A 144,179-nucleotide genomic window follows, 5' to 3' on the forward strand; every position below is an offset into this window, starting at 1 on the left:
CTGCTGTTGTCAGTGATGGAGAGTCTCTGGGCAGGAACATTCTGAGCCCCCACTTGTAAAGGAGAGACACCTGGGAAGATTATGAGAGCATTTGCAGGCTGTACATAGTACTAAAAGCTCTTCCGAATCGTTCCACTGCTGCTCTAGTCAGTAACAAATTGAAGCACTTTATAAAATTTGTAGCTCTTCAATAATTTTGAATCACTTTAAAGTGCTCATGCTCCAAACCATAAAGTCTTTCTTAACCACTGCAAATGTATAAAAGGCACATCATCAAAATGACAGTAATCAACTCCTTCAATTTTAGGTATGAAATTGTTCTATGGTTTTTTTTTTTTTATTTCCTTGTTTTTGTTGTTCACCAACTGTAAAAAAAAAAAAAATGGTCATAAGGACACAGTGTACAAAATCTCCATTTTCAACAGTGCCAAGCAATCAAATTCTAAAAACTTCTTAGATGAATAAATATTTTAAATATTTTATTTTAGATAAGATATCCTAAGACAGATTTGTGTGTGTGTGTGTGTGTGTGTGTGTGTGTGTATGTGTTTATAAAACATCTGTCCAGGATCCTAAATGAACTGATATTTAAACATATAAGACTCTGCTAAGGCAAGTCTTTGGGAATGTCCTTGAAATAATAGGTGTCATGTTGTCAGAGGAAGTAAAAGAAGGAACCAGATTATGCAGTTAAAGGAACCTAAGTTTCCTTGTGAGTTTAAATAAATTTCCTATGGCTTACATCACTGACCAATGAGCATTGAAACATTGTCATGTTGACAGAGTTTCCTATAGTCTTCAAACTGTTGAATGGATTCCATTCAGATAAGGTCCTTCTAGCTAACGGATCATATCAATTCTAGTTAAACTTCTTCACAGCCAAACCAAATAAAACCAAACACTGGTTTTTCCATGAAGGTGTCACACCAGATTCATCCAATAATGCCTTCCATTTCCTAGGCTGACTGAAATGATCTAACTTTCTTTCCTTCCTTCCTTCCTTCTTTCTTTTCTGATATTGAGGATTGAACCCAAGGCCTCATGCATGCCAGGCAAGTGCTCTACCACTGAGATACATCCCCAGTCCTTTTTATTTTTTTTTTTATTTTGAGATAGAGTATCACTTAAGTTGCCTAGGCAGACCTCAAATTTGTGATTCTCCTACTCAACCTCCCACGTAGCTGGGATTACAGGCCTGCACCACCATGTCCCACCTGAAATTATCTTAATAGAAATATGTCCAATATTCTATTCCAATTTTAGCATAACTCAAGTTTACTTGAAAGCATGCATAAAAATGAGCATACCTTTACAAATTTGAGGATATGTAGATATCACTTCAGTCCATAGCTCTAGCTCATACTAATTGGCTCTACCATTCACATGGTTCCCAACCTGCAAGATGGCTGGAAAGCATGAGAGAGCCCTTGAATATTTGAGAAGCAATAAATATCTCTGCCACAGGTTCTTCCCTAATCAGCAGATGCACCACAGTGATTTTTAAAAATCATGCCATGTGTTCATAGAGATCTTCCTTTTAGATCTAAGGATGTGTGTGTGTGTGTGTGTGTGTGTGTGTGTGTGCACATATACATATCCCCCTGCCCCAAACATAGCATGGTTGAACCTTAATTCTCCTCTCTGTATTCAGTTGTGGAATAAGGAAAACAATTTTTTTCCTCTAAAGGAGGACGTATATTCATATGATAAGAGCAAAATACAAGCAAGTTCTCATTCTTTTAAGTGCTAGCAGGTTAAGCTCTCATTCTTTTAAGTCCTAGCAGAAGGGTTATGGCTTCTTCACACTGCAGGGAGACTGTTGTGTACACCCACTGCTAAGAAGGGGAATGAGACTTCTCCTACAATCTGTGGGTCCCCGAGAGAACCTGGCCTTCCTTGTCCAGCAGGGAGGAGTGGCATTGTGAGCAGGTGCAACAGGCTCAGCTTGTTCATGTAAGAGGATGCTGAATGTAACCTGATTCTGAACTAGAATCTGCCTTGCCCAAACACATACAACTTAACCATTCCTACGAAAATATATAGCTAAGCAACCAATAGTACCTTATATTTCATATATGGCATTAGGACCTTAATTTAAGTATTTATAATCCAGTTGCTTCAGATAGCTTTGTATTTAAGGCCTGCATGCTTCAAATAATTTAAGGGACATTTTACTAATAGAAGAAAATCCCTTGACAAAGTAGTATTTAGTTTTGAACCTCAGAACCCAAAATAAAATCAACAGGGAACATTCACCAAGCCAAGAAGGATGTTACATTTCTTGATCAAAAAGGAGAATATTGGGCTGGGGCTGTAGCTCAGTGGCAGGGCACTTGCCTAGAAGTATGGGTTTGATCCTCAGCACCACATAAACATAAACAAATAAAATAAAGGCGTTCTGTCCATCTACAACTACAAAAAAAATAAAAATAAAAAGAGAGAGAGAGAGAGTGCATTGATTTTACCAGGTTTAAAAGCTTGATACAGAAGAAAGACAGGTAGTAAACTGCTCCGTGTGGTCCCCTGTGAATTGGTGTGAACCCAAGAACGTATTAGGAAACCACTGTTACACAAACTGCTGAAAGCCCTAGGGGTTCTCAACTCAGGGAGAGTTGCCTTCCTCAGAGGCAGCTGGAAATGTGCAGGAGTGCTTTATTGTTGTCTTTGTTTTTCAGTTATGCCAGTTTTTTTTAAATTGAAAGCAGAAGGATCTATAACAGCAATAGTGAGTGGGGAGTCTGAGGTACAAAATATCTGTTAATATTGGGATAATCCTACAATAAAGAATCTCTGCCAAAAATGCCAACAGTGTTCCAATTGAGAAGTACAAAGCTGAACAAATACAAATTCAAATGCTTACAATAAAAGTAATAAAGTGCTGATTATTATCTAAATTTTTCCTCTGATGAAGCAGAATTCTCCCCATCATATAACCAAGAAAAATATAGACTAGCCTGCATATATATATATATATATATATATATATATATATATATATATATGTCACATTTAGAGGTAGAAGAAACTTTAAACAAATCAAAGATATGTTAGTTTTTCTTCAGAGTTTTAAACAGAAATCTTAGACCTCTTCCTTTTTCTGAATGGTGCAATCAGTCCTAAAAGCTTCAGGTGGGCACTGCACCTCCATGATGCACCACAGGAAGTTGGACAAGTCAAAGATCATAGAAGTCAGCCTGAAAAGTCTTCCACTAAAATCTGGGATAATTTGAGCATCAAAATAAATAATGATAATAATAGAGAATAACTCATATTATCAACATGAGTCCACGTGATATAACAACTTATTTCTTTATCTAAAGAACCAAGGGTACTTGTATTTTTTCAAGTTACCTCTTTACAAAATACTTATTAGTTACAAAGGGATAAAGCACATCTTTACAGAAGCAACATTGCCTTCATCAAGGGATTAATGTGAACACCATCAGCCTGTTAATAGGATACAATTAGAAAAGCACACTGTAACTTGTGTAATAAGCCTGCCAAAGTCGAATAGCTGGAATTACACATAAGAAAACATCAAGCAGTTCCAAACTAAGGATCATCCTACAAAATAACAAGCATACTGTGTTCAAAATGATAAAAGCCATGAAAGCCAGAAAAGATTAAGGAGTTATTCCAAACTAAAGAGACATGACAACGAAATTCAATTCTGCACCCAATCACCATAACATTAATTGGCTGTGACCTAAAGTTGATATAAAAGTCAGGTATCAATATAAATCCCTGATTCTGAAGACTGCATTGTAATTAAATAGGGAGATACTCTTCTTTATCAGGAAACATACAAATATATTAATGGTTAAAGAGACAGCTTGTAGACAACATGTCACGTGGTTTAGCAAACTTTAAAAATGCTATTTTTTACTAACTCTGCTGTATGTTTAAGATAGTTTCAGAATAACTGATAATGATAATCTTTCATTTTCTTGCCTTGTTATAAATCAGGTTGTTTACTGAACTTAGGACTCTAGTAATAGAGAAAAAAACCTTAGTTTTCACTACCTGGTTCTTATAGTCTGCAGGGTAAACAAAAACTGAAAAAGTAATTATATGTGCAAGAGAGGTAGTTGTTTAACTGTAGAGTTCAAGAAATCCACCCTGAGGGGCCTGGTGTTGTGGCTCATCCAGTAGAGCCCTTGCCCAGTATGTGCAAGGTACTGGGTTTCCTCCTCAACATCACATAAAAATAAATAGATAAAATAAAGGTATTGTGTCCAACTACAACTAAAAACAAATTAAAAAGAAAAGAAAAGAAAGCCAGCCTGACAAGGTCATCTTTATAGTAAGATGCAAAGATGCACAGGCTCAGTTGGGGGAGGGTGAATGAGTGTGTGGGTGTACATGTAGTGGGGCAGGGAGATTTTGGCAATAAAAAATCACTGGTAATGATGGAAATGAGATAACTGTGTAAAAATAAGTAGATACACAAATAAACTGAATTGCCTAGGATATCCATCATCAATCCCAAAGGACATTAAAGTACAGATTTCAGTAGAGTTTAATCTTCTCAATAAGTAATTAGAATGAATTATTTTGGGATAAAAAGTAAATTAAAGTTTGAAAGAAAAAAATATGTTATGACTTTTAAAAATAGTTTTAATTGTAGATGGACACAATATCTTTATTTTGTTTATTTACTTTTATGTGGTATTGAGGATTGAACCCAGAGCCTCACCTGTGCCAGGCAAGTGCTCTACCACTGAGCTACAACTTTAGCCCTGTAATGACTTCTTGATTTTAAATAACTCCTTCAACTAAAAGAAATTCAACATATTTTGATGTTGAATTTTTCAAACATTATTAATAAGGAAAAGTGGGCAGAGAGTTGGAGATGTGGATCAGTGATAGAGTTCTTGCTTAACATGTGAGAAGTCCTGGGTTTCATCCCCAGCACCACACACACACACACACAAAGGAGAAGCATTGCTACTATTTTACACCTGGAGAAACAGAAGTAATGATTTGCACAAATTTGCATAATTTTTTAGATGCAGATCTTGGATTACATGCATAATTTTTAGACTCCCATTGTACTCTTTTTTAAAATTACATGAATTGAAAATATATCAGCCATGTTCATAGACTCATGACCTGAACCACCCTTACCCTGGAGTGCCTTTCTCAATGAGTCTTTATTCTTTTTTTGAGTAAGAGTTTATAAAGGAGATTTTTTTTCTAGCACTTCTTCCTATAACTAGATGCCTAGTGAAACTGTGGAAATCTTTACTTTTACTTGTTTTTCTTCTGCTCAAGATGCCAGAATTAAAGGCTATTAATCCAGATTTTTTAATATAGGTGCAGTTGTGTATAGGAAAAAAAAACCCCACAAAGCAATAGTATTTTGGTTCTACCTGGCAGGAGTAGCTAATTTCTGAAAGTTTTCAAAAACTATATTGCCAAAGAATGTGAGTCTGACTCTGTTTTCAGGGACCAATAATTCACTTTTTATAGCAGTAGTATAGTTATACACCAAATTTACTAGTAGATTATTTTATTGCAAAAGGAATCTTAACATCACAGACTTTAGAAACAATCTCAGAACAAGGAATGATACTTTAAACTATATCAATTTAACTTCATGGAAAAACATACTAAATTATTTTATTCTCCTTGTTTGTTTATAGAAGAGCAAACATTCCCTTACATTTAGAAATCTGTTAACTCTGCTCTTAACTCTGCATTTCTGGAGACTAATATTTACATAAAACTTTACTAAACATTTAGATAAACTCCATATATATTTAAAAATAAACTTTATTTCAGAATTGCAGAGAAATTGTAAAAATAGTAGAGAATTCCATTTGCCCAAATCCAGTTACCCTTATTTCATTAACATCTTTTAGGATGGTATATTTATTTCAACTAATGACTGCCCTGATACATTTTTACTACTTAAAGTCTGTATTTCATTCAGGTTTCCTTAATTTTTACCTAATATCTTCTGTTTCTGTTCCAAGTAACATCTAGTATGATTCTGTTTCTGTTCCAAGGTAACATCTAGTTCTGAGACATACTGGTCAGGTATTTTCTAAAATGGCCCTCAGTTGGGTTTTTCTGATGTTTTTCTCATGAAAACTAGCATGATGGGAATTGGGAGGTGAGCCACAGAAGTGAGTGCCACTCTCATCACTGTGTGTCAAATGCTCATCATTATCATGATTTATCATTGATGTTAATCTTGACCACTTGGCTAAGATGGTATTATCACCACCATAAAGTTACACCCCCCCCCTTTCTAGATTGTTCTTTTGGTAAGGACGTGTCTATACATTTCCACATTTGAAGATTGGGGAGATATGCTCCTTCCTCCTTTATGTTGGAATATCCATATAAACAATTTGAAACTAGCTGTAGATTGGGTCTCAAGTCAAAGAATCTTAAGAATTATGCCAGGTTGTGGTGGTGTACTCCTGTAATCCCAGTGACATCTGAAGTTGAGGCAGGAGGATCAAAAGTTTGAGGCCAGCCTCAGCAATTTAGTGAAACCCTGTCTCAAAAAAAATTAAAAAGCTGGGGATGTAACTCAGTGGTAAAGTATCCCAGGTTCAATCCTAGCACCACATTAAAAAAAAAAAAAATGAAGGAAGTGCCGGACTGTCTTCCAAAATGATTTTACCTTTCTCCATTCCCACCATTAGCGAATGATTGTTCCTGCTTCACATCCTTACCAGTGAATGATATGGTTGGATTTGGGGATTTTAGCCCTTCTAATAGGTATGTAAGGGTGGCTCATTGCCATGCTATATATATTCAGTAAATATATTTCATAGACAGATATATGACCATGGAATGACTGAGTCATTACATGTAATAAGATCATGGTACATAAGCACAGGCAGCAGTAGCCTACATGCCATTCCCAATTCTTGATTCATTAGGAAAGTTTCAGGGTTAAGAGATAGTAACATGACAGAGAGTAACAGTCCACTTTTATACTGCCAAACACAGCAACTAAAATTTCTTAATTTTCCAAGAGCAATATAATAGATCTGAATATTTCACATTTATACATATATTATTTATAGTCACAACAGATACATGAACTGAAAATTATTAAATATTTGATTCAAAAATGTAGGGCAAATAATAACCAATTCGATAATTAGATATTGGTGTAGATGGTAGCCTAGTAAAAAACGTTGTTTAGGATGTAATGAATTGGTAATAAAAGGAACTATTTATCTTCTTTATTTTTATTTTATTTATTTATTTATTTATTTATTTTTATTGATTGTTCAAAACATTACAGAGCTCATGATACATCATCTTTCATACATTTGACTCAATTGGGTTTTGAACTCCCTTTTTTACCCCAAATATAGATTGCAGAATCACATCTGTTACATACTCACATTTTTACATAATGGCATATTAGTGACTGTTGTATTCTGCTACCTTTCCTATCCCCTACTATCCCCCCTCCCCTCCCCTCCCCTCTCATCTTCCCTCTCTACCTCCACTGCTGTTGTTCAGTTCTCTCCCTTTTTTCCCCTCCCCATTGCCCCTCATAACCTCTTATAATTTTGTGTGTCATTGAAGGTCTCCTACCATTTCCATATGCTTTCCCTTCTCTCTCCCTTTCTCTCCCCCCATTCGTCTTTGTTTACTGTTAGTCTTTTCCTCATGTTCTTCCTTCCTGTTCTGTTCTTAGTGGCTCTCTTTATATCAAAGAGGACATTTGGCATTTGTTTTTTAGGGCTTGGCTAGCTTCACTTAGCATAATCTGCTCTAATGCCATCCATTTCCCTGCAAATTCTATGATTTTGTCATTTCTTAGTACTGTATAATACTCCATTGTGTATAGATGCCACATTTTTTTTATCCATTCATCTATTGAAGGGCATCTAGATTGGTTCCACAGTCTAGCTATTGTGAATTGTGCCGCTATAATCATTGATGTGGCCGTATCCCTATAGTGCGCTCTTTTAAGGTCCTCAGGGAATAGTCCGAGAAGGGCTATAGCTGGGTCAAATGGTGGATCCATTCCCAGCTTTCCCAGGAATCTCCATACTGCTTTGCAAATTGGCCTCACCATTTTGCAGTCCCACCAGCAATGTACAAGTGTACCCTTTTCCCCACATCCTCGCCAACACTTATTGTTGTTTGACTTCATAATGGCTGCCAATCTTACTGGAGTGAGATGGTATCTTAGGGTGGTTTTGATTTGCATTTCTCTGACTGCTAGAGATGGTGAGCATTTTTTCATGTACTTGTTGATTGCTTGTATGTCCTCCTCTGAGAAGTGTCTGTTCAGGTCCTTGGCCCATTTGTTGATTGGGTTAATTGTTATCTTATTGTTTAATTTTTTAAGTTCTTTGTACATTCTGGATATTAGGGCTCTATCTGAGGTGTGAGGGGTAAAAATTTGTTCCCAGGATGTAGGCTCCCTATTTACCTCTTTTATTGTTTCTCTTGCTGAGAAAAAACTTTTTAGTTTAAGTAAGTCCCATTTGTTTATTCTTGTTATTAACTCTTGGGCTATGGGCGTCCTATTAAGGAATTTGGAGCCCGACCCCACAATATGTAGATCGTAGCCAACTTTTTCTTCTATCAGACGCAGTGTCTCTGATTTGATATCTAGCTCCTTGATCCATTTTGAGTTAACTTTTGTGGCTGGTGAGAGAAAGGGATTCAATTTCATTTTGTTGCATATGGATTTCCAATTTTCCCAGCACCATTTGTTGAAGATGCTATCCTTCCTCCATTGCATGTTTTTAGCCCCTTTATCAAATATAAGATAGTTGTAACTTTGTGGATTAGTCTCTGTGTCCTCTATTCTGTACCATTGGTCCACCTGCCTGTTTTGGTACCAGTACCATGCTGTTTTTGTTACTATTGCTTTGTAGTACAGTTTGAACTCAGGTATCGCTATACCTCCAGATTCACACTTCCTGCTTAGAATTGCTTTTGCTACTCTGGGTCTTTTGTTTTTCCATATGAATTTCATGATTGCTTTATCTATTTCTACAAGAAATGCCATTGGGATTTTGATTCGCATCGCATTAAACCTGTAGAGAACTTTGGGTAATATCGCCATTTTGATGATGTTAGTTCTGCCTATCCATGAACAGGGTACATTTTTCCATCTTCTGAGATCTTCCTCTATCTCTCTCTTTAGGGTTCTGTAGTTTTCATTGTATAAATCTTTCACCTCTTTTGTTAGGTTGATTCCCAAGTATCTTATTTTCTTTGAGGATATTGTGAATGGAGTGGTTTTCCTTATTTCCATTTCAGAGGTTTTGTTGCTGACATACAGGAATGCCTTTGATTTATGCGTGTTGATTTTATAACCTGCCACTTTGCTGAATTCATTTATTAACTCTAGCAGCTTCTTTGTAGACCCTTTTGGGTCTGTTAAGTATATTATCATGTCATCCGCAAATAGCGATAATTTAATTTCTTCTTTTCCTATTTTTATGCCTTTAATTTCTTTTGTCTGTCTAATTGCTCTGGCTAGTACTTCGAGAACTAAATTGAATCGAAGTGGCGATAGAGGGCATCCCTGTCTTGTTCCAGATTTTAGAGGGAATTCCTTAAGTTTTTCTCCGTTTAGGATGATGCTAGCCTGAGGTTTAGCATATATAGCTTTTACAAAGTTGAGGTAGGTTCCTGTTATCCCTAGTTTTTCTAGTGTTTTGAACATAAAGGGATGCTGTACCTTGTCAAATGCTTTTTCTGCATCTATCGACATGATCATATGGTTCTTGTCTTTAAGTCTATTGATGTGGTGAATAGCATTTATTGATTTCCGTATATTGAACCAGCCTTGCATCCCAGGTATGAATCCTATTTGATCATGGTGCACAAGTTTTCTGATATGTTTTTGTATTCGATTAGCCAGAATTTTATTGAGAATTTTTGCATCCAAGTTCATTAGAGATATTGGTCTGTAGTTTTCTTTCTTTGAAGTGTCTTTGTCTGGTTTTGGGATCAGAGTGATGTTGGCCTCATAGAATGAATTTGGAAGACCTCCTTCTTTTTCTATTTCTTGAAATAGCTTGAAAAGTATTGATATTAATTCTTCTTTGAAGGTTTTGTAGAACTCCGCTGTATACCCATCCGGTCCAGGGCTTTTCTTGGTTGGTAGTCTTTTGATGGCTTCTTCTATTTCTTCCTTTGTTATTGGTCTGTTTAAATTGTGTGTGTCTTCCTGTCTCAATCTGGGCAAATCATATGCCTTAAGAAATTTATCGATATCTTCACTATATCTATTTTATTGGAATATAGTGTTTCAAAATAATTTCTAATTATCTTCTGTATTTCTGTAGTGTCTGTTGTGATATTGCCTTTTTCATCCCATATGTTAGTAATTTGAGTTCTCTCTCTTCTTCTTTTCGTTAGCATGGCTAAGGGCTTGTCTATCTTATTTATTTTTTCAAAGAACCAACTTTTAGTTTTATCAATTTTTTCAATGGTTTCTTTTGTTTCAATTTCGTTGATTTCTGCTCTAATTTTAATTATTTCTTGTCTTCTACTACATTTGCTGTTGTTTTGCTCTTCCTTTTCTAGGTTTTTGAGGTGTAGTGTGAGTTCATTTATTTGTTGGTTTTTTCTTTTTTTAAGGAAAGAGCTCCAAGAAATGAATTTCCCTCTTAAAACTGCTTTCATTGTGTCCCATAGATTCTGGTATGCTGTGTCTGTGTTATCATTTGACTCTAAGAATTTTTTCATCTCCTCCTTTATGTCTTCTGTATCCCATTGATCATTCAATAACATATTGTTCATTTTCCATGTGATGTAGGATTTTTCCTTCCTTCTTTTATCATTGATTTCCAATTTCATTCCATTATGATCAGATATGGTGCATGGTATTATCTCCACGCCTTTATATTTGCTAAGAGTTGCCTTATGGCATAATATATGGTCTATCTTTGAGTAGGATCCATGTGCTGCTGAGAAGAACGTGTATCCACTTGATGATGGTTGATATATTCTATATATGTAGGTTAAGTCTAGGTTATTGATTGTGCTGTTGAGTTCTCTAGTTTCTTTATTCAGTTTTGGTCTAGAGGATCTGTTTAATGGCGAGAGCGGTGTGTTGAAGTCACCCATAAATATTGTGTTGTGGTCAATTTGACTCTTGAACTTGAGGAGAGTTTGTTTTATGAACGTTGCAGCTCCATTGTTTGGTGCATACAAATTGATAATTGTTATGTCTTGTTGGTGGATGGTTCCTTTTAACAGTATATAGTGTCCTTCTTTATCCTTCTTGATTAACTTAGGTTTGAAGTTGATTTTATTCGATATGAGTATGGCCACTCCTGCTTGCTTCCGAGGGCCATGTGAGTGGTATGATTTTTCCCAACCTTTTACCTTCAGCCTGTGTATGTCTTTTCCTATCATATGAGTCTCCTGAAGGCAGCATATTGTTGGATTTGTTTTTTTGACCCAGGTTACTGGCCTATGTCTCTTGATTGGTGAGTTTAGGCCATTAACATTTAATGTTACAATTGAGATATGATTCGTACTTCCAGTCATGCTTCTTTATTTATTTACTTTAGTTTGGCTAGTTTTACTTTTTGGTTATTTTCCTCCCCCTTTACTGAGATATCTCCTGCTGATAGTTTTGGGCACTATTTTTCAATTCCTCTTCTTGTAGTATTTTGCTCAAAATGCTTTGCAGTGCTGGTTTTCTTGCTGCGAATTCTTTTAGCTTTTGTTTATCGTGAAATATTTTAATTTCGTTGTCAAATCTGAAGCTCAATTTTGCTGGGTACAGTATTCTTGGTTGGAATCCATTATTTTTCAGCATTTGAAATACATTTTTCCAGGATCTTCTCGCTTTCAAAGTCTGTGATGAGAAGTCAGTCGTTAACCTAATTGGTTTACCCCTGAATGTAATCTGCCTCTTTTCTCTTGTAGCTTTTAATATTCTCTCCTTGTTCTGTACGTTGGCTATCTTCATAATTATGTGTCTTGGAGTTGGTCTATTATGGTTTTGAATGTTTGGGGTCCTGTAGGCTTCCAGGATTTGGCAATCCATTCCATCTTTCATCTCTGGGAAGTTTTCTACAATTATTTCATTTAATATGCTGTCCATACCTTTGGTTTCAATCTCTGTGCCTTCTTCTATCCCAATGACTCTCAAATTTGGTTTTTTTATGACATCCCATATCTCTTGAATAGATTGTTCGTGGGATTTAAGCATCTTTTCTGTGTTGACTATACACTTTTCAAGTTGATAAACCTTGTCTTCATTATCTGATGTTCTGACTTCTACTTCATCAAGTCTATTTATAATATTCTCCTTTGAGTTTTTAATTTGGTTTATAGTTGCCTGAAATTCTAGGATTATTGTTTGATTTTTTTTAAGATCTCTATCTCCTGGTAGAGCTCGTTCTTTGCCATTTGAATTTGTTTGTTTAATTCATTTTCAAAATATACTTTTATTGCTTGGACTTGCTGTCGCATGTCTTCTCTAATATTCCTTTCCATTCGAGTTAGGTATGCCTTGAGTTCTTTCCCTATCCCTGCTTCTGATGTTTCTATGTCCTCCTGTAGAATTAAGTTGTCTTGCATTGTTTGTACTCCTTTTTTCCCTTGTTTTCTCATGTTGTCCACGTTACTTTCCAGCTCTATTTGATTGTCGTGTTTCTGCTCTCTTCTATAGATTTGTTTTGGTTCTGTATTACTCTGATGTCTCTCCTTTGTGTTGTTAAACTATGCCTGCAAACGTGGATTCCGCTGGGAAGGAATTCCAAACGTCCGAGCTCCAGTGACGACACTACTCTGCTATGACAGGCCCCAGGCTCCTTGCCGAGGTGTCCTAATGGGGGGGTGTAACTGGACTGTCTCTGTTTAATTTCAGCTCCAGGTCGCAGCAGGTGGGCGGTCTCCAGCCGCCCAGTATCACAGGCCGCGGGCGGGTGTTCAGTCGCCAGTCAGCAGGTGTTCTACCGCCCAGTTACACGGGCAGTGGGTGAACTGTTGCCGGCGGGCCTGCGGTTTCCAGCCGCCCAGTCGCGAGAGCCTTGCCTCTAGTCCCCTGGTTTCTCCTGCTAGTCTTGGTTTCTCCTGCTAGACCAGGTTTCCCCTGAGTGATGGTTCTCGGCAGTTCAAACTGTACTCTGGGCCTGCCGTTTGTTGGGTGTGGAGGGTGACTATTGAGAACCCCATCACTCTATTGTTTTGTTTCCCTTGTGGGGGATAGAACTGTAAAGCTTCCTTCTCCATCTGAAGTCCCGTAATCATCCCAGGGGTCAGTGCGGGCTTGCCTGGGGGGATTCCAGCAGTCGCAGCCCCTTATCTCCCTGCTTGCTAATTAATCGCTTCTCTGCGGCACCACGCCTTCTGTAGCTGTGGGGCAGGCCGCCGCGAATCAGTCGGCCTGGATCTCCGGGGTCCCACAGTTGGCTATTGGGAACCCCGGCACTCTTTCGTTTTGATTTTTCCTGCTTGACCCTCCCCCAGAGCTGGCTAGACAGGTTTCGTTTTGGCTGCTGATGGGAGGGGGTTTGAAGGTCAGGTGTCTCTAGTTTTCCCCTAGTTTTTATGCAGGCTCACTCTGATACTCCCACCCCCGGAAAGCCTAGGAGAGATTTAATGCGATGTATGGGGGGTGAGCTGAGTGACACACACCTGTTTTGTTGTTGCAATCTGTTGGAGATTGGCGGTGGATACTTCAGCTTTCCAAGATGGTGGTCGCTGATTGCCTTTGTGGAGTGTCCGCTGTGGGGGATGGGACTGTACCCATAGTTATGGACAGAATCCCTTTATTTATTTATTTATTTTTATGTGGTGCTGAGGATCAAACCACTGACCTTATACATGCAAAGCAAGCGCTCTGCCACTGAGCCATAATCCCAGCCCCAGTATCTTCTTTATTATTAAAAATAACTTATACATTCCCCTAATTCAAGTAATCAATCAAGGATTGAATGCAATGCTTTGAAAGATTATAAGGTGTTGCTTTAGGTCCATGATATACAAGGAATTAAAAAGAACCAAGTTATATAATATTTTAGAGGAGAGATATAAGCAACCACCCAATTGAAAGGTTATAAATGATTATTGATTTTTGAGTCTATAGTTGCTTAATTACTTAGTTGGCATCTCTTTTTTTAATATTTATTTTTTTGGTGTAGATGGCATCTCTTAAAATCAAAGTTATTATCTATTGCATTCAAGAGCAAGCAGCATAAATTTTAAAGCTTAAACGGATTAACAATGCTGAAAACAGAAAGAATTCTTAAAATCCTCATTGAAACATCATTTTGTACATGGGCAACTCCATTTCATGGTACCTATTTGGTAATCCCAATTAGTGTGATTAAGAGTTCAAATATGAAAAGTTCAGTTGTAACCACTATGAAGACTCACATTCAACAATTAGATTAGCCTTGATTTTTCTTTTAGGAGTGGGTAGAGGTAAAATTAAGATTTTAAGATTTATTGGCAGTAAAATTTTTTTTGTAATATTTCATAGTACTGACATGAGAGCTGGGGTGGACCTGACTATGTTAACAGTTTATCAGAGATTTTTCAGTAGAATCATAATTTTAAGCTTTTTTTCTGAAGAATAATATTTGTATAGAAAACATGTAATTTTATAGCTCCAGTTTACACAAATAGAACACAATCCTCTAGTCGGCATCTAGATAAAGCAGCAGCACCTCAGACGTCCCCTTCAAGCTACTTTGCAGTCATTTTTTCAAGCAGACTCTCAACAGTATGTTTGCTTTGCCTGTTTCAGTACTATGTATAAATGTGATTACAAAACACCCACTGCCTTGTTAGTTTTAATGACTGACAGATTCATCCACCTTGTGGCATGTAGGTGTAGACTACTCATTCCCATCGCCAAACACTACATACACTATTCAATGTTCCATTGTGATTTCTACCACGGTTTATCCATTTAGTGTCACCCATACCTACTGTTGCATGCATGGTATTTGTTGTGAGTGTGCCACAATTTATTTATTCATTTTAGGGCTGAATAACATTTGCATATTTCTTACCTTGGTACTCACTTGCTCTATGTATGGTGTAGTACATGTCTTTCAATAAACACATGCATGGAATTTTGTAGGTTATTTACCTACTAGTGAAATTATTATCATAAGGAACTATTTGCTAAACCTTATCAGAGTCTAATGGAAAATTAGAAATAAAAAGAAGCATCCTCAGTTGAAGGAGGAATATCTGTCACAATATAACAGCATACATCAATCACAAAGCATGTTATTGAAGGCTTTTCATTTGTGCTCAGGAGATATTTTTCAAAATGGTTGTACCAGCTTACATTCTCATTTGCATTTACATGAGAGTCTTAATACTTTCTTGCCAGTGCTTGACATTTTCCACTTGAAATATTAGCCCTTTTTTGGTTCTATCAAATTGTACTTTAAATTTTAATTGTCTTGATGATTAATCAAGTCATACATGCTTTCATTTGGATATCCTCCTTTGCAGAGTGCCATTTTTCTGCTTTCTGGTGTTTTTCTAAAATATAGAAACCATAATTGTAAAATTGTAAAATACTTCACAGATTCTGGGCATGAATCCTTTTTGGATATATATATATATATATCATTCTGAGGGTGGAATTTTACCCTCTTGATTTTTTTGTATGTGTCTGAATAGAGATTTTTAATTTTCATATAGTAAAATTTATCCAATCTTAATGCTTTTGGGGGAGTCTTGCCTTACTCTACCGATCAGAACTTCTAGTATAAGTTTGAATGGAAGCAGTCATAGCAGAAACCTTCTCTCATTTCTTCACACAAGTGAGAAGTCTTCAATAACACACTTTACAATTGATGTATGCTGTTAGATTTTGACAGATATTCCTCCTTTCATTCAGGAGGAATTCTCTCAATTCCTAATTTTCTATTAAACTCTATAAAAAACTTCTATTACATTTTTTCAAATGTTTCCTGAATCATAAGATTTTAGCCCTCTATATTTTTCCTCTAATTTGATAAATTATGTTAATTAGCTTTCAAATGTCGAATTCCCTTTGGAAGCCTGGAGTAAATTGCACTGGGCTGTGATACATTATCTTATCTATCACTGAATTTGATTTGCTACTATTTTTACTAAAGATATTTACGTGTATAATCATAGTAGTGATTGATTTTCAGGATTTCTTTCTTGTAATATCTTTATCAGGTTCAAGGCAATATCATTTTGCCTTATGAAAAGAATAAGGCAAGAGTCACTCTTATTTGATAGTTTGTGTAAGTGGTACTGGCACTGTTCCTTCTTCAATTATTAGTCAAAATTTACTGTTGAAGCCAACAGGGATAGAAGTTTTCTTTCTGAGGAAATTTTTTAGTAGTAGCGTACCTAGGGGTACTTCACCACTGAACTACATCTCCAGCCCTTTTTATTTATTCTGAAACAGGGCCTTGCTAAGTTGCTGAGGCTGGCCTCAAACTTGAGATTCTCCTGCCTCAGCCTCCCAAGTGACTGCGATTATAGGTGTATATTGCTGAGCCCAGCTAGGTTCCTTTTTCAATAAATTTGTTCATTTTATCCAAATTGCAAAGTTACTGATGTAGGGTTGTTCACATATATTCTTATTTTTTGACATTTTATTATAAATACTTCAAGCAATAAAAATTCTTCTAAGGTTGAGGGCTAGGGTTGTGGCTCAGTGGTGGAGCATTTGTCTAGCAAGTGTGGGGCACTGGGTTTGATCCCCAGAACCACATAAAAATAAATAAATGAAGATATTGCATCAAAAATAATCTTCTAAGGTTGAATTATAAACACACACACACGTATCTTTCACTAGATTCCATTATCGGTGTTAATTTGTTTATATCCATCAACCTATCACTTACAGTTCTAGCAAACTGTCTTAATTTTTGGTGCATTTCAATAGACTCATGCCTGTGGGGCCAGCACTCTACCACTGAGCTACATCTCCAGTCCTTTTTAAAATAATTTTGAGCCAGAGTATTGATGAGTTGACCAGTATGAACTTGAACTTGTAAATTCTCCTGTCTCAGCCTCCCAAGTAGCTAGGACCAAAGGCCTGAGCATGCCTGTAACTGGAATTTGTAACTGGATTTTCATTCATCCATTAATGATATTAACATCTTTTATAGGTCTATAGATAGGCCTATAGTCATTTAATATTTTTAAAGCCTGATATTGGTTTTTATTTTTTTTCCTGAATCAGCTTTGGAAAGGATTTAATCAATTGCATTAATCTTCTGGAAGAATCATTTTCAGCTTTATTAACAATATGTATTATACATTTGAGTGGTATTTCATTGGTTTCTGCTTTATTAGTCCTTTTATTGTACTTTCCTTAGGTTTGATTGGATCTTTTTTGTTTCTTCAGTGGAAATTATTAGTCATCATAACCTTTTCTAATATATTAATTTGAGACCATAGGCTTTTGCTAATCATGGGTTGAGCAGTACCAAAATTTGATGTCATATATTCTTTATCTTTCAATACAAAATACTTCCCCGTTTATTTAACCCATGAATTATGTAGAAACATAATATCTAAATTCAAAGCAGTTGAAAACATTTTTGTTTGGTTGTCTTTTTGCTAATCTCTAGCTTAATTCTACTGTTTTCAGAAAACATGAATAATTTCAATATTTTTATATTTCTTGAGTTTTAAAAAATCATTAATTTATTGCAGTACTGAGGATTGAACATGGACACTTCACCACTGAGCTATATCCTTTATGTTTATAATTTATTTGTTAGTTGTAGATGGACACGGTATCTTAATTTTATTCATTTTTATGTGGTGCTGAGGACCAAACCCAATGCCTCACACATGCTAGGCAAGTGCTATACCACTAAGCCACAACCACAACCCCTTTATTTTTTATTTTGAGACAGGGTCATGCTAAGTTGCTAAGGCTGGCCTTGAACTTGCTCTCCTCCTGCCTCAGCCTCTGGATTCACTGAAATTATAGGCTGCCTGTGTGCTGAGACGTTCAGCTGAGCTTTTTCTTTAATGGCTCAGAATATGGTCATGTTGATAAAGTTTCAATTAGTTTTGAAAGCAATGAGAATGTCATTATTTTGATGCAGTGATCTGTACATGTCAAATTATTATTCAGAATTTCTGGTCTTACAACTCTGTTCTTTCTACTACTGAGTTGCGCTAAAGCTATTGAGTATGATTATGGCTTTCTCTAATTTATTAAGACTATCACAATTCTTTGAGGATAATTTGGGTACAAATGGATTTAGGATTGTGATATACTCCTATTGGACGACATTTCTTCATGATGAAATCTCTTTTTCTAGGCTTACTGTAACTTTGTTCTAACAGTGTTTCACCCTTTTGATTTTTTTTTCACCTTTTTACTTGCAAACTTTCATGCCTTTTTTTACTTTCAGTTTGCCTCTTAAAAGCACCATATAGCTCATTAAGTAATCTAAACAGATTTTTCTTTGAGGTATTTAGTCCATTTATGTTTACTGATGAGTACATTCTTAATTTGATTCCATACTGTCTGATCTGGTTCATGTTTATTTTTATATCTTTTGAATTAACATAATTCCATTTCCAGCTTCTATTTGTTTTACATTCTTTCACTGATTATCTTAGACATTATAATGTATATCCTTTATTATCACAAATACAAAGTACTTTCACGATACTGCTAAAAATATTTTTAACATTATTTGCCCATTTTCCTTTTCCATTGTTAAAGTGAACTTTAGACCTGTTGAATTTTAAAATCACACGACAGACATTTAATTATAACTTGTTGTATGGTCAGTATTTTTTTGCATCACCATAGCAACTGGGTAATCTTGATCTGCACCTTTCCACTGGAAGCTCCCAGAGCAAATGCAGCCATGAGATAGTCAGAGATCATGATCCAAGTCACTGCTCTCCCACAAGAAATAACAGAAATCAGTTGAGGCTTTTGCAACCTATGTGAGCAGGAAATCAGCTGAACTGAAGCAGGCAGGGAAATGTGTGGCATGCACTCACCACATCCCTTCCTACTGCTCATTCAGGAGTGGCTAGGAGAAAACTAACTCTCAGGTCCTCTCTGGGGAGGAAAAGACAAGGCTGAACATCCAACCACTGTGCAGACTTTGGGGATAGAGGATTGTGGTCATGAGGGGCTGGTTTCTGTATAAGTGTTTATAGAGTAAAGGATTCTACTACTCAGCAGTAGCTGGCCTACATTTTCTGAGCACGGCATAGAACTGGGTTTTAATACATACATGATCTGCCTTTCTCCTTTTTGGAGGTGCTCTATGTAGGGGTTAAATTAGTAGGCAAATAGCCAAATTTGGTCTGATTTCTAAATTTAGCAAAGCAGAAATATGTTCCAAATGTTGATAATTACAGACCAATCCACAAATAATTGTTTTTATTGTCTGCATGTGACTTCACTTATTTTTGTTCTTTTTAGATATACATGACAGTAGAGTGTATCTTGATATATTGTACGTACATGGAGTATAACTTAGTCTAATTAGGATCCCATTTTTGTGATTGTACATGATGTGGAGTTTCACTGGTTGTGTATTCCTGTATTTACATAAGTACACTTCACTTTCCATCCTAATTATTTAGTCATCAAGAGCTCTTCCTACCTCCTGAAGAAGTTTTTGTGCTAATTTGTGAAATCCTGTTTTGCCACAAGAACATATAGTTTTGGCTAGTAGAAGGACCAGGGGAAAAGAAGACACAGAATAAATGATGTGATGTCTTAAGAAAAAATAGCAGGGACACAAAATAAATCAATGGTTTGGAGCACTTGCTGTTGTTCCTCTCCCTTGCTCACCCAGAATGATGTGGAGAAAACCCCCTAATAACAACTTCTCAATAGGGAGTTAAAGTGTGCATCCAGTGTGCTAGCTTCTCTGAAGGATGATAGAGGACTGGTTTCTGTCTCACAATCTTGGAGAGTTGACAGGACCTGGCATATTTCTAGAAGTCCAGAGTCTGCTGAAAACAAAAGCTAGTGGTTTGCTGCTGCTCCAGAGGACCTACAGCATAGCCAATGGATCAATATAACTCAGAGGCCTCTCCCTGGAGGAAGGGAACTAGTAAGAGAAGAAATGAGCCTGTGTCCAATGTTCAGACTTTTCAGGGGCTGTCTAAAAGACTGGAGCAATGATAAGACCTGACATACTTATTCATTTAGTCCTTTTTGCTTCTCTTATGCTTCTTTTTTGTAACTAAAATGACTATTTGTTTTTGCAATGAGATCACTGATCTGCCATAACCAAAATACATTCTATCTGGAAGACTCATCATTAATTTTCTTTTAGCTAAATAAACTTAAGGGTAATAAGAAGCAGTGAATTAAGGATATTTCCGCCATCCTATTACTAGTGCATCATTACACATATGTATAATAAAGCAATTATAATACCTTGAAAAATTCTTTAAAGAATATTCCCTCAGTCTTTACTGTATTCTGTATAACCTTGACTTTTGAATCATGTTACACATTTCATTTGTATCTAATCTACATGTGTATGGTTGAATAGAGATTTGTAAAAGAGAACTTTCTCAGTTTGGAAGAATGTAAAAATCCATGCAGGAAAAAAAAAACCTCTAACATTGTTTATAAAAAGCATAAAAATGAATGCACAGCATAACTTATAATGAAAATAATAATACCATCTTGTAGCACAAATCTACAAAATAACATCTTCCCAAGTAACTCTTTTCTAGTTCAAATAACCAGGTAGAAATGTCACCTTTGGGGGACAAAGGTAAAAATGTTTATAATTATATATATCCATGAATATTATAAGCTTTTATAAGATTTTGGAGGTTCCTATTTTCCTACTATTGGTGCTAAATAATTGTTTCATTTTTATAAAACTTCTTCTAAAAATACAATTTCAAACATCTCTGTTTACTTTGTATTTGAGATGGAATTAGATCACAGGACTGCATCACTGACTATGACCACATTTTGCAAACATGGTTTTTTGGTGCTGGCCTTTTAAAGTCCTTTAGAAGATCTAGTAGCTGAACACCTCCTTCAATGACACTTAAAAGTGCCCCAAACTTGTACTTGATCAGTGTTTTTGATTAGGTAATAATTAAAAAAAAAAGTTACTCCCTTCATATTTGCAGTTAATATATGACATTTATTGAAAGTGGGGTATCTCTGATGCAATTTGAGAGTAAATATGCTTTACATGTTAAAATTCATAAAATTGGGATGGTACAATAAGTTCTGATGATGAAAACTTTCATTTATGTATATATACATTTTATGTGTATATACACAGAGATACAAAAGACTTAATGATTCTTCAATAAATGGTGAAATAAATGTTTAATCATATTAAGAGACTCACTCTGGAAGATACTAAAGAATGACAGTATGTGATTTTATATCAGACAGTATTTATATCAATGAATATAAGATGTTAAACTGTGATTCCAATCCATGTGGAATCATTTGGTATACTAGCATTCATGCTTTGATGAAACCAACTTCAATTATGTAATTCCACGTAGGCCAAGAGTCTTATTTAGGAATTATACATATGAGATTGAATTTTAAAATGTTACCTTGATGACCTCAAAATTCTGAATAAAAAAAAATTCAAAACCATGTAAAGCACTCAGGATAAAAAATGTTTTATCATTCACCTTGAAACAAAGGGTCACAGCCTCTTCAATTAGTTCCTAGAACACTACCAAGTATTTATACTGTTAATCTTTCTCCCAGCATTCCCCAAAGGGACTTACCTACATCCTTTCACAAGATTAACCAAACTAGGAAAAGGAAATAATCAAATCTTCAGGGAATACTGAAAACTGGGTCTGAACTGCCAGTAATTTTAGGGAACTCAAATGTATACCAGTCAGAGTAGGGATTTATGGAGGTCAGATATTCAAAGGAATTTTAGCTCAGGTCTGTCACAGTCAGCCCAGTGGTTCCCTGAGCCCATCCTGTAGTTATTTCTTCAGTTTTGGAATACACAATTAAAACAAATAGCAGGCACAGTCCCCACATCAGGAATTTGAGTAATTTGAAAATACAAACAATGAAATAAGAAAAAATGTTCAAAAAACTATTTTTTCCTTTTTCCTGCACTATGGTATTTTACCAAAAGCAGTGATAAAATTTTTAAAAATAATTTTTTTAGGGTTTATTTTGATAATTCAGTTCTTTCTCTGATATTCAGCCTCAACAGAATATTAACTTAAATATCAGTAACCTATCCAAAATAGGTGTAAATAAGGACTTCCTATAATGATAGAAATTTAAATATGTAGAGGAAAGCTTACATTTCATGATTGAAGGAATTGTTAAAAATAGAAATTTAAAAACAAGTAAAAATACACAAACACATTTATAGTGATTTTTATATCTTTTCATTGCTATCTAATTTATGCTTTCATATTTTAGTCTTTTGGAAATTTTATTCATAAGTATAAACTGTTTCACTGCAGAATTAGAGGACAAAAGGGCATTTCAAATGAAAATTTAAAAAGATGTGTTGAAGTTAATTTTTGTAAAGCATTCCTCTAAAAACAATACCTACCTCACTCATGTTTAATACTTTAGCAAAGGGGACTTAATTACCTAAACTGTATAAGACATTTAATATTTTGTACCACTGAAAGTTGTGATAAAACATATTAATGTAATTTTGCCATTAGTCATATTATATAAATATGACCACATAAGTTAAAAAGTATTTCCCAGATAAATTATAAAACATAGATTAAGGAGTTATATTCATTGTGTGCTTTACTGTTTATTAGTAAACACTCAACGTTTAACTCGACAAATATACTACTTCTAGTAAAACATACCAACTGAACAGACGAATAAATAATATTATCCATTTCAACTCTTTCAATTTAAAAAAATTTTTGGTGGCACTAGGGATCAACTCACTGTCTTGCAGGTGCTAGGCAAGTGTCCTACCACTGAGTTACATCCCCAGCCTGATACTATCAGTTAATTTTTTTTTTTTTACTTAGTGAACTCGTAGCAAGCAAAATCCTAGCAATTGGAGTGTTTTTGTTTTTCCTTTTCTTTTTTCCCAGCACTGGGGATTAAATCCAGGGGTATTTTACCACTGAACTATACATCCCTAGCCTTTTTTATTTTGAGAGGGTCTCCCTAATTTACCCAGGCTGGCCTTTATTTGAGATCCTCCTGCCTCAGCTTCCCAAGTTGCTGGGGTAACAGGCAAGCCCACTGTGCCCACCAATCAGGTTGTTCTGTATACCAAGGAGCCATGGCAATCCAAGAAAAAAAATAAGAAAAATCCTATGATGGTTTTCTTATTCTTTAAGTCCTTGCTCAGAAACCACCTTCTCAGGCTTTCTCTGGACACCCTATTTCAAAATGTAACTTAATCTGTGTCCTTCAACTCCATATTCCCCCTTCATTGATTAGATCTCATCCCCAACATGTCCTAGAGTGGACTCCTTTTCATATTTATTGTCTGCATCCCTCACCAAATTCCCTTTTAAAGAGAAGGGATTTTCTGTTCTGTTCACTGATATGTCTAAGCGTACATGGTACAATCCCTACCACAATACACTCACTCAATAAATATTTACAGAACATATAATTAAATAAGTAAAACCAAAACAGTCCTGGATACTCTTTGGGAAATAATTCTCAACTAAAAATAAATGAATGTTCTCTAATAATGACTGAATATCAAGAGAAAAGATTCAGTAAATACTGCTAATGCCAAAAATTATAGTTTTCACGTTAACACAAATAGGAATTGATATCAGATTTAGAAAAACATATCCTGATATTTAATACAAACTCTTAATTTTACAGATGAAGTCAACAAAGATGGGTTGAAAATTCAGTTCTACTTAAGTATGCTGCTACTGTGTTTAAGAAAACGAACTGTCTTACCAAATGCCAAAGGAATAACATGTAGGAAGTTATATAGAAACAACAGACAGACAAAAATACCCACAAAACCCAAAAAAACAATAGGATGGAAAAACACAGACTCTCTGAAATAACAATTTTGTAGCTAATAAATTCAACAGTAACATAGTAACAGAAGATAAACATATAAGAAAACTATACCTGAATTTTGTTTTTTCTTTGGAAAAAAAATGTAAAAATGTTTATCACTTCAAAGAGGCTTGACCATTTTTAGTGTTCCTATCAGAATCTTCATGGCATATAATCAGCTCTAAAACCAGGGTATGGACATAATGAGCTGAGGAGGAGCTGAAAAATGAGACTTCACAACTATTTGAGTCATGGGGTTCAAGCTCTAGGACCATAAGTGTGTTTAAATTTGATTCCTTAAGCCACTGAAAATTCTGTAAAGACACAGGATAAGCTGCATTAAAAAATCACTTAGTTTTATTTTGCTGGATAAAGCCATATATCTTGATAGAGTATTTTCAATTATATGATGGCTCAGAAAGTGTGTATGAATTCAGAGAATGTTGAGACCTTATGCTTCACAATACTGAGAATTTAATCTTTTATTTGAAAGAATAAAATATATCTAGTGAAGTTCCAATTATAGTTTTCAGAATGAATTCTACTTATTGCTTCCTGGACCAATCAATTCCATTAATGGATGATTATCTCTCCTAAATCATAACTCAAACAGAAATGACACTATTTTATCAATGATACTTATATCAGAAACAATTACACAATGAGTCCATTATGCTTGCATGCATTGGTCATTTTATACACAGCACCTGGAATTCTGAGGTAAATACCTAAGATAATCAAAATGCACACAAATATTAAGATAAAATTATATGCTTTTCATTTCAGACAAATCAGTGGGAGTAGGAGGGAGAATACAGTTCTGATTTTTGTGGAGCAATGGGCAAGGGTAGGGAAAAAGAAAATCAACAAACTCTTGAATAAAATTCTACAAATCACATGAAAAATTTATCTAAGGGTTCTCACTTATGTGGCAAACATAATAAAAATAACTGACCCTTCAAAGCATATTCTATTGAATAGGGTCTAATATAACAAGTAAAAGAACTCCACTAGTCAAATTTTGGGATACTAAAATATTTTGTTTCCATAAAGTACAAACCCTTTAGTAATTAAAGAATGTAATTTCTGGTACAAAGACAAGATAGCAGGCTGGGGGAATTAATGGTAGGGTATGTTTGTCCAGCATTTACAGGCCTGGGATATGGTTCCCAGCAGCCCTCCCACCCTACAATGCTTAAATAAACCAGTTAGTTCAAATTTGCTTTAAAAAGTAACCAAACTCATTAGTTAATTTAATGTGCTTTAATAATAGTTTAAAAATTGTAGCTCTTTAGCAAGAACAGTTATAAATACCAGGTAATGAGTCTTTGAGTCTGCAGTGTAAGAACCTTCTTCATATACAAAATAAATGGCAAACTTTAGTATAATCTTGTTATACTATTTTAGTGATGTTGTTGTATCTCAAGATATATATGAAATGGCTCTTCTAGAAATACAAATGAAGTATTATTAGGCTATATTCACAATTAATTTCAACTAAAGAGTTTTATCCAATTTAAGCACTTATTGCTCAGTCTTTTAAAATATCTGCTATTACAAAAATATTTAAATATATACCAAAAGACAAGAATTTGCTGCACTGAGATTATTCAAATGAACATAAACCTTAAGCCACGAAAGTAATTCCAGCCGGGCATGGTGGCGCACGCCTGGGGGGCTAAGGCAGAAGAATGGTGAGTTCAAAGCCAATCTCAGCAACTTAGAGAGATACTGTATCTAAATAAAATATAAAAAGAGTTGGGGATATGGCTTAATGGATTCAATCCCCAGCACCTGAAAAAAAAAAAAAAAAAGAAAGAAAAATAATTCCATTTCAAACTTGCTTTCAATAGTGTAATAGCATCAAAACATTAATATAAAGTCTCCCAAGACAATTAAATGGGAGAACATTTATTTATTTAAATAAAAACTCTATAGTGATTTTTGGATTTTAGATATAAAAAGCATTAAAAGAAATTTTATCATTTTTTTTTCATTTCATTTGATTATTTTCATTCAAATGACCTCAATTTCTGGCCTGTAAAATAGAATTTAATATTTCTAATTGTAGACACTACAAATTTAAAATAAGTTCTATTTAACAAGGGCTTTAATGATACTTGTAGATTTGGTTAGATTTAATAATATCAGTAGATTGTGATTTTTAAAAGACAAAAAAAAAAAACCGCAATTTGGGAGAAATCATGAAAAGCATTCGTAAAATTTTAAGTACTTTCACATATGCACAACAAATAAACTGCATGCTCTGCTGAACTTTCAAAATGTATTTTAATCTCATTCCAAACAGAAATAAAATTTCTAGATACAAATACATCTCATTCAAATCACTTTTAAACATACATTCAGCAACTTAAAATATTATAAGGATCCCAATATTTTCATCTTTTATAATCTCAATATATTATATATTTAATATATAATATATATACAATACATACATGTAGTCAGCAGGATTACAAAGTAATTTTTTAAAAGTCTGATCAGTACTGATAAATATTTTTAGACAATTAAAAGAAACTATCTAGGATCACAGAATAAAATAAAATATGGTAGGCCGAAACCTAACAGCAAGACTGCAAATGTTCATATGGCCAACAGTTTTAAAAGAACTTTCAACTTAGGTAGAATACAATTTAAAACAACACTTTTGCTACTCTCAAGCAGCAGTACTTGCAGATATCAAGCACATACAACTCCATTAAATTTAAAGTAACTATGCAGCTTTCCTTACTGTAATATACAGTAGCTTTCGCTTCCTTTCTGTTGGATTTTTGTTGTTTTGTTTGAAGAGTAACTAATATATTACCAACAGAAATAACTTTAGTTCTGTTCTCTCCCCTAAAGCATGGCTCAGTTTGAAGATTGTTCTATAGGCAGCCACTAGGACTACTAATAGTACCTTAATACCATTAAGAGCAATCAGTAACTAGAGTCATAATAAGTTTGAAAGACTGCTGGAGGTTTCTGTAAACCAAGGTAATCACAAGTATTACCCCTGCAGATAGCCCTCTCACATTAGTTAATACAGTAAGTTAAAATTCCAATGACACAGTGTAATAGTTAACAATCCATCTTGTGATTTTAAATATTACAACATTAATTCACCCTGAGAATACAGAGGAAGCATTTAAAACAACATACTTTGATATGGTTTGTTTTTTTTTTCCTTTGCATTTGCTTTCTTCTGGTTTTTGCTAGCCCTTTAAGGGCACAGATATTTGAATTCAAAGTATGACTTGGATAACCTTTTTTGTTAACTGAGATTCATGCCACAGTCAGATACTGATGATAGAAGAGCCCAAAAAGGCTTGTAGAAAAAAGGCAAGCAGCAATCCACCATGTCAAAAATGATAGAAGTCCTCGAAAAAGGAGAGGAGTAAAAATGTTTTTTAAGCTGCTCAGTGCCACTGTTATTTGCGTAACAGTTACCTTCATCTTCCCATCAGCAGATGGTAATTCAGAGTAAACAGAATTGGAGTGTAGACTATTATCCACTGGCAAGGTAGAGACAGATTCTGGATAAATCCCCCAGGAATGATTACCTAGAAAATTCAAAACACAAAACTTGAAGACTAACTAATTCCAAAGCTTTTACTAAAAACAAAAACAAAGCAAAGCAAAGCAAAGTAAAACAAAACAAAACAAAAACCAAACAAACAAAAAACCTCTTAATCTACATTTGAAATTAAGATCAATAAGTTTACTGGTAGAGCAAATCATTTTAGATTGAAAAATAATAAGTTTTCTACATATTAAAAGAATATACTTATTTTGACCAGACTATATATAATTTGTTCTCATCAGTAAAGCAAAAAGACTGATATATGTTTAATTAACTACAGTAAAACCTGGTAATATAATAAAAACAATTTTTTCCTTGTATAAGACATGAATCAACTGCCTCTACAGGAGCAATAGGGACAGATTCAATAACTTCTTGGAAATCTTTTCTAACTCAACAACATCAGAATAAATTTCTTTCTCAGAAACTATGATTTCAATGTGAGCAACTATTAATAGGTTCCAGAAATTTTTTTATCATATACTTTCCTACTCTGCATAGGATATGAGTCACATAATTTACAAAACTAAGCTACCTACCCCTTTAAGTTCCACAGATTCCTAAAGGGCATTTACAACTATCATCAGTTTATGGAATCTACTAAATCCACCAAGTAATACTTCTAGTCTCTTTGGGCTTCCTAAACCCACATGGTGGCAAGTTGCCTGATCAAAGCAAAGGGAAATGATCAGTGCAATAATGGATCATTCTTGAATAGTACCAACAGGGACTTGACCTGTTAGACAACTTTGCTCTTTCACTGAAAAATCTTTGTCACTTCAACCTAGTTACCTAAAATTGAACTTACCAGAGGATTCCATAATTTATGTAAGTTTAAAACAACTTGTAATAATTTAAATATTAGGCACTAACAAACTCTTAAACCACCCTCTCATGTAACACAAAAGTAATGAAGATCAATAGTGGTAAGTTACTTATGAACTTAAGTAAGTTCATTAAGTAAATCTAGGAATTAACCTTCAGTAGAACAATTCTTATAAGTGTACATTATAAAACCCCATGAACCTTGAGTTCTCAAAATCAAGATGATTAATCAACTTCCATGGCTCAAACTTTCCCATGCTTCCTCTTAAAACTTTTAAGGGAGAAACAGTTTATATGGCATATTTCTCTGCAAGTGAGAGGAAGCATTATTAATTATGGGTAGAAAGTAAAAGATGTTTCCCAGTCTCCAGGGTATTCCTACCTAGTGTTTTCAAAAGCAGAGTTGTATGAAGCAGCATTACCAGAGGTGCCACATACTGCAGGGCAATGACACAAAGGTAATAAAAGACTCGAGCCACCTGTAACCAACAACATTCTTAAGTATCTGATACAGCTCACATGTTGTAAGTGAATTAAACTTTCATATAATTACAAAGTGAAATGCTTGAGATAAGTGATCCTTACATGGGAAGAAAGCTATAGTATTATTAAGTTTGCACTTAATTATAAATAATTTTAAACTGATTTAGGCAATTTGAAGATTTTTAGAATGTAAAAATATTACAATAAATTCCTTTTAAAAGTTCCATAACAATGTATTAAAAATGGAGAAAATAACCAATAAATTTCCAATGGTATAAATTCATTTATATTTCAAAGATAAAACATAATGTCAAAATCTCTAAGGTCAGCCACCTTGAACATAAAATTAAATACCAATAGCAGGTAATCTATATGAACATAAATACCTCATAAATAAAAATATCAATCCTCATTCTACACGAATACTACAGTGGGGGATGGGATTCCTAGCTTTCTCCTTCTCTGGAATCTCCTCTGAATACTTACATTTCATGTTCAAGTACATATAATAATGAGAAAATAAATATATTTAGCCACTAAACTGGTAATTTTAGTCACTAAAACGTGTATTTCCTACCCTTTAAGTCACCAAACCTGGACAATATATTGAAACTTAGAGGGATCCCCTTTAGCAACAGTAGGCATATCACAGCTTTGCATCACCCAACTATATGACACTTAAAACACAGAAGAGAAACTGAGATCCTTTCTTAGCACCAAAATCAGATCAAGGTTGCTGATATACATTGGCCTAAGATTGTCCCACTTATCTACAATAATATTTAAAAAAACAAAATCCTTTCTTTTTACACAACAGTTTTGCCAATTTTCATTTGAACAATGATATAAAACTTACCATTTTCTGTAGTTCAACTGTACTTATTCGGCCTGCTTCTTTCTTCATCTGATCCACACACTTCTGGGCTAAGTTTAAATATGCTTGCAGGTGACTACGCATCATGGCCAATCTCAAAGCACACAGCAGGATTATTAACCAGAGTCGTAGAGTATCAAATGTAGCTTCTGTCATTCTACAGATCAAAAAGTTGATATAGTTCTCTCAAAGACCACAGTATGCTAGCATGCTAGTTATGTTACTATTTACCATATAAGATAAGAAATCTATACTTAGCTATACTGAGTTAGAGACCTAAAAGAGCCCTTGGTATTAATGGTTACTTTCTGTGATACATTTATCTGTGTAATTGTGCTATAAAAGTGAAAATATTATATTGATACATCTATGGCAGATTGGGATTCTCTTCTTTTACAGAAACCTCCAGCAGTCTTTCAAACTTCCTTTATGACTCCAATTACCGATTGCTCTTGGTTTCTGTAAACCAATGATTTACACATTTAGCCCTCTCACATTAGTTAATTACAGTCATTCTGTGCAATGGCAAGGACCTAGGAAAGAAACTAAATGCCCAATACAGGAAAAGTCGCCTGCAGAAATTATGTTGTTGAACAGGACGGAAAACAGAAAAGGTAGAGAAGATAAAGAAGTATATGATTTTTGTCTGAACAATTTATGAACTAGAGGTCAGAAATGGGGATGGGACAATAGCTTGATAATGTATGCCTGTTTCCTTTCACAAGGTTATGAATGCACATGGTCACAGAATTTCAATGGAAAAATACTGATGGCCAGAAAAGATAAAGGCATAATATTTTTGTCCACTATAATGACTAATGTAATGAAGGAGCCAATCATGTAAAAATAACAGTAAAACAAGATACAAGGCATTCCAAAGCCTTGAAGTTTTCCATTGGACCTATAAATGATACTGTGCTCCCTAGAGTTGTGCAACAAGGAGAATTGACAGGCAGCATTCTTAAGACAGCTACTTCACACCCTTTGAGGATAACAGATAATGAAAATGAAGACAACAGAATAAAGTAGTGAGTGAGAAAATTATTTGCTCAGATTATGAGTTCAGGATTTGGGAAAATAGTCATTAAAAGTATCTTCTAATTTAGATTCAAGTAATACCATAAACATTTGATAAGTTGATCTAATCAAGTATCTCAAGGATCCTGAGCTAGGACAAAACACATGGGTAAAGGAAGGAAGAAGACATTCCCCAGCGATCTTGAAATCATTCTGGGCTTTACTGCATATGCCATCTTGGCTTTCTTTTCATGAGGTTATGAGCACCCCTGTACTGTTTTCTTCATTCTATTGTTTTCATGTTCTGTCAGAACACATGGTTGGATTTAAATACATTTAGAAGTTGAAATAACATTACAACCATTTTTGCTTCTGACTACAAATAAAGATTTATCTGCAAACTAATTTGTGTGATAAAGAATCTGTCACTTGCTTTTCTCTTCGTTCTACTCTCTTTGATGAATGGGCAGCTATTCTTTCATCTACTGCATGGACTTTAGATCTTAAACAAAAATATAAAACCACCTGTCTAATCATTTAACTGTTAATTCACAATTGAAGAATAGGATGAAACAGATTAAGACTACAATTTTGTTTGAACTGTTTTTGAAACAGATCAGTATTGGGATGTAAAAAATGGGAGAAAAAGCTATGAGAAAATGACGCAAGGTCTTTGTGTATAAATAGTGAAGAAAGTAAGTTGTATAAAACCAAATGTTTTATGTATGCCATATCTGACTGAGTAACCTTAGCCAAATTATTTAACTTCTGAGCCTGATAATTCACCTAGAAAATGGGATAAGGACAGCAACCACAAATGGATAATTACTATATGAATTAAAGAGATAAAATACATGAAATATCAGTACCTAGCATAATAACTGGCATATAACAGGGATATCATAAATGTTAATTTCCTTGTTTTCCTAAATTTACTATATTTAAAATCAGAAAAAATAATTTCAAGAGTATGAAATCCAATTTCTATGACCAAACTTCAAGGAAGGATTGAGGAATGCTTTCAGCATCCAGGATATGACAGCAGTTTTTTTTTTTTTTTTTTTTTTTTGAGATTTTACCTAGAAGCCTAGGATCCTTAGAATTACTTTTAAATACTTCAGGAAACTGTCGAGTTAAAATTACTATTAAGGTTTAGTTGGTGTGTGGGGGGAAAACATTACTTCTTTGGTGAATATTTCTTTAGTCTATAACAATTAAATCTAAAAAGAAAATGTCTCATGGTCATCACTAACTACATACTCTAAGACAAAGTTGTACCAGGATCTAAGAGCAGTACATAATATAAAATGTACACTGGAGTCAATGGCTAGCCAAAATTTCTACTTCAATTTTGATAAGGCAAAACAGTGAAAGGAACATTTATTAAACACTTCCAGCCAGTTGCATTACACGTGTTCTTTCATTCAATTCCAATGATAACTCTGTGAGGTAGGTACTATTATGGGGAAACAGAGGCTCAGTGAAGATTAAATAATCATCTTCAAGTGATGGTTTTAGTGAGGAGCAAAACTGGAGTTTGAATCAGCTTTGCCAGAACCTCTCTAATACTCTAAGTTTCATAAGTACACATCTATCATACCAAATACGATTATAATGCCTTTTAATGAGATATATCTGTTTCCTTGTTATCATCTTCTGTTAAAATACAGTTGTCTAATTGGAGAAACATGAATTGGTATTAGAAAATAATGTTAAGGGATAATTTTTAGTTTTCTTAAGTGTGATATTATAGTTACAGGAAAACATTAGTATTTTCTTAGAGATGCAAACTATCAAACTATAGTAATTAGCAATAAAAATGTCATATCTCTAGCTTGAGAAATATTTTATCAAAAAATAGATGAAGCAAATATGGAAAATGTTAACATTTCCATACACACGGAAATAAGTATATGTAATTCCATGTATACTATCCTTCTCTTCTGCAATTTTCACAAGTAAAAACATAATATTGAAATAACTACAGAAGGTATCTAAATAGGGGTTTTGAGGTAGAGGACCTACCAAGCATGTGCAAAGTCCTGGGTTCAAATAATAGCACCACCAAAAAAAAAAAAAAAAAAAAAAAGAGGGCATCAAAGCCACTGGCACAATGACAGAAAAATGCCAGGTGACAACTGAGCATTAAGGAAAAGCCTGTAAGTATAAAAGCCAATATTAGAATAGGATACTAATCCTTAATATTCATTAGGAAGTTCACAAAAAGGTTAAATGATGAACTATAGCTTCAAGTTTATTAATATCTTTTAGCATTTCAAGCAATGTTTTAAAAGTATAGTGTCCTATGTGATTCTGCAACCTGTACACTTGGAAAAATGAAAAATTATACCCCATTTGATTCAAATGTATGATATGTCAAGATCATTGTATTGTCATGAGCAACTAATAAAAAAAAGAAACTTAAATACAATAAATAACATTCAGAAAAGCAGTTCTGAATTCTAATGAAACAAAAATTAGCCCTCAAATAACCATACTTACAAAGGGACACTTTCTTTACCCAATGGTGGGTTCATAACGTAGTCTTTGGTGATTGGTTTTACCCAGAGCAGAACCATAAATAAAGGTGCCAAGAAGTTGATATGAAGTAATGTTCTGAAAGCATGCAAGAAATAAACATAAAAATCCAGAAACAAAATATACAAAAGTACAGAAACTTGACTATTTCATTGATCATTACCAATATATTTCAATCCTTAAAAAACTTTATTATCTTAATTTTTCACATAAGAACACTGAGACTCAGGAAAGTTTAGTGATTGTTCATGGCAATTTAGCAGATGTTACAGGCAAATCTAGGACCAAAATCTAGATTTGTTCACTTCTATTCTAATATTCTTTAACAATTCCATATTAGATCCGTGATTCAATAAACAGGTACTTTAATGATCTAATTTTATATAGTGAACAAATCAAATGGATACAGAGGAACCTTTCAGTGTGTAATGATCATGTATAATGTTTACCTATACTGCGAAAATCACAAGTAATTCACACATTTCTTTTTGGACTATTATGAATATTCTCTTAGCCTATATAAATCAACAAATTTTACTTTACTCTTGATAAAGTAATACACCTAATATAACAAAGGGTTTTAGGTCTGAGCTGTAATTTCATTATTAATCACTATGTTTATGTCCTATACACAAACAGGTGGCTGGTAAGAATTTTTCTTATCTTAGAGATAAGGCAAATTCTTCATTCTTTTAACTATCAGCTAACAGAAGGTCTAAACTGGAGAGTTTGAAATGTATACAAACACATATTTTAAAATATCACTACAAAGCAAAATGATAGTGACCTGTGTAAGGAAAAAGGGGTGGGTCAGAAAGCCAAGAATGCCTGGCAAGGAAACATGTGGTCTTAACCCTCGCTATTAAAATAAGTCATAGTGCCTAGCCATGGGATGAAGGCAATCCTATTCTTTGTGCCAGTCATGTTTATCACAACAGAACTAGCTTTAGCTTGCCCACCCTTATGATCTGGGCAGGGTGCTAATACAATGAGGGACTGCAATAAATTGAAAGTAAAATAAACCCCCTATATATCCCGAAAGGAAAAAAGCTTAAAAAGAAGCTACATTTTACTGAAAAGGACACTAAAATGTGCACTGTGCAACCCCTCTCCCAAACCACTGGCTGCTTTAAATGTTTTTTATAAAGTGATTCTTTCATCCAACAGCCTTGGTAAACCGTTGGGTGCTGGGGAAGAAAGAAGCAGTATTAGGTATGCAGTGTTGCTAGGGAACACTCTAGTATCAAGGAGCAGCCCACAGCGGTTTCAGTAGCTTGTGAAGGGCTCCCCTCCACCCACCCTTTTCAGCTTATTTAAATCATAACACTGGGGTTAGTGGACTGAAGTGTGTGTGTAAAGAAGAGGGGGAGAACCAGGTTTTGTCTTAAAGAAGCTATTAGAGGAACTGGTAGTGGGAGAAAAGCAGGATGCAGCTAAGAGCATGCTGAGTAAAAAGAGGAAAAAAAAGAGGGATGAAGAAGTGTGTGGCAGGTGATGAGAATAAGTAAACACATGTTCAAGGAATATGTAGAAAAATGGGAAAAAGATAACTATAGATAACTATAACTAAATTAAAAGAAAACACAGAGTAAGGAAAGACCAGAGAATCAGCATCATTAAATACAGGATTTAAAAAGAGCAGTAATGTTTGGGACTATGACTGCCTTTGAAACTTAATGACTAGAAATATGTTTATAAAAGTGGAATATTCAAGTTAGGCTTCCAATGAATGCAAACAAAATTATGAGACAGGAATTTGGATCTGGATTTGAGTTGAAGCACATTATCAGCCTGCCCTTTTGCCAAGGCATCTACAGCAACAACAACAAAAACACTGACAATGCAAGGAATATAATAAAGTTCTTTAAATTATATGTAGAGATTTAATATGATTTTTTCATTTCAGAACTAAAATAGAATTTGGTAGTTAAAAGTAATCTATATTAAAGAGCACTGCGTTACTACTATAATATTAGCAACCCCTAATAAAATAATGTTTACATTTTATCAAGATTCTAACAAGTAGATCAATAAAGAAAACCAACATTTCTTACATATATAATTTAGTTTTGAAAAAATCTTAAATAAAATGTTTAAATAAGAATGGTTAATTATTTAATACTTAAAATTTATAATAATATTTTTAGGTAAAATGATCTGATTTTTCAGAAGGACATTTCCATAGATCCTCAGTTCAGGTGTAGAGACTAAAATATCATAAGCTTATGAATACCAGAGAACTAATATAATTGTGGTCTTTCTATTTTAATGAGTAAAGAGAAATGTAGTAATCGATGGTTTTTTTTTTTTAACACAAGGCTTAAAATTTAGAAGTGAATAAGAGAAATTACTTATAGTTGAGAGAGGAAGTGGTGTGACATCAAATGGTTATTAAGTTTCAATATAGAAATTTATGATTTATTACAATAATATACCTTCATTAAGATGGAAAACATATATTTATCTGCATGTGCTTATGTACATTTTCCGCTTACTGTGTAATTTTTTCTGTTGCCAAATTCAGGGCATCCAGATGCATTTGAGCCAGCCGTAATCCAGGAAATGTCAAAAAAGCCCCAATGAGTGAACAGAAAATAGCCAGGAAAAATTTGAAAGTAAGTTTTGAAACAGGACCCCTAAAAATAAAGTTTTAAAAAAGAAACTGATAAATTTTTACAGTTAGCTCTCTAAGAATCAAACACACTATAAACACAATAACAGTAAGATAAGGAAAGTAAATGTCTACAAAAAGACTGTTCTTATTCAAGTGCCTACAATGGATGTTGGTGAACTGTAAAGTAAATTGTAAGCTAAACCAGGCACCTCTTAGGGGCATTTCTAACAATTTAACCCACATATTCAGTATAGAATTGCTATATGACTTAGACATAACTTTAATTTAATCTCCAGAAGCAAGAAATTAAAGAACAAATCAACACAAGAATTTTATGAAAGATTCAGACTTTAAACAGCTGGAAAAAATGAGTAAGGATGTTTCTAGAAGTTATATCCAACTTAAGAATTCTTTTCATGATTTAAAAACAATCATTTAAAGTAAATACTGCTTCATTAAAAATGGAAAATTTTAAATTTAAACAATGCTTAATTTTTCAAAAACTTACTGAGATTCTAAACCTTGCTTTTCAAGAAATTGCATGGCACTGTCTGAAAAATTTGTAAACCCTGCAGGAGGAAAAAAAAAAAAAGATTACTCTTATCATAGTGGTGAAATACAGACTCTTTCCTTGGAAATAAAAATGCTAGGAAACACAGTATCTTAAATTTTGAAATGACTAGCTTAGCTCTTTCATGTGTTAATTAGTATGCCATAACGAAATAAAATTTGGTTATTAGCGGGGAATAGTCTTTGAAAACATCCCTTTGATATTTGTACATTCCATGAGTGTGCATAAAATTTGCATTAATTCTTTATGTGAGTAAACTTTAGCAATACAGAAACTTAGTTAACTACAAATGGAAAAATAAGGGGATAGTATTTGGGGGAAAGGTTTAAAAACAAACAAACAACTAATTGAAACCAAAAAAATTGCAAAAGGAAGGCAAGCATAATGCTGCATGCCTGTAATCCCAGATACTCAAGAGGCTGAGGCAGAAGAACTGCAAGTTAAAGGCCAGCCTGGACAACTTAGTTGAGACCCTGTCTCAGAATAAAAAGAGGGCTAGGATGTAGCTCAGTGGTAGAATTCTTGCCTAGCATATGTGTGTGTGGGGGGGGGGGCTGAGGGTCAATACTTGGTACTGCAAACACACACACACAAATAAAAAAAAAAAAGAACACAGGAAGAATTAATTTAAAATAATACAGGCAAATTATTTAAAACAGTGCAGTATATACCTCAACCCTAATTTTAAGCATTTATCAGTTCTAAAACTTACTTAAATATTGAAGTAAAAAATACTAATGCTGGACAAATCAAAACTTATCTTTGAAGTTGTATGAAACTATTACCTGTTTCAAGTCCAAATTCCAGATAATTCTCTGTTACAATCAAAACTGCCATTGCTTTGACGAAGAAAAAAAATCCAAAGGTGACACAAACTGATCTTTCACCACCATCTTCTACTTTAAAATAGTGTGTAGTTAATGAAAATAGAACTTTGCTGAAGGAAAAGTTCAGGAAAAACCACAAATAACTTTGCAGGAGCTATACACAACCATCTTTACAGGATGTGGACCCCAACAGAATTTGACTACAACATTTAGATTTGATATGCTTATATAAAAGATGCCCTTTGGAAGAAAATTTTAAAAACAATGAAAATCTGAATGGTTTTCCAGGAAATTGAATATAAAAACAGGGCAAATCTAAATGAAATGAAGTTTACAACTTTTTTTTTTTTTTGTTGTGGTGCTGGGGATTTAACCCAGGTCCTTGTGCATGAGAGGCAAGTACTAAGCTATATCCCCAGCACTACAACACTTTTAAATTAAGGGAAAGTACACTACAATTAAGTTGCAATTAGGGAATGCATTTCTCATTTAATTGACTCAAATTTCACTAAGAAGTTATTATAGGAATGTTTTATAATAGGTTCTCAGTGACATGAAAAGCCAGGGTAGACGTTATATTAGGGCACTGTCTTTATTGGGCTTGTCTACTGAACAATTTACCTTTATAATGAAACACACAACACACCTTACAGAAATTATCTGTAACCACCCAACAATTTATAATTTGAGAATTACCAATAGCTACTGAAGATCTATCATATGAAAACATAAGTTTAAAAGAAACAACTGTTTCTAGAGAAAGCAAGTTCCAACTGAATATTCAAAAACAGCCCAAGTATCAACATGCATCTATTAAAACTACTGAAGACATCTGAACCCCACCCACAACAATTCACTTAGTATCAAATAAAAACATGAGTCCAAGCTAGAACTAGTATCTCCCTTATACTAAATTGTTCTCCATGAAAGCATAAACCAAGCAAACAAAATAAGGCATTTGACAAACAAATCTAGAAAAGCAACTTCTTACATTAACATTATGTCAAGCACTGGAATGCTTGGCTGTAAGGTGTCCCCCAAAAGCTCATGTATGAGACAATGCAAAAAGATTGAGAGGAGAAATGATTGAGTTGTGAGAGTCTTAACCCAATCAGTGAATTAATCCCCTGATAAAGATTAACTGAATGGTAACTGAAGTGTTAGGATATGGCTGAAGGAGGTGGAAATTGGGACATGGCACTGGGGTATATATTTGTATTTGGCAAGTGGAGACCCTTTCTCTCTGCTTTCTGATCAACATGTGAGCTGCTTTCCTCTGCCACACTCTTCTACCATGATGTTCTGCCTCGCCTGGAACCCGGAGGAATGGAGCCTGCCTTCTACAGACTAAGACCTCTGAAACTACGAGCTCTCAAACAAACTCTTCCTTCTCTACAATTGTTCTGGTAGGGTCTTTTAATCATAGCAGTGAAAAAGCTGACTAAAACACCTAGTATTTGCCATGTGCCAGGCATTACTAATTAGTAATGCCAGGCATTACTAATTATTCCGCACATTAGCCATGCTATTATCCTTGCTTTACAGACACAAACAAACAAATACACAAACCAAAAACAACATCATCAAAAACCCCTTTAAAATAAAAACCTGTGGCACAGAGGTTAAGTAAAAACTTCAAAGTCAAAACTAGATTAGAGCCAGTTGGGATTTAAACTAGGTGGTCTGAATCTCATCTGTGCTCTTAACAATTGATTATACTGTCTCTACAAACTGTCATAGCACTTAACAACAGTTCAGAACCATGAAGTCTTTTCAAAATAGAACTGCCCTAGACAGAGTAAGCAGCTCAAAAATTCTCAGTATCAGTTTTTTCAAGGTATTGAGCATTAGGTAAGAGGAGACTAACTTGTTTATAAAAAGGGATACATTTTTAAGTCTTCTAAATCAGTAAAACCAGCAACCTCAGCAAAGTATAATAAGAATTTAAAATAAATAAGAATATGCAGCAAACTATAATAAGAGTAATACTTACACTCTAGTTTTTATTTTTCAATGCAGTATTTAGGGATACTTCCATATGTTATTCCCACCAAATTCCTTCTAAAATCACTAATATTGTACAAGTTTTCCCTAAACATATTTGTCAATCCCTCTATTTTAGTTAACAGTTAAATTATGTATAAGCAATAAACACCGCAGAAGTTGTCCTGATTCTACGATATTAATCTTAACCTTAATTGATGAATTTATACAAAGTCAATTTCAATTAAAGTGATTAACAGAGGCTTAAAAGAAGCACAATTAACTTCCAAGTTACCAAAAGAATGTGACTTTTAAAAAACTATTCTTCATGGAATCAATGCATACAACCTATTTTTGTCTACATTTCTACCTTAGTTTCTCAGTTTTTGCATCTACATTCTCACCTTAAAGGCAAACGCTGGTAGTCTACAGTTGCAGTAAAAAGATTTCCTAAAGGAAAAAGTTCAGAAGGTTATACATATTGATGGACTAGGACCCTGATCATAATCCAGGGTCTCTAGCTAGGAGAGATACCTGTACAGGTAAGTCCTGTTCCACCATCAATAAAAAATCATCCCATTACCCTGCCTAACACATATTTCTGAGGCCCAGGGGTATAGCTCGGTGGTCTAGGATGTGCAAGATCCATGGATCAATCCCGAGCATTACACTTAAAAATAAACACAGTTTGTAATAAAAATGCTTCGGATAGCCAGATGAGTATGCTAGGAAAAAAAAAAAAAAGATTAAAAAGTATTTATCCAAACCATGCAAAATCTAAGCTCTTGGAATAGCTTTACTTTATCAAAGTAATAAACATATTATAGTTTAAATTTTCATTATGATTTATTTTAGTAATTTAATTAATAAAGAAAAACTACAAAATTAAGATTTCCCTAAACTAGATTTCTCACTTCTTACAGGAGAAAACAAAGTATGCAGAGAAGATTCTAGTATACAAGTAGTTTTTAAATTATGCAACTTTTAAATCATAGTCTATTTGTGATGAATAAGTGATCTTAGTAAGAATAGAAGGTTAGGAAATAACATGAAAAAAGTAAAAGCAAATAACACAAAATAAAAGATGTGATTTTAAATAAATAGGACTATTAAAGCTTTCATTCATACAAATAATATATAAAGTGAAGAATGTGAGTAGCAAATTTTCTGAAAAACAAGTTAGCAACAATTTTACAAGTCTAAAGTTTTATTTAACAACATTTAAGACAGAATCTAGGAAGCACAAAACACTGTTTAAGAGTGGTGATAAAATTTTAGAATTAGGATACACACACTTTTCCCTCTACGTTACTCTGAATTCCATATTCCTTACTTATTTACCTCTTTTCCAAAATAAACAAAACCAGTTTAACTCACAGCATCAAACACTATAGTCCATCTCTTTGTTGGCATTATAAAGAACTTATGTATTGGAAGACAAGAAAAGGTAAATAAGGTTAAAACACAGAATAAAGAAGTCCAAAACCACTACTGAACAGCTTTTGAGATATCACTACGATTATGTGTACTGCCTGAGGGCGTAAGCCCAGGTTTGAAAAAACACTGCTTCATTTTTATTGAAAATGGAAACTAGAATCTCTAAAAAGACAATTTCCAACTCTTCCACTTACACTGAAAAATAAAATAACACCTTTGGCCAAAAGTGACATCAAATGACCAGAACGACCAAAGATTATATTTACTGTTAAACCCTAGAGTAATTAAATAAATCACAAAATATGTCAACACTAAAGGAAAAGAAAACAAAATAAGAAGCAACCTGACCCAGGCATGAAACATGATCTTGCCCTGATCACTAATCCTTCAACATCACCCCACACCATAAATGTCTAAAATGTCACAATCCCTGCATCCTCAATTCATATTGGCTAGTTAAATCTTAAACTAAGTATTTATTGAGTTCCATATTAGAACAAAACCTCCCTACAACTCAGTGTAAAATACCCATACGGTATTCTGAAATGAAATGCTATGATCTGGCCACATCCATGCTTTCAACTTTTCATTCAATATTCCCCAAACCTCCACTTGTCAGGATAGTGTATTTACCATCTCCAGAATGTAACTGCTACACTGTCTTGGATAATAATTTCTCTCTCATCTGAATGGTCCTCTTCTCTCCCATCTACCTAATCATAGACTCAACTGAACTCCACACCTTTCAAAGTTTAGCATTATCTCACCAGTCAATACCAGTCTCTTACTCTTCAGAATTTATTATAGCATTTATTACTAAAATTCACTTGCCATATAATCATATAGTACCTTAAACTGCAGTGTGACCAATCTATAAATAAATCATTTTCTAGATCTAGAGTGCCTGGCTGAATCCTGGTTCTACTCTTACTATGTGATCTTTCACATGAAAATTTATTAACCTCTCCATGTTTTCATTTCTTTATTAGTAAAATGCAGCCACTATATCCACCACCTGAGAGGGCTAGTTAAAAATTAAAGAGTTCTTTGTAGTTCTCAGCAACAATCTGATGTTTCCTACATAAATGAATTAAATACTGAACTTCTAATACCAGAGAATATTGGAGTAAAAACAAGGACAGACAGATCAAATAATGATACGTCTCAGTTGCATTTAAATCTCTTTAAGTGTATAATAGAAGGCCAAACAAAAACTTCCTAAAAAAACTATTGTTAGACTTAGAATATAAATTTAGCTTTTTGTTTTTATGAGTCAGGAGAAATAACTAGAGTATGGTGCTCCATTTGAGTTTTTCACTGGTAACTGTGGTAACTTTAAGATCATTTAATAGGAAATATCTATATTACATAAGGCTGTAACAAAGTTTCTTACTGGGCTGTTTAGCAAAGTAAATTAGGTAGCAAAGTAAACTAGGTACACATTTTTGCCTTTTTATGTACAAATATTTGATGTAAATAATAATATGAAGATGCCAAAATTAAGCTTTTATACTTACAGACATGTACAACCAAAAAACACTAGTTAAAAACATGGCATTTTATTTGTTTATTTATGGTTAAGCAATGAAAATAATAGTGGTCAAGTACCTTCCCTTTGAATGAACTTCTTACTTCTATCCTCTCACTATTTACAGATTATTGTTTAAAGAATATTCAAGGCTATATATGGAAGACTATGGATGCAAATAGTCATTTTCTTTTAAGAAACTCGGTTTTTTTTTTCCACCAGTTTTACCCCTTATTCTTAGCTGAAAGACCACCAACTTTACATGCTAAATTAGTTTACTTTCTGTTGCAAAATCTCAACCCTTGAAACCAAGAACATTAGAGGAAAGATTTTTTTTTTTCTTGCCACAAGGCTGACATTTTTAAAGTTCTAATTTGGTATTAACATACTTTTTGCATTTGGAAATAGTTCACATTTTATAGATGCCAATGCAATAATTCAAATGGAAAAAAAATCAAGGGCAGGTAGAAAAACTTACTTAGGAGGAAATATTTTAAATATGATTAAGTTTGAGCTGAAGAGCTTTAAAATGGTGAGCAGGCTTAATGTTTAGTTCTAAAATGGCATTTTTTTCCTCAGATCTAGAATAACAGTTAATAACATTTATCAAGGTACTATTATAATTCAACTTAGTTTATACTCACATTGCTTTAAAGCCTCAATTCTCATTAAGAAAATATGCCTCTATACCAAAAAATGCCCAAATCATTCAAAGATATTTATCAATGCTTTTCTGACAAGGAAAATTCAACAAGAAATATATTGTTGTCAATACACAAATATGATCGGTATTCTCTAATATTTTTTTACAAATTTTTGAGCATGTTTTTATAATTGGTAATGTTTCCACTTAGCCAAGAAATTTCATGTAAGTTTTTCAACTCTAAGAAGAAAGATTATATTCTTACTTTTATGAGCATTACCAATAAAAATAAGGTATGATTTTTTTCCTATCAAATGGTTAAGCCTTTCACATTTACTGTTCCTGCAGAAAAGGCAACCAAAATACTCAATACTAGTAACACTTTGCATTCTACACGGCAAAACAACCTAGAAACTGTACCAAAAATCTATTATAGATGTATACTTACAGATACACAATAAAACTAAACAATAAGTACTTAATAGGCCCTTATGACTGAGTAAGTAAAATCCTTAAAAAAATTCTGATCCTATATTCCAATGTTAAAAATAAATAAAGCATTGATACTCTCTTTAACTAAAATTATTCTTTCATATTTTCTTAGGTAGGTTCAATTACCAATTAGAAAGAAGAAAAAAAAATGTCATGCTTGTCTAAAATTTCATCCCATAATCACTAACCTCAACCTAACCAGATTATGGGGGAAAAATACAGATATTTGAAAGCATAAAGCTTTATTTTGAAAACAAAACCAAATATATAAAAATAAAGCCCTATTAATTAAGCTTTTGCATTAAACTGAAACAAAATAAAGATATCTTTAACATTTATTTCAGAAGAAAAATTATCACTTTAAGAGAAAAAAAGAATTATAAATTAAAAAATAGAAATAAGGTCCTATCATTTCTATTTAACTCTTAAGTTTCTAATCAGAAGTCTGTATAATCTAGAAATCACATAAGATCTCTAAAAGTTTATAAAAGAAACAAACTTTTAGATAACATGCTATGTACAACTTCTCAAGAAAAATAAGTACCTTAGCTCAGATTCAATAACTTTGACTCTGTCCTTCTTGACATCTTATCCAGTTTTACTTCGGGTTTAGAGTTTCATTTTCCTCATTAATTTAAAGCAGCACATTTTTAGAGAGTAAGAATATAGTAATTTAGAACCTTTATGGAATTTGAAAATGGTGACTAAGTTGTGATAGCTTGCTGCAGTTGTCTATTTTCAATAGCAAAAAAGGTAGCATTTAACTTACAGATGATTAATTTGCAAATTTACATATATAGAACTGAATATTATCAGAAAACCCTACAATTTATTTTAAATAAATCACAGTTTTCATCTTTATGTAAAATTTGTATGTCTGACATCTAAAGCAAATTAAAAATTTAAAACACAGCCATAAAAACATACATAATAGGGTTTTGTACCTTAAAATCAACCACATTGTAAAATACAAGTGCTGTGGAAATGTGACTAATGATCCAGTTCTTTAGTCAAATATAATAGGACTACTGAGAAGCTTTATCATTCTTTATAGAATAGCTTTCTTCTCAAATTCAAGTAATTGACTCATTACTTTCTGTGCTACAGTTCATTCCTAAGAAAGTTTCTTAAAAAAAAAAAAAGATTCATACATATTAGAGCATTTTTATTTTTAAAAGTTTTATGCCTTCCACGGGATCTTTGGCTTTTTGCCATCATCATTTTTACCTTTTTACTTTTTTTTTTTAATATTGTTTTAGTTGTAGAAGGACAAAACGACTTTATTTTAGTTGTGTATTTTATGTGGTGCTGAGAATTGAACCCCGTATCTCATATATACTAGGCGAACATTCTAGCACTGAGCCACAACCCTAGACCCCTTTTACTTTTCATTTATTCATAAATGAAACATGCTTCATACTCATGAAACTGGAAGATATTTTTTTCCAGTGACTCTTGACACCTCTTGGGCCATCAGACAGGAAAGACAATTACTAGAACTGTTCCATCCTTATTGCAAGGCTTTCTTCATCCTGTATCTTCCTCCTACCTAGTAACTGGGCATAAATAGAATGGAAACGCACAGGCTTCTTCAAAAAAGGTTCTTAGAATTACAAATGAGAATGAAGAGAACTAGGCTTAGTTTGGATTTAGGAGTGAGAGTGAAAATGTGGTAGCTGAGATGAAGGTACAACTCAAGTTGAGGCACAAAGTAGAGCTGATCATGAGATGATGCAGTTTTAGGTTCCAGGATTCGGGGATTAGAGTCACACATTAAAAAAGTCAATTCTCACTTTTTAGAATCTTCAAGATTCTATAGAAATTATCACTGCTGTCCTACATAAGTATGTAAAATATAACCGAAGGGAAAAAACAAAATGACCATGGAAATAAAGCAATTTTCTTCCCAACTTTTGAATGAATTGATAAATTTTATGTGACTGACCTGGGTACCACCTTAACAAAAGATAATTCATTAGTAACAACTGCAGAGAATTTCTGAATCAATTGAAGAATGTGTGACTTTGGAATTCAGTAGAGCTATTGTTCTATGTCATCAATGGCAACATGTGTTAGACTAATAAGTAGACACATAAAATAAAAAAACGAAGAGAAGCCACTCAGAGGTCATTTCTCCTGGACTTAGTGCATAGGGTGAAAACAAGATGACTAAGATAAAAGAGATTATAAACAGACCCCTCTTTGGTGTTAATATGGATAACTGGCACTTAATTTTGGTCTTTTCTATGCTGTAAAAGGGAGCAGGTTGTTTTCTCACATGCTACAGGTTTGAATGGAAAATCACATACCTACACATATACAGAATTCTACTTCCTTCTTCTTCCCTACCCATTCTATGGAGATTTAAAGTTGGCAGAAAATAGCTTGAACTATAAGCTCTTCAGCACTTTCTTTCCCTTCTGGGATGAGGAGTCACCAAGCTAAGAGACTCCAGCAAGGATGAGACCGTTTGGCACTTTTTGTGAGTGCAGTACTTAAAACTAAGCAGAGTCAGTTCAGTGCTGAAGACTGTTTAAGGACATTTGCTCTCACACTATTGGGCATTATTGAATGAAACAGAAAGCTGAAATTTATAAACAGAAACAATATGAATAGCTATTTACAAGTATATTTTTAAAATTTCGGTTAGGTAAGTATTAGGACTATATCACACTAAAATTAAATCGCATATTAAAATATATTTCTTGATATGTATAAACAATGAAGGCAATCAAGAAAAGGATATTCCATAATAAATAACATTTCAAAGAACATGAGAGCTCAAAGTGTGAAAAAAAGTAAGATTAGTCAGCTACGCTAATTATCAAACTGAAATGTTTTAGTGGGTTTTATATGACTTGATATGAAAAATGAGTACTCTGAGTGGTACTATCACATTTTTAATGCTACAAAATTAAACAGGAATACTCTAAGTGAACATAATCTTTCAAAATACATATCTGAGGATGTTTCTTAACTGAAAAACATGATCATATTTCTACCTAGTATACTATATACCTGTGAAGATACTGCCTCTCAAGGCTGTGCTCTACATTATAACTAAATCAATCCAAAAGAGTCAAGAAAGAACTAACACAATGAATTAAAATGTCAAATCATGTCATATATTTAAAATAGTATCTGCTTATATAGTGTTAACAGTCTCTGGTTGAATATAATAGACATAAGACACACATTCCTCTGCTTACTCCCAAAATCTGACTGAAGAAACCAAATAGGAAAAGTAAAAATCCTCAAGAATTAAAAATAAGTAACACAGGAAAAAAAAATGTCAATAAAGTTTTAAAAGACAGGAAATGGTTGAAAAAGCAACAACTAATTTAGGTTTCAGCATTTTCTGGTATACTGGGTCTGCAAAGAGAGGAACCCATTAAGAAAGAAAGCAAATTCATTCATCAGAGGCCCTAGAAAAAACAGGAATTAGAGACACCAGGTACTTCCAAATGTAGAGTTGCAGACTGTTTGAAAACAGGAAGATTGTTTGAAAGCCTGTATTCATAGTAATTAAGACTTTCCAGATTTTGTCTTGCCTAATCACATAAATTACATGGTTGCTCTTCACCAACTCTGGCAGAATGTATAAGGATTACTTTTTGAAGATAGTAAATCAGAGAAGATTGGCTTGGGATTACTATGTAAAAGTTAGGCTGACAACGAAGAGCTAATAAGTTACATACATAGTGAATGTTGAGAAGTTGATCTATCAGTTCCCATAATATTAGCCATTGGTTTTATTTCACAGGTGGGAGAATAGACAAATTCTCTCTGGAGAAAATAAGAGCCCCAAATCTTCAAATACTAACAGTTAGAAATCCCCCCCACAAGGTCTCCCTTAATCATCCACAAAAAGCTTCATTAACCAATAAACTCCAGTCAGTTGCACAAAACTTTCAATTTTGTAGTGCCTTCTTGAATGAATATCAACAGATATTCAAAGCTCACAGACATCTGAGAACAATCTCCATGATTAAAACAAAAAGGGGGGAAAAATGCAATGTAAGGTGTAAATGAGAACTTAAAGATTAATACATTGGAAGTAAAAAGATATTATACATTCACAACATGAGAATGCTATAAAAAGAAAAATACTCAAAAAACAAAAACAAAAAAAACCCAAAAGACTTAGGGTTGGAATGTAGGAAGGGCCTGAGTTTAGTATCAGTAGCCCCTACCAAAAATAAAGAAATTAATTAAATAAAAGACTTAATTTTAATTAATTATTATTTTTTAAAGTTCACACTAAACAATTCAACAGCTAGGTAGGTACAAGGACAATACAACTGTAATCTCAGTTTCTGAGGAGGCTGCAAAAGGAGGATCCCAAGTTTGAGGCAAGCCTGGGAAATTAAATTCAGCAAGACCCTGTCTAAAAAATAAATAAATTAATTAAAAGGCTGGAAATATAGTTCAGTGAGATAGCACTTGCCTAGGATATGCAAGGCCCTGGGTTCAATCCACAGTACCTTAAAAAAAAAAAAAATCAAAATCAACAGAGGGATTGAATTATAAAAAAAAAATTGAGAAAATATAAAATAAAGATAAAAATTAAAGAACCATTCAAATAAGATAAATAACTTACTAATAAGAATTCCTGAAGAAAGACAGAAAGCAGGATCTTACAAACAATAAAAATTATATAGCAGGGCTAGGGTTGTGGCTCAGTGGCAGAGTACTCGTCTAGCATGTTTGAGACACTGGGTTCAATCCTCAGCACCAAATAAAAATAAATAAAGGTATTGTGTCCATCTACAACTAAAAAAAAAAAAATTTTTTTTTAAATCACATGGTAAAGGAAACAATCAAGGGGCTGGAGTTGTGACTCAGTGGTAGAGCTCTCCTAGCACGTGTGGGGCACTGGGTTGGATCCTCAGTACCACATAAAAATAAAAATAAAATAAAAAACAGGTATTGTGTCTAAGTACAACTAAAACAAAATATTAAAAAAAAACAATAATGTGAAGAATGAGCCCTCAGAGTGGGAGAACATCTTTACTACATGCATATCACAGCACTAATTTCCAAGATATATAAAGAACTCAAAAAATTCAACACCAAAAGAATAAGCCAATCAATAAATGGGCTAAGGAAATGAACAGAAGATGATATACAATCAATCAAGAAATATATGAAAAAATTTTCAACTTCACTAAGAGTATTTTAAAAATTAAAAATTTTCAACTTCACTAAGAGTCCATCTCACTCCAATCAGAATGGCAATACAAGCATGGGCTGGGGACGTGGCTCAAGCAGTAGTGTGCTCGCCTGACATGCGTGCAGCCTGGGTTCGATCCTCAGCACCACAACAAATAAAGATGTTGTGTCCGCCGAAAACTAAAAAATAAATATTACAATTCTCCCTCTCTCTCTTAAAAAAAAAAAAAAAAGAATACAAGCAACAATAAGTGTTGACAAGATGTGGGGGAAAAGGTACACTCATACATTGTGGTGGGAATGCAAATTGGTGCAACCACTCTAGAAAGCAGTATGGAGATTCCTCAAAAAACTTGGAATGGAACCACCATTTGACCTAGCTGTCCCACACCTCAGTATATACCCAAAGGACTTAAAAATCAGCATACTATAGTGACATAGCTACTTCAATGTTTATAGCAGCTCAATTCATAATAGATAAACTGTGGAATCAACCTAGATGCCCTTCAATAGATGAAGGGATAAAGAAACTCTGGTATATACACACAATGAAATATTACTCAGCTTTAAAAGAGAATAAAATTATGACTTTTGCAGATAAATGAATGGAGCTGGAGAATATCATGCTGTAGTAAGTCAATCCCCCCCAAAACAAATGCTGAATGTTCTCCCTGATAAGTGGATGCTGTTCCATAATGGGCAGCGGGGGTAGGAGTGGGGGTGGGGGTGAGAATGGAGGAACTTTGATTGGGCAAAGGGAAGGGAGGAGACATGGGGGTAGAAGATGGTGGAATGACATGGACATCATTACCCTAGGTACATGTATGACTGATTGCATGTATGGTGCAACTGTACATCTTATACTACCAAAGAACTGAAAAGCTGTGCTCTATTTGTATACAGTAAACTGAAATGCATTCTGCTGTCATGTATAATCAACTAGAACAAATAAAAAAAAAAATCACATGATAAAAATATCAGAGCAAGCATAACATCCACTTTTAGTCTGTTCTTAAACCGCACCAAAATGACAAGGAATTTGTTTTCAAGTACTTAAAAAACAGTAAAATGTGGATACTAGAAAGCAAACAGGTAGTAGTAAATGACTTAAACACAATGAGGAACCTGAGTCAAAAAGTTAAGGGAAGTTTCTGATCTTATTGCAGAACTCCCAGAAAGGTGAAGGAACTGATGTGATGTTTGTAATTCTCTGTACTGGGATGAAAGTGCCAGTTGTTGAATGTGTATGTTGGAGGTAACAGTAGGTATTAAAGATAAGCACCACTAGGCTCAGTGGTAAAGTGCTTGACTAACATGTACAGGGCCCTGGGTTCAATCCCCAGTACTAAGGCAGAAAAAGTACCTTAAAAAGTAACCAATTTAATCTACCTCTATTATCTGAAACAAGTCTGAAGACTAAGGAAAGGTAAACAACTTATTTCACCATACACTCACAGTTTCTATTCTACTTTTTGTCTCGTATTTAAATATAGAACTATAAGCATAGGTCAATTAAAGTTCTCTGAAAAAAGCCTTTAACAAGAAAGACAATAACCAAATTAAATAAACAAAAGTAAATTAGAGTAGAAAAATATTTGGTAGGAAGAAAACTTTACCAGAATCTATCACTATCATAAACAAACACAAGAAGATAATATAATCATAAAATGAGAAGGGTTTCATAAAGGAGGAAGAGAAATTAAAGTAAGCTTAAAATTTAAAATTATGTCAGAAATTCAAAATGAATAGAAGAATTCAGGTTAAGAAAATCTCCCAGAGAATAAAAAAATATAAAAATATTACACACACGTGTGTGTATATATACACATATGTATGTGTACACACATTCATATACACACATACAAACATACACAAGCATACATACATCCATGGGAAATATGATGACAGCCTTAGAATACCAGTCTTAGAGGGATAATATCTAAACAATAAGCATTCTACCAAGATTAAAAAAATAATAATAAAGAAGAAATCACCAACAATTCAAGACAATTTTCCAGAACTCAAGAGCCTGAGTTTCCAAATAGTTAAACTCCTAGCATAAGGATGAAAACAGACATTCAATATGGCACAAAATTATCTCTTAACAGTCAAAGATATGAATTTCTAGACCTAAAGGGAAAATCCATAACTTAACATAATTAATGATAAAATTTCAAAATACCAAAAGCATAAAGAGAAAAAGTTCAGGAAGAGTACACAGTGGGAAAGAGAAAGTAAACAAGAAGAGCAAGAGAACATCCAATTTCTCACGACTTCAAAAACATCTGAGAAAAAATTATTTCCTTCTTTGCATTTTCTACTGAGCCAACTATCAGTCAAGTATAAGAAAAATAATTTCAGGCATACAACACTTAAAAAACAACTTACCACTTTTTCTAAAGATAGTATAAGAATGGCCTCTGCCCAAACTAAGGAAGAGGCAAGCATGGGATTCAGAAAGAGTACAGGAATTCTTAGGAAGACCCTGAAATGAAGTCTCAGTTGACTTATATTCCATGAGAGGCTGAGGCAGGAGAATTCCAATTTGCCTCAGCAAATTAGCAAAACCCAATCTCAAAATTTTTTTCCAATGAAATAATCAAGGAAGGAAATAGTATTTCAGAATGCTTAGCTATAAAAATGAACATAGTAAAAACTGATAACAAATTTAATAAATGCCTGGGAAGATTGGAAGAAAGGAGAAAGGTAAGCTAATATCTAAAATTAAAATAGTACCATATAATAGTTAAAACATCTGGAAGAAAATCCCTAAAAAAAAAGCTGTTTCTGTAAAATTAGACTTTGATAAGCAAGGAATCAGTGAATTGGCATCTTTCCTCATATTTAACTTTCTAAAACTATTTACATCTATTTCTCTGAAATTTTTTCAATTACATGAAAAAATTTTTCAACAAAGGAAAGTCCTCTAATCTGCAATTTCTTTTTTTTTTTTTAAATAAGACTCAGGATCTAATGATATTAACTGCAAAAGAAGTTTATAAATTAATATTAATGATGTTTTGAAGGATACATTGCAAAAGATAAAACCAGCAGGCACCATACTAAGCTGATATTCATTTCCTGTGTAGGCTTCATAAAACTGTAGTAGACTTCAGTTACTAGATATACAACTGTAGCAGCCACTGTGAAATCCACCAACCACTGGTATTCTGGAAAGTAATGCAATGCTGAAAAATAAAGGTTAGAAAAGATTTTCATTTAAAATTACATAGATTATGAGAATTTATCCATAATTAATTTAAAGTATGTCTATTTAATGACTTGCAATATAAGTTTTGCAAACGTAGGAATATAAAAATGGAAACAGATTCAAAATGTTAGCATCCAAAGTTAAAATATAATAGCTTAGAAATTAAATAATTGGAATAAACCTGAAATGATTATCAAAATTACCTCAATTGTCATTAAAATATGATTACAAATGTGTTGGCATTTTCTTAGCTGAAATAACTATTTTTTTTCAGGAATCATAAGACAAAAATTTTCTTTTTGAGGATGTAGATAATATCTCAACTTCAATGAATAAAACTGGGTGTAGTATACAAAGATTTACATGTATGTTCACTTTTGTAATGTAAGAGTTAAAATTTTTATGATGATTAATCGAACTAACGACTAATGACTAGTAATTGTTGCTACTGCAAATTAAAATAAACTGAAATGTTTGTTGATTTTATAAAAAAACCATATCCCTCAACAATTTCATTCTTCAAAGCTTATTGTTAAAATTAACATTCTATAAAAGTAAATATAATTCTGTTGCTTTGCATCTAACTTAATTTAAACCTCTTATAAGGAAGTTTGCTTATTTTATTCTGGTTTACTTTCATCAGAGTATACTTCAAAATACCAACATTATTTTTTTAAAGGCCTCCTAAAATGTGGAAGTAAATCACATATATAAACATCAATTAATGTGTTTTTACTGGCACATAATAAAATAATCAACTTTATTTTGGAACAAACTTCTTGGTTGCAAAATGTAATATAATTATACATAAAGATACGATGTCCTTACAGAAAAAATATTTTAAAAATAAAATACCACTCAAAGTGAGAGTTCTTAAAAGTATCAAAACAAACTAACCAAAACTAATATCATTTCTAAGTGATGATAGTAAATTTAAAAAATCCCAAGTCCTTTTACAAATCACAAATTTGTCATTTGTTATTTTAACACTCTCAATTTGCTTCAAGTTATTTTAACTGCTTTAGGATTTCTGTTTTGACTGATCTTGGTTTTGAACATTAGACTTCAAGATTTATCCTAAATGGTTGTTAGGATTCCTCCCTCAATCGCTTCCCACCGCCCCTGCCCCTAGTGAGTTAAAAAAGAAAATTACCAACATTCAGCCTTTTGAATAACTTTCTGAAAGGAGGACAGTGAAGTGAATGAAAAGATAAACAAATGTCTGTTGTTCAAGAAGTTTTCTAATTCTCCATGCCTGCTCACAAGCACACAGGCTTCTTCCATGGAACTCACTTATAGCAAACAGCCAGGTGACATTCACAAGTTCTAATGTTCTTTAAGGTTCTTATAATAGACAGCTAGTACAAACTGAGATGGGCTTTCAAAATAGTTGCTGAGATATTGATAACACATTCAACTGAAGTACAAGTTACATACATTTTTGGCTATATATTTAACCCTGTGTTATAATTATATTCTTTTTGTACTCAATAATGCAATTACATATTTGCCTTTTAATATTGGAATCAAAAGTTCAGACAGAAAACCCCATTTTTACTTAAATATACATATGCAGCATACATTCACAAATGATTACATAAATGTAAATCTAAAACAATCTCCCTTCTATTCTAGTTAACTGGAATATTTTTTTCTATTGTATTATCATTTATTAATCATAACCAAGAACTTTAAGTTGATACTTATACTATTTTCACAAGACAGACAGCAACAGAAATTATCTTCATTTTGCACACTGGGAAACTGAAGCAAAAACTATACCATGAGCAAAAACTGCTATCATTCTGCCCAAGACTTTGAGGCATATAAATAGTAGAGATGAGACCACAATCCAGTTTTTCCTTTCTTAATTGACATTGTTTTCTTCTATGTTAAATATCTTCAACAGAATTTTTACATATAGGTAACATTAAGTGAATAATACATTTACTTCACAGAAAACAGAAAATATAATAATCTATATGTAATAAAACCAATTTTTACCCACCTTGCTACATGTTAAAGATCTGATTTTTTCCCATTAGAGTCCTAATTTGTAATTCCCAAAACACAATGTGCAAAAGGAAGTTTTCTTTTCACCATAGTAATATTTCTTTTAAAGTAATGAATTTTCTATTTAATGTATCAATATTAATAATATTAACAAACACATCAATAATACATTGTTTCATGAATTATGCTATAAAGTTAACTGGTAAACAAGAACTACCCTCAGAAAACATATACATCTGTTCGTTTCTTCTCAGTTTAACCTGTGATAAACAGCTTCCATAGGTAAGTTTTCCTGGCACAAGGGTTTCAATAGTCTACCTATAGGACCTCTTTTCTTTTAGCACATTTTCCAGAGGATTATTCATGCTTTGTAGTGCATGACACTTCTGAGACAAATGGAAAAGATGAACAACATCTGCTGTCTTTTTCTAGTTTCAGAAGTTCAATTTCCAGGCTTGACTAATAGATTTCAGCTTGATATCTGTGATCTGTTGTAGTCTGGAGAATTTCTCAAAGCAATGACAATTTTCATGGATGTTTATCATCTCTTCAGTGACCAACCCTGAAGCCACAGAGTAGCCCAACAGTAGCTCTGGAGTTTGGCATGGAAGCTAGGTCCCAAAGGTTGGCAGCAACCATGGCTACTAATTGCCTCCTAATTCAAAAACTCTTGATACTAAATGATCAGTTGTTGAGCAGTATCATTTGCAACTAGTTCTCAAAACTCAAATACTCAACATGTTATGTGTTGTAGTCACATTATCTCGATTTCAATTGTTAAAGTTCATTATAATAGCCTAGATTTGTGTGCTCTATTACATGCAGTATATAACCCTGCCTATAAATTTTTTAATTCTTGTCCTAATGAGCCTACATACATAAACACAAACACACACACACACACACACACACACACACACACACACACACACAATTTACCTACCTCACAGAACTGTGAGGATGAGTTGATAAAAGTATTCAAGGTGCTCGATGCTCAAAAACTTAAAGATATTATTGAAGTTCAGTAGCAAATAATTACTCAATAAATAGTAGCTATTAGTAAAAATGATAAAAATTATACTAGCAATCAGGGAGAATATATTTATATTCTTGTATTTTTACATACCTATTTTTACATAATTTTATATAATACATTTTACATAATATCCTAGATATTACATATCTAGGATTGCTCAAGTTCAAAGTCAGCCTCAGCAACTTAGCAAGGCGCTAAGTAATTAGTGAGACACTGTCTCAAAATAAAAAATAAAAAAATGAAAGAAGGCTGAGGTGTGGCTCAGTGGTTAAGAGCCCAGGATTCAATCATCAGTATCAAAAAAAGAAAAAATTAAAATGTTTTAAATATTTTTATATAGAAAAAGAAACAGAGGGGCTGGAGTTGTAGCTGAGTGGTTGAGTGCTTGCCTTGCATGTGTGAGGCACTGGGTTTGATCCTCAGCACCACATACAAAAATAAATAAATAAAACAAAGACATTGTGTCCACCTATAAAAAATAAGAAAGAAAAAAAGAAAAAGAGCATAGCACATAACAGGTCTTAAGAGTCTAAATGATACTAGATAATTGATTTATATTGTTCTTCATTGACATTTTTGGGTTCCAGAACAGTTTCTTTTCCATACACATAATTTCTATAGGTGTAATACTCAACTTTCAAATATTTTGAAGGTACTTCAGATCATTAAAAAATTCTATATGAAAACTAGATAAATTTGTTATGGGTTTTTGAAGATGGTAGGATTTAACTCAGAATTGCATGATACTTTATACATTATCAAAAGTGGCTCTCAAACCTGGTCAAACAAAAACAAAACCAAAAACCCCAAACTTAGAATACTTTTTTAAATAAAACACAAATTCCCAGAACCTATTCTAGATTCACTGAATATTCAAGGGTGGGAGTAGGGGAATTTTTTTTTTAAGAGCTTCTCAAGTGATTTTAATAAATAGTTGAGGTTTGAAAAACAGTGCTTTTTTTTGCAGGAGAGGTATACATGTTTGTGTGATACTGGGGACTGAACCCAAGGGTGCTTGTTCTACCACTGAGCTATATCTCCAGACCTTTTATTTATTTATTTATTTATTTTAAATATGAAATAAGGTCTTGCTTAAATTGTCCAGGATGGCCTCAAACTTGGGTGATCCTTCTACATCAGCCTCCCAAGTATCTGAGATTACAAGTGTATGCCACTGCACCCTGAGAAAACTAGTTTTAAAAAATAATATCACCTTTCTCTTCTAGATTCAAATAATTTCTTATAAATTTTATTTTAAACTTTTATAGTCAATATACAATTACAGAAAAGTAAATGACTTACTGAGATATTCAATGTATCTATGAATCTTGTATAAGTAAAATTTCCTAATTCTTAATTCTATTTATTGTTCTAAAACCACTTGTTTCTACTAAATGTCAGAATAAAACTGAATTACTGAAAATATAGTTAATTCAATACAAATATACAAATGCGGCTTTGCAAGTCACATTATATAAGAAGTAGGCAAGTACAGGAAGCAAAGTAAGTTTAGAATTCAAGATTATAAAAACTGTGACCTCAACTTAATAAACAGAGACTGTGTGACAAACCTGTGTAAGTTAGCCTCTTTTGAAAAATGATCAAAACATTACTACAAATTTGGTGAACAGAAAAGGAAATTCAACTCAACTGAAGTCACTTGGAGCTTCTAAGTTTTTAGATTGTGCCTCATGTACTGAATGAACAGAAAAGCACGCGTGTACACACACACACACACACACACCAACTAGCCACAACAGATAAAATGAAAGTACTTTCACTACCATAATATAAAACTGAGATTTATATAACATTTTACCAAAATTCCCTTACCTAAAGTATCCACTTCTGTAACTGACTTTGTTTCTAGATGAAGGTCAATATCCTTTGGAATGGTTAGTGGTTTATTTTCAATGTGACCATTATATTTCCTATAAAAATCAGACAGGTGACACAAAAAACAAGTTACCTACACTATTATGTAAGTGCTTGTATCAAACTACTAAATACAAATGAGATTTAAAATTTTGCAGTGAAAAAGAGCAAATTTTAAAATATTTCATCAGAAGGTAAGATACTCGAAATTAGTTTTTGAAAGGGGACTACAAAATGTGAATGTAAATTACCATGTGGATATATATAAATTGGCAGGAAAAGAATTACCTAAATTAGCAACAAAACTGTGGTTTCTAGTTTAGTATTTCATACCCATTTCTTCTATTTTCTCTTTTGTAGTTTTAAAGACCACCTAATATCTCCTTCTTTAGGCACAAGAATAAAAGCAAATGAAGACAAGTATACTTGTCTTTGAATCACACACAAAGAAATATGTCAGAGCTGAAGAAATATTAAAATTAATGTGTTTAAGAAAATCAGAAATATGAAGGCTACCTTGGAATTGTATCTACTAAAAATCACAAATGGAAGAAAATAATGATGTCATGTGCATTCATATCACTCCCAAATTGTTTTTAATTTTAATTTTCACATTTTTATTGGTATATTATAATTATACATTAATAGTGGGATTTGTTGTTACATATATGTACACACACGATATAATAATATAATTTGGTCAATATCATTCCCCAGTATTTCCCCCTTCCTTCCCATCCTTTCTCCCTTTGGTCCCTTTCCTCTAATCTACTGGTCTCCCTTTTACTTCCATGAGCCCTTCACCCCCGCCCTTCTTTTCCTTTTTCCTCAAGTTTCCCTATATGAGAAAAAACATACGACCCATGTTTTTCCGAGTTTGGCTTATTTTGTTTAACATAATACTCTGAAGTTCCATCCATTTTCTTTGCAAATAACGTATTTCATTCTTCTTTATGGCTGAATGAAAACTCCATTGTATGTATGTATGTGTATATATGTGAATATAAACACATACAAATTATATACATATACACATTTATACACACGTATGCATATACATACATACATATCTCCCATTTATCTATTGACACACACCAAGGCTGGTTCCATAATTTTGCTATTATGAGTTGTACTATAAACATGGGTACAAAGGTATTACTATAATATGATGACTTTCATTCTTTACGACAAATACCAAGGAGTGGTATAGTAGTGTTATATGGTGGTTCTATTTCTAGTCTTTTGAGGCCATATGCAATGTTTAAAGACAGGCAAAATAATAAATTAACTTTTGATAAAATTAATTTCAAACTAGAAATTTTGTATTTATTCTTGGGAATAAATAAAAATATAAACTGGGAGAATCTCAGTAAAAATTATCTCATACAGACAAATCAAACCAGTGCTACTAGGAATAAAGTCTTAAATTATATGAACTTGGGCAGCACATTTAATATCTTTAATCAACAGCTTCCCATTAGTCAAGTATAAATCATTAGGTAATTATCAGAAATTAAGTAGAACTATGGACAAGTACAACTATGGAAAGTGTTTTAGAAACTATGTTAGAAAAGAATATTCTGTTAAAAAACTTAACTATTGGAATAAAAAAGGAAGGATGATGATTAATATTCTAATGAACTTCAAGGTGTACTTGTAATGGTAAAAAAAAAAAAAAGAGGAATAGTAGCAAGGTGAGAAGATTTCCAATTACTGTCAAATAATTAACATTTAAAAAATTTTTTTAGTACTTACAAATCTATTAGGCCAGGTAAACATAAATTTTATGATAACTATTTAATGACAATTTAATTTCAGTGACTTTTATAATATATTAGAATTATAATTTTGGAGAAGACCAAGGAAATTAAAGCCCGTTCAGAGAGAATAATTAATATGTAGTTGCATGAAAATTTAACTTTACAGAAAGAAATACACAGTTTTAAACATGGAAGAATTCTTCAAAATTACTATGTTCAATCTATTTTATAGATGAAGCTACTGTAGTCCATGCAGTGTGGTTTATTAGTTCTCTGAATAGATTTTAAACATGGACAAAACATTCAAGAGCTAGGAGCTGGAGATATTGTTCAGTGGTAGAGCACTTGCCTAGCATGTGTATCATTAAATGAGTTGTAGAGTGAATGCATAGGTCACTGGTCTCTTTCCCCATCAACCCTCAACTAAAATTTTTTAAATATAATAACTGTGTTGTTTTTATCATTTAAACAAAAAAAAGTTACACATTTTTTTAGTAAAATAGTTGTTTTCTGCTTATATATTAATTTCCAGTATTAGATTTGTAAATTCTTATCTCAAATTTATCAATTACGTAAGTGTAATCAATGTTCCTTTAATTAAAGCATAAGAATATATTTGCATAAATTTTATTAAGTATTTAATGCTTTCAAGCTCTTCAATATAACTTACCTGTCTTTTCTGCTTTTCCCTTTTTGTTGCTTCCCTGCAAGAATTCTTAATTCTTCTTCTGTAGGATGTTGATACCACCTTAAACTAAAGGGGGAAAATCCTTTTAAATAAATCTTTAAAATCACCAAAAATATTCATTTATTCTACAAATATTTACTGAGTTTCCTATTTGTGAAGACTCTGCAGGGAACTATCATGTGAAAACTAATCCAATATAGGTACTACTGCTTAAGCCTTAAGAGGGCTTAGATTCAAATGCACTTACCAAGCACTTACTAGATGTCAGGCCCTGTAACATATGTATCTATTTCTTATAAGCTACAAGTATTATTAAAAGTAACACACAGTAAACTCTTAGGCCAGTGGGCAAGAATCCATTAATGCTCCACCCATCTTTCATATAAAAGAACATCAGTTTCCTAAAAAAGAGGGTGGTTATCTCTCACATTTACAGGTAGACTTTTCCTTTTCCCTTCCTTTTAATTTCATTTGAGAATTCTCAAATATTATGTATAAAAGAATTCGAGAAAACTGTTGTATTTGAAAACCCTTTATTTTTCTGGCTGTAATCTCCTTTAGTATGTGTTCCAACAACAACTGGGCACATTCACCTCTACCACACAGTCAAAATACCCAAACAAATATATTTATCCCCTCCCAAACACCAACCCGTTCCTTATAATTTTGTTCTATCTCCACTGTCATGTATTTAAAAAATAAAATCAATTAAATATTTTTTTAAAAAATTTGTTCTACCTAGTTGTCCCACTATCTACATTTCACCTAATTTGATATTCAGATTTTATTTTCAATGTATCCATTCCACATTATCATTTCTGTTCCTCAAACCTTACAATTCTAAACTCCACCAACTCTATTATAATTATAAAAGACTTGTCTTCAAACTTTTCCTCAGCATGTCATCCTCTCCAACTCTATGATAAAACTCTTAATAACTGGCCTACCTGCTTTCCTGGATACACTTCTCATCAGATCCACTGCCTACTTTGTTACTTTTCCATAATGAAAAACTCATGAAATATGCCTGTTTAAATATTTTCCAAAGGCTCTTTACAGGGTAAAAGCAATGAGTAAGGCAACTAAGCAAGGACTCTGACCAAGGTCCTGTAGTTAAGAAAGATACACATAGAATTGTTAGATGCCCCAATTTTTTAATCACAAAAATCTAGATTTTTAATACTAAGTATCACAATTTTTACAAATAATTATCAACTGATCTGCCATTCTAAAAACACTACAGAATAGGCAATGTGAATACTGACTGGATATTTGATGATATTCAGGAATTATGGTTAAAAAATTTTGAGCTATGATAATGGGACTGTGATAAATTTTTAAAGCTTAAATATTTCAGAAATATACACTGAAATATTCATGACTAAAATAATAAAATGTGGTGAAATTTGCTATAAATAACATGTTGGGGGAGGGGAGATGAAGGAGAGTAGAAATGAAACAAGTTTCGTCACCAGCTATTAATTCTGATAACTACACTATTCTATTTTATGTTTAAAACTTTCCAATAAAACACATATGACAAGGACCAAATGTGTACAGAGCTTGTGACTTCCTGTCTCCATAGCCTTTTATAATCTGACCATAGCCTACTTCTACAGATTCACCTTCAACCATTCACCACTTGAAAGTAAAATATTCAAACTTCACTAAATGACATTTTATTATTCACAAATTCTTTGATCTCTTGCTTTTGCATATATTCTTCTCTCTGCTTATAAACATCTATGCCCCTTCGTAGCAAACTCCTAATTTGTCTTCTAAGTCAGCCTCCCTATAGTATAATAAAGAATATATGTTCTTGGGGCTGAGGATGTGGCTCAAGCAATAACACGCTCGCCTGGCAGGCACAGGGCACTGGATTCGATCCTCAGCACTTCATAAAAATAAAATAAAGATGTTGTGTCCACCGAAAACTGAAAAATAAATATTAAAAAAATTCTCTCTCTCCTCTCTCTCTTAAAAAAAAAGAATATATATATGTTCTTTGCCCTCAGATCCTGTCACAAGCTTCAAAAGTCCCTGGATTATCCTAAGTGAAAGAGGTGTTTTTGTTATGCTCACGAGGTAGCATCCTATAGGTCCCTAAAAAGCTCCAGAATGGGGTCTGGTCACCAGAAACACTAAACACATTTTGAGAGGGTTGTAGTGATAGAAAGGAGGCTGGACATTGAGTTCAACAATTTAGAAAAACTGATAAATCAGCAATATAAAACCATATCTATAAATAAAATTCCATAAAAACGCTGGATATTGAAGCTCAGTGGAACTTTGTAATTGGTTAACACACAGTTGTGCCCAGAGAGTGACATCTTTTGACTCTTAAGGGAGAGGACATGGAAATTCTATGCTCCTCCCCAGACTGCACCCTACAAGCACCCTTTATAATAAAACTGCAGTCATGAGTACACAGTAGTTTCCTGAGTTGTACCAGTCATTCTAGCAAATTAGTGAACCAAGGAGATCATGGCAACCTTTGGATTTGTAGCCAGCCAATCAGAAGTGGCTTGGGTAACCACAAGAACTCAAAGCTGGTGTTTGAAGTAACACACACACACACACACACACACACACACACACACACACACAAGCAGACTTATGGAGGACTTTTGACTTAACATGTAAGGTATATGCTAACCCTTAAGTGTCAAAAACTGAACTGCATTATTACACCCAGCTGACACCAAATCAGTTAAATTAAAAATGAAGATTCTAACTGAAAGACTCTCAAAGTGAAGACTGTGACTTGGTTGTTTCTGATACTTCAAAGCTAGTATAGTTACTGGCATATAGTAAGTGCTCAAAAAGAATCACTGAACCAAAATAATTCTATTCTCCTCCTAATTTAATAGTTTTAAAGTAAAACATATCCCAACCAAAAAGTCCCTAAATTACAATTAACAGATGAGGAGGCCATTTGTTAGACTCCTGAAATTTCCACTGAAGTCCAGAATTTTAACTTACAGTCGATTCTCGTTATTCGCGGTAGTTATGTTCTATAAAGTCGCCGCGAACATTGAACCATTGTTCCTAGGGGAAATACAGGGTTAGGTTCCTGCGAGCCTCTTGTCACAACATATTCATCAATTGATCAAGACATAACCTTGTTTTATGTGTTTCTGGTAAAGATGCCTTATATAGTATATATTGTTGATTCATTAATATTGAATTCATGGCTAATAGCACTATCCCTCATGTCTGAACAAAGCTTATCTAATCTCTGTAATCACAAGAATAGCATTGTACTGAGTTCTGTGAATATAGCATATTTGCTCCATAAGGCACATCACAGCTTTCTTGTGCCTAGGAATAACTGACAATAAAAGGTTGAGGAACATTTTGAACAATGAAATCACCAACAAAAAGTAAATATTTGAAAAACGAAGCCCCAAATAGACCACTAAAAAAACACCTGTTTACAATATGAGATACGAAACAAGAAGGCAAAGTTGCCTTGTTAGATTCCAACTGGGAACATAGGTTAGGGCCAAATTGTGCACCACTCTATATATCCATGGATGACCAGGAAAACTACAACCAAGTATTAATTTGAGGGTTACAAATAAATTTTAGCAAGTGGACAAAATTACAAATATGGAATCCACAGGGGGGAAAAAAAGAGGCACACATAAGCAGAAGAAAACTCTATTTACAAAGACTAAAAATAGTTGTTCAGCTTTGGGAACTATAAATTCATAATCTGTGAAAAATTCTTATTTTTTTTTTAAAGATAGAGTGAGAGAGGAGAGAGAGAGAGAGAGAGAGAGAGAGAGAGAGAGAGAGAATTTTTAATATTTATTTTTTAGTTCTCGGCAGACACAACATCTTTGTTGGTATGTGGTGCTGAGGATAGAACCCGGGCCGCACGCATGCCAGGCAAGCACGCTACCGCTTGAGCCACATCCCCAGCCTGTGAAAAATTCTTAGTATAGAAAAATTTAGGTTTTGTTTGTTGGTCAGTTTATTAATGTATTTATTTTTACAGTGCTGGGGATTGAACCATCTATAGCCCAATGTTATATTTAGAATGATGAAATATTTTTAAGACCCTTACATTTTGTAAGAACCATTTTCTTTTAAGACATACTCAAGCTTCTTTCATCTTATTTTTATAAACCCATTTTTCTAAAATATATTATGCTTGTTATAGTTTTTACGGGATAATTTAGAGTCATTCTCACTACTAATAATTTTTCAAAGGTGAAATATATGGATTTCAGATACTTTTAGGACTACTTAGTTCTAATTTGTTTACTTATCTATTCATTCATTAATTCATTCATTGGCCATTTATGGAACACCCACTATGCAGCAGGCACTCTGCTAGGCAATGGAGATATAACCATGCCTAATAATGCCAAAGTCCATGCCTTTTTGATGCTTCTCTTCAATCAGGGTAGAATTTAACTAATTTTAAATAATAAAAATTAATTACAAACTGTAATATCAGTGAAAGAACCAAATAAATGGCAACCAGTAACTTAAAAGGATAAGAAAAATGAAGGGAAGCACACATTGCAGGCATGGAATTGCATGTCCAAAAGCACAGTTGTGATAAGACACAATACTACTATAACTAAAAAGCCATAGCTTCAGGAAGAAACACAAAAGGGAAGCCAAAGAGATAGGAAAGGAAATAGATCATGCAAAGCCTTATAGGTCACAGTCATTGTATGAAGTTTAGATTTTTTGCTAAAATAATAGTCTCAAAGTGGGGGAGAGAAATAATTAAATTTATATTTTAAGCCCCTTTGCTGCTCAGTAAAATGGAGGGAGGCAATGAAGAATAGCAGGAAGATGTATTTTAGACACCCAAATCAATAGGTCCTGATGATGGACTTAAGGTAGTGAGTAAAAAAAGAAAGGAATCCAGAATGTTCTCTACATTTCTGATTTGAATAAGATGGTGATACATTCTGTGATATGGAATAGAGGAGGAAGAAACCAGGAACTTGAGTTTAAGTGCCAATGAGACATCAAGTGAAAATATCAGGAAGGCAACTGTATACTGGAATCTAGAGCTCAGAGAGCTGGGATCATTACTTAATTTTAGTATTTAAATACAAGAAAATTAACAAAAATGAACTAAAGAGAAAGTGAAATATGGTAAAAGGCTAAACAGTTAATGAGGAAGTATAGATAACTTTTGTAACAAATGATTATGAAGAGAAACAGAAGTAGGCCAGAAACTAAGAATAAATATAAAGGGCCTTAAGTTTTTGAAGAAGGGAGGCAGGCAGGGTTGTAGCTCTTCTTTTTTTGTTGTCGTTCAATGATAGATCTTTAAAAAACAAAACAGTATCTTTGCAAACAGGAATGATCCAATGTAAAATGGAACAACTGATGACCTTGGAATAGATGGAATGGCCAAATCATCACAAATCTGAGTGAAAGTTATAGGGAAAGAGGCCTAGAGCTTAAATGCATGAATAGGTCTCTGATAGGACACTTCTTCTGCAGGCAAAAACTAAAATATATAAAAACTTTAAAAATACAACTAAAGATGAGGGGTTGTACATGTAACTAGGGTTATAGATTTTTTAGTGTGAACGTGATAGGCTCTGGTTTCAGGTTGAGGCAATTACACACACGTAAGGTTTGAGAAAAGAATTCTAGTTGAAAAAGCTGTCTGAGAAGTAGAACATACACACACTACCAAGTAGCATGCAGTGGCCATAAGACCAGAGGTCATGATTTCGAGGTAAAACCTAAAAGTAAGTTTGCCTGACTTTAAAACAGTCAATGCTTTGTACATAGTTTGATTTTATATCATATAGTTCCCACTTACTGTATTTTGTATTCCTGTCTCAGTTTTTAGTCTTTTCCTTGCTGTTACTAAATAGGCCTATCCTTAGCAAATGACAGCCTACCAGCAACTGTTGCACTATGCCTTTCAAATATTGGCTTGAAGACAAATGCAACAGTTTATCAGATTTAGAGTTCATGCAGCAGTTAATAACAGCCACAAAAATACAATTAAAGAAAAATGTTTTAATATGTTAAGCAAAAAAAACACCATGTAAAAATTGTACATACACTTTATCATAACCATAGGGGAAACTATGAGAGAAAAGTGAGAAGGAAATTCAACAAAATTAGCAGTCATTGTCTTTGGGTGATGGGACTATATATCACCTCTTATTTTTATTTTTTTTTAACCAAATTGCCATCTTTTCCTACACTGTAGATATATATAAAAAAAAACTTTTAAAAAATAAAGAGATCTCATTAAAACACTGAGACTCTTGCATTTAGGTTAAATATTTTAATTTCAGCATATTTTATGACATTGACCTTGGCTATTCAGTGATTTTTTTCACTTAAGTTCTTAGTTCAGACCAGTATCTCCAATAATAATGATAATCTGGTATTGCACATTATTTTTCAATAATCATTCTTATATAAACGACTTACATAAAATATTACCAGACCATTATAGCTGTGTTCAATAGCACTGAAAAAATAGGTGGTGGAAATATAGAATGTACAGACCTAGACTTTATTTGTAAAATTTAAGCAACAATGTCATTTACAGTAAACTACTTTAGAAATTTAAAATGGAAAACCTACATTTGAACAAATATATAAAAACATACTATTGATAGTGTAAGCTAAAGAATTTTAATATATAAACAGTCATACAAAATTGTATGCCAGGGTATAGTTCACTGTTATGAGTTGAATGTTTGGGTCTTCTCAAATTTCTTTTTGAAATCCAATTCCCAATGTGATGATATTTGGAGATTGGGCCTTTGGAAGGCAATGTTAGATCATAAAGGTTGAATCTTCATAAATGATATTAGCCCTTTAAAAAAAAAAAAAAGGCTTGCTCTCTTTCAACCATGTGAGGATATAAACGTCAGTAGTATGCAACTCAGAAGAGGGACCTCACAAAAATAGACCATGGTAGTCCTGATCTTAGAGATCCAGCTTCCAGAATTTGAGAAACAAATGTCTGTTTTTAATAGGCACTCAGCCTACGGTACTTTGTTACAGAAGCTTGAAATAAGAAGGCAGTAACTAAAGACAATTTCCATTTCTGTTTTAAATTGCCATAATTTGACAAATGAGGGGGAAAAACTGAACAAGAACAAATACAACTTAAAACCTAGACAACCTTTCAGCATAAGTAGGTATTTTATTTTCTATTTTGAGACATTTGTTATACAGAAACATTCTCCTCTTTTTCATTGGAAATTTTAATAGAGTATCATGATCATTTTGAAATTGGAAGTTCAGACCACTAAGGCAGAAGAGCAAGGACTCAAGCATTCCATAGGGTGATAGCTGAAAATTCAATCTTTCCCTTAGGTCATAGGTCCCACCTACTGTGCATTTGAATAGTAGGTTTCTGTCACCAAAGGGAACTTGCAGACTGTTAGATCAGGCAACATGCAACACAGAACAGGCAAAAAGAATTAGAATGATTGAATATGAGGTGTTATAACACCCTCTTTCTCCAATATGGGATGAGACAAAAATCAAAGTAAATTTGACTAAAATATTTTTTTGATGAAGGACATATGAAGGGAAGTAGCAGACCAAAGTGAGAGATTAGGGAAATAAAGGAGTGGAGAAAAATACATGAATTTTGAGATAAACAATTAGGAAAATGGAAAGCAAGTTCAGCAAGGAGGCTATTATGAAGAAAAAGCAAATCCTACTCCTCATGCAAAACCCACTATTCAAATGTACAAAGAATGTAACCTATCACTTACCTCTCCATGAAATGAGGAGCCAAGCAAACTTCAAAACAAAAAGTAACTTTTAATTACAATAGAAAGTTAAGAATACTTTGGCTACAAATCAGTAGCCACCATGAAGAACACTTAGGCAAAATGTGTTACTTATGTGAGGAAAAGTTGTTCATATTAAAGATACAGAGAAAGCAACTTAGGATTTTCTTCCCTATGGGAAGAAAGGAGAAACACTCTAAAAGCATTAGACTCTTCAGACTGAGTGGGTTTTTGTTTGTTTGTTTTGGTACTTGGGGATTGAACCAAGGACGCTTTACCACTGAGCCACATCCATAGCCCTTTTTATTTTTTGAGATAGGGTCTCACTAAGTTTTTGAGGCTGGCCTTGAACTTGTGGCCCTCTTACCTGAGTCCTCTGAATCACTGGCATTACAGGTACGTGAGTTTTTCCAGGTAATAACACATACCGTGGGTTATTGGCCAAAGAGATCTAACTACACAGTTCTTGCTCAAGTAGGAAACCCTTCAACAAAGTCTGACAATTATAAAAAGACATGTAAGAAAAGGAGAACTAATAATATTTTCCAATACAGATTGAGTATGTCTTATCTGAAAGTATTCAGAGTTCAGATTTGGGGAGTATATGCATTACACACAATGAGATATCTTGGGGACAGGACACAAGTCTAAGCATGAAATTCATTTGTTTCCATATACACATAGCCTGAAGGTAATTTATATAATATTTTTAGTGCACCTGCATTTTGATTGTACATGACATCACAGGTGTTGAATTTTCCATTTCATCAGTCAAAATAGTTTCAAATTTTAGATTGCTGCAGGGGATTTGGGATTTTTAAGTTAGGCATACTCAATCTGTGTTTTCCTATTTTAAAAAACCTGAAAGGATGAAATACAAAATATTTTTAATTTAGTAACATGGGATAAATTTAATGCCAAATGATGAGGTGAGGAGTACAGATTGAGCAACATGTAATATTTCTTAAGCTCTACTTCATATTTAATAGGTTTTTAGTAATCAAAATCAATGTTGATGTGTTTTTGAATTTAGTTAAAATAAAAGCTAAGTAGCCAAAGAATGACCATAAGAATACAGTAAGTAAAGAGAATTCTCATAACACCTATAACCTGAAGGATATATTCTAAAAGGTAAAGTAGACATAGGAGAAAATGTAAAAAGAAGATTATAATCTTAAATAAATTACTCTGTTAAGACTTATTTCCTGAAATTTAAAACTTAGTTTGTATGACAATTCTAGGACAAGATGTGGAGTGGATAACAGCCATAAATCAAATAAATACAGTAGTCTCTCATTTACCCTCAGGGGATATATTCAAAGACAAACCCTCATACCTTGTAGATGCTTGAAACCAGAGATAGTGCCAAACCCTATATATGCTAACTTTTTCCTGTACATATATACTTATTGATAACTTATAAATTAGGCATAATAAAAGACCAATAATAACTAATAATAGAACAGTTATAACAAAATATTGTAATAAAATTTATGTTAATGTGGTTTGTCAAAATGTCTTATTGTACTGTACTTACCTTCTTGTGATGACGTGTGTAAAATAACACAATGCCTACATAATGAGATGGAGTGAATGTCATAGGCATTGTAACATATGATGCAAGGGTGACTTAAATATAGCACTTCAATACCACGAGAGTAGATCTGATTTCGAGATGGCTACTAACTAACAAGCAGATAGCTTGTAGAGATGCTAGACAAAGGGATGATTTACATCCCAGGTAGGAAGAACATGAGATTTCATCACACTAGTCAGAATGGTGCACAATTTTAAATTATAAATTATTTATTTCTGAATTTTCCATTTAATATTATCAGACCACAGTTAACTGCAGGTAACTGAAATAGTAGAAAGTCAAATGGCAGGTAAGGGAACTACTACATTAGACTATGAATCAAACTTCTTGGGGAAGAGATCTGGATTTGTTTCATTTCTCAGTATAGAGACTTGAGTAAATCATTTAAAACTGTTTCCTCATTTGTAAAAAAACAGAGATAATATCACCCACTGCAAAAAAGAAGACACTCATCAACTTTTTTTTACTTCTGGGTACAATAAAGACAACATTTCCCTGTTCCCCTGCCCTTTAGTTAAAACTAGTCAAAGAATCTCAGCCTACTGAATGTGGGCAGAAATGCTGAATATATTTCTAAGCTCAATACTGCAGAATCTCCTGAAAGATCCATAGCCCTCTCTGTTTACTTGCCAACTGGCATAGCATCTAATAGAGGACTCCAAGGTCACAGGAGGAACAGAAGAGCCCCAAGATAGAGAAAGCTAGAATCCCTAAGCCACCCCTTGAAGGATAACTGAATCCTTAAATAACTCTTCTGTGAAAGATCTACCTGGAGAGATGCTCAACCCCTTTGAATCCCCATTTGACCCTGATCCCTTTCTAAAGAAAATAAGTAAGAAATTGATATTAACAGATAATAACTGATGTTAATTTCATACAGAGATTTTGGAGGTCATGACATACCCCAAAGCATTCCCCCCCTACTTAGCTAAGAGTATACAGATTTAAGTGAGATAAAAGATTTTTAAAAATTTCATCAATATAATTTTATACAAATATAAAGGTGATATAATGGAATTAAACTAGGCTAAAGACTACACAGTATTTTTAATAAAAGTTAAAATTTAGTTTAAAAGCAATATATAAATATTATTTAACACAAGCTAGAAAATAAATTATTTAGATTGCTAATTTATACAAAAACTGCTTATTTCTTTCAGTGTAATCGCTTACTCCTTCAAGGTATTGACTAATTCAGGAAATAGGCTACTCATAAAGTTAACATACTGAACACGTGTACCTTTAAACTCTCCATTTTAAAGGGACAGAAATTAATTAATATGATATCAAAGAGAAGTTATAACTTTTAAGAAAATTATGAACTATTTATTTACAATTTGAGTTTGTTACCTGTGTTATAAGTAAATATCAAAACAATATATACAGAAACTAATAACAAATTTGTTATTAGTTGAGAACTTAAGTAGTTCTATTCAATATAGTCACTCCCAAACCATTCTACACTATTCAGTTTTTAAAAAGTCCTCACAAGTCTCTCTCCTTTAAGCATTTTACAGATCTTAAAGACCATCCTTAAATTTCTCTTTTCTCAACTCAACTGCTCAGAAGGTTTAAAATGGAAATTCTCATTTCTGGTTAACAGTCTTCTTACATGGGCAACCGAACTGAGAGATTTTTAGATTTTTTCAATACAATTAAAACATTATAATTTCATATTATAAAAGGTTGTAAAAACCTCTTTTATATAAACTTATCAAATAGTAAAACCCACAATTTTACTCAACTGAGTCAGTTAATACTAAGCAAGTTAGTTTTTATTACTTCAAAATTTCAGTACTAACACTGAAAAAAAGGGTAGATGACCTTAAAAACACAAAACTGTGAAGAAATGAAACTAACAATAACAGAAAAGTCACCATTATTAGAATATCTTGATATCCATGAAAGCTGATTTGGCATTAAAGACAGCATTAATACAAAAGGTAATCTGTTTATTAAGTATCTTAAGATCATGAAGAAAATCAACTTCATGTTTACCTTTGAAGACTGAGTTACTCATCAAGTTATGTATATATTCTTATGACACATTATTGTTAAAAGCAAAGCTTTTAAATATAATACATTATTCCAATATTAACAAAATAATCAGATTTTGATCTCTAAGTTCTAGTTTTTCCTAGTAAGTTTTATAGAAACAAATGGAAACCAGAACACGTAAGAACAAAACTGCTAAGTTCTTTATAGCCAAAAGAGATCTAGGGGCTGGGGATGTGGCTCAAGCGGTAGCGCACTTGCCTGGAATGCGTGCGGCCCGGGTTCGATCCTCAGCACCACATACCAACAAAGATGTGGTGTCCGCCGAGAACTAAAAAATAAATATTAAAAATTCTCTCTCTCTCTCCTCTCTCACTCTCTCTTTAAAAAAAAAAAAAAAAAAGAGATCTAGAAGCCTCACTGGACCACAAGAATATAGTTTAGAAATGTGCAATTCTCAGAAGAAAAGCTAACTTAATGTAGTTTATATTCTTTACAAACTCAGATTCTATTTACTTAGAATTAATGATAATTTGCACAGCTGATATTACTGATAGTTCTACTGAAAATCATTTTGATAAGCAAAGTAAACATGATGACATAGGCATATTAAAAATACATAGTAAATATCTAGTTAGATGATTTTCACTTATAAAGTAGGTCAAACAGAGGCATTCAACTTTACCCAAACTTTAGTTATTATTTATTTTCCTAATACACACTAGGAAACACCTGTTATTTCATACATTAAACATTCATACACGGGTTACAATGTTCCAAAAAAATTTATAGCAGTTTAAGTATTTTTCCATATTTGAACATAAATGAGACAAATACAAAAATAAAGAACATAAATAATTAAAAATCAAAAATAAATTCTATGAAGGAAATTAAGGTTTGTTAATGGAAAGGCTCTGAATTAAATAAAGGCATATTCCTCTTGCAGTATATGAAATCATTAGTAGGAGAGTTATCCATTATTTTCTAACTTTGGACACTCAAGGTAGTAACAGAATTTGACTATTCACTAGAAATGATTAATTAAAGTAGACACAGGATCAAATTTATCACTTACCTCTCACAATTACATGGGATTTTGGCATGCATTTCTGTTTTCAGACATTTTGCTTTTGCCTAAACTGTATCACTCACTCTTAGTTAACTCCTTTTCTTTTAATTTTATTATTTTATTGTACATATTTTAGCAAAGCAACTTAGTTCTTTTGTGGAAAGAATAGAGACAGTAGACAGCTTTCAGTACAGTAGATAAAATTAAACTCCCACAATGCAACTTCTTACTTTCCTTGATGAATTAGTTTAAAATTCTTTGCAGTAAAACAAACTAACTCTCATAATAAACTCTCAATTGAGTAAACAACAACAGGACACATACTTTTGAGTATTTTTTCCCAATAGATGGTAAAAATATTTAAACATTTTGATTTCTAATTTCTCATCTTCTTGTTACCAACTTTTAAAATGTTAACTAGAAAATATGCATGGTATTCTTAGTGGCCAGCCATTCAGTAGACAAAAGAAAAGGGGAGTGGGATGTATTACTGAACTCTTATCCATGACCCTATTACCTTTGTGATATATAACAACTAATATATGAAATAAGAGTAACCACTAAATTTTCTCATGACCTTCCTTTGTTATACTTTTAGAAAAAGGAATTAGTACTTCTAGAAATCTTGTAAACTAGAAATCAAAAGTGCCAGTCACAATCAGCCTACCCTTGCCTTACCTGCCATTACAGAGTAGCCATCGAGCAAGAGAATAGTGAGGTATAATCTTCTGCATGACACTGGCCATCACCATGGTAACAACCAGCTGTATACCTATCACACCCTGTGTAAAAAACAAACAAATTTAACAATGAATGAACTTAGATTTGGGAATGCTGCTGGAAAATTTGTTGTACATTTTGAAAAGTACATTTTAAGAAAAATGAGTTAACTATTGAAATACATCATTATTCTGGCATTTAGGTATTCAAGACTAGTACTTAAACTTAAAATACAGTATGTGGTCTCATCTCCGTCCTCTACGAGTTTCCCAGAGTGTCACATCCATGTGAATAAGTCAAATGAAGAAGCATATTCAAAATCTATTCCCAGGAAATGTTCTATATAAATTAAGGGTATCAGGACTGGGGTTGTGGCTCAGTGGTAGAGTGCCTGCCTAGCATGTGTGAGGCCCTGGGTTTGATTCTCAGCACCACATTAAAACAACAACAACAACAACAACAACAACAACAACAACAACAAAAACACATATGAAAAGAAAAAAGATTAAGGGACTAAAATCATGGCATAAAATCATGGCATTTGTAGGTAAATGGATGGCATTGGAGAAGATAATGCTAAGTGAAGTCAGCCAATCCCAAAAAAACAAATGCCGAATGTTTTCTGATATAAGGAGGCTGACTCAGTGGTGTAGGGAGGGGGAGCATGGGAGGATTAGATGAATTCTAGATAGAGAAGAGGCGTGGGAGTAAAAGGAAGGGGGCAGGGGATTAGCAAGAACAGCAGAATGTGATGGATAACATTATCCAAAGTACATGTATGAAGACTCTAATTGTGTGTCAACATACTTTATATATATAAACAGAGATATGAAAAATTTGTGGTATATGTAATAAGAATTGTAATGCAAAAAAACCCCCCCAAAACAAAGTACATGTATAAAAGCATAAATATACAAAGATATGAAAAATTGTACTCTATATGTGTAATAAGAATTGTAATGCATTCCACTGTCGTGTATTTAAAAAAATAAAGTCAATAAAACTAAAAAAAAAATTAAAGGTATCAAATTGAAGTAAAAATAGTGATTTCTTCATTTTTCTCTAATTTACTCAACATACTTAAAATATTAATTTGGCAAACTTTAAATAAATATGTGCCTGACATAGTAGCATACCTGTAATCCAGTAGCTCTGGAAGCTGAGGCAAGAGGATTAAAAATTCAAAGCCAGCCTCAGCAACTTAGCAAGGCCCTAAGCAACTGAACAAGACTGTCTCAAATTAAATATTTAAAAAGATGGGGCTCAGTGGTTAAGCACCACTGGGTTCAACCTCTGGTACAAAAAAAAAAAAAAAAAAAGTAAAAGTATTATATATTTTTTTAATTTTTTAACTCTACATTGGTAGCAAATGATTAAGAGTACCCACTATATTAAGTATGATGGCATCCCTGGCCTGAAAATTACTAAAAAAGAAAGCTGAACTCATACTGTCTTTACCTACTTACAGTGAGTAGCTCTTTTAATAATGTTCAACAATTCTTTTACCTTTCTCCCATCAATCCCTTCATTATCTATTAGTTGTGTGATTTGGGGTATGTTATTCAAATATTCTGCATCTGTTTCTGCTTCTATAAGGCAGAATTAATAAATCAAACTACCTAATCAAAGTATGATATAAACTGTGCCTTGTACAAACTAAGTAATAAATACAAGTAATAAATACATGTTAGTACTATCTGTCTTGTTTATTGTAGTTGTTACCACTACTATACTAGAAGAAAAATGTCAATAAAAAAGTCTTTCAAAGAACATTACTAATCTTCCAAGTTATAAAAGATTTTATACCAAAATTTTTTTAAAAAAAAAATCTAATTTCTACATAAAGAAATAATATACACAAAATCAGAAGACTAACAGGGAAAAAAATATAGGTGGCTCTATCATGGGGGATAACATATTAGCTATTATAGATTTCTGGTAAATTACTAGTAAAAGGCCAATCACTTATCAGAAAAGACTCTTCAAGGTCATCTAGTGCAATCTCTTACAGACATATAATATCTTATTAGAGAGTAGGTATTTCTGCTATTAAATAGCAGAAAGCATATCTTAGTCACATTCACTAAATATCACAGCTATTAAATGACATTTCAGAAAGTCTGATCTAGAAGATATATATTATGGCAAGTGATAAACTGAAGGGGAATATCTTACCCACTCTTTTCCCTTCTTTCAAATCACGAAACATAGTGAGATGATACTAATAGACCAACTATTAAAGATGTAAACCATATTAAGGCAAAAACTAACAAAAATCAGAAAACTGAAATGACCAGAATTAGCAATATCTATTATGTTTCTAATAATCCAGACCAGAAACAATGATGCTTTAAACTGTACTTTGGTATCCAGAAAGGAAATACATTCTAGAGATATGGTTAAAGAATTCAAGAGACTGACCAAATATGGAGACAAAGGATGAATTAAAGAGACTTATCACAAAGAAAGGTAGGCACCACAGTATAGCTGGTACATTTTTAGTGTTGTAATTAACATGTAACTAAAAAGTATGCAATGCCAAAATGTAACCTTGCTCTGTTGCTTTATTTTATATGCCATTTCTAAGTGAAGCTGAAAGTAACTTTTTTAAGTGAAACTTAAAAAAAGGGTTGAAAGTAACTCTTTTTAAATGAAGCTGAAAGTAACTTACCAAAACTTCACCTGTGTACTATGCTAATAAATAAATATATTATTATATAATAGAAATATTCCAATCTTCTACATATCGTTATGTTGCTCAGGCTTGCCTCAAACTTGCAATCCTCCTGCCTCAGCCTCATAAGTAGTTGGGATTATAGGCATGCATCACCACAGTGGCCAATATATTATTAATATTGAACCTAAATCAACATTTAAGACATTAACATGAAATACACACAGTATACACATCAAGGATTAACATACTAAAGTACAGTCTCTAATTAGTTAAAAGGCCATTTAAAATTCAAAAAGAATTCTAATGACCTGTCTTAACTGCCCAAGGTTGCCTTTGCCATGCATGTACATTTGAGTTTACAAAAAAAGCAGAATCTGAAATGTTTAAAGATCAGATTTCCTGAGTATTTTTGTTACTTTAAAATAAAGGAAAATGCTTAAGTCAATTTTACCATACACTTAAAACATAAATTTAATAATAGAAAATTGCTAAACTGAGATTCTGTGACGCTACAAAGTCCATCAAATTTGAAGTCTCAAAGCACACAACCATATGGGTCATTGACTCAAGTAGCCTTAATGGTTTTATTAAGGCTTGAAAACAATAACTTGACCAAAGAGATGGTTTCTGTCTGGATTCATTGCCCCTAGGTTCTGACTCATGATAACTGGGACTGGGAAAAGTCATTTATGAAATAGCCCATAAGGACCCAAGAAGGGTGAAACACTGGGGTAACTTAGGTTTCAACCTTTCCACATCTATTAACCTGAGGCCATGAAGAGCAAGAAAGTTATTTGCCCTTAGTGTCTAGAAGAATGATCATTTCAATTTTTATCAGTAATAGTTTCTGAGTAAGTTTAAAAAATTCTTCCCAATAAAAATTAAACATTTCTCCAAGAAATGAAATATACCAAATAACAGTTTTTTCCTGGTTTGTCAAAACTTAAAATAAAACCTCAATACTTAAGTATAAATGGTGCAATTTTAAATTTCACGCTTTGAATGTGTCAACCTCAGTGGAGTTGACATTTTGTTATGTTTCATTAAACTAGCTCTCCTGTTGACAAACAGATTGAAATAAAGCATTGCTTACCATTAGAAAGCATATTTGCATGTAAATTTGGGACTCAGACCAACCCAAATGGTTTCAATTATCATCTCTCTGAATAAGTTGGAAGGGAGATAAAAGAAAAAGAATGTTATCTAATGTCCTTCCTACTTTTTGTTTTCTTGATTTTTTACATGTTTTAGTGACAGCTAGATATGTTGAGACAGACTTCTTAGACATGCTCAAATAATTTTTACTACAAAAGAAGATGTAAACTTTGTCATTTCAATCTAGGTTCACATAAATCTTAAGAGTGCATACTTTAAATATTTAAACAAATAATCCCTGAACAATTTACAAATGAGGTAAAGGGGATTCAAACAACCAAGATCATAAAACTACCCAGTTAGGGTAATCTGGAACCCAAACACTTAATGTCCAGCTTAATGCTTTTCCCACTAAAGTCTAATCTAGTGCATTTAATGATCACCACTGAGGAACAAACTACATGCATGGGCCATAGATCACTAGCAACATGGAGAAAGTGCATGGTCCTTGCCATCAATGAGTAGCCAGTCCACTGGGATAGTAAATAGAATATTATATAGCCAAGTTATGAGAAGATAGGAAGTTTATGATAACACAGCAAAAAGAGAAAAATTATTGAGGGCAAAAAAATGTGAAAGTTTTTTTTTGTTTGGAAGGTAAAGTATGAGTCAAGACAGCATTCTCAGTTTAGTGAATAATTACTACTATCAGCTTCACATAGAAAGATATTAGGACAAAAACCAGATACTGAAGGGCAAAAACTATCAGGCTTAGAATTTAACCTGAAGGTAAGAGGAATCCCATGAAAAGCAATATGATCTGAGGAAAGTTAAGAAAAATAGTTGTGGATTCCCAAGTCAAGAATGAATGAGTGAGAGCCCAGTAGCAGTACTAGGACAACTGTCCAAGTATAAGAGGAGGACCTGAACTAAAGATAAGAAATAGAGGTGCAGACTCTCTTACTTTGATGGTAAAACTATATATAAGAACTATACCTACCTTCACATAGTGATAACTTATTTAATATCTCAAATAATATTAATAATCACTGTAAATCCAAACTATACCACCATAGAACTTGCATGTATAAATAGAAAAACAATGAAAATTAAAATTTAGAAATATGCCATCTACCTAATATGAACCTAGTATCTTGCTGGCTGTTATCAGGGAGCTGGCACAAAAAATTTTTGGTTTTCACTGACTGTATTATCCCAAACAGCTGGAAGAATATCATTTTGCATTCAGAACACATAGTAATTGGGGCACATGTGTGTGTTGAATGGATGCAACTATCTTAATAAAATTTAAAATCCAAAAGTAACATTAGTTAACAACAAATATATCAAGACAATATTGAAGCACCAAATTCCATACAAGAAGTGTTACAGAAATTTAACAATTGGGTATAACAGTTTCATTTATTTGATGAGTCTTAAGATGGAAACTGAAATCATAGAAAAGTAAAATGAAGGAAATTTCAGATAAAAGATAAATGTGAACATTAAATAGCATACACAACAAAAAACCTAGCTCAATAAAATGGCAAGTAACTGTGAGAAATAAGATGAAGACAAAATTTTAGATCACTGAAAATCTTTAAAACCAAAAAGAGGTATTTAGCTTACATGTCTCATCACTTTGGAAGGCAGGGTAAGGGGATGAAATAATGCCAGTAACATATAAAGAAATTAGACATAACAATATATTGATTGATTCAAGAGAATACTTAAAACTAAGATAAAAGTGGTTGAAAGTAGGAGAAATGAACAAAGACAAAGTCTACTTCAAAAGATTGGTAGAACTCTAGTGCCGAAGTCCGGCTGCAGCAAACTAAGGGGGTGGGGGGATGAGGAGCAACTTACGTACATTGATACAGCAGGAGTGGGAGCCCCAGACTGTGGCACTCTAGAGCAACTGATAGGAAAGTTGTAGCCTAAACAAAACTCAAGAAAGAGGACTGACAAGACTCAGGCTTTCTAAGGGGATCTGGCTTGCATCCTCAGCTTCAGCACATACAGAAAACATGCTTGTGTTGGCATGCTAAGGATGACCAGTCAGTATGAGAACAACCAGAAATACTCAAGATTTCTAAGAGTGTTATCAATTAATTTACAGTAAAATATAGACTAGTAGTTCAGATATTCAGTTCAGTTGAGTTAATTTTTCTATTTAATTAGTGTCTTAATAACATACTGGAGCCAACCAAGCTGTCTGGTGAGTAGATTTACAGCAGAAAGCATCAAATACCACTGAAGGATATTTCATTTAGTTAGTGCTGAAGTATGATGAAAAACACTATACATAGAATACCTCTCTAGAATGCAAAATATTCCAAATGTCAGAAAGCTTTGGATAAATATGTTCAATTCTGCTATTTCAACTTTTTCTAGACTGGCTCTTCAGATATCTAAATAAAAATCACTGCATTTTTAAAATTTTAATGTTAATTTGTTAATGTTTCCAATTCTTTAGGCTCACCCTGTGATTCCCACCCCTTTACTGGGCTGTGTTCCCTGAATGGAAAATCATTGTCTTTCAATATATAAATACAGTTGATTTGGCTACAATGTAATCTATAGCTGGTCTTGGAACCAATTCACATCTAAGTTCAAAGCAAAAGGACATAACTGATTTCTTTCATCACGTGATGATTTTATCAGATTCTTAGTGTTAACAACCCCTTACTGCCACCTCTACCATATCACTTAGCCACATGTGCTAAGTGATATGGTAGAGGTCAGTGCCCAGTGTTATGGGAACACTCCAGGTTAAAGGCAGTGATCAAATCTTTACAGAAGGTCTGGAAAAGACTGACTCAGAGATAACATCTAAACTATTCTGACTTGGTTAAAAAATATATCCCATTGTCAGAATAGGAAGAAAAAAAGTTTAGGCAGATATACCCAATTGTATAAAACGAGAAAAACTGTCATGAACCATAAATAAGGACACATTCTACATGGCTGGTATAAGTCATACACAACAGACTTTCCTGCAAGTACTGGGAAATAATTCCTGGACCTTATTCTAGAAGTAAGCAAATCAAATAAATTTTGGAAGGGTAATTCTGCCACTATGGTGGGGGAAAAAGAGCTGGGTGGTAGTGTAGCTTAGTGGTCAAGTGAATGCCTAGCAGACACAGGCCCTGCATTCAGTCCTCAGCACTGCCAAAAAATAAAGGAAGGGTAAAAGTAATAGAAAGTAAGTAGCTTAATTAGAAATCCACTAAAATAGTCCAAGCAACACTATTAAAAACATGAGCTGAACAGCTGCAGAAGTGCAAAATCAAAAAGAATTAATTTTTTTTTCAGGAAAATAGGTATGAAGATAATGAGGATAGTAATTATGTATGCAAGGAAAATTTCAGTAGATAAGGATAAAACTCAGGTGATCATGTAAAGATACAATAGAAATAATGGGCATAATTATTCCTTGGAGAAAGTAAGCAATAAGAGGAAAATCTGACAGTTGCTAAAATATGTGTGTACACAGACACACACACATGTATAGATCTGAACATATGTGTGTGTGTAAAGCAAAACAGAAGGAACCAATACTACCACTTAGGATCATGAAGAGATCAGACCAAAACCATTTATGAGACCTTGTCAGTCCCACTACATGGAAGCACAAGTATCTACAGAGAGGTATTAAATTTGAAACTAAACTCTTCATGGTTATATAAACTTGGCAAGGGTAGAAAAAAACAGGTCAAGATTCCAGATATTTTATTTCCTAGTAGAGACAGTTATTGTGCAAAACACCTCATAAAGCATTTCAGAGTTCCCAGATCATCTCCTAATAACCATAATGGGCCGGGGAGTTGAGCTATAAAGAAAGGGAAGAGCAGCTGAAAGCCATGAGATTTTTTTGTGTGTGTGGGGGGGGACATAGGAATTCAATGAATAACTGCCAAGCAACGACAAGCCTGCATGATTCAGTAGATCAGGCACAACATAAGAAATGAGTAATCTGGAGTTAGGTAGGACCTTGTAAAGGTCATGGAAATAGGAAAATCCAAGATAGTTATATGACTAATGAAAAGAGTCAAACAAAGCACCCAAGTGGACAAAGAACAAGAGATGACCTTGAAGAATAATCACATATTTGAAGACAGAGAAAAATGTCATAAAATAACAATTACCAATATTATCTATGTGACTAAAAAGGAGGCATAGAAATAAGATGAACAGTCTGGTAAGAGCATATACCTGAATGATCAACAGACTCAAGGTGGGTTTTTAAAGACAGTAACTGCAGTAGATTATTTAATAGGATTAAGAACTATTTAGATTTAATCAAAAGAAGTCCTTCTGTATAATGCCAATGGTGGTAAAAGTAGTATAAAAATAATCATGAACATACAAGAAGTCTTTCCCATAGACCACTTCTTATATAATTATACGGGCTAACCTGACCTTTTCTATAACATAGCTCATGTCCTTACAGATACAGTAGACTGGACCGAAAAAGGAAGAAAAAAAAAAGTCTGTGCTAATTATGAAATAACAGAAAACAGAAATATCTTACTGGCAAAGCAACAAAAAAATAAGAAGGAAATCACCTATTGATATTTAATATAGTTATTGACTGGATCACATGAAAGTGCTGATATTAACTTTCCTGACATATAAAGTATCAATTCCATATAGTTTAATCTATTTTAGAAACAGAAAAATAGAATTACTCATAAAACCTCAACAACTAGGATTTAAGTTCAAGCACATGGGTTTTTCAATTATTTATAGAATTAATATGCCAGCAATGTTTCATAGAAAAAAAGGTTTTACATTTTCTTGAAGCAAAAAAGTACAAGCATAATTTTTTTGTGGTTTCTAACTCAGGAAAAAAAAAGTTTAATGTATTTATTTTAAAACTTAGTTCAAAAAAAAAAAAACTACAATCCTTCATAAAATGCCTAAATATTTTAAATTTCTTTTAAATTTCTTAAGAATTACACCTATAACAGAATTCATGAATTTGACATAACTATATTCAAAAACAGCAGCTCCAGAATTTCTGATGAAGATGACCATGTAGAGTCATTTACCAGAACTTGATTAAATTTAGAAATAAGAGAAAACATTTTCCTCAATGTAAGTTGATAAGGCAAATGAAGACTAACAAATACAATGCAAAGATAGATACTTTTTTACAAGGATAGAGAGCATTCTAATCAAATATAATTCATAAACCATTTTAAGATATTTATTAAAATTAATATACACTTATTTTAAAAGATAACTTTCCACAATTACTTTGGGTGAATAAATTATGCAGTATCTCATCTAAAACACAGCCATCAAAACATTAAGAAAGAGTAAAATATTTTAAAAGATTTTAACAAGTCACTTCATCTCTAGCCAGGACACACAATTGTTTCATTATACTACTGGTAAGTAACAAACAAAAGGTTCAGTAGAAGGCATCCTAAATTCTGCCACTCTTCCTTTGCTTGTAAGAGTATTTTTCTGACATTGTAGAAGATATCCCTACAGGTCTATAGTTGAAGGAGCTATTAGCCAAATGAAACAAATCATCTTGTTGAGACCAATTTCTATTTGTCTTCAACGTTCACTTCCCCTTTAAAAAAAAAAAAAATCCTTGACTTTCCACTTTGTACTAAAATTTTTTTCTACTAAAAAAATCATAAGTAAACCTCCAGGCTAGCCATTGTTATACTCAACTGTGACTCAAAGTTTAAGGCACCTTTTCCCACTAAAACTGTATTCAGTTCATTTCTTACATTCCATCCCCACTCCCAGGACAGTTCCTAATGTGGCAGGTTTTCAACGTAAGTTGAATAAATATTTACTTTTTGATAAAATAAAAGGATAAAGCATAAATATGCCCCAGATTTTTCATTACATTCATGACTGTATGACTGTTAAACACTCAACTTCAGCCTGAAGAAAACCACTTGTGTTAAGAGCAAAAGAGAATATATTGCTTTCTACATCTCTCAAAGGACAAGATTATCTTTTTTGAGATAATCATCCCATCAACTTAATGCAACCTACTTACAAATGCTTTCTTTTAAACAAACTAAATATTATAACTTTGGTTAATATACTAATAAAGCTTCATTAAACACATTTTAAATAAAAATTTTATCTTAACTCTAAAATTTAAATAGCCAAGAAAATTTAATGTGTACTCTTAATATTAACTGTTAGGTAAATGCATTCATTGTGAATATTTAAATGCACTGAATTATTAAACACTAGGATCAATGTAGTTCTGTCACTAACTAGCTACACAGTAATTAGGAAAGTTCTAGCATTCATTGATTCATTCCGTATCTACAAAATGACAAGACATGGCATATATCTCTAAAATCCCAAACAGATCTTAACCATCTATGATGCAATATTTTAACTAAATACACACTAAATCATTGGCACTCACAAATCTCACATTTCATTACTAGTGACAATGAATAATAATCCCTTCCTTATAAGGATTACATAAGATAATATTTATAAAGGAAAATCAAGAATTTCAATTAATATAACAGAGTGGACTTATCACCCAGCATTCTTACTTCAACTACTGGTTCGTGGCAATTTCCTTCAAGAAAGACTTATTAATACCAACAATATTTTTATAAGGTACTGAACTTTGAAATGCAACCTTTTAAGTATGAAACTTATCAAAGCTAAACAATAATCAGGCTGGCCAGACCACACAGTGGCCAAGAAGTAGGCAAGAAGTCAAAATCCAATGCCACTAAGTGTGTGATTTTGGACAAGTGACTCTAATCTTGCTGGGTGTCCATTTCTACATCAAAAAACAAACAAACAAAAAAGGTTTAACTACTTAGGTTAAAAACAAAAAACAGGACTTAACGACTTCATAAGGATTTAAATCAGTTAAAACAATATATGATAAATAGTAACTGCTAAACAAATGTAGCTATTATTATTGAGGAAAAGTAAATTTCAAGGAAAATTCAGTTTTCCTTGAAAATTTAGGAAAAGTAAATTTTTTACTTGCCTGTAGTGCTTCTACTTACCCTTAAAAGAACTAGTCCAACCAATCCTCCTTTGTGATATCCTTGAATTCTATACAAATTAAATATTCATTCTTTTGAATCCACAATGTACATTCAACTAATTGCACACCAACAACATGCACAAATTATATACTCAGAATCATACAATCTTGAGCCAAACTATAAAGGTCACCTGATTCCAATTCAAGCACTTTTGATGCAATGTGTTTACTTTTCATAAGGTCATTTTTAGAAATACAAACCACTGATTTTCATATCTTGATTAAAGATTTTTAAAAATTACAATCAGATATTAAGATTAACTTTTTGAGTCTCAATATAAGAATAGCTAACAGTTTTAACAATAGTTAAAACTGCTTCAGGGGCTTGGAGTTGTAGCTCAGTAGTAGAGCCTTTCCCTTAGCGTGTGTGAGGCACTGGGTTCAATCCTCAGCACCACACAGAAATAGAAAAATAAAATAGAGGTATGGAGTCCATCTACAACTATAAAGTATATTAAAAAAAAAAAAAACAAACTGCTCCACACTTTACTAAATCATAAGTTTAGAGCCAAAGTACTTAATCTACTATAACAATAAAATTACAATTGTTTCATATAAATAAAAACATATAGATATAAAATTAGGATATTTTCAGTGAATGAGGGGTATTCTTTAAGAATTGTAATAATATAATATAAAAGACTAAAAATTCTGAATCTAATAAGTGATTATAGCAGGCTTGTAAGACACAAATTAATATAAGTCCAGTGACTTTCCTATGCATCAGCAATAAAAAAGAATAACTTAAATTAAAAACATGCTATTTTCTGAGCATGGCAATGCATACCTGTAATACCAGTGGCTCCAGAGACCGAGGCAGAAGGATTGCAAGTTCAAAGCCAGCCTCAGCAAAAGCGAGGTGCTAAGCAACTCAGACCCTATCTTTAAATAAAATACAAAATAGGGCTGGGGATGTGGTTCAGTGGACAAGTGCCCTTCAGTTCAATTCCTAGTACTAAAACAACCAAACAATCATGCTATTTACATCAACATATTAAAAAAAATACTTAGATATAAATCTAACAAAATAGACACAAGAAGTGATGACCAAAATTAAAGAACTAAAGAAAAAAAAAACGGAGAGCTATTCCACGTTCAAGAATAGGAAGACGGAGTAGGGAGGATAGTAAGGGCAGCAGAATAGAATAGACAATATGATTGATGTATGTACATTCCATGTATGTATTATATATCAAAATGCATTCTACTGTCATGTATGACTTAAAAAATAAATAAATAAAAAATTAAAAAAAAAGAATAGGAAGACACAATATTGTCAAGATGTCAGTCCTTCTCAACTTGATCTACATACTCAATATAATCTCAATCCAAATCCTAGTACATTATCTTGTTTTCCAGTGTCTTTTTATTTTTTTCTTTTTAGGTATACATGACAGTAGAGTATATTTTGTCATATTATACATATATGGAGTATAACTTATTCTAATTAGGATCTCATTTTTGTGGTTGTACATTGTGGGAAGTTATTTTGTGAATTAAAAAAAAAAAAAAAAAAAAAAAAAAAAACCTGATTCCAAAGTTTATAAGGAGAGGCAAAAGTCCGTTCCATGGATAGATAAAATTTGGGTCATAGGTTGCTTTAACTGCCTGGGTGAAAAATCTGGATTAACTTGGCAAGCAAAGGGGACATATGGAAGGTTTTAGAATAAAGGAAAGATCTGAGTTTTTCAATTAGCCAAAAGCTGAATGTCATTCAGGAAAGAGGGCCAGGTCCTCTGGTATATGTATAGGGGGCATAATAGCTCAAATAAACCTCCCCTCATGTAGCATCATCAAAGAGCTGATGATGTGATCATGGCCCACCATTGGAGTACCCCCTGGGGAGAAAGCATATCTTAAATAAGGCCCTACCAGGTGTCCACAGGCTCACTAGAGAGACAGCCCAATGTGAGTGGGCATAGATTTGTTCAACATTACAGTGTGACCACCCTGATGTGGGAGAAAGGCCAGGGCCCTGCCCAGCTTAGGCAGGTCATACAGATGTGAGGGTCCTCAGCATTATAGCATGTTTGAGTGCCTCCCTGAAAAGTGATTCCACAGAACAGAAGCTAGCTAGGCAGTGGAGAAGCCACAAAAATTCAGCTGCCCTGCACCAGCTGCCTCCTTTGCTAGCTCCAGCCATCCCACCCCTCAATGTTATCTCTGCATGTCAAGAATTTCACGTACATGTGTTTAGTATTTGTTCTGTGGAATACCCTCTGTTAAGCAAAAAGCTCCTATCACAAAGAAATGAAGATAAAACAAAATAAAATAAGAAAAGGCAAAAGACCCATAATAGACAATACAATATTGAAGAACAAAATTATACAACTGACAGTAACTAATTTTAAGTAATCAAGACAGTAGAGTATTGGTGAAAGAAAAAAAAATAGTTCAATAAAACAGAATACAGAGTCCATAAATAGACCCACATAAATATAGTTACTCTGTCTTTGACAAAGGAACAAAGGAAATTCAATGAATAAAAGATGGTCTTTTTGGGCTGGGGTTGTGGCTCAGTGGTATAGCACTTGCCTAGCATGTGTGAGGCACTGGGTTTGATTCTCAGCACTACATATAAATAAATAAAATAAAGGTCCATCAACAACAAAAAATTCAGAAGATTTTTAAAAAGGATATTTTTCAACAAATGGTGCTAGAATTGGACATTCGTATGCAAAAAGAAAAAAAAATGAATCCTGACATAGACTTTACACTCTTCACAAAAACAGAATCAAATGGATCATAGACTTAAATGTAAAAGATAAAAGTATGTCATAAAAGGCTACATATGAGAAAACATAGATGAACTTTGATATGGCATTGACTTTTTATATATAACACCAAAGGCATGCTCTCAAGAAATAGTTGATATGCTAGACTTAATTACAAGTAAAATTTCTATTCTTTGAAAGATAATATCAAGAAAATGAGAAAACAACACACAGACCAGAAGTAAATATTTACAAAAAACATCAGATAAAGACCAAAATGAGAAAAATCTTTGCCACCTGCACCAAAACGAGAAAATCTTTGCCACCTGCACCTCAGAGCATTAATCTTCAGGATATATAAAGAACCCAAAAAACTTAACACCACAAAAACAAATAACCCAATTAATAAATGGGCAAAGAAACTGCACAGACACTTCACCGAAGAAGAAAAATAATTGGTCAATAAACACATGAAAAATATTCAACATCACTAGCAATTAGAGAAACGCAAATTAAAACTACATTGAGATTTCATCACACTCTAGTCAGAATGGCAATTATTAAAAATACAAGGTATATAAATCTGTGGTCAGTGTATAAGTCTATGAATCATCACTTTGTGATTTCCTTCATACTACTGATTTTTAGAAATCCTTCCATGTCTTGAGATAACTATTCACTTAAACTTAAAAAAAAAAAAAAGAATACAAGTAACAATAAATGCTGGCAAGGTTGTAGGGGGGAAAGGTACACTCATATACTGCCAGTGCAACCACTCTCGAAAGCAGTATGGAAATTCCCTAAAAAACTTGGAATGGAACCACCATTTGATCCAGTTATCCCACTCCTCGACCTATACCCAAAGGTCTTAAAATTAGCATACTATAGTGATGTAGCTACAACAATGTTTAGAGCAGCTAAATTCATTGGATTAGCCAAACAGGAATGAAGGGAAGGGGGAAGAAATGGGATTAGCCAAACAGGAAGGAAGGGAAGGGGGAAGTAATGGGAATGGGCATAGATTTGTTCAACATTACAGTGTGACCACCCTGATGTGGGAGAAAGGCCAGGGCCCTGCCCAGCTTAGGCAGGTCATACAGATGTGAGGGTCCTCAGCATTATAGCATGTTTGAGTGCCTCCCTGAAAAGTGATTCCACAGAACAGAAGCTAGCTAGGCAGTGGAGAAGCCACAAAAATTCAGCTGCCCTGCACCAGCTGCCTCCTTTGCTAGAATGAATGGGACATAATTTTCCTATGTTCATATATGCATACATGACCAGTGTAACTCCACATTGTATACAACCACAAGAATGGGAAATTATACTCCATGTACATATGTCAAAATACATTCTACTGTCAGGTACAATTAAAAAGAACAAATTTAAATTTTTCAAAAAAGAACCAACCTTCAATCAATCAAATACTAAGGAATAGTCTCTAATATTCTGTTACCTAAACCTCTTTAGGAAAGTAGCAGAGAGAAGTCAAAGGCAGAGGTCTGGTAAGAAAACCAAATCTCTGCCACTATTATGGCAAATGCTAAAGTCTGCACAGCACCCATTCTTCAAACTTCACATCTGAGTATCACTCAGCTACAAAAAACACCTCTAATTTCTCAATGTTTCTTATGTCTATATTTTCTTGTAAGGATGGTCTAAGGACTGCTAGCTTTAGACTTATTCTGAAACTTCGCCCCACAATAATGAGGCTCCAGCAAGCATTTTTATCAAATATCATGAGTAATTCATGATGTAAACTTGTGTTTAACAGCTAGACTCTTGGGACTGGGGTTGTAGCTCAGTGGTAGAGCTCTTGCCTAGCATGTGTGAGGCACTGGGTTCAATCCTCAGCACCACATACAAAATAAATAAAATAAAGGTATTGTGTCCATTTACAACTAAAAAATATATATTTTTAAAAAGCTAGAATCTTAATCCACTCTACAAAACTCAGTAGAAGTTACCACTACATGATCTCCCCAAATTAGAATTAATTTATTTCTTCTGTACTGTTTGAAATTATGTGTAGTTCTCTTATAACGTTTACTACCTTATCACTTCCCAATACTCCTCCTTACCTTCTCTCTGAAGGAAAACTTTCTCATTAATTCTGATTAACTATGGCAGAAGATTACTACTTGTTTTTCCTCCAATAGATCATTGCTTAATTCCGGCAGTTATTACAGGATGCTACATAGATAAAACGAGCTGAAATACCTACAATTCCAGGAGCTAACTCTAATCTACCTAATGTTCTCCCACAGATTATGATGAATGATGATTTTTTATTAAAAAGTGGTCTGTAATCTTCTAAAAGAATATAACAAATGGTTTTATTCCTTTAATAAATTTTCTAGAGTATTTTCACAATTTGAAAGCATAAAAACTAAGAGTGAGATCAGTATTTTTAGTCTAGATTAAAATCCTATTGCTATTTGCTCAGAACATAAGGACTTTATTATATGCACAAGCATCTATGGAGTTTTGTTCTGCATCTGTATCAGAGAGCAGAATGAATTTATAATTGATTAAATTATAAAATAAAAATGTCCCAAGAGTTTCTTTACATTCTGGAGTAGTATTTAAGACAACACTGAAGTACTCAGCCAAACCTAACAAAAAATTTCCAAATATTACCTACATGATATGTAAAAAATAAAAAGAGAAATGACAAAGGGAATCAAACTAAAGAAAACAAAAGGGCAAGGAAAAAAACAGTAGAAACCAAGACTAAACTTCATTTAATTTGAAATATGCTTCTATTCTGAAAAAAAAAAAAAAAAAAGTTCAAAGTGAAGCTCCACAATCATGAATGTTAAGAATTAGGCTAGGCACAAAGGCATGGTCCTTTAATCCCAGTTACTGTGAGGAGCGTCACAAGTTCAAGGATAGCCTGGGAAACTTAGGGAGACCTTGTCTCAAAATATGAAATTAAAAAAGCTTAGGAGAAGGCTGTGGCTGTAGCTCAGTGGCAGAGTGCTTGCCTAAAACATGTAAGGCACTAGAGCTGATCCTCAGCACTGCATAAAAATAAATAAATAACGGATTCTGTCTATCTACAACTAAAAAATTGGAAAAAATAAAAAAGATCTGGATTTAATTCAGTAATAGAACACTCGACTATTGTGTGCAAAGCCCTGAGTTCAATCTCTAGCACAGCAAAAAAAGTGTTAGATGGTGCTTTAATCCCCATCAGTTTTTACTTCTTTTTATCTAGGAGAAATTTAGAATCCTTATCAAAGTTGAGTGATTTTACCAAATTCACATAATAATGGGCAGAATCTGGATCTCCTGAGTTCATGTCTAGTGTGTCCTTTTTATTACATTGTTAGGCCTAAACAATGTAAAAACTGTTGTCACTTCAACCAAGCTGAATCCTAAATAAATTCAATATGTTCACTTTATTAAGTGGTCAAACCTTTTGTTTTGAAGAATTCCAGGCTCTGACTACACTTGCATATACCGACATTATCAATTTCATATCTAGGAAAGATAGAGTCAAGTAATTAGCTCTGAAGTATAAGCAATGCCAGAATGAACACAGCCAAATATCTGATCCCCAGTCTGAAACATTCTGAGAATAAGCATAAGACTACATTTGTTTAAGATATAATTACCTCTTTTGAATTGGCAGGAGAAAGGTTCTATTGCTACTATTCCAGAACACAAGAAACAAGTTCATATTCAGCTTCTTTGTGACTATGATGAATTTAAGGATTTTAAATTACACCATCTTCAATTTTTTTAGACCAAGAAGTAAAAAGTTGATCTTAAATTTAAGAAACTGAGATCAGAGTTTGAGTTCAGACTACTACCTCAAGTAAATAATTTCCTATTTCTGAACCCCATATTTGTCTGTAATATTCAAGAGGATAGAATGGTTGATCAAGATTTGGTTCCTACCAGTTCCCTCTCTTTGTCTAATTTCATTGATGCAAAAAAAAAAAAAAAAAAACCTCTCGTAAGACACACAAACTACATACTATTCACTGAGGTTTAAAATACATAAACAGAGGGCTGGGATTGTGGCTCAGCAGTAGAGTGATGGCCTCCAACATGTGAGGCTCTCGATTTGATTCTCAGCACCACATAAAAATCAATAAATAAAATAAAGTATTGTGTACAGCTATAACTAAAAAATAAACATTAAAAAAATAAAATACATAAATAATGCTTAAAGTGAAGTATGTTATCTGGTAGACTGCACAGGAACTATATTATTTAAGATCTTTGTTTTACATTCATTTCATTTTCTAAGTCATTAAAAAGTTAATCATCACACAATAACCAAAATGAAACTTGACAATATTTGGCCCTGAAAAAAATCATGGCTGACAAGAGCCAAATTCCAAGACATAAGCCCTGCAGATGAGGATTTAAAAGCTTTCACACCATGAAGTAACTTGACAGTTTTGAACTATGCTAGCTAGAGCCCTGTGATCTTGGAAACAACAAAGACTTAAAAAATAAAAATAAAAACCATCGTTTTGGGTTCTAGAAAATGACTTACTGCAATAGAACCACCATTCCCCATAGAACTTAAATAAGGTTCACAGTCTAGTCTTCCACCCAGCTCCTGCGAATTTACCTATGACAAAGCCAGAATCTAGACCCTCCAAATTCCCTGTTTCATAAATGACGTCCTGAACTGCTTATCACAACCAATCGTGGAAAACAAGTGCTTATTAATCAGACTTTGATTAAGAGTCTCTTCCTAGAAGTCCCTGGACGTTGGCTTGCACTCAGTCTGAAACAGCACACAAACCACTGTTAACAGCTCCTCAAAATAGGCTGCCTCAGAGAAAAACATTCTCTGGTTAGTGTCCATAATAACACCAGTCTTTCATCTTACTTCTCCATATGTGGTTATTTCTAGCGTTATTACCCTGCCCTATAAAAGAGAACGTTTTTTGTCTAACCTTTGAGACCCTTGCTGATCCCATGATCAAGGCATTCTCTCTACTATGATAGATCTTTCCTCCATACCTTTGTGATTTTTCCTTTCGGATAAAATCTGTTCTTACTAATTGGGATTTTTAAATTTCACATCCTTTCAATTCTGAAATGGCTGAGTTTGAAAGATAACCTGATTTTGTGTTCACTTGGAGACACTAAAGGTATTTCTAATTCTCGGTCTCTGTCCTGCGGCTGAAAAAGAAGGCGGGGAGGAGGTGATGAGCTGGGCAAGGTCAACTCTAGGTACACTTGGCGCCACGGGCCATACACACTGATGGGCCAAGAAGAGGCAGGCTACCCACTCGGTACTTCCTGCCAGATCCACTCCCACCCTCCGCCCTCCTAGTCTCGCGGCTGGTCAGGACGGATGCTGATTCCCCAGGAGCTCTGACACTTGGGGCGGGTAGTGGGTCCTGCACAGAGGTTCACCGGGTGCTCCAGCCAGTTCCATTCTAAGCAGGGCACTCAACCGCCTCCCCTCACAGGAGACTTCCTGGCCATTTCTCTCCCACAGTTGTTACTCCTGCCTTCACAGAAGAACTCACCATGGCGCCAAGGACGGGTAGTGGACCAGACACCCCGGAGCCGCCGGATCTCCCCTGCCGGTGTTGCAGAGGGGAACCTCTAGAAACCGCGAGGAAGAAGGTCTTCCGGCTCTGCCGGAAGTTTGCCTGCGCGGGACAGGAAGTTCCTCCTCCTCCTGAACGCCGGCAACCCCACGCTACGCAGAGGTGAAAATACGTAGGACGTCCTCTAAAGCAACTTCCGTGGTGCTAGGTTAGGGGCTAGGGGTGGTGCTGACCTTGAGAGGTGCGGGGAAGGCGCAGGCGCAGCACAGGTAGGTGGGCGGGTGGAGCGCCCTTGCCGCGCCTAAGACGATTCTGAGGTAGGTTGGGTGGTTTCGGAAGGAGCGCATTCTCCCTCTGGGAGGTGACGGAAGCACAAGTAGGTGGCTCGGGTGAGAGTCGACCCCTATATCCAGCGGATTTAGTGAGGATAAAGACCATATTGGGTCTTGTTCTTCCTGATACAATGCCGTAATTGCCTCGGCTTGTAGCCAGTGCCCTGTCTCATTGTACCCTTTCGCTTTTCTGATTTCGTCCCTTTGGGGAGTCTCGCCTTTTCGGTAGACCTGTTGTCCTTCTGTGGTTTTCATTTCCTGTCTTAGTGTGTCCAGCTCTACTCCCTCAGGTCAATGGAATCTGACCGTGAGAAGTTTCTTCATTATTCAGACACCAGCTGGAGCCAGAAGGACATCTACGAAGAACGGAGTAACCAAGAAGAGAATTCTACCTGTTCATTATATTCCAATATGGACGTTTTCTTTTTGGCTATTAAAAAAAAAAAAAAAAAGGAAACGAAATTACCAAGTGGAAAGAAAGGAAATTACCCCCAGTCAACTCTTTATGCCTTTTTATTATAATGAGATATAGTCCTGGAGGCAGGTTTGAAATGGGTATGCAGAGCACCATCAACCCAGAAGTACATGGGGATCTTTACTTAAGTTGTGGCTATCTGTAATCTCATCCATTTCTTTTTGCTGTAGAGTCAAGTTTTGTCATGAAGTTGGAACTGAGACCGGAAGCTAAGAAGCTTCAGAAGAAGTTAGAAATGGTTATGGATTTTCAGTTTCACCCTTCTTACCAGAGTATCTGGAGGGAATGATATGAATGTCGTAAATGGCCCAAAGACCTTGAGAATTAGAGGTCTGAACCATCCAAAAGAAGCAGGCATGGAGCAGTTGCTATCTATTAGAAAGGGGGTTCAGAGACTGGTTGTGTGAGTTATGTTGTCTTTTACTTTAAATTTTGTGTGTGTTGAGGGGGTACATAGCATTATAAGGTGGGAAGATACAGAAATCCTAAATACTGACAGAAACAACTGGAAGCAGGAGGGGGCTGAGGAATAGTTTGTGAAACAAATTCTGCTGAGGATCAATCCAGAACTTCCCTGAGGGTTCAACTTCTGCTGTGTAGGGACTAGGTTGTAAATAGGCAAGCCCCAGGGCATCTACAGATGGTTAAGTGTGTAAGAGAGGGGTTGTAGTTGTCTGCTAGTGGATCTGTGGGAAGCAGGTGCTATCCTTGAGGAAGAAAAGGTGGAGAAGGAAAGTGGCTATCAGCCTGTCAGTGACAACACATCCTGTGAAGTCTTACTCTTTCATTTCTGACAGTGTGGTTCTTCTTATATCTGTCCTCAACCTGGCAGCCTCATTGAGGTTCACAAAGCATCTCTTTCTATGTGACAGTAACATTGAAATTATTATCAGGATAGATTCTCTTCTTGCCAGGGTAAACCAAGAAAATAAATCACTTTTTGTTATCTGCTTATCATTTTTTATATGCCATGGGGTTCTATATTCGTTATTAAGTATAAAGCACATTGATAAATACTCCTTGGTTAATATCCTTTAATATTCATGTTTCACAGTTATCTTTATTACATCATTATAAATCTTATACAAGTAGTATTTTAATGATTTAAATGCATATAATATATTTTAATGCAGTGTCACCCAATCCCTTTCTTATCCTATAGAAAAACAGTATTTTCTATTCTTTACCTGTCTTAAAGGAATTTTCCTGTTTCCATTTCTTAAAATAGAAGTCTTTGACAAAGATTCAAAGAAAGGGAAGAGTTATGAAAGGGGGAAAAAGGTGTGAATGATGAAGATTAAAAAGAAACTCAGTAGTTTTAACAAGGGGTTGGGAGCATAATCATTGAGAAACGTCTTGGTTGCTTACTATTAGGACTTAATTTAAAAAGTTGAAATGTCCTGAGAGAAATCTTCCCAAATATTTAGAAGTGCCAACAGGAAGTTGCCTCCTCTCTTAATACTCACATTGACCTGGAACTCTTACAACCTTTAAAACGTTATTACTTTTTTCAAAATTCAGTCCATAGTTTTTGCAAAATGTACTGCTTAGTTTCTCCTCTAAGAAACTGTTCACTGTTCTTTCTCTCATTTAATAAGTGTGATTATTACATGCTTTCTTTTTTTTCTGTCATTTATATATATATTTTTTTTAGAGAGAGAATTTTTTAATATTTATTTTTTTAGTTTTCGGCGGACACAACATCTTTGTTTGTATGTGGTGCTAAGGATCGAACCTGGGCCACACGCATGCCACGAGAGCGCTCTACCGCTTGAGCCTCATCCCCAGCCTTCCTGTCATTTATATTGTTTTCCAATAACCACCTAGAGAACTGGGATCTTGTTTTTGTTCTGTTTTGCCATCTTCCTCTATAAGAAATACCTTAATGCTGTGGACAAAGATCATTTCAGTTAAATTGCACTTAAAATTCTTTGTGGACAAGATGTTAGTTGTCATAATACTTTAAATGATAAAAAGTAGTTGCAGTCTTACTTATAACAATAAGATTAGTCACATTCTGTTATATATGCTTAGTGGGATATTATCTGTTTTTAAAAGCCATTAGACTAGAGTTTCTAATGGAAAATGTTTAAATTTCTAAGTTAAAAGAGCATTTTATGGACTATGTTTTCCCCCCAAATTCATATATTGAAACCCTAACCCACAATGACACAACATAAATAGATAGGAACTTTGGAAGGTGATTTGTCATGAGGGTGGAGCCCTTATGATACAATAATGACTTTATAAGAAGAGATACAAGTGATCATGTTTTCCCTCTTTTCTCCATCATGTGAGGACAAAGTAAGTACACAGCTATCTGCAGTTCAAGAAGAGGGCCCTGTCCAGAGCCCATCCATGCTGGCACCCTAATCTCTAACTTCCTAGCATCCAAACTATTAGAAATGTATTCTATTGTTTGACTTACCCAGTTTATGCAAAATAGTGCTCAGGGTGGGTTTTTGTTTGTTTGTTTAATTTTTTCTTTTTTTGTAAATGGACAGAATGCCTTTATTTTATTTGTTTATGTGGTGCTGAGGATCGAACCTAGCATGCGAGGCAAGCACTCTGCTGCTGAGCTACAGCCCCAGCTCAGATGGTTTTGTTTTGTTTTTGTTTTAATTTAGGTAAAGAATAGATCAGTTTGGCTTTTGTTTCTAAAATTTTGCTTTTTAACATTCACCTATATTGCTCTCATCTTTCTAGTTTGGGGAAAAATTTTTTTCAGAAGCATATTGCAACCTTTTAATGATTGAATAGCCTCCCTGAATCTCCTTTGTTTCTATGACTGTACCACATAGCTGATCAATTGGTTGCATAAACTCTGAAAATTTTACACAAGTGGTACGGTGCACATTTTCAAAAACCATTAACATATGAAATGGGATCTTGATACCATTTGATACCTTTTCTTGTGAGGAAAATCTAAAACAGTCACCATCACCAAAGGCAGTAAACAGACAAAACCATATCTGTTGGAAACTGAAATTACTTTTATTCATTCATTAAATATTTATCACCAGTCACTGTTCTGTACTCTGAGAAAACCATGGTAAATAAAGTAGACATAGTCCCTATCAGGTAATTTACGTTTCAGTAGTAACCGACCATACATGAATAAATAAGGAAAATGTAAGATAGTAAGTACTAGATGAGTATTATAACAATAGTACTTCATGACTAAATAGATGACTATTTTAGATTATATGATTAAGAACAGCTTCTAAGAAGATGCCGTTTATGTTTGTGTTTCAATGATAAGAGAGCCCTGTTTTGCAGAAATTGAGGAACCATTGTTTACAGAAAGGGTGACAATGCAAGACAAAGGAATGATCTACCTTGGAATATTTCAGGAGTCAAAAGAAAGTCTGCATAGTTGGAACATAGCGCCTAAGGGAAGAATAATGCTGACGGGATTGGAAAGGCTAGATCATGTTAACATTGAAAGCCAGGAAGGGGTTTGGGTTTTATTCCAAGTGCAGTGGTGGGGTGAGTGGGGTGGAGGGGTGGTTTTTAAGCTGAGGAATAATATAAAATAATAAATTTTTTAATCTGTGGTAATATTTTTTAATCGGAGTATTCCATCTGCTTACATGTAAGAATTACTAATATGTTTATATTTAAATCAATGATATTTACTTCTTTATTTGTCCTACCTCTCCTGTGTTCATTTTCTTTTTCTTTTCTTTTTTTTTCCCAGGGGGGTGGTTGTTTTCTGGGGATTGAACTCAGAGCATTCGACCACTGAGCCACATCCCCAGCCCTATTTTGTTTTTATTTAGAGATAGGGTCTCATTGAGTTGCTTAGCACCTCACTTTTGCTGAGGCTGGCTTTGAACTTGGAGTTCTCCTGTCTCAGCCTCCCAAGATGCTGGGATTACAGGCATCCTGTGTTCATTTTCTTTTTTACCTTCTTTTAAATTGATTAATTATTTTTAACTCTTCTGGCCTATAAGCTTAACAATTATTTATCTTTTAGTATTCTTTTTAGTGTTGACCTAGATCACAACATGAACTCTTAGTTGATTAACTTCTAAGATAATTTAGTATACCTCTTCCTAGGTAATATAAGGACCTTAGCACACATCAACTTCACTTACCATTTTATATAAATTGTCTATTCTTGATGTGTATTTCCTAAATTCTTATTATCTTTATACAATTAATGTGCACTTATATTTATGCAAACTTTCTTTTGCTGTTCTGTGTAATGAGTACCTGAATCAGAGTTTGCATCTCAGATTATATTATTTTTCCTCTAGAAAGTGCATTAATATGAATGTTTTATGAATATTTGCGTATTACATGTTCACATGTTCTCCCAGTTTTTGTATTCTGAAACTTTATTTTTTGTTTTATTCTCAACCAATATTTTTACTGAAGTAGCAACTATTTTATGATTTTAAAAGATACATTCTATTGCTTCTGGCTTCCATTCTTAGAAATAACATCAGTTTTATGTTTACCTTTTAAAGGTAATTTATTTTTTCCTTGATACGCCAGCATGGTGTTTTTGTTGATTTTTTTTTTCTTTTGAGGTTTATAATGCTGCTTGAATCTGGTTCTGATGTTCTTAGGTCTATTTTGGAAAATTGTCATCTCATTGGATACTGATTTTGCTCCCACTCTTTTTTTCTCATCTTCTGGTACTCCACTTACATGATGTGTTTGACCTTTTCATTTTTGTCCCCTGTTTTCTTTATATTTGCCTCTTATCTTTCATTCTAGATAATTCTTAACCTTTCATTAGATTCACTGTTTTTAGTTCTTTCTAATCTGTTGAAAACTACCTGTCAAAGCATTTATTTCAGTATCTTTTTAGTTACTTATTCAAGTATTTCTGTTTGGTTCTGTTTTATTGTTTCCAGTTATCAACCCAATATCAATCTCATCTTTTATTTTCTCAAATTTATAATTCATAGTTCTTTTACAAAAGAAAACTATGTCTAATAACTATGGGTCTGCTGTTATCTGAAGCATCTCTTGTTTGTTTATTGTCCTTTATCACATTGTCATATCTTTTACATTTGTTATTTTTAATATTTTATTTATAAAAGTTTGCTATTTTCTCTTATTTATGTTACATTACTTTTTATTGATTGTCAGCATTATTTGACACATAAAGAGATTATACTTTGAGGTCATTGTGATATTTTCTACAGAAAGAATTTATGACTTCCGACAGGAATATTAGACACGAGAAGTCCAAGATCACCTTAATCTAGTAAGTAATTGAGATGATTAGAATGTGGGTAGGTGTGCTTCAGATTTATAGTTTTTCCCAGGGAAGAGACCTATAAGTAGACCTATGATGTCTAGGATATGCTTCAAATAAGAGATGGGGAAATGGATGATAGTATAAATGAAATAAGATTCATCATAAATTGATAACTGTTGAAGCTGAGTAATAGGCACTTGTTCTATTCTGTAAAGTTCTTAATTTTTTTGTTGTATAGATAGACATAATACCTTTATTTTATTTATTTATTTTTATTTTTATGTGGTGCTGAGAATCAAACCCAATGTCTCATACACGATAGGCAATTGTTCTACCACTGAGCTACAACCCCAACCCCTCTATCCTGTAAACTATTATATATGTTTAACATTTGCCATAATAAAATTTTTATGGGAAATGCCAAAATATTACTAGTTAAAGGATTAGTATACAGATTGCATAAAGAACTACTACAGTTTGGTGAAGCTTTGTGTGCATGTCTATAATCCCAATAACTCTATAGGTTGAGGCAAGAGAATTACAATTTCAAGGCCAGCCTGGGCAACTTACAGAGACCCTGTCTCAAAAAATAGAATGGGTTGTGAAATAACTAAAGGGTAAACTGCCCTGGGTTCTATCCCTATACTTAGGGGGGAAAAAAAAGAGAAAAAAAAGAAGAAAGATAATGCCCTCCTCCCCATTGTCATTTCAAACAGGCAATTCACAGAGAAGAAAACATGGATACTGGGCTGGGTTTGTGGCATAGTGGTAGAGCACTTGCCTAGCATGTATGAGGCACTGGGTTCAATCCTCAGCACCATATAAAAATAAATCAATAAAATAAAGGTCCATCAACATCTAAAAAATATATATTTTTTTAAATTTTATATTTTAAAAAAAAACATGTATACCAAATCACAAGGAAAAACTGTGTCACACCCAGTATCTCCAGAACACTTACACATGGCTGATAGAAGTATAAGTTGATAATCAATTTGGAAAACAACTTCACATAATCTAATAAACTTGAGTGTACCTTTTCTATGGCCCAGGAAAAATTTGTATAGGAGATATGAGCAAGAAAATTTATAACATTATTGCATATAATGGTAAAAATTGTAAAAACTATACCACCATCCATCAATATTAGAATAAATATATTGTATATAGTTGTACGTAGAAAACAGCAGTAAAAGGGGTGAATTGCGAGTCTGGACATGGTTAAGTCTTGTTAACAAAATGTTGAGTAAAATGGGAATTTAAAAAAAAAATTACAGTGTGATATTAGTATAAATTTAAGAACCAATGAAAGTAAACTGTATTCAGGGTGTAAGCATAGACATAAATCTATAAAAAACAAAAGAATAATAGTCATAAAATGCAAGATAGTTATTTTCTGTAGCTACAGAGAGAAGGAGGAATATGGAAGTGGCATGCAAAATGCTTAAGAGTATAGTGATGATACATGTTGGTTTGACTAGACAGTTCAGGTTTGCCTGCCACCATCCTAGTTTGCCTGTTTACCTGATATTATGGCTAATATCCCTTTCTTTGACTCTCAAAATTGTCACAATTTGAGTATTGTATGTTCATCCTTTTTTCAAATAACACTTTTCCCTCTTAAACTGTATAGAGGGTATATGGGTCTTCATTGTTTCATTCTTCTGTTTATCATGCATGTATTTCATAATCATTTGAAGCTAGTCAATATTTAATAATATGATTTTAACCAGTGGCAATAGAGTTCAAACCAAATCTGTGTGTAAAATAAATATAAATAGCTTTTGATTGAAACTCTTAGAATCTAGGTAGATGTGGAGATGAATAACATACTAAAGGTGCCTGGCATTGTGTGAAGCTCTTTACAGATATCATATCAATTTCATTGGAAGACTTTTAGGCAGGTATGATCTTCATTTTACACATGAAGAATTTGATTCCACAAAGAATGTATATAACTTAGCCAAAGTCTTAGCATATGTGGCAGAGCATAATTTGAATCCAAGCAACATAATACCAGACCACATGCTCTTCACTGCAATGCCAGTCTATAATAGGTATTCTTAACCTTTTTTGGATCTTTTTGGCAGTCTGCTGAAGCCTTCAGAACCTTTTTCAGAATAATGCTTTTAAAATATAATGCATAGGTTTATAAGTGAAACCAATCCTATTAGAATACACTAATCAAACAGTAAACAAATGTGTACTTATGCATGTGCTTTTGTAGCAATGCATTAAGTAAAATCTAGAGGAGGGTCTAATATCTATAATTTTGGAGTACTGAGCACCAATCATGTCTTGAGATATTTGTAGCTTTAGTACTATGGTAGGAAAATATTTGAAGTTTCTATAGATGAAAAAGTCATTGGTACTTCTAAAAACACCATGGTTTAATAGCCTATGTTCACAATTGAGGGAAATGTTATATTTCACTTAGAGGTAAGCAAAAATTGGATTGGGGTGTTGTTCTGTTGGTTGAGCACTTGCTTAACATGCATGAGGCCCTGGGTTTCATCCTTAGCCACCCCCCCCCACACGCACACACAAACACACAGAGCTAGCAAAAATTAAGTGTAATATTTTTACCTACTTAATATATGGTCTGTTTTAAGATCCTAATTTGTAGACTTTCAGACATTTTACTTCAATAAGGTCATATTCCCTATCCCACCTCCTATTTTTGGTTTGAGATTACACTCAAAATGTGTTATGACAAATATAGTTTAATAAAAATAATTATTTTCCATGTAGTAAACTTGTGTGGGGGATGAGAAATGGGAATAGAATAATCAGATACACATACACACAATAGGAAGCTTGGAGCTGCTCTAGAGTGTTTTATGTAAGAGGTTTAAAACTAATTCCAAACATACTGCCACATGTGAATTCTAACAGAATTCATTATTGATACCACAATGCTTTACTTAGTATACGCTTTGTCAACACTTGTAGCAGTATAGGAATTAAAGAAAATTCAAATAGCTGGACACCTTTTCAAAGTTTTCATTGGCTAAAATAAAACATCTGAAAAGTTTTTTTACTTGTGTTTCTCATGAGTTAATGTCCCAGCAGAGCAACTAGGTAACTTGATTCTGACCAATAAGAAGGAATTTCTTGGCTAATTAAAAATGACAGAAACCTTGGGAGAAAGTTAAAACATACTAAGGGTAATTGTAAGAAAGTAAAATGGGCCCTAAAGGATAGTGTTGAGAAACCTGAAGCCCCCAAATAAGGTGATACTTGTAAAAAATAAAAAATAAGTAAAAATTAAGGACATATAATGGACCTTCTAAAATTCTCTTCAGAGCCAGAAGATGATCAGGGAAAAGGAAAGCACACTTGCAGCTTTGGGTATAAATGAGAACTAACCCAGAAAGCAACTATTTTGCTTTGTTCTATACAAAGGAAATTTGAGAAGTAAGTTGATAAATTAAAAAGAACATGTGTTTGTGTTTAGATAAACCTGGTTTTAATTGTTTCAAGACTGTTAAATTTATGGGAGGCCATTGTTTTGAATTGAGCTTCTGCACTAGGCCCTTGTAGACCACACCAAAATGAAATCACTCCTGCTGAAGTTCCATATCACAAAACTAAAACTTAAGTTGTTTATCTTACCTTCCAGGAAATCAGGATAAAGAAAATAGCCAAATCCCCAAATGGCTACTTTTATCTCACATAATAAGGAAGTCCCCTTTGCTCTAACCTTATTAGGAAAGTAAGTTTGAAATGATCAATCTGTGTCTTGTTCCTTCTTTATGCTTTCTTCAGCTTTTTTTTTTTTTTTGCTATAAAGCCCACCTCCGCTCAGCCCATTTTATAGAATGAAATGTGACCTAATTCTCACTAATAAATGACTCACTAATAAAAGCCAGTTAGATCTTTTTGATAAATTTGTTGAGCATTTGTCTTTTGGCAACACTTACTAGTTGTATTACCCTGGATCTCCTCTTCCCCTGTGTAAAATGGAGATAATCATCCTCAGGATTGTTACAAGGAATGGAAGTAACACATTCAAAACACTGCATTAAGCTTACTGTAGTAGATAAACAGCAAACTTATAAAAGAGTAGTATAAATATTGACACAAATCAATACTATTCCCAAATGGAGGAAAAAATTCTGAGAATGCATGACAGTTTGAATTTATATTCTGTCATTTGCTATAAATAGTTTACATTTCGGCTTTGGAGGGAAAGTAGAAATGAGTCCTGAGAACATACAGGATCCCAGAGCAGACAGAACCAGTTAGAACTCATAAGTTAAATTCATTTGATTTGCAAACATAAGCAAAATGAAACTTGAGCTAGTTTTTATAAATTCATATATTAAAGGAAAACAAAACTTAAGCTCAACCAATTAGAAGTAGCCAACAAATTTATATGACCAGGGACTTTCCAGTGGTATAATCAAATACGGCAACTGTATAACTAATCAATCAAGTCTTTGCTTTGCTTTGCTTCTCTGTCCTATTAAAGCTTCCCACTTGTGTTCCCTCAATGGTACTCCCAAACCACTTGGAGTTGTATGATTCATGAATTACTGTTTGCTCAAATAAAATCCTTAAAATGTTATTGTCTCATTTTGCTTTTTAACAAAAGAATAACATAGATAAGATTGTGAGAATTGTCTCATATGATCATGGAAGTTCAAGATCTGCTATCAGTAAGCTGGATAACCAATAAAACCAGTGATATAATTCAGTTGAGTGAAGGCTTGAGAACCAGTGAAGCCAATGATGTAATGTTAAATTACAATCCAAAGCTAGACAATGGAGACTGGGGGTGCTGGTATAAATCCTGGAGTCTAAAAGCCTAAGGACCAGAAGCTCTGATGTCCAAGAACTACAAAAAAATTGATGTTCTAGCTCAAGAAGAAAAAAAATTCTCTGTTCAGCCTTTTTTTTTAAATAATTTTTTTAGTTGTACGTAGACCCAATACCTTTATGTTTTATTAATTTTTATATGGTGCTGATGATCAAACTCGGTGCCTCCCATATGATAGGCAAGTACTCTATCACTTAGCCATTACTCCAGCCTAGAGCCATAATTATGCTAGCCCTTTCTTCAGCCTTTTCTTATGTATATAGGCTGGCTCCTACTGGATTAGAGGATGCCTACCCACACTAGTAAGGGAAAGTCTTTACTCAATTTACTGTTCTCTTCCAGAAATTCACACCGAGAATTATTATTTTGCCAATTATCTGGCCATCCATTAGCCCAGTCAAGTTTACATAAAATTAACCATCAAAATTGGGTTTTCTAGGTTAGAGGAAATAAGACATGTTGAATGAGTTATGGAGAGTGAAGAAGGTCTAAGGAAACTTCTTGGAGGAAGTATGTGACCATGAGTGGAGTTAGCAAATTATAGACCACACAGTCTGAAAGATTGCAAAGGTTTGAAAAAGACCTGACAGTTACTGTGCACTGCCAGAATCAGGAAGACATACAACAGTCAAGTCAAGATCCCAAGATCCCCCAGAATATTTTCTGGTGACCAGAGAAAGCCTCTGTGAATTGATAAATTCTTCCCACTCCTTGTCCCCTTGATCTGTAGCAGGAAGCAATTGTATTCAAATTACTCATAGGATGAATTACTTCAATATTCCCAAGTAGTCAAAAATCCTCAGAAATACAGAAAGAGTCATGGACAAATGAAGTGATTCTAGTGACAAGGTGGAAAATCTGTATTTCTTGGAAACTCTTCAATTTTTACTTGACTGGAATTTTATACATTCAACAGAGATTCCATGGCACCTCTAATATCCAGGCAGGACCATGTTAATCTAAGCCAGAATTTGAAAGGAATTATAAAGGATCCTCTGGGAGTATATAAGAGAAAGAAATAATACAACATAGTATATATAGTTTTACCTACTATAATTTATTTCAGTCAATTTTTTTCCTGGTGGCTATTAGGTTATTGTGAAAATAAAATGTAGTAGACAATACTTAAGACCAAGAAGAATTTTGACATTTTTTACCATGTACTTGTAAATTGGGGTGGGATTAGAGAAGGGGCTAGATGGTAGTACCTTCAGAGAATGACTTAACACCAAAAGGTACTGACTCCTGGCTGGCAATCAGCCTCTCCTGAGGTTGTTAGGATAGATCCATAGGGTCAACATTGTATTTTATTAACAAATGAATGTATAGAACCCACATTTATCAAATTTTTAACCTGATTCATAATCAGGAAGGATGGGGTATTTTATAGAATTTAAAATAGCTATATATTGACTCTCAGTTAAAGTCCAGATGGTCATAATTAAAATAGACAAAAATTTTAAGTCTATAACAATATAGGCAGAATCCAACAAACTAATAGGGATTTTTAAGTTTATTTACTGATTTAAATATAAACATGGAATACTACTTCATGTATATGTCTATGTTATGCTTTTTACAGAGTATTAAGATATTGTCCTTAGGCCACACAAATATAAAATCTGATGGGTGAACCAGGCTTGTAAAGAGGTAAATAAATTATAAATGTTAATTGTAAAGTATTGTGTTTAGTAAAAATTTAAGCCAGGTGTGGTGGACCACACCTGTAATGCCAGTTACACAGGAGGCTGGGTCAGGAGGACCATATTTCAATATCAACCTGAACAACTTAGCAAGACCCTATCTCAAAAAATAAAAAGGGCTAAAGATGTAGCTCAGTGGTTGAGTGCCCCTGAGTTCAATCTCCAGTACTTCAATAAACAAATAGCTATTAAAGGACTGGTGGTGAAACTCAGTGGCAGAGTACTTCCTAGCATGTGTGAGGCCCTGGGTTCAATCCTAGTACTAACACACAATAATGATGATAATAATAATAAATTTAAAACAATAAATTGTATAGGGTTGATGGGTACTATCATGTGTAAACTAGGAGTTTAATAAGCTAGCCCATTTACCATAAATGGACATTTATGTACTGCTGGTACAAACATAAAATGTCAATTTTGTGGAAAGTTACTATGTACAAGTTAGGCTACTTGATGCATCAATTTTCTTCTAGAGAGATACTTTAAGAAATAATCTAAAATATACATATCTACACACAAAGATATAGAAGGTTGCTACAAGAGAATTATTTATAATGTAAAATAATTTAAGATGAATGATTAAGCAGATATGAGACAACCATGTGATAGAATGTCAATCATAAAGATCTATGTGTTTTTTAAAAGATGTCTGAAATATTATAGCATAGCATAGCATAACATTTAACCAAAAGGCTGAGAGGCTTAACTGTTCACTGTAAACCCTCTTTGATGTTTTGAATTTTGCTCCATGTGCATGTAACACATTTTAAAAATAAATGCATTTTAAAATACAGTATTGAGCTGGCATGGTGGCACATGACTATAATTCCAGCCACTTGGGAGGCTGAGGCAAGAGGATGACAAGTTCAAACCAGCCTGTGTAAATTAATGAGATTTTTTTTTTTTTTTAAGTCTGGGAATATAACTCAGTGGTAGAGCACTTACCTCTTATATACAAGGTCCTGGGCTCAAACTCCAGTATTGAAAAAGTAAAAAAATAAAAATATGGTGTTAGTTTACAAATTTAAAAACATTTACAAATATTTTTAATGATATGAGGAAATACTCATACTAAATGAGAGGCAAAAGAATTTCATTATTTTCTTCAACATATATGTATACTTGTAAAATGTATAAACTCTGTATTAAAAATATTTTGTTCATTTTTGGGCACCATAAAAAATCTGGGTCTAGTTTACAGGAAAGCAAGCAGGCTCACTTTAGAAATGGTATTAGGTAAATATTAAAGCTTGACATGGGATATATTATCACATCAGAATAACTGTTTCCAAGTATCTGAAGTCATGCCATGAGGAAAAGAGATCACACTTCCATTGGAGATGTCTGAGGATGGAACTAGACCCACCAACAATCTTTAGTCAGCTATTTCTGCTCAATGTCAAAACACAGACTGTTCTCTTGTTTATAGGCAATTTCACCTCAGTGTCAGGAAACGTCCTAACAGAACAGAGTTAAAAAATGAGTTATTCCCAATCACTTAAAAGATTCAAGAAAAAATTATCACTTCTTAGATGGACATTATAGAAGAGATTCGAGTATCAGTAGTGTGTTTTTGTTATGATTCCAGCAGTGTGAGAAGTCATTTAACCTTTCTGGGACTCAGGTCTCTAAAAATAGGAAAGGATGGCTAAATCACCTTCATGCTTCTTTTCTGTTTTAAATTATTTGAGTATCACTGGTATAATTATATCTGGCTTTCTTTTATATATCAGATATACATATCAGCTCTTTATCACTTGAACTACCCTACACCTGTACTTGTGAGAATTGAGATGTTTAAAACATTATTTGTAAAAATGCAAAGCACTATTTAGGTGTATAACATCATTATTAAATAACATCATTGACTGTTAGATGCAAATTAATATCTCAATGATACACAACTATACGCCTGTTAGAAAGGCTAAAATAAAATGATATCAAGTACTGAGATGCAGAGGAAGTAGATCTCTCATACATTGCTGGTGAAAATGTAAAATGACAGAGCCACTCTAGAAAAACTGTTTGGCTATTTATTATATAGATAAAATCATACATACCATACAAAACAGAAATCCAACTACTGGAGAAATGAAAGCTTAAGTTCACATGAAAACCTGTACATAAAATGTTCATAAAAGGAATGAACTATTGATAAATACAACAACTTGAATGGATTTCAAAACCATTATGCTGACTGTAACCTCAAAAGGTTACATATTATAGTGCCACAGTCTGGCTTGGCACAAAATCATGAGCCACTCACAGCCTCGTAGATTCAAACAGCAATTCTTTATTCCCGAACTCTCACCGGCACTCTACACGCACATTCTGGGGAAAATACCCCTCCACCGGGCTCTGTGTACCAAATACCCTCTGAATCCCGCCGAGAACTCAATGGGAACTCAAGGAGCGGGCTCCTGAGGCAGCAGGATACGCCCTATTCCCAGCAGGATCCACCCTAAACCCGGATCCACCCTAATCCCTGAGCAAGGTCACCTTTCAAATCAAAACTCTCAAACTTTCATGCAATGTCACTGCAAATGACCTGGGTCCAAGGCAAGCCCATTTCCACAATGGAGAGTCCTCCCTCTAAGCAACATTGGGTAGGCTGACAAGGAAATTGCCATGCATCATTCCTACTTGGCTATGACTCTCAGCATTATAGGATTCTGTTTACATAATATTCTCAAAATAGCAAAATTATAGTGATAGAAGACAGATCTATCATTGGTGCTAGTGTTAGGGGTACGTTGTACCTATGAAGGGATTCCATAGAGAATTTCTTGAGCGTAATATAAATTGCATATCATGATAGTTGCATATCATGATTGTGGTGATCCCTACATTAATCTATTATATATAATAAAACTGTATAGAACTATATGCCAAAATTAAATTAGTATGTTTATTGTTAAGATTTTGGAAATCAAGGAACACTTTTTTTTTTTTTTGTATTGGGGATGTAACCCAGGGGAACTTTGCTACTAAGTTACTTCTCCAACCTTTTTTTTTTTTTTTTGAAGACAGGACCTCACTAAGTTGGTGAGGCCAGTCTCAAACTTTTAATCCTTCTCTCTCAGTTGCTGGAGTTGTGGGGATTATAGGTATGCACTGCCCTGGCTGACTAAAGCAAGGAAATATTTATCATTATTTCCTTTTTGTTTTCTTGAGTGCATGCTAGATTTCTATCACTCTGACAAAATACTAGAGATAATTAACTTATAAGGAGGAAAGGTTTAGTTTAGATCAGAGTTTTAGAGATTTCAATCTATGTTTAGTTGGCCCATTGCCTTTGGGCCTGTGGTGAGTCAATACATCATGTTGGGAGCATATGGTTGAGCAAAGCTATTCACCTCATGGTGGCAAGGAGGCAAAAAAAGAGAGGAAAAGTCCAGGATCCCAGTATCCTCTTTAAGGGCATCCTGCCCCACTCCTCCACCCGCTGACAGAGACCTAATTTTGTTCCTCTAGACCCTACCTACTAAAGGTTCTGATACTTCCTAATAGCACCAAGCAGAGGACTAAGCTTTTTAACATATGGGCCTTTGGGGTACATTCCAAATCCAAACTACAGCATAGTTTTAATGTTTGAACTTTTCATGCTATGAACTGCCTATAGTATGGAATGTTTTTCCTATGAAACATTTTTCTTATTAAAGAATGTGGTAGAAATAAGGATGAGAGGTTTATTTACTTGACAGGATAATTTTACTCCTTTCCTTACAAGAATGAATTGTCAAATATGGAAGGAAATTTAGGCAAAGCTCACTTTTATTTCTATTTTGTTCTTGTTTTTAAATTTTACAATTATCTTTTCAAGAAAGCCTCTGGGAGGGATTTTTATCTAGATTTTCAAAGCTCACTCAAATGTGACTTTCCTATCTATCTATCTCTATCTATCTAATTATGATAAAAGAGATTGTCCATGGCTTGCCAAATTCTATTCTAGCTGCTGATTCTCTATATCTAACTAAATTTCTTTCACTCAAATCACATAATAGATACTGGGGCTTGAAATTAATTTCTTTTCTAGGATAAGATCTATGTAGAGAGTTTGTCTCAAGAATAGGATGCTCTTTATAAGATAATCCTTATCAAAACTAAAATATTAGTCTCCCTCAACAATGCAAGACTGTCCTCAAGACTGACACCTATCAATGATCACCAATATTTCAGTTTTTCTTGTCTTTCTGGATATGTCAAAGGCTATTTTTCTTTGTTCTGCAAGTTGAAAAGGGCCATGTGACTGTCTACCAGTAGACAGTGACCAAAAGTGTTATGTGTCACTTCCAGATCAAAACATTTGAGTCATTGAATGATTCACTGTTATGGTTTGCATAAGAGATGTCCCCTACAAAGCTCATGTGCCAAATAATTCAGAAAGGTTCAGAAGTGAATGATTAGATTCTAAGTGCTGTGATCTTATCAGTAGATTAATCCATTCTTGTAGAATAATAATTCAAATGAACTACTGTGTGGTAACTATATGCAGATGAGCTACGGCTAGAGGAAATAGGTAACTAGGGACATGTGCTTGGATACTATATTTTGTCCCTGGCTCCTCATTAATATTTTCTCCCCCCAGCCCTCTCTCTCCCCATTTCTGGCTGTCTGAGCTGAGCAGCTTTCCTCTGCCATGTGCTTCCACTGTTTTTGTTGTTGTTGTTGTTGTTGTTTGTTTGTTTGATATTTTTTAGTTGTCAATGAACCGTTATTTTATTTATGTATATGTAGTGCTGAGAATCAAACCCAGGGCCTCACACATGCTAGGCAAGCACTCTACCACTGAGCCACAACACCAGCCTCCCACTGTGATATTCTGCCTCTCACTCCAGCCCACAGCAATGGAGTCAGCCAACCATGAACTGAACCTCCGAAACTGTGAACCCAAATAAACTTTTCTTCCTCTAAGTTGTCTTGGCAGGTGTTTTGTTCAGAGTGATGAAAAGCTGACTAACATATTCACTGTACTGTCCTTCTTAGCACCAACAATGATGAGGCATTATATTGAGATGAAAACGCCAGAATAAGGAAGGAAGCAATTTGAGTCACTATAAGAAGGGTGACCAGGGAAACTTTTGGACTCAGCAAATTTACCCAGTAAGAACTTGTTATTTGATAGCCCTTTAAGATTTTGTTATTACTGTAGTTTTTATTGATAAACAAAATTTGCTTACTAAGACTATGCATTATGTAGCCTTTGCTGATAAACAAAGTGTGCTTACTAACTACCTGTTTTAAAAGCTTCCATGTCCTTTTGTGCTTCCATACATCAGATGAACAGTTATAAAAATATATAAATTGCCATATTTTCCATGAGAAAATATTTAATATGATAAATATTTCAATTAATAATTTGTTATATTAGTCTCTAGCACTAACTTTAGATCTCAAATTTCTAATCTAGCTGGGTGCAGTGGTAATCTGTAATCTCAGAAACTTGAGAGGCTGAGGCAGGAGGATCATGAATTCCAAGCCAGCCTCAGCAATTTAGTGGAGCTGTAAGCAACTTAGCAAGACCCTGTTTCAAAATTAAAAATAAAATTTACATCTTGTATTAATAATCACCAATCAATAAAAAAGGATACATTTGTTTATGTAGTTTTCTAAATTATTAAACAACATTGATGTTTCTGATCATGTTCCCTAGGAAGCAGAACCTGAGGTTGAGACTTGTATGCAGGAAAATTTATCAAAAAGAATTCCTTTGGAATCGACACTGTGGTGAAATACAGGATGGAGTATAGGGAGAAGATGGGCTGTGATACAGGTTTTTTTAATATATATATTTTCTTAGTTGTAAATGGACACAACACCTTTATTTTGTTTTTATTTATTTATTTTTTTAATGTGGGATGCCGAGGATGGAACCCAGTGCCTCACACGTGCAAGCACTCTACCACTGTGCCACAACCCTGGCCCCTGTGACATAGTTCTAACAAAGCATATAATGACTCTATGGGTGGCTCTGAAACTACAGAAGCCTTTCAGAAGTGTGCCAAGTTAAAGTAGGGGGAATGGACCTTTATATACCCATCAATGACCAGTCATTGGATACACGCTCTCTCCCTGGATGTAGGTGTGACCTTGAGTAATGTTGAAGGCAATGTTTTAGTGGAGCTGACATTTTGAGAACTGTCAGCCAATAGCATTCCTAATATCTGAGAAAACAAGTATTTTGGTCCTTTCGAGGAATCTGGGTAAAAGTTCAGTGTTCAATACAACTGATAATAATAAAATGTATATTTTTATCAAATGATCACCACAACCACTATTATCATCATCACAAACATTTACTGATAACTTTACTATGTGTCAGGCACTTTTCCTAAGTGCTTTGAAATTATTAACTCATGTAATTCTTTATGATATAATCCTGTAATATAAACTACAAATACTTTGTCCTCAAAAATTAACCCTATAATATAATGTACAAATACTTCACCCTCAAATATTAAAATAAATATAGATTTTTTTGGCAACACACCCCAATACCAGAATTGTTTTCCTAATAACCATTCACTAATTTCCATTATAAATAATTCTATCCAATATGAACAGCTCCATATGATGATAGTTATTGGCCAGAATTGTTACTTTTGTCATAGCTTACATTTTTTAAATCATGGATGGTAATATGATGTCTATAATTTACATTCAAAAATTGAGGATATGTAATACTATGTGTAGATATATATGTAGTTAATTTAGACTGTATTGTGCATACTGTTGCTTGCCATAATTTAGAATTCACATTCCCAGATATAACAGCTAGTATTTCATCAGAAAGCCACATTCCAGAGGAAGTTATGACAAGTACATAGTGTTTAGTTATCTTAACAAACAACAAAATTTTACTAATTAGCATAGTGAATATTAGCAAGGGGTTTTATTTTCAAAATTACTGTTATTCAAAGTATGAGGTTTGGTCAAAAGATGTTAGACATTCTGCCTTTACAGAATAGGCTATAAATTCCTAGCAAGCACCATAACCTGGATCCTTACAAATGGGCACCCAAGGTTTGATTCCTGAAATGTCCTCTGCCTAGGTATTGATTGAGTGAATCCTGATTGCCTGAAGCCTGCCTTAAATTATGGCTGTACCTACCTCAAATACCCCTGTGATGCATGTCATAGTCAAAGACGATAGCCAACTTTGGCCCTTGGTGACTGTCTTAGTTTGTTTTCTGTTACTATAACAAAATATCTGAGAACCTGAAGAATAGAGGTTATTTAGCTCACAGTTATGTAGGTTAGAAAGTCCAAAAACATTGTGCAAGATGAGGGCTTCTTCCTGCATCATGACATGGAAAAGAGCATTGTGTAGCAAGGCAGAGTAAACTTTCCAAAGAGAGAACTCATTTTCATAATAGAACTACTGTCCCAGTGGCTTATTAATTACTCCATTACTCCATTTGTTATAGTTTAGATATTAGGTGCCTCCCCAATGTGTGAGATAGTTCCAGAAGTGATTGGGTTATGAAAGTCTTAACTCAATCAGTGAATTAATCCCCTGATAGGGATTAACTGAATGGTAACTGAAGGTAGATAGGGTGTGATTGGAATAGGGGGATAACTGGGGGTGTACCTTTGGGTATATGTTTTGTATCTGATGAGTGGAATCTCTCTCTCTTTGCTTCCTGATTATGTCCTGATCCACTCTCTTCTACCATACTCTGCTATGATGGTCTGCCACACTTGAGCTCCAATGGACCCAGATATCTACAGACGGAGACCTCTGAAACCACGAGTCCCAAATAAGTATTTCCTCCTCAAAAATTTCTCTTGTCAGGTCTTTCAGTCACAGTGATGAAAAAGCTGACTAAAACACCATTATCCCATCAATGCTTCAGTGGACTAATCTATTCCTGAAGGCAGATACTTCAAAAACTAATTACCTTACAAGGATTTAATTTTTTAATACTGGTATATTGGGGACCATGTTTCTAAAACATGAACTTTATGGGACACATTCAGTGACCCAATACCAATGATTCTTAGTGTTCCTTTGTGTAGTCCTTTGTCACACTGAATAGAGCTAATCTATGTAACCAGTACAATATTATGGAATAAATACATGCTATTACTGAAGCTTTGCCTTGAAAGACATTGCAGATTCAACTTGGTTCTCTCTTGGATTATCTGTTCTGGAGGGAAAAAGTTCCATATTGTGAAGCTGTTCAAATAGCTTTATGAAGAGATTCACATAGGGAGGAACTAAGGTCTTTTGCTAATAGTCAAGATTAAGTTGTTAGTCATGTGAGTGAGTCATCAAGGAAGCAGATTTTCTAGCCCTGGACAATCCTTCAGTTAATATCCCTGGGCAACATCTTGACTCATGAGAAACCCTGAACCAAAACTACCCAGCCAATCTGATTGCAAATCCTTGACCTACAGAAACTGTGATAATAAAACAAATTATATATATATATATTAGTTTCATGTTACTAAGTTTGAGGTGATTTGTCATGTATCAATAGATAACTATTATATCACAGTATATGAAAGGACAGAGAGCTAGAGCCTAAATGATCTTACAGAAGATATTATATGAACTGTCATGTATGAATCTTTATTAATAAATATTTATTTTAAAATGTGTTTGTATGACAGAATTTGGCTAGAGACTGCTTTCATTTTGATTTAGCAGTTACCCCTTTGTTTATCTCAATAGTTGGGGACTATTTTTAACTGTCAAACAACAAAACAATTGTGTATGACCAAATTATCTTAGATCATTTTTTAGGAGGTTCCAATTCATTTTCTGCCTATAGTAGCTTGATTCTATATACTTCTCTTTATCATCATCATGACTCAATTATAATTGTCTTTCACCTGGACTATTAAAATAACCCTCTAATTCAGGTACTCACATCTATTGGTCCTTATCCATCTCATTATCACTATTAAAGTTTGAGTGGTTTCTTTAAAACATATATCTATTCATGTAACTCTACCACCACTCCTGCCCTCATCTGAAATCATTCAGTGCTTGGAAAGGTGATAATGTAAAGGTTTTAAGGAAAAGACAAAATAATATGGCTTTCAAAAACCCTGCCAGGTATGCACCTACTGGTATTCCCAGCCTTGTCTTCCACTCTTCTCCATTTTGCTCACTATGATCCCACCTCACATTAGCCTTCCTTAAATTACTAGTATGCTTCTGATTCCCAATCACTTCAAAAGGCTTTTTGGTTTGCTTTTTTGAGACAGGGTCTTACACTTCTGGGCTTAAGCAAATTCTCTTGCCTCTCAGCCTCCTGAAAAGCTGAGAATACAAACAAGCATATGCCACACCCAGTCAATCACACAGAACTTGTATGTGGTGTTTCCTCTGCTTTGAAATCTCTTCATTTTCCTCTATGCCTACTTTAAGCCTCTCCATTTTTCATATTTAATGCATATGTCAGTTCTTCAGCAAAACTTTCCTTAAATCTCCCTCTTTGGCTTCCATAATATCATACATTTCTCCTTTATTTATAAATCACATTGTAATTTCACATTTGTTTATGTAATTATTTGATTACTATTCATATTCATTTCTCATAGACCTGACATTCTATGAGAGCAGTATTGTATGTGATATACTTCATTCATGTATGCCTTGAAGCCTAACACATTGTTAAGAACATAACCCATATTTGATAAATATTGAATAATTGACTAATTTAATGAGCTTTGAGTGGCCATGAATGTTGCTTCAGAGTCAGATGGCTAAGGTCCAAATTCTGGCAACTCCTGACTATGGAATTTTAGAAATGATTTTACCACATTTTTCCTTAGATTTTTTTCTCTGTACTTTGAAAATAATAATTTCCGTATAGAGTTCTGAAAGAACTCAATGAGTTAATTTACATCAAGGTCTTAAAGCAATCTTAACACAGCACTTTATAGGGTGATTGCAATTATTATTATTAATAAACTTAGTCATTTTGTCAAGCTAGTTTTTCTATTTATCAGTATAAAATGAGAAGCTATATCAAAGACACAAATTAAAGTAAGAGCTTACCAGTCTTTGGGGGACTGCTCAGTTTTGACTTAGGTGTGGAGATACTAATATGAATCCCATATCACTGGCATTTATTTGGTAATTTACTTATTTAAATGAAAATGACCAAGGGAGCGAGTTTGTATTTAAAACAACACTCAAATAGCTCAGTATATCTACCATCTCTCTGAGTTTTTTTGCATAGGTTACACACTTATGGGTTTTTCTCAGTCTTGATTTGAGCCTCATCAATAATGGCCACATATTAACATCAGTTAAAATGCTATTGATCACTTTGTGCTATAGTCTTCCACACTCATGTACTGACTTTAAAAATGTTAAAACTACAGTTTTATAACTTTTGAACACTTATGATATAAACTATTGAAACAATGTTCCTTCTTTTCGGACAGTAGAGATGTTTTCAGTTCAGTGCAAAGGTTGCAATAATTGGCCCTTGGTTAGCTGCTTGTGCTTCTTAAAAAAGTTGTGAATATTGGCACATAATATTCAGGCTCTTCACCTATATTCAGGTCCATTGTAAGCTGCTTGTGTTGCCAAGGATGTGTTTTGTTCTTTGTTTATTACCTACCGTGAAAAATAATACTTTGTACTTTCCAGAGAAACTGAGATTACCTAGTCCTTGCAACTTAGGTTATTTCATTTTGGGTAAAAGAAAAAAGAATTCTTTTCAACTTTTTGCCAGTTCCTCTTGGCTTTTTGAGAAGGAGATACCTCTGAAAGAAAATAGATCAAAGTTACATGGGACTAAGGGCAGATCAGATAACTATACTTTGTAGTCTGTAGAAAACAGAACTAGCTTTACTGGAAAAGAGATCGTGTGTTATAGCTATAAGGGGCAGAGGGAAGCTGAGAGGAAAGGTTATTCACCTAAAAATCCAACCACCATCCTTTTTCACCAGTTCATCAGATGTTAAAATTCTATCATCAGAAATTCATTTTAAAAGATAATTCCTTGAAGTAGTTACTTATGGAAAAAAAAGTAAATTCTCTATCAATTCCTTTTCCCAAAAGTGAATTTGAAAGCACTAAGACCAAGAGTTAACCCTAGCTCATGAAAGCTCTGACTTGATTATTGAGGAACCATGGAAAGGAAAGTTTGGAAGAGCATAGTCTATATATGAAAAGAGGTTACAGGGAAATCTCTGATCATAGAGAACAGTAATTTCAGTGTGTAATGATTATGAAAAGAAAGAGAAAAAAAGAATATTTTTCATGTTCTGTTCTGGAGATCTATAATAGTAGAAAGAAATGTTGTATGATCAGATAAAATTAAAGGGTACTCAGACCAAATTGGGAAATTTGTATTACCTAGAATATGAGAGCAATTTTACTTTCTTAAATATGCTAGTCATTAGTTTTTTTCTGACCATAACTGCACTAACTTCATTCCCTATTTATAGAGTGACATGCAAGTCCCTGTGGACATAATAAAAATTTTCATTTTCTATCTTTGGGGAACTCTCCATGTATACTCTTGTCTAGCAATTCACTCATTAATACACAAATCACTTATTTGATTGAGGCTTCCCCCATGAATAAGTGAGAAAATATAAGTCACTTTGTCTTCTAATAAAGAATCAAATAAAGGTTGACTAGACAAGGAAGAGGCCGGTACAGATTTATACATTACATTATTATGAGCTTGGTATTTGCCAGTTGAGCTTGGAAGAGAAAAATTATGTTTTTGAAAATAAAAACTATCACCTTGCTATCATCTACAAAGGAATTTCATGACAGGATGGAAATTTGCTAGTAGATGGAGGGAAGATAAAAATAGTAGGAAGAGAGGGATTGTGACAATTTATAACTTACCAGAAATTTCAAGAATAGTTGTGCCTGATTTTGAAAAGTTTAGTGTGCAATATTATCTACTTGTGGTTTTAATTTGGATTTCCATGATTAATAATGACATTGAATCCTTTTTCAAAGGTGTAATGATCATTTAGACATCTGCCGCAGTCTGGCTGGGCACAATTCAGGAGCTACTTGTCAAAAGAAACAAACTTTATTTTTAAAACTACAAACGCCAAACAAAACAGCTCCTCAGGAAAAACCCTCAGAGCCCAACTGCCACCACCGGCTTCCACAAGCCTCTCCCACACACCAACCAACCTCCCCCAATCCTCCTGCTCTTGAGGCCGATTGGCTAGGTCGCGTGGGCGGAGCCAAAGAAGTCCCCCAATGAGCAGTTCCGTAGTCTGAAGGGCAGGGAAACAGCCCAATGAACATGACCGCAGAGGAGCCAATCAGCTAGATGTTGCTGGGGCCACTGTGAGCCAATCACCAGCTGGCAGCTTGAAGGGCAGGGAAACAGCCCAATGAACATGACTGCAGAGGAGCCAATCAGCTAGATGTTGCTGGGGCCACTGTGAGCCAATCATCAGCCGGCAGCTGGAAGTTTGCTGGGGCCCCTTTGGCTGTGGCTCTCAACATCTCCCCCTCTCTGTTTAAACAACAAGCATGTGGCTTAGGGACCGTGCCTGCCTTAGGTTGTCCAATACTACATATGGTCCTTACCCGTCTTCGGATGAGCTGACCTCAGGGCGTCAGCCTCCTGTCTTAGGTTGGTACCATTGTAATTGGATCTTACCCGTCATTGACTACCGGTCCAGTATACAGCCACACCTGTGGAGAGGTACCAGCGGGGGGGTGAGGTTCTTTATTAATGGTTATTAATATTAATGGTTATTAATATTAACCATTGGATAAGGCCTTATCTAGGTATTCCAACAGGAGAATTGGGACCTTTATTTGATATCCTAAAAGGTCCATCAGATCCAAATTCACCCCGAATGTTGACGCCTGAAGCAAGAAAGGCATTAAAAATCATTGAAACATACATGGAAAATATGCATTTGGATAGAATTGATATAAGTTTGCCTTTATTATTTATTGTACTATCAACAAAAAATATTCCTACAGGAGTATTTTGGCAAGAAGGTCCATTATTATGGATACATTTATCTTATTCTCCTAACACTATTCTTACTAGGTATCCTGAGGCTGTAGGACAATTAATACTCAAAGGAATAAAAACAGCAAAGGCAGTGTTTGGAATTTCTCCTAATAAAATTATTACTCCATATACTATGAATCAAATTGATGAATTAGCTAATGAGTTAAATACTTGGGCAATAATCATGTGCAAATCTAATGTTTCATTTGATAACCACTTACCATCTAATCCTTTATTGTCTTTTTGGTCATTGCATCCTGTAATTTTTCCAAAAATGACAAGAAAAACACCTATCATGAATGCTCCAAATATATTCACTGATGGGTCAAATAATGGTACAGCAGCAATAGTTACACCTGATCGAACTTTTACATTTTTAGTACCCAAACAATCAGCTCAAAAGGTAGAGCTTAATGCAGTATTACAAACTTTTGTGATGTTTAAAGATTCTGTATTTAATTTATTTTCTGATAGTCAGTATATAGTTAATGCTATAGTATCCCTTGAAGATGCTGGTAGGATTTCCCCTTCTTCTACTGTTTTCTCTTTGTTTTCCACTATACAAAGTTTAATCTGGGACAGAAAAGATCCATTCTTTATAGGACATATCAGGGCACATACAGGATTGCCTGGAGCCCTTAGTTTGGGCAATGATTTAGCAGATAAAACTACACATGACGTACATATTTTCTCTATACTAGAAGAAGCTATAAATTTTCATAAAAGGTTCCATGTCAATGCTAATACTTTACAAAAGCGTTTTAAAATAACTAAGGAGCAAGCTAGACAAATAATAAAACAATGTCAAAATTGTGTGACCTTTTTACCACAAGTTAATCTTGGAGTCAATCCTAGAGGATTGATACCTAACCATATTTGGCAGATGGACGTTACACACTTGCCAGAATTTGGAAAATTAAAATATTTGCATGTTACAGTTGATACTTCTTCTGGATTTTTGATGGGCTCCCTTCATGCCGGAGAAAAAACTAAAGATGTTATAGCTCATTGCTTACAAAATTTTGCCACTGTGGGCATTCCAAAACAGTTAAAAACAGATAATGCCCCTGGTTATACATCTACTTCTTTTAAACAATTTTGTTCATCATTTGGCATTACTCATATAACAGGAATCCCATACAATCCACAGGGACAAGGCATAGTTGAAAGAGCTCATCAAACTATTAAAATGTACTTATTAAAGCAAAAAGACGGAATTGGGAAGGGGTATATATTCCCCAAAGATAAACTTAAAATAACCCTTTTTACTCTAAACTTTTTAAATTTGGATTCATCAGGACTTAGTGCTGCAGAAAGGCATATGTGTCCAAAAAATGTACATAAGCCCAAGGTACTTTGGAAAGATATTCTAACAGGACAATGGAAAGGTCCTGACCCAGTAATTGTCTGGAGTCGGGGGTCTGTTTGTGTGTTTCCACAGGAAGAACAGCAGCCGATTTGGATTCCAGAGAGATTAACCAAGGTCCTGACCCAGTGATTGTCTGGAGTCGGGGGCCTGTTTATATGTTTCCACAGGAAGAACAGCATCCGATTTGGATTCCAGAGAGATTAACTAAAATCCTGACCCAGTGATTGTCTGGAGTCGGGGGTCTGTTTGTGTGTTTCCACAGGGAGAACAGCAGCCAATTTGGATTCCAGAGAGATTAACTAAAGCGAATTCTACAGACCAAAAAGAAGATGATTTGGCTCAAATCAATAATAGCTGATATCCAAAACTCCAATTTGGCTATCCTTACATCTGCGACAGAACCAGGATGCTTTTTTCAATATCTGTTTTATTATTGCCCTTTCCCATATCATGAAGTTCTATTTTGTTTTTTGAGCTCATACAGACCTAGGTTAATGTTTTGCTGATCAGTTCTATTTGTTTTCTTTTTTGACTATTGAGTTTTTAAACATTGCAATGGAGATTTCACCTGTAAAAAGTTATAAGGCCTTTACTATTATGTTATGTGTTGTATGTATTATATTATGTGTGCACACTTGTGTTTTGTGTTATATGTTTGAATGTACATATGTCCATATATCATATATGATTGAGCGCTCATAAAAAAAAAATGGATCCAAATTTTTTTTTTTTATTCACATGATTTAAATGGTTTAATTTAAATTGGGTAAATAACTGTTAAGAAGGTTAACAGATCTGTTTGTTTACTTTCACCTATTCTTTTCATTATATTTAATAATTCTTTTCAAAATAATGTAAATTGTTAAGAAAATTGTTTTCTTTTAGTGCCTTCTAGAATGTTACACAATTATTAATATTAACCATTATTGCCAAAATTCCTATCTTCATCCCAGTGCCAGTGAAGATAATGTAAATTGTTAAGAAAATTGTTTTCTTTTAGTGCCTTCTGGAATGTTACACAATGTTTTCTTTAGCCATTATTGCCAGAATTTCTATCTTCATCCCAGTGCCAGTGAAGAATTGTTAAGAAAATTGTTTTCTTTTAGTACCTTCTAGAATGTTATATAATTTTTTCTTTAGCCATTATTGCCAGAATTCCTATCTTTATCCCTGTGCCGGTGAAGACAAAGATAAAACTAATCTACAGTTTCTGCAATAGCCATCACTGAACCGCTTACAGAACTTGCCTAAACTATGTGTCACTTGTATGCATTGTAAACTCACTTGTATGCATTGTGAACTATCTGTTGGTGCAGCGACTTGTGGTAGTGTTGGAGTATTGATTTGGTATATCTTCCTCCCTTCTGCTTGTAATGATCGTTCAGCTATTTGGGGGCCAACAGAGGTGAGGCAAAGAACCTCACCCCCCCGCTGGTACCTCTCCACAGGTGTGGCTGTATACTGGACCGGTAGTCAATGACGGGTAAGATCCAATTACAATGGTACCAACCTAAGACAGGAGGCTGACGCCCTGAGGTCAGCTCATCCGAAGACGGGTAAGGACCATATGTAGTATTGGACAACCTAAGGCAGGCACGGTCCCTAAGCCACATGCTTGTTGTTTAAACAGAGAGGGGGAGATGTTGAGAGCCACAGCCAAAGGGGCCCCAGCAAACTTCCAGCTGCCAGCAGACATCTACATTTATGAAGGGACTACTCAAATCTTTGGTCTATTTTGGAGAACATTGAATTGTCTCTAACTGATTATAGCAATGCTTTACATATTTTGAGTATAAGTCCTTTATCAATAGTTGGTTTACATTTCTCTTTTCCTAGTCAGAGACAGTTTTCACTCTCTTCTTTGGTGTCTTGATGATAATATGTTCTTAATTTTAATGCAGCCTATTTTATCAGTCTCTTCTTTTATGGTTAATATTTTTATTTTTAAGAAAAACATTAGCTGGGCATGGTGGCACATTCCTGTGATCCCAGCAACTTGGGAGATGAAGCAGGAGATCACAAGTTCAAAGCCAGCCTCAGCAATTTAGTGAAAGCCCCAACAATTTAGTGAGGCCCTGTTTCCAACAAAGTAAAAAAATACCTGGTACAGTGGCACACGCCCGTAATCTCATTGGCTCTGGATGATGAGGCAAGAAGATCATGAGTTCAAAACCAGTCTCAGCAACAGCAAGGTACTAAGCAACTCAGTGAGACCCTGTCTCTCAATAAAACACAAAATAGGTCTGGGGATGTGGCTCAGTGATTGAGTGCCCCCGAGTTCAACCCCCAGTACCAAAAGAAAAAAGAAAAAGGGAAACATTGCCTACTTTAAGGTCATGAGGTATTCTTTTATTTCCTCCTGGAAGTTCCATTATTTTATCCTTCACATTTTTATTTTTGATACATTGTGATTTAAATTTTTATGTAATGTGAGTAAAGGGTCAGAGGGTTAATCTTTTTCCATATAGATATTCAGTTATTCAGAACCTTGGTCATATTAGCTATTTCAGTGAACAATATACTCAACTGGGAAAATAACCATAAAACAAATACATGAAAAACTAACTTCAAGAAGTTACAAAAATGTATGTGATAAAAAATGGAAGTAAAGCTCCCTTCTACCCTGTATCTTTTATTCTCCATTACTTTCTTCAGAAGAAATCGCAGGTATTGGTACCCAGATATGCAAAACATCTCTGCTTTACTTTGGGCTTCTGAAGAAAGGAAAAAACCCCTTATCCCAAAGTCTATACCTTGAGTCTAACATAATGCCTTTTCTAGGTGATTCTGATAATGAGTTTTCTATTGATTCAGATATTTAAAAGTCTATTTTCTTTCACTCTTTTAAAAAGTATATTGCTGGACTTTTTAAAAGCCCAAGTAGACAAAGGCTTTATCTTACGAGGGGAAATTATTTATATTATTGTGATTGGTTTTATCCTTGATATTTTATTTTATATTATTTGCTACTTTTTAATTTTTGCCTTTAATGAAATGAATCAACTTGCTTACTGTCTTGTTTTAATAGCTGATAAATCATATCTTTTATTTTATTCTGCTTATATATGTTTAACTCCCATTTTACATGTATTTTTCTCTTAAAATCTAAAAGTAAGCAGTAAACTTATCCTTCCTTTAGCCAATTTCACTTCCTTCTGTTCCCTTTATTCTACTACTGCCTTTTATCATTATTGGTGATAATCTGGAATTTTATTTTCAGATTATTATTAATTTTATGCTTCGTTTAAGTAATTATTTAGAGTTACCCCTAAGTTCTGGGTTTTGTTATTTGTTTGTTTTTGTTTTTCACACAACCTCCATGGCTAGCACCCGAGAGCAAACCATCACCGTCTCTGCTTGGATCATCCCTGTACCTCTAACTCATTTTCCAATTTTCATTCTTTCCTTCTGTACTTGCTTCCCCATTTGTTCTCTATTTGCCATATAGAAGCAAGTATGATTCTTTAAAAAATGCAAGTCAAGTCATACCATCACCTAAAACTCTCTTGTAGCATCTCATTGTTCACATTTAGAAAAACTCCTATATCCTTTGTGGCCTGATTATCAGACTTTACTTGACCTGTTCTCCCAGCCTTCATCTCCAACTTCAACTACCATTTTATCTCAGTGCTTGATTTACTTTGTCACCTAAGACTTCCTCAGTATTCTCAATCACCAACCACACTCCTGTCTGTCTTTATACTTACTGTTCATTCCGCCTGAAATGCTCTTTCCCAAGATGAGTGCTTGGCATGGTCACATACTTCCTTCAGGTCTCCATTTAAATATTGTCTACTCAGAGAGGCTTTCTCTAACAATCCCATGGAAAATATAACCTTGGACCCCACTTTATGCTATAATTCCTTACTCTATTTTATTCTTCCTGGTACTTGTCATTATTAGACATATATCACTTACTTGTTATTTGCTTGTGTCTTATCTATTTTCCTTGCCATATTGAAAGCTGAATGAAAGTATGGACTATTTGTTCACTGTTTTATTCTGTGCTTAAAATAGTACCTGACACCTAATAGGTACTTTCTACATATTATCTGAATCAACACATATGTGAATGAGTCAACAAATGGACATAAAACTCCAAAGCCACTTTCAATTTTTGCTGGAGTTCTCTTTTGAGTACTAATGTTATCCTTTCTGCCTTTTCTCTTTTGTGCTTTCATGAGTTCCTTAAAATTTCTGATCTGTGAATAGAACCTATCCTTGTTTTTTTTTAAGTTAATTAATTAATTAGATGTGGTGCTGAGAATCGAACCCAGTGCCTCACACATGCTAGGCAAGCTCTCTACCACTAAGCCATGACCTCAGCCCGTAGAACCTATGCTTGTTCTTAAGTCATAAGATTTGAGTTTTTTCCGTTAAGGATTTTTTCCCCTGGGAAGATAAGCAGTTTTATAAGTTAACTTCATCTTGATCTAACCTTGTCAGTATATTTAAATCATTGATCAGGGCAATTTTTAATGTCTTAAACTTAAGGCTCAGAAATTCTCTACTTTGGCTTCATATTAAAACTTTCAAAATGAGACTTGGAGAAATAGTTTAGTTTACTTAAATGCTCCTATAAAATGTTTCTTTAAATTAATACAGATTGTTTGTAACCAAATGTACTGTGAAGGCTTGTTTTGAGACATAAAGGAAACTCAACAGTTGTCAGGGAGAAAGTTTGAAAATGGCAGACTAAATCTGGGAAATAATATTAGCCATAAGAACTAGCCCCAGAGGATGGCATAATTTAAATCACAGCACTTAGCAAATTCAGGTTGATGTCATGCCTCAAAGACTTCAATCAAATAGGTGAATGGCAGCAATAGAAATCTCCATTGTAGTCATTTCATGGTCAGAAAAGGAACAAACTTATGGTTCTGGGAAATTTATCACACACCAAGGAATTAGTGATCTAAAAGACAAGGTTTGATCTCTGAGTGAGGGGCTGGCAAAGGTTACATAATTCAATTGAAATTAATTGGGAATAGATAATCTGTTGTTGTCCCTTTAGTAGTTCCTCATCACTTTGTCAGACTTCCCCAAAGAAATGATTGTAAAAGAGGGCAAGGTCATACCTTTGAGGAATTAACCAAAAGGAGAGTAGCCTTCTGCTTTGAAATACCTTAACCTACTTTTAGGACTGGAAATGGTACTCAGTGGTAGAACACTTGCCTAATAGGTACAAGACCTTGGGTTCAATACCCAGCATCATATTAAATAAGTAAATTAAAAATTCAGTGAACATGGCATTCTACACACTCACATATTTGTTTATTTAAATATAAAAAATAATACTGCATTGAATTACTCGCCATTGAGGATAATAGTCTCTTCAAATAGATACATCATGTTCAACCTATGGCTTTTCATGTTTCATGTCCTCTACTATTTGAGAAGTATGAAATAGGGATCAAAAACTAGTATTCAAAACTAGTATCCTTGACATGGCATTCAAAACCATCCAAGGGCCAACACCTAATTACTTCACCAATCTTGTTTCATGACACTCTGAACTTTATGTTTTAGTAAATTCTGAATTACATGTACCAGTATATCAATTTATCTGTATCACCTTGTGTTTCACACATCTGGCCCTTGCTTTTGGTGCATTTCTTCCTGGAATGCACTTTGTTCTTCACATTCCCTATTTGACTTACGCCTCCCTCATGCTTTAAGACTTAGCTCAGACATGTCCTTCAGAGAGTTTTTCCTGACTCCTCCTCTTCCCCCTCTTTTCTCCCAGTTGATTTCCCTTGTCATCTCTCATATGGTTGTAATCAGATGTTAGCTGGCACTGGTCTACCAAGAATTCTTCACTGGTGCCTACAGTAAAATAGCTAGGTACTTGCCAGGAATGTCTCTCCCCCTGTGGTTTCTCCATATGGCTAGCTTGGAATTTTTAACATCATGGTGGAATAAATGTAGTAGAATTTCTTAGTCTGTCTAGCATTCCAAGATAAAACATAGAAACTGCAAAACTTCTACAATGCAGCTGAGGAAGTCCCAGGATATCATTTATGCTAAATCCTATAGATCAAATTATTTTTGTCTTCTAGGCCAGATTTAATAAGAGGGGAATTTAGGATATACCTCTTGATAGTATGACCAACATGCCCACACAAACCAGAATAAAACTCATAGAAACCATCTTTGGAGATAATTATCATCTGTTTTATTTAACCAAGAACATAAATTGTTTCAACGTTAGATTTCATTTTATAACAATTTTAGTAACAGCTCGTAGATTTCCAATAAATGTTTATTAACTAAACTGTCATATTTATTGAATAAAATGATGACTCTAAATAGGAAAGCCTGTAGCACTATAAAGACCTAGGGTTCACATCACTTTATAAGATAACTAATAATTTGCAGACTTACAATGTATGGTCAGAATTGATTCAGGAACCAAATCAGGGAAAAGGGAGAGTTGAATATTCAAGTTCCTTATATTTCCCATACTTGCCTAGTTATAAGAATTATCTAGAGCACTTATTAATGTTCTCCTTTCCCCTAGAGTTTCTGTGTTGGTGGATCTGGGGAAGCCCTACAAACCATAAAATCCACAAGGGTAAGAATTCTGTCCATCTCTATTAATATATTCTCTGTCTTACACAATGATTGTCATACTGTAGCACTCCATAAATGTGAACATGCAGAGCTTTAAAACTGAAAACACTTCAGAACAGGGGAAGATCTAATTTTGTATAGCCTAAAGGTTGTACAATTGGAGAGATCTTCTTTTAAAACAACTTGGAACTTCAAATTTAAAAATTGAATAAGAAAATGTTTATTTAGAATGAAAAGAAATCATTAAAAAAGATAACTTTAAAAAATTTTACTAGTTTACAATCTTTTTTTAAATGACAGTTCCACAAACATAACAGAATCAAGAAAAATAACATCACATTTTTATTTGCTAAGGATTTTAATGTTATTATTAATCCTTTCAAAGAACCATTTTTGTCAATTTCTGTTTTTGATTTCATTGATTCTTGCTCTTATTTTTATTATTTCCTTTTCCACTTATTTTGGGTTTACTTTTCTTTTTCTAGCTTCTTAACTTGGAAACTTAGGTTACCATTTTTATATTTTTTTCTAATATATGCATTTAGAATTATAACTTTTCTCCTAAACAGTCTTTAGCTGTATCCCATAAAATTTGATATGTAGTATATTTTCTATGTTCAGTATGAAATATTTTCTAGCTCTCTACTTCATGATACCATGTTTTGAGTGCTTTCTTCCACTATAGTCTTCTGCCATGATGTTTTTCCTCACCTAGGACCCAGAGCAATGGATCTGGCTATCTATGGACTGAAACCTCTGAAATTGTTGCTAAGTGACCCAGGCTGACCTCCATCATGCAAAAGATGTTTTAAGGAAGAGTTGATACAGATTTTCTGAAGAAAGATAAAGGTCTCTTCTCAATATGGCTTTGGAAAGTACTCAGATGGAAGTGAGGTTCAAAAATGAGCCTGAGTCCTGAGACATCAACTCAAACTCTCCTGCAGCTCACAAAAGTAATCCCAGTTTTCCCAAGTTGCCTCTTGCTTCATCACTGATACTTGTCTTCCTTAAGGCAAAGTCATTATCCGTTACTTTTATCATTCTATTTAAAAAGTATTCTCAGCTTCTTGAAGAAGTATAAAAATTATATAAAAGAACTAGTCCACACGGAATTGGAATGTGCAAGACAATATTCAGCCATGAAAGAATTGGAAGACTGAAGAATTGGAAGTCATTTAGTTCCCACTGCTACTTTATTCCTACTAACTCAAAATCTTGAAATAAAGAGAATTGATTTAGGAGAACTTCACCTAAAGGAGAACTTCACCTAAAGGAGAACTTTTCTAGAATGGAGACTCATCTGGTGGTGATCAACAACAAAGAGGAGTAGGATTTCACCATCCAGAATCTGTAAATAGATGCTGTTTACCATGTGGGGCTGTCAGATACAGAGAGTCAGAGACATTGGAAGTGGGTTGTTCAGACACCATACAACCCAAGTGCCACATTCTGGCATTAGGTTCAGTTGTGAGATGATGGGAATCTATTTATGAATCAAACATTCTCCATGGTCATATGGTTAAATTTGCATCCATTGTTATAGAGATAGCTAATAAGTTCCTCTTTATGTGTAAGAGATTCCATAGAATTTTAGGTAGGTGGTCAACTACTCCACTTTTGAGAAAATTTTCCACATATTTACTTGTTTATTAATTTATTTGCCTATTCATAAAATAAGCATTTACTTAAAAATTTGAAAGTGCCAGAAACTATATAGGAAACCTCTTTTTGTGAACACATGGAAGACCCATGAACCTCTCTGCAAATTTCTTTCTGATTGTTAAGGATTTATTTACTGATATATGATGTAGTTCCTTTACCTGTTTTCTCTTCCTCTCTTTGGCTTTCTTCATGTATAGTTAGCAAATAAAATTGTATTTATTTTAGAAAAAATATTTTCTAACTTTCATTGTGATATCTTTATTTCTCTCTCTCTCTTTCTTAGTTATTATTTCTTTTTTGGCCCACTGAGTTAGAGTGCAAGGTTAATTCAAATACATGAATTTTTAAAAATAACTTATATTTATTTATAATTTATAACAATTTTATTATGACAGCAGAACATAGTTTGCAAAACTTTAGTCTTAAAAATTATAAGAACTTGTTTTATGACTCAGCATATAATATATTTTATTGAGCATATTATATGTGCATGAAAAGAATGAATATTCCAAATGGATTTCCAAAGTGGATATTTGAAGTCTCAAATTTGAGTATAATCCAGTGATAGAATATTTGCCTAACATGCACAAGGCCTTGGGTTCAAGCCCCAGCACCAGAAAAAAAGTTCTAAATTTTATCAAATACAATCACTGTAAGTATTTAGACATACTGACTACTTTTTTAAAAATATGTAATTGTTGACATATTTACAATCAGTATCCTGATTGTCTTATAAGAATCTACTTATGCCATGAATTATGTTTGTTTGTTTGTTTATTTGGTTTTTTTTTTGGAGAGGGGAGATAATGGGGATTGAACCCAGAGGTTCTCTACCACTGAGCTAGATTACCAGCCTTTTTATTTTTTAAATTTTAAGACAGGGTCTCATTAAATTGTTCAGGGCCTTGCTAAATTGCTGAGGCTGGCCTCAAACTTGGAACCCTACTGCCTCCAAAGCCACTGGGACTACAGGTGTGGGCCACCACGCTTAGCTAACTCTGTTTTATATTTAAAGTGAATTCCCTTTTGATAGCACATAATTAAGTCTTGATTTCTTATTCATTCAGAAGAAAGTTGCCTTTTAGCTGGAGTATTTTAATCAATTTATATTTAATGTAACTATTAGTCTGGTTCTATTTAACTATCACTTTATTATTTACCTTCTTTTTCCCTTTTACCTTCTTGTAATTCCTCTGTGTCTACTTACAATTTTTTGGTTAATTGAATATTAGTTCTTTAAGCCAAAAAAACTCTACAGTTTTTGGTCCAGTTTTCAATTATCTAGCATGGCACCATCTGGCAAATAATAGTAAACAACAATACCACAAAAAAGAGGAAATACTGTCATTAATTTTATCAATGAATTTTGTCTCCCTTCTGTATTTGATTACTCTCAGTCATATTCCCATGCCTTCAAGTAGTTGTTTTGGATATTTTTTCCTATTTTGCTATTATTGTCTGTGGAACAGTTTTCTTAATAGGAGGTGCTTTTCTAATACCAGAAGTGGAACCTAAATTTTAAGGGTCATAACCCAGTCAGTGATAATGCCCCTTGTTGATGTCCCTCACTAATGCTCTACACTGATGTATTTTATGTGTTTAAATGACATCTATTCTTTTGCAGATATGACTTTCTGAAATAAGTTATTAGTAGATCTTTATTTTTAATGGATTACTGCTAGCTCTGAAACACACTATTGGTGAAATCATAAAGAGAGGCTTACAGATGGTTTTGTATATGTGTGAAGTATTTAAAATGTTGGTAAGAAAATGAATAAGCAGTATCTTAACATTCTTTTCCTATCCATGCTAACAGTGAATGAGCCAGGTGAGGCGAGGCACACCTGTAATCACAGCTACTCTGAAGGCTGAGGCAGGAGGGTCATAAATTCAAGGCCAGCCTTAGCAAGACCCTGTCTCAAAATAAAAATGAAAAGGGCTGAAGGGTAGCATAGTGGCAGAGTGCTTTCCTAGCATGTGTGAGGCCCTGTGTTCAATCCCAATTACTCCCCACCCTACAAAAAAAAAAAAAAAAAAAAAGAAAGAAAGAAAAGAAAATGGGTGGATGAGATCTAAAATAGGCTAGAGAAAACAATGCTCCTTTGAATTGCCTGGTTCTTACATTTCACCTCTTGCATTCTTGGAAAGGGACAATTTTTTTATTGCTTTCTTAATAGTCTTAAGTTACCTTAACTATATAAGATCTTGTTCTTTCTTCTAAGGAGCAATATAAGATTTTATTTAACTCAGAAGCAGTGACACTGTTCATCTCCCTCATTCAGTTTTCCAGTCTAATTTTTCTTCTTATTCTTTAAGAATAATAAGATTAAATTCCAAAGTTAACTGTTCAGAATTGAGTAAGGCTGTGCAAAGGTAATCAACTACTTGCACAGAATCAGAGGCCAAGCAAATTCTTCAGCTCTCATTTTCTGGGGACCAAAAGTAGCTATGTTCTTGCCCTAGGGCTTACCCTCACTGCCTTCTGAATAAAACCTCCTTTGCTCAGTCTCCTAATCAGGAAAAAGTGGTTGGATTGAGTCATGTTTCACCTGAAGTATTTTGGCCCCTTATCTGAACTAGTCATTATATCTTGAGGCAGTTGTAACTAGGACTGCTATAATGATCTGACAAAAGACCTATTGTTCCAACATTACCAGTCATTAACTCTCTAAGACAAGATGTGACATGCCACATCCCTCAGACAGTTCATCCATAAGGAATTTCTTCTTGACAAATATAATCCCTCCTCACATTTGTTCATGACAATTTTATTTCTTCCATAATGTCAAACTACCAATTTTTCCAACTCAGCACTCCTTACTTGGACTATAGGACTTTTTTTCAATTCAAAAAGAAGTCTTACTATCTTTTCACTTTTGATTGTGTCTTACTTTAATCATCTTTCTCAGAATTGTAGTTTTAAATGGATATATATTCAAAGTAGCAATGCCTGATACTAATACCTATAAATATTTTCTTTCCCATTATTTTTACTTCAAATTTTACAATTTAAAGTACAATAACTTTTTAATCATGTCATTACTTCAAGTTTGGTATGAATGAAAAAAAAGTTATTTAACATATCTGTCCGAATGGATGAAAACTAGCAATTGGAATATTTGCCTAAATGCAAACGAAAAGCAGGATACTTGGTACCTAATTTTTAATTCTACATTGTTCTTCAAAGTAACTTTACTGACCTAGAAAATTATAAAATAATGTATTTTGTAAAAGTGGGACAATTGCTTCAAAATATCTCTACTTTTTTTTCCCTCCAATGCTTAAACCTATATAAAACGAACTAAACTGATGTCCAAACTAAGAAATTCTCTCTGAAAACAACTCTCTAATTAGTTCTCATTAGCTACAGTTCAGGTGCAGCTATCTTCCAGGTAGTGTCAGGTTCTGAATAAAAATAAAAGAGAGCATGTCTTTGTTTTGACTTAAAATGTAACTGAGCAAATAACACAGGAGTGCAAAGGCAACTAAGCTTAAGAACTTAAGAGGAAGATAGATGTCACAAAAGCTGATAGTCTCCTAGTAACTCAGAGGGCAACCTTGAACATTGGTAAAGAAAAGGCATTCCTGGTAAAGTTAAGGAACTGGCTGGATAGAATTAAGGAAAGTGGAATTTGCAATTACGAGATGATGTCTGAAAGTATTAGGTTATGGACTCCTATATTGAACCCAGATTCTTACCAGACAGTCTTCCCTGGAGTATAGAATAACAAAGTTCAATGAGAGAGAGTTCATCAAAGTTTAGCTTATGCTGAAAGAGAAAGGGAAAGAAAAAAAACTAAGAAAGATAGAAAGGGGTAGGAACTTTTTATCTCATTTAGGTAAGAATGCTTGTTCTTTCCTGAATATGGTCATATGGAGTCAAAACCAGAATTTATCTTCTGAGTCATAGAGCTGAGTGGATGAACTCTGAAGAACTGAAAAAGATCAAGTGCTCATGTCTAAGGGATGCATGGTATAGTAATAAAGCTGAATAGATGAATTCTAAAGAATTAAAAGAGACCAACTACTCAAGTCTAAGTGATGGGTGATATTTGGGAAGGAAGAGAAAGGAAATCCCTTAGGGAAGATAGAGATTAAGAATCAATGTTCTAGGAGTGCCACTGCTATCCGTGTGGGAGCTCACACCAAGGGTAGGCCCAGTTCCACCCCTCTATACTCCCACCCACCTGGGAGCCCAGGCCTAACCCACTTCCATCTTGGGACACTGTAGCCATTGCCATAGACCTTCCCATGCAGTAGCCTCCACCTTGTGACAATATACAGGGCCTTAGAAGCAGCTGCATCTCAGAACAGGAATATTAAAGCCAGTGTAAGTCCTACCCTTTCAGCCCCAGTTATGAAAGACATTGCATCCATCTTGGGACACCTCCACTGCTATCTTTTGTCACCACCACCTTTAGTTGCAGTAGCATTCATTACAGGACACTAGCAGAGTCTAGAAGCTCAACATCAAGGTGAGGTACAGATAATCTGCACAAATATTACAAGATTTTAGGGTAGAAACTGTAATATCTCAGATTCACACTGCAAGAAAGGAAGATTCACAGACAATATAAAAAAAAACAAGGGAAGAAAGTGCCACAAATAAACCAGAATACTACAATAATAAAATCCATGAAATATCAGAGAAGGAGTTCAGAATATACATAATTCAAATGATCTTTGAATTGAAGAATTACCTACATGAACAAATACAGGCAAAAATTTATCACTCCAATAGAAAGATAAGTGAGCAAATACTGGCAACCATTGATCACACCAACAAAGAGATAAGGGAGCAAATACAGGTAGCAAAAGATTACTTAAGAAAGAGATAGAGATTCTGAAAAAAAATCAGAAATCCTTAAAATGAAGGAAACAATAAACCAAATTAAAAAATTCAATAGAAAGCATCACCAACAGACTAGATCACTTGGAAGACAGAATGTCAGATAGTTAAGACAAAGTATACAATCTATAAAATAAACTTGACCACACAGTGAATTTGATAAGAAACCATGAACAGAACATCCAAGAATTATGGGATAGCATCAAAAGATCAAATCTAAGAGTTATTGGGATAGAGAAAGGCACAGAGATTCAAACCAAAGGAATGCACAAACTCTTCAATGAGATAATATAAAAGAATTTGAAGATGATATTTGGGAAGGTAAGACCAAACATGAAGAATGAATTGAAAAATCAAATATAAGTGGCTTACAGGACACCAAGTATACAAAATTACAACAGATCTACCCCAAACCCTATTATAATAAAAATTCCTAGCATACAGAATAAGATTGAATCTAAAAGGCTGCAAGAGAGAGGAATCAGATCACATGTAGGGGGAGATCAATTCATATCTCAACAGATTTTTCAACCCAAACCCTCAAAGCTAGGAGGTCCTGGAACAACATATACCTAGTTGTGAAACAAAATGGATGCCAACCAAGAATCTTATATCCATCAAAATTAAACTTCAGACTTGATGATGAAATAAAAACCTTTCATGGTAAACAAAAGTTAAAAGAATTTACAGTGAGAAAGCCTGCACTACAGAGCATCCTCAGCAAAATATTCCAGGAGGAACAATGAAAATCAGCAAAGGGAAGAACTACACTAAAGGAAAGGGCAATCAAAGGAGAAACTACATCAAGTTAAAGACCAAAAATAAATCAAAATATCTGGGAGTACAAATCATATTTCAATAACAGCCCTGAATGTGAATGGCCTAAACTCATCAATTAAAAGACATAGACTGACAGATCAGATTAAAAAAGAAAAAAGAATCCAACAATGCTGCCTTCAAGAGACTCATCTCATAGGAAAAGACATCCATAGACTGAAAGTGAAAGGGTGGGACAAAGTGTACCACTCACATGGACCATGTAAATAAGCAGGGGTTTCCATTCTCATATCACATAAAGTGGATTTCAAACCAAAGCTAGTGAAAAAAGATAAAGAAGGACATTTCATATGGCTTAAGGGATTCATACATCAACAAGACATAACAATCATAAATATCTATGCCCCAAACAATGAGGCACATGTGTATGTCAAACAAACCCTTCACAAATACAAGAACCACTAGACCATGACACAATAATACTGGGTGACTTTAATGCACCTCTCCCACCACTGGATAGATGTTCCAAACAAAACTAAACAAAGAAACTGTAGAACTCAATAATACAATCAATAATTTGGACTTAACAGACATATATAGAATATTTCATCCATCAATGAAAGTATTAGGTTATGGACTCTTCTTTTTAGCAGCACCTGGATCCTTCTCCAAAATAGACCATATGCTGCCACAAAGCAAATCTCAGCAAACACACAAAAATAGAGATACTATCTTGAATTCTATCTGACAGTAATGGAGTGAAATTAGAAATCAATGATAAAATTAAAAAGAGAAGCTACTCCAATACTTGGAGACTAAACAATATATTATTGAATGATGCATAGAAAACAAAAGATGTCAGGGAGGAGATTAAAAAAAATTCTTAGAGGTAAATAAGAACTCTGATACAACTTATCAAAATCTCTGGGACAGTATGAAGGCAGTTCATCACTAAGAGAAAAGTTCATTGCATGGTGTTCATTCATTAAAAGAAGAAAAAGTCAACAAATAAACAATCTGGCATTACAACTCAAAGCCCTAGAGAAAGAACAACAAACCAACACCAAAAGTAGTAGAAGATAGGAAATAATTAAAATCAGGTTGTGCCGCAGTCTGGCTGGGCACAAGATCACGAGCCACTCACAGCTTTGTTGATTCAAACAGCAATTCTTTATTCCCGAACTCACACCAGCCCTCTACAAACACGTTCTGGGGAAATTCAGGTTCTGCCTCCAAATTCACATACTCCACCAGGCTTTGAATCCCAAATACTTTCTGAATTCCACGGGAACTCAGGCAGCAGGATACGCCCTATTCCCAGCAGGAATAACCTTAAACCTGGAACTGCCCTAAACCCAAATTGTCCTAAACCGGGAACGCCCTAAACCCAAGGAGCGGGATACTTCCTAAAACCTGCAGGATACACCCTAAACCTGGATCCACCCTAGTCCTTGAGCAGGGTCACCTTTCTCAAACATACATGCAATGTCACAGCGAATGTCCAAGGCAAGTCCATTTCCACGAGTCCTTCCTCTAAGCAACATGGGGTACGTTGGCAAGGAAATTTCAATGCGTCATTCCTACTTGGCAATGGCCCTCAGAAAGGTTGGAGATCAATAAAATTGAAACAAAAAAATTCAAAAAATTGACAAAACAAAAAGCTGATTCTTTGAAAAATAAATAATATTGACAAACCTTTACCCACCCTAACAAAAGAAGGAGGGAGAAAACTCAAATTACTAAAATTTGTGATGAAAAAGGAAATATCATGACAGAAACTATTGAAATACAGAAGACAATTAGAAACTATTTTGAAAACGTATACCCCAGTAAAATAGAAAATCTTGAAGACATCGACAAATATCTATAAGCCTATATTCAACCCAAACTGAGTCAAGAGAATATACACAATTTTAACAGATCAAGTTCAAACAAGGAAATAGAAGACGCTATCAAAAGCCTACCAACCAAGAAAACCCAGGACCAGAAGGATTCACAGCTGAGTTCTACAAGACGTACAAAGAAGAGTTAATACCAATACTCTTCAAATTATCCTGTGAAATAGAAAAGGAAGGACCCCTTCCAAACTCATTCTATGAAGCTAGCATCATCCAGATACCAAAACCAGTCAGGGAAACATCAAGGAAAGAAAATTTCAGACCAATATCTCTGATGAACATTGATGCAAAAATTCTGGCCAATCACATACAAAAACATATTTAAAAAATAGTGTGCCATGATCAAGTGGGGTTCTTTCCAAGGATGCAAGTTTAGTTCAATATACAGAAATCAGTAAATATAATACATCACATCAATAGAATTAAAGATAAGAATCATATGATTATATCAGTTGATTCAGAGCAAACATTTGACAAAATACAGCACCCTTTCATGTTAAAAACACTAGAAAAACTAGAGATAGTAGGAACATAGCTCAACATCAAAAAAGCTATCTATGCTAAACCCAAGGCCAATATCATTCTAAATGGAGAAAAATTGGAAGCATTCCCTGTAAAACTGAATCAAGACAGAGATGCCCTCTTTCACCATTTCTATTCAACAGAATCCTTGAAACTCTAGCCAGAGTAATTAGACAGATGAAAGAAATTAAAGAGATACAAACTAGAAAAGAAGAACTCAAACTGTAATTATTTGCTGATGACATGATTTTATACTTAGAGGATCCAAAAAACTCCACCAGAAAACTTATAGATTTAATTAATGAATTCAGTAAAGTAGCATGGTATAAAATCAATACCCATAAATAATATGCATGTCTATATCCTCTGATAGAGAAGTTAGGAAAACTACCCCATTCATGATAGCCTCAAAAAAATAAAATTCTTGGGAGTCAACTTAAAAAAATAGGTGAAAAATCTCTACAATGAAAACCACAGAACACTAAAGAAAGAAATTGAAGAAGACCTTGGAAGATGGAAAGATCTCCCAAGCGCTTGGATAGGCAAAATTAATATTGTCAAAATGGCCATACTACCCAAAGCACTATACAGATTCAATGTGATTTTAATTAAACTCCAATATCATTCCTTATAGAAATAGAAAAAGCAATCATAAAATTTATTTGGAAAAATAAGAGAACTAAAATAGCCAAAGCAATCCTTAGCAAGAAGAGTGAAGCAAGAAAGCATCACAATACCAGATCTTAAACTATACTAAAAAGCTATAGTAACAAAAACAGCATGGTATTGGCACCAAAATAGACATGTAGACCAGTGGTACAGAATAGAAGACACAGAGACAAACCCACAAAAATACGGTTACTAGACAAGGGAGCCAAACACATACATTGGAGAAAAGATAGCCTCTTCAACAAATGGTGCTGGTAGAACTGAAAATCCATATGCAGCAAAATTAAGCCAAACCCCTATCTCTCACCATGCACAAAACTCAACTCAAAGTGGATCAAGGAACCAGGAATTAGACCAGAGACCCTGCACCTAATAGAGGAAAAAGTAGGCCCAAATCTTCATCACATTGGATTAGGCCCCAACTTCCTTAACAAAACTCCTAAAGCACAAGAAATAAAATCAAGAATTAATAAATGGAATGGATTCAAACTAAAAAGCTTCTTCTCAGCAAAAGAAACAATCAATGAGGCAAAGAGAGAGCTTACATTTTGAGAACAAATTTTTGCCACAAGCATGTCAGATAGAGCACTAATCTCCAGGATATATAAAGAACTCAAAAAACTTAACACTAAAAAAACAAAGAACTCAATCAACAAATGGGCTAAGGAAATAAACAGACACTTCTCAGAAGAAGTTATACAATAAATCAACAAATATATGAAAAAATGTTCAACAACTATGTAATTAGAGAAATGCAAATCAAAATTACTCTTAAGATTTCATTTCATGCCAGTCAGAATGGCAGTTATCAAGAATACATACAACAATAAATGTTGGCAAGGATGTAGGGGAAAAGGTACACACATACATTGCCGGTGGGACTACAAATCAGTGCAACCAATCTGGAAAGCAGTATGGAAATTCCTGAGAAAACTTGGAATTAAACCACCATTTGGCCCAGTTATCCCATTCCTCTATCTATACCCAAAGGACTTAAAATTAGTATACTACAGTAACACACATCAATGTTTACAGCAGCTCAATTCACAATAGCTTAACTGTGGAAGCAACCTAACTGCCCTTCAATAGATGAATGGATAAATAAACTGTGGTATATATACACAATGGAATATTATTCAACATTATAAGAGAATAAAATTAGGGCATCTGCAGGTAAATGGATGGAGTTGGAGAATATCATGCTAAGCAAAGTAAGCCAATCCCCTAAAAACAATCACTGAATGTTCTCTCTGATAAGTAGATACTGATCCATGATTAGAGTGAGGGGATAGGAAAAATGGAGGAACTTAGATTATTCAAAGGGGAGAGAGTGATAGAGAGGGTGCTTGGGAGCAGGAAAGATTGTGGAATGAGATGGACATCATTACCCAAGATACATGTGTGACTGCACATATGATGTGGCACTACATTGTGTACAACCAGAGAAATGAAAAGTTGTGCTGCAATTGTGTACAATGAATTAAAATGCATTCTGCTGTCATACATACCTAAATAAAATTAATTAATTAATTAAAAAATATCCTGAGATCTGCAAAAGCAAGCATCTTAGGTTGTGAACTTGGAAAGATGGCAAGGTTTGTAAGTATGGCATTATTAGCTGAGAATATGCTAGGCATATGATGTTCTGTCTTCTATCTCTCAGGTTCATCAGGCTTTTTATATGTAAAAAATTAAAATAAAATAGTTCTAAAAATAGAAACTGAAGAACTGTACTCTGCCTATTAATATCTATTTCATAGGCATATCAAACCTATGATACAAAGGACTAATATTTTTCTCTCCCCTGATCATTGTTACATTAGATATTGTTGCCCTATTTGAAGCAGATACTCCTAGTCAAGTGAGTGTATCGTCCATTAACTTACTATGGGCATAAGCAAACATGATCTGTGATCACTGTGAGAAACTTAGGGTGGCTGAAAGCAATTCTTCTTGGCAAGGTCCACCTTGCACAGTAGATAATTTAGTTTCTAAAGACTATAAGCTGTTTGTTATCTATGACTTCTTCCAAGAGACCTACTCTAGCACTGTTGTAAACCCCACACATTCCATTTGTGAATTATTTAGAATATTAATTTTCAAGTTAGTGGAAAAAGCACAAGCTACTGACTTCACCTTCTTATATCAAATACATAAAAATAAATGTATATGTATTATCTTAATTGAAAAAAATCAAAGAGAACTATAAGAGACCCAGAAACTATGAGGAAATTTTGACAAAATGCAAATGGAAAATTGCATAGAGGACATCACCCAGGAAGAAGTTGGAGGCCATGAGAAGCACAGGAGAAAGTGGAGAAGCACTAAAGGAGCTTTCATGGTAAAAGATACAAGTGAAGCAGCAGCACAGAGAGGTATCTCATTGATACCAGGGAATCTCAACTACAGAAATTCTCAAGTGGGACTCTTTCATTGTTTGATGACAGTCACAATTATGTAAGAGAAGAAATAACAAGAGTAAATGAAAAAACTTATCCAGAGACTCTAGAATTATAGCTCTTAAAGAAAAGACCAACATCAGATTTTCCATGAACAATATGTTAGATATACACATGGAGCATTTTCTTCAGTAAAAATGAAATAACTATGAACCTATGTGGCATATACTACAATTTTTTTTCATATCTATTTTGTTCTCACTTCTTTCTAACAAAATCCCAACATTACTCAAAGTAGTAATATCATGCCTACCTAAAAATACTTCTGAAGACTCCCTTGCAACTAGAACTGGACATTTAACAGAGAAATGTTAGCAGGTGTTTGTGTGGGGCGGGGGGGGGGGCAGAAATTCACTACTTTTCTAATACAAAATAGGACAAATGTAAAAAAAAATCAATGTTCTTAAGTCATCTTCAATTTCTTTCTTTAGTGTTTTGTAGCTTCATCAATCCTTTGTTAGATTGATTCCTAAGTATTTTATGCTATTTTTTGAGGCTTTTGTTAATGGGATAGTTTTCCTATTTCTCTTTCAGTTAATTGTTTATTGGTGTATAGGAACATAATTAATTTATGTGTATGAACTTTATATCCTGTTATTTTGCAGTATTTGTTTATGAGTTCTAGAAATTTTCTAATTTTGGGAGGGTCTTCTATATATAGAATCATGATTTCAGCAAATAGGGATAGCTTGAGTTCCTCTTTTCATATTAATAACCCTTTATCTCTCTCTCTCTCTCTCTCTCTCTCTCTCTCTCTCTCTCTCTCTCTCTCTCTCTCTCTTTCTTTCCCTAATTGCTTTGGCTAGAATTTCAAGGACTATGTTGAATAGAAGTGGTAAAAGAGTGCATCCCTGTCTTGTTCCACTGTTTAGAGGGAATGCTTTCAATTTTTCACTGTTTAGGAAGTATGTAGCTTTTACTCTCATGTTCTTGGATAGGCAGAATTAATATTGTCAAAATGGTCATGCTATCAAAATCATTATATAGATTTAATTCAATTCCCATTAAAATTCTAATAAAATTCTTCATAGAAATAGAAAAAGAATTATGAAATTCATTTGTAAAATAAGATGCCCAGAATAGTAAAAGCAATCCTTATTGTGAAAAGGAAAGCATGAGTCATCACAATACCAGACCTTAAGTTATACTACAGAGCTATTGGAACAAAAGAGCACGGTATTGACACCAAAACAGACAAAAAACCCAATGGAACAGAATAGAAGCACAGAGACAAACCTACACAAACATAATTATCTTATGCTAGACAAAGGCACCATAAACATACATTGAAGAAAAGATAGCCTCTTCAACAAATGTGCTGGGGAACCTGGAAATCTATATGTAGCAGAATGAAATTGAACACCTACCTCTCACCCTGCACAAAGCTCAACTCAAAGTGGATCAAGGACCTAGGCATTAGATCAGAGACACTGCACCTACTAGAAGAATACTTTCTGTCATGTAGGCTTAGGAACCGAATTCCTCAACAAGACTCCTAAAGTGCAAGATGTAAAATCAAGAGTCAATAAATGGGATGGTATCACTAAAAAGCTTTTTCACAGCAAAGGAAACAAGAATGTGAAGACAGAGCCGACAGAATGGGAGAAAATCTTTGCCATCTGCACCTCAGATAGAGCATCAATCTCCAGGATATATAAAGAACTCAAAAAACTTAAGACCAAAAAAAAAACCAAACAACCCAATTAACAAACAATATATCATTCATCCAATTCATAATAGCATATCTAAAGAATATATATGTGCCAGGAACAGTGATGCACACATGTAATCCCAGTGACTTGGGAGGCTAAAACAGAAGGAATGCAAGTTTGAAGCCAGCTTGGGCAACTTAGTGAGACTCTGTCTCAAAATCAAATAATAATAATAATAATAATAATAATAATAATAAGTGCTGATTGTATAGCTCAGTAATAGAGTGTCCCTGGGTTTAATCCCTACTACTGCTCTTTGCCACCAGAATATACATGAATTTATATATAATAATATAATATGCATTAGTATAGTAACCAATCACCAGAAAGTATTTAAGGTAAATTACATAGAATACTATCAAAATCTGTCAAATGTCATGTTTCTGTTTTGTGCATCCAAATGCCCTGATGATTACTGAATGGAAGTAAGCTATTAAGCTCCAAGCTATCTCTAGAATATTGGTCATAAGACTATAATAGAAAGCTTCCAGGAATAGAAGTAAATAGAAAACAATTAAGCTTAATTATTTGTATAGTTAAAGGTAACATCAAATTAAAATGTACCATATGGCTTTTAAACTTTTGATTTAAAGTGTTAAATGAAATTTCTTGGTTTTAAATGTGGACTGCCTTCTCTAAAGTATTCCTAAAATAAAATGGAATATTTAACTGAATAAACAACTGTGAAAGACTTCAGTGTTTCATTCCTTTATTTTATTTGCAGTCCTTCATTTGGCATCTTTCAGAAGTATTAAATTTACAATGAAAGGCAATCCTGTTTTAATTTTCATATGTGCTTTCAGAAAATAAGCAAACTTGTAAGTTTATAAAGCATTTTATTAACCTTATTATCATACTCCAAACTTAATGTTAAAAATATTGTTTGTGTGACTTGAATTACACAAAAACTGTATTTTAAATAGAAAGGAAATAGGTTATTTCTTAAAAGACAGAAGATACACAAAACTAAAAAATATTCATGTATACTTGATATAAAATTTAAGCAGCACTTTTAGAGAAATCAAATATTTTTCTCCCTTAGTCGAAAATTTAAAAAATTATTCTTAGGGCTAATAATGGTAAGCAGAACTGAAACAATAAAAGAGATTGGGTTGTTGAATATTGTTGCTATAGAATTTAATTCAACACAGCATGTGTGATATATTGTCCTGGCCCCTCAATTCTATTGCATGAAGACATGAAGCGGTAGATACTCTGGTGACACTTGATCAAATCATATAGACTGCCCGTAATTTGATGAACAATGAAGAACTATTGAAGATTAAAGGAAAAAAGTGCTAGGCAAAGGAACTCAGTAATTTACCTAATATGAAGAATTTGTAACTAAAGAAATTTAAAATAAAGATTTCAAAAGACCACGTCTAACTTCACACATTCTAATAACCATCTATAATTGGACTTCACAAATCGGATTCTGTTTGGTCACAGATTCTTCAGGTTCAGGTGAAATCTTATGCAGAGGTAAGTTGAGGCAGTGTAAACCTGGATGGTAGGTTTCAAATATTTTTCTTTTAATAGTGAGTACTTAAATTAAAAAATAACAATAAAAACTTGGGAGGCAGAGGCATTTGGATTGCAAGTTGGAGGCCAGCCTCAGCAACTTAGTGAAGCCTAAGAAACTTAGTGAGAATCTGTTTCAAAATAAAAATTAAAAGGGCTGGGGCATAACTCAGTAATAAGGTACCCTTAGGTTAAATCCCAGTACCAACATAATAATTAAATAATAATAATAAAGAAGCAACCGTGCATGGCATCTCATTTAGACCAATGAAAGCGTAACTGCTCATAGTGATGGGAACATCTACCAGGTCTCAGTATGGCACCAAATCTTCCCTGAAAAGTTTTAGGACACTGTCTGACACAATTCAAATGGCAGAACTAGAAGACTTCACCAGGTCTTTCATTTTCTTATTAATGATAAGCCATATTGACCTTAGAAAGATATGTCCTTTGATCATGGCAAGTCTTCAGATTAGTCAAAGTATAATACCAAAGCATATAATTTTATACCCCCAAAGCATATAATTCTCCCCAACTCCAATATTGTATAATTTTTCAGCATATTATGATTTTATGAATGACTGTACATACATTAAGTGACTGTACATCCTAGACTCACTTTTTGCCATCAAGGCTTTTTACCCCATATGAAATTTCCATAATAATATAACTATTCATATAGTCTTTTATAAGACATGCATGGATTTTTTTGTTTAATAAATGGGTTTCCAGGTTTATTAAGGTATACATGATGAATAAAAGCTGTACATTTTTTATGTATACACAAAATGTTTTGTTATATGCATTTATAATGAAATCATTACCATATCCATCAATTTATATAGTTACCTTTTTGTGTGTGGTTAGGATTCCTCAAATCTACTTGGTAAATTTTAAGTACACCATAAATTATTATTAATCATAGTCACCATGCTATACAGTAGTCTCCAGGATTTATTCATCTTATATATGAAAGTTTTCCCCCTTTGGGCAACATGGTCCCATTCTTGTACCTGCTAGGTAACCACCCTTCTATTTCAATAAGAAATAGACTTTTTTGACTGTGCATGTGAGATTATGTAGCATTTGTTTTGCTGTGCATGACTTATTTAACTTGGCATAGAGTCCTTCAAATTTATCCATCTTGTCACAAATAACAAAATTTCATTCTTTTTAAGGTTAAATAATTATATATCTACAGCATTTTCTTTATCCATTCTTCAGTCAATAGATTGATTTTATTATCTTTGCTACTGTGAATAGTGCTGCAATGAATATGCTAGTACAGATAACTCTTCAAATAGTGATTTAATTTTCATTGGATGTATACCTAGGAGTAGAGTTGCTGGATCATGTAAATCTGTTTTCAGTTTTTTTGAGGAAACTATACTATTCTTCATAACGGGTATACTAATTTACATTCCTACCAACAGAATATGAATTTCTTTTTCTTCATATCCTAGCCAGCATTTGTAATCTTTTTCATTTTTTAAAAAATTTTTGTGGTACTGGGGAGGAACCCAGGGCTTCATATATGCTAGCAATTACTGAGCTAAATCCCCAGCCTCTTTTTTTTTTTTTAAGACAAGGTCTTGCTATATTGCCTGGGCTGTCCTCAAATTTGCAAGGTTCCTGGCTCAGCCTCCCAAGCACCTGGGATCCCAAGCCTATGACACTGTTTCTGGTCCATCTTTTAAAATTTTTTTATATATAAATAGCCTTTTTAGTTTGAGTAAGGTAATATCTTGTAGTTTTGATTTGCATTTCCCTGATGATTAGTAGCATTAAGCTTTTTTAAAAATACCTTTTGCCATTTGTATGTCATCTTTGAGTGTGTGTGTTGCTGGGAGTCGAACCTAGAGCTTTGTACATTGCTAGGGGAGTGCTTTACCACTGACTCCATCGTCAGCCCCTGTTTATCTTCTTTTGGGAATGTTTATTAAGGTCTTTTGGCCAGTTTTTAGTCAGACTTTTTTTTTTTTTTTTTTTTTTTTTGCTATTCAGTTGTTTGAGTTCCTTAATATCCTTAATATATTAATATGTTCTGGACATTAACCTCAAATCAGATGTATAGTTTGTGAATGTTTTCCCCCATCAGAGGTTGCCTTTTTATTTTGTTGTTTCCTTTGCTATGCAGAAACTCCATGTTTATTTTTGCTTTTGATACCTGTGCTTTTGGTGTCATCTAAGACTAACACCATGAGACTTTCTCATTTTTTCTAGATGTTTTGTGTTTCAGGTCTTATGTTTTAAGTTTTTAATCCATTTTGAGTTGATTTTTTTGTATATAAGATAATAAAAATCCAATTGCCTTCTTTCTCTCTCTTTTTTCTCTTTTGCACAAGGATATCCAGTTTTCCCAATATTTTTATTGGATTATTGTAGAGACTATGCTTTCCCCATTCTGTAGTCTTGGAGCCTTTGTCATAGATTAGTAGGTGATATCAAGGCTTAGTGTTTTCTATAATCCCATTTTGGTTTAATGTTGGATTTAGTATTTCACTCCAAAGTATGCATAATAATGGAAATTAAACACAGCCCACAATTTCTTTTCAACATGAAAATTATCATAGAGACATAGTGAATGATTTTGTGAAGTTTATGTTTTCAGTTCTATATCCTCTTAAGGTATGATGAAATGATTGAATCAATAAAATATTAAATTTGAGGAAGTTAAAGCTACCCAAGATAACACACACATACTCATTTATAGAAAACTAGAAATCACAAAGACTTTATGGAATTTAAATACTTCACACATATGATTCTTTATATTCATTATAATGAAGGACAGATTATCTTTATTTTAGTTAATGGTTTTAATTTTATGTCCTGCCAAATTTTTAACTGACCCCCCACTGCTAAATTATTTAAGCTTTATGTCCTTGCTTTTTTGTATCATCCTTTGAGAGGAGAGTTAGCAGATACCAAAAAAATAAAACTAAAAAAAATTTGTACAACATGGCTAGAAAATGCAAAAAAAAAATTCTGAATGGCCATAACCTGTGTAACCAATAGATGATTACTTTATTTAATCTCATAATTCTCCTGTGAGCTAGAATGGGGACATGCAATTTGCTAATAAGGAAACTGACAAAAAATAATATATTCTCTATGCTAATTCCACATGATTTGTCCAATGTCACCTTGAACTAAGGCTCAGCATAGAATTGAGTGATTATTGAGATAATCCAAACAGGGTATTGGATTACTAAAGAAGCCCATGGATCGTCTACACAGAAAATTTAAAAATAGGGTTGACACTCATGCTAGTTTTGTATAGAGCTAGTTTTGCAAAAGATATTATTATTAACTCTAAGGAAATTAACA

General features: G+C 33.9%; 1 protein-coding gene and 1 pseudogene across 11 annotated transcripts; one reads left to right on the top strand and one right to left on the bottom strand.

Moving 5' to 3' along the window:
• Nucleotides 1–26,222: 26,222 nt before the first annotated feature.
• Tmem161b (transmembrane protein 161B) lies at nt 26,223–91,405 on the bottom strand. Of its 11 annotated transcripts, none has more exons than XM_026409030.2 (14): nt 91,291–91,405; nt 83,035–83,083; nt 76,014–76,082; nt 72,202–72,305; nt 59,091–59,174; nt 56,619–56,716; nt 51,557–51,713; nt 37,229–37,380; nt 36,381–36,441; nt 35,754–35,894; nt 33,223–33,336; nt 29,686–29,860; nt 28,729–28,825; nt 26,223–27,501 (listed from the first exon to the last, which is right to left on the bottom strand). In XM_026409030.2, the coding sequence occupies exons 3-14, from the start codon at nt 76,032–76,034 to the stop codon at nt 27,224–27,226; spliced, it is 1,482 nt and encodes a 493-aa protein (XP_026264815.1). In that variant the 5' UTR covers nt 76,035–76,082; nt 83,035–83,083; nt 91,291–91,405; the 3' UTR covers nt 26,223–27,223. The 11 variants fall into 11 exon arrangements, with proteins under 11 accessions (XP_026264815.1, XP_026264817.1, XP_026264816.1 ...); XM_077796178.1 differs by having other exon boundaries at nt 27,295–27,501; nt 28,769–28,825; XM_026409032.2 differs by lacking the exon at nt 76,014–76,082.
• Nucleotides 91,406–125,642: 34,237 nt separating this feature from the next.
• LOC113196926 (C-type lectin domain family 4 member A-like) lies at nt 125,643–126,239 on the top strand (annotated as a pseudogene).
• Nucleotides 126,240–144,179: the final 17,940 nt, after the last annotated feature.

Source organism: Urocitellus parryii, chromosome 1, assembly GCF_045843805.1.
Source record: "Urocitellus parryii isolate mUroPar1 chromosome 1, mUroPar1.hap1, whole genome shotgun sequence".
NCBI lineage: Eukaryota > Metazoa > Chordata > Mammalia > Rodentia > Sciuridae > Urocitellus > Urocitellus parryii.

Coding starts and splice junctions, on each gene's coding strand:
- Tmem161b (XM_026409030.2), bottom strand. CDS start 76,034: ATGCAAATATGCTTTCTAATG. Junction 51,714..56,618: donor TACAGAAGTGGATACTTTAG/GTAAGGGAATTT, acceptor TTTATTTTTCAG/CATTGCATTACTTTCCAGAA. Junction 36,442..37,228: donor GGAATTTGGACTTGAAACAG/GTAATAGTTTCA, acceptor TTCCTCCTGCAG/GGTTTACAAATTTTTCAGAC.